This window comes from Eupeodes corollae, chromosome 1, assembly GCF_945859685.1.
Source record: "Eupeodes corollae chromosome 1, idEupCoro1.1, whole genome shotgun sequence".
NCBI classification, from domain to species: domain Eukaryota; kingdom Metazoa; phylum Arthropoda; class Insecta; order Diptera; family Syrphidae; genus Eupeodes; species Eupeodes corollae.
Genome location: NC_079147.1, coordinates 93,475,158 through 93,608,063, shown reverse-complemented (window position 1 = coordinate 93,608,063; position 132,906 = coordinate 93,475,158). Strand labels below are relative to the sequence as shown.

Genomic DNA, 132,906 nt, shown 5'->3' with positions numbered 1-132,906 from the left:
ACACCAGTACGCGAAAAATTTTCAAAATAAATTATTAATGGTATTGATTAAATTTAAAACGCTAAAATATCCAAGTAAAAAAGAAAATTCGTGGTTTAATCAACATTTGAATGCGCTCAAACATCAAAAACATAATGCGAAAAGTAAAGCAATCTTTACAGGTAGTTTGGATGATTGGTGTTATTTTAGAAACATACGAAATACTTACACTAAAGAACTTAATCATGCGAAAAATAATTTTATAAAAAGATCCCTTGAAAACTGCACTAATCAAAAAGCTATGTGGAGAACACTAAAATCGTTAGTGCTGCGCGAAAAAAAAGTGAAATAACAAAAGTTCAGTTCGATAGTGAATTTATCACAGATGACAAAGAGCTAGCTAATCGGTTTAATAAATTTTTTATCAATAGTGTGCAAATAATAAATAATACGATTGAAAATGTTCCATATGTTAATCAAATAGACTTTTCTGTTGAAATTCCTTTCAAGTTTAATGAAATTAATATAAATGATTTGATGAAGACAATTAAAGAATTAAACAATAAAAAAGATAGTGATTTACTAAGTCCAAAATTATTTATTGACGCTTTTGATGTAGTCGGACAGTCGTTGTTAAAAATAATCAATGTATCATTAACACAAGGTCAATTTCCTCAAACATGGAACAATTCTATTGTGACACCTATTGAGAAAATCAAAAAAACTTTAAAGTGTGAAGAATTTCGACCCATTAATTCATTACCGGTCTATGAAAAAGTACTTGAAAAAATCGTTTATAAGCAACTTTCACAATATCTGAATGAAAATAAAATCATCATCGAGAATCAATCTGGGTTCCGTCAATCACATTCATGCGAATCGGCTGTAAATATGGTATTAATAAGTTGGAAAGAATCTATCTCAAAAGGTAAGAAAGTTGTTTGTGTTTTTCTTGACCTCAAACGAGCCTTTGAGACAATCGATCCAAATATATTGCTTGATAAATTGCACTATTACGGAATAACGGGCTCCGCACTTGGTTGGTTTAGAAGTTTTTTATTGGGGCGCTCTCAACAAACCAAAATTAACAACGTATTATCCGAAATTGAACCGATTGAACTGGGAGTCCCTCAAGGCTCAATACTGGGACCACTCCTCTTTAACTGCTACATCAACGACATGAACAAAGTTATTAAAAATTGCGAGCTTGCTTTGTTTGCTGACGATTCACTCTTGTTTGTTGAAGCTGAAACAGTCCAGGAATGCGAACGACTATTAAATGAAGACCTTAAAGTATTAAATATATGGCTTAAGGCTAATAAGCTTAAACTAAATGTTTTAAAAACTAAATGTATTGTTTTAAATGATAATGTTAATGTTAACGTAACAATTGATCGAGAAATAGTAGAACAAGTAGTAGAAATTAAGTACTTAGGTGTCATTATTGATTATAAACTATGTTTTGAATCTCATGTGCAGTATATTGTAAAGAAAATTGCAAAAAAAGTAGGTTTCTTGCGAAGAATTAGAAATAAAGTAGGCACTATTACCGCTATAAATATTTACAATGTTATAATAAAACCTCATTTTGAGTTTTGCTCTACAATTTTATATTTAATCAATGAAAGTTCAATGAATAATCTTCAAAAACTGCAAAATAAAGCTATGCGTGCAATACTTAGATGTAGTAAATATACTTCTATAGTGCTTATGTTAAATACTTTAATGTGGATGAATGTTAAACAGCGTATTTATTTCAATGTTTTATTTTTTGTATTCAAAATTAAAAATAATTTACTACCAAAATACTTGTCAAAACATATTCGTTACGTAAGAGATGTTCAACCGTTTTTGTTAAGAAATGGAGAGGATTTAAGACTGCAATCATACAGAAGTGCAAGATCACAAAATAGTTTAATTTACAAAGGATTTAAGCTTTTTAACGATTTACCAAACAATGTAAAGCAACAGACTGATAGATTTATATTTAAAAAAGCAATAATTAACTTTGTTAAACAAAACATATAAACGCCAATGCCATTGTAAATAACATAAAAATGTATATATACATATATATTAATCATAATCATTTTGTAAATTATAAATAGCTAATTTGGGCTAAATAAAATATTTCAATCAACAAAAAAAAAAAAAAAAAAAAAAAAAGTTAGATGCAATTGATTTTAATAAATTTTTTTAATTGTACAATTTTTTTAAAATTATGTACACCTATACGAACATTTTCTATCTACATTTTTTTTCAAAGTATTCAATTTGTTGATAGTAAATAATAATGAAGACATTTTGTTAACACGATTTTAATGAAACCTTAAAAGGACGTTTATGTTAGTTTAAAATTGGCTTTAACTCTCTTAGCCAGTATCTATTCGAAGACAATAATAGACTGCAACCAACATGGCAAGACGGAAAAAGTAATGTTAACAAAAATGCACTGTCATCTATCTGTTTTTATCCTACCGCTATCTTTGAACACATAAACACTACACACATTCTGTTATACACTGTAAAAGGTTTTTTTTTCAAACACTTTTTACCTTTGGATTCTTTTTAAAAAGTAAAACATAATACTAAATGTAGGTTTCTTTGTACCTACGTATATATTCTTTTCCGGAACTTCAAATTTGTTTTTTTCTTTTTTCATTCAACTTTTTCAATTTTAAATATAAAAAGAATATGGGGGACTTAACACAGTTGAAGCTCCCAAAAACTGTATAGCAGGATGTTTCATATACACATATTTCAAACATCAGTACATACCTCTAATGTGTTTGAACCTTTATATGACATCTAAAAATCTGATTACGTCATCACCATCAAAGAGAGTGTTGGCGGTCAACATTAGTTACGAAGACCAACAACAACGACCCAATGCCATCCTATTACACTTGCCGACGGGAATGACTTATACGGACTTCCCTTCAATTTTTCATTTTCAATCCTAAAAAGTGAATAAACGTTTTTAAATTTGAAAATTTCATGAATGTTTTCTTATATACAAGTAATCCAGAAGTTACAGTTGCCAAAATTTGTATTGTCATTTTACGCAGAAATTCATCTCCCATAAAAGTAAATGTGGAAATAGATAAAGTCCAATTTTAATTAAAAAAATTAATCGATGATTTAACATAAGGTTAGGTTAAGTTAAAGTGGCCGTGATGGAGTAGGACACGCTTAGGCCATTTTAATGGGATATTTTGAGCCACATAAATCTTGAGCCCTTCCTTTAAGCTCAATAAAACAGTTACGAAATGTAAGAGGCTGATAATGTGTATATGATTTAGATCGTATAGATCATTACAGAAGAATATCTATTTTGGCAACACTCTTTTAACTGGCTGTCATCTGTCATTTTATTAGCTTTCGAATTATTTATTTTATTTAAGTTTGAAATTTTAACTTTAATAGACTTAAAAAATACTTAAAAAATACTTCCAAGTTGCGCAAAGTAGTTTTGAAAATAATGGTTCTGTTTTAAATGCGTATCGTGCAGTAATGCTTTCAATTTTCATGAGCGAGTTTTGATTACAGATGAATGGATTGTTCAATGAACTAAACTGTCATATTTAGAATGATGGTAACCCTTAAATACTTGTCGAGGCACATTTACATCCACAAAAATTGACTGTCTGGTGTGCGGTGGAATAATTGATCCGTAATTCTTTAAAAACGATTCTGGGTTGAACGTTACTACTGACTTTTTCGTCATCTATTAAATAACTATGGTGCGCAAGAACTGTGGTTTCAACAATTCTGCACAACATGTTACACAGCTCGTTCCACAATCGATATATGTATGTATGAAGGAAACGTTTTTGTAACCACATACATAGTTTCACGTTACAGACTCCCAAATTGCCCTCCAAGATTGTGGGACTTAATGCCTCTTCACTTTTTTCTGTTGGGCTATATTTGAGGTTGCTAGTAACAAGCCCAAAATAATTAACTGCTTGGTCAAAATTGTTGGAAAAAGTCAAACAAATTAGAAAATGTAACTTTCAACCAAATTGTTTAACTGTCAGGACACATGAGAAAAACCCAAACAACTCTACGTCACAGACTACAAATAACGCACCCTCTTTTGAGTCTTCACTTACCATTCCCTTCTCAAATTCACAAGCTCGCCCACGCAAAGGCGTTAGAAGAAAAAACAAATTTTTCAAAAGGGAGTGGGAATAAGATAAAATACATTTAGCTATTTTATACGTATACTATCGATCTAAAAATATATCTCGAGCCTATTAAAGTTTATTTTAATTTCAATTTATCTTCACTTATCTAGCTGCCTATAAATATTTTGCTAAAAACTCTTTTTTATTTTGCCTTGTCCTGGAGAATAGTTTTTCTTCTAATAAGATCCTACTTAATGTTCCCACACACAGAGCCAGCATATTCTTGGGGGTTTTATGGAATTTCTCGTGCCTTTATTGCCCTTGGCTCTGATGGGAGATATTAAAGTTATTCTAATTATCATCGTATTTGAATATTTACAGGAAAATATAAAAGGAGGTGTGTTTTAACACTCTCATAGCCGTTGGGCAGTTTCAATCAATTTTATGACTTTGAAACAAACAACCACAAAAAAACGTATATAAGTTGTTGTCTCTCTAAAATACAATTATTATATTTAATGGCTTTCAAAATGGTCAGAATAGTATTGAATAATTAAAGAGTTGGGGCAATTTTTGGAGATAATAAATTAACCTTGGCAATAGATTATTGTGTTGTGAGGACAGGTAGTAGTACTTTTCAATACACTTTGGGGATAATTTAACGTTGAAGTTGTATCTTAAAGGTACATATAGATATATTTAATGATGAGTAGGTAAAGTGGATGATATATGGTTTACGTTGAACAATATGGAATATTTGTTATTATTATGTGTATGGAGGCTATTTAGTATAACTTTTGTTACTTAATATGGCGGTAATAAGAAAGACAAAGACATGTTTTGATTAATGATCTATACTTACCTAGAGTGTTTTATTTTTACATTTTCTTTTTTTGGTGTAGATAGTACTATACAAGTATGTCTGCAAGATTCGATTTGATTTTTGTGCGATGCAGCGATTTATTGGAAATGAAAATGTGTTAGAAATTATATTCCGTTCAATGGATTTAAATTCTAGTTTAAAAGTTAAAATATAAATTATTTTAATAAAATAAATTGTATATACATTTCTTGATGATTTTATTAGATTCTTAGATTTAGATTTTATTTAAACATACGTTATGAAACAGAATTTGATGAATACAATCAATATGATGCATATGGCGTTACCGTCTGCCTGACTGACAACCAAAAGTCTTCAGCTTTACACATAGATTATAAAAAGCAAGTGCGGTTTAAGATTAAAAAGCTTCTTTTAAAATTTGAACTTTGTGACATCCATTTCCTGTAGAATGGTTTATGATTTCAGTATTTGAAAGAAAATCACTGCCTAGGATAAGTCTTCTTCTTTCTCTTAATAACGCCCATCGTCCATCAAAATAAAAAACATTCTCGAGCTCTTTCAAGTTGTTCATGTTGCATAAAATCGGTAAGTCCTCGCGGTGAGGAATAAAGTTCGCAATAAAGTTCTCCTCTTAGCGGGAACATGAACGAAATTTTGTCGAAGGTATTTTTGTCGTGAAAGTAGTTTCTTTCCTGGAGATCGTACTCTAGTCTACCGTAAATCATACGGTGCAGTAAACTTTTGGCTTGCTCTCTGTATTTTTCTCTTCAGACTTCATCCAGACGCGCTTAATTAGTGGGTTGAGGTCTTCACTCATTCCTGAGCGCCACCTGAGTCGCGGTCTTCCTCTACTGCGTCCATGGTGACGCGTCGACCAAGACGACGTTGTTCAGTGTCCTTTTTTGATGACAGCATATACTTGGTCTTGCCCTCATTTACCACTAAACCCATCTTCTTCGCTGCCGTCGCAATGCTCAAAAACGCTCCACTGACATCACGCTTTGATCTTCCAATTATGTCAATATCATCTGCATATCCGAGTAATTATATGGACCTTTGCAAGATTGTGCCTCTACTGTTGACGGTTGAGTTTTTCACAATTCTTTCCAGAACGATGTTGAAGAAGTCTTTCCAGAACGATGTTGAAGAAGTCACATGACAGTGCATCGCCTTGTCTAAAACCTTTTTTGACATCAAATGCATCGGTGAGATCTTTTCCGACCTTGCTAGAGCAGCACAAACGGATAAGTTCGACAGGGATGCCAAAACTAGACTGTGTCTGTAGAGCTCTTCCCTATGGATGCTGTCATACGCGGCTTTAAGATCTATAAGGAAATAGTGGGTATCAAATTGAAGCTCCTGGGTTTTTTCCAAGATCCGCCGTAGTGTAAATAGTGGAGTGTCGATAGTGGAGTTTCCTGGTCTGAAGCCACAGTGATAAGGGCCTACCAGGTTGTTGACGAACGGTTTCAGACGTTCACATAATACGGGAGAGAGGATCTTGTATGCAATGTTAAGAAGACTGATGCCTCTTCATTTTTGCAAAAGAGTTGGTGCATGCTCCCTACCAAGTCATCGCCTGCTGCTTTAAATAGTTCGGCCGCTATACTGTCAGCTCCAGCAGCTTTGTTTGACTTCAGTTTCGATATAGCTATCTTCACTTCGTCTAGGTCGGGTAGGCGAAATTGTTGATCTGCTTCTCGGTCACCTAAGCTGAGTGGTTCTATACAGCGGAATTTCGTTCGTCATCGCCGTAATATAATTTGGAGAAGTGGTCTTTCCATATTCTCAACATAGACTGCGGTAACTCCATCTAGATAATTCGTCCGCTACCGTCTGGATAAGGAGAGGTGCCTTAGTGGAAACACCTCTCCCCCTCTCTCTCGTTTGTTTTCCTCAACAACTTTCCACTGGGGTAAGAACCCAATATCCAATTGAGTTATACTAGGCACCCGATGTTTACCTCGAGGAGGCGAGATAAAGTGCCTTACCAATAATCAAATTTAGTGACGACTTAAATATTTAAGTGGACTCTAAATAATGAACCATACCAATAATCAATTTAATAGTCAGCTTAACGCTAAACGTCACTCTAAATTTTAGAGTAGAGAAACGCGTGTTTAACTTCGTGATTAAGGTTTAACATCATGTTTGTGCTGTCATTCTGGCAGTTGGCAGGAAAAGAAATTTTTCGTATGTTTCTTTAATCTGCTGCAAATTTATTTTTGGCTGTGACCGTGAGCTCATAAAAATTAGCAATCAAAATAAACAAATAGATTAATTTCTTTTTATTTAAATATATAAGTTGTATTGTAAGTATTTAATATATATAAGCTTGACAGAGCATTCAGGAAATGTTAAATGCCACTGGCTATTGCCTTAAAAACGCAAGCCAGGAGCAAAATAAGTTTAGTCGGTTTCAGAAGGAAACTGGTGAACATCCCCCAAAGAACATTGAAATATCTGCAATGCTGTCAGTGGACTTCCAATTAGATAATGCGAGATTTGATACCGATGCAATTCACTCATATGTCTGTTTGGCAACAAATGTAGTAGATAATGTAATAGAGCAGAGTTTAGTTAAAGACGGGTTTAATTTGGTTATTGGTTAACACACAAATAAACTCGTCTCTAAAGTTTAACGTGGCGTTTATCTAAACGCTTGTTTAGGCAATAATTATTGGTAAGGCCCAAAGAGTTGATAGACAGAGGAGGGTTTTGAGAAAAACCTGTCTACACTTGTGTCCTCTTGAATGCACTTGTCTACCATTTTAACATCATCCAGATAAGCTATTAAGCGATATCAAGTTGGATTCCATGAGGCAAGGTTACTATAGTTCAGGTCAACATCCACCTGCTTAGCTAGTTCAATCCAGTCTTTAAACCATCCAGCTCGGGATTGACCTACTTAAGTGTTTTTATTAATAAAGCCGATAAACCCGTTTCCAACGTGATCATGTAGTTTGGCGTACTCGAAAAAAGGTTGAAAATCTGTTTTACGTAAAATCTGAGCAGTTTTTCCACTTTTTCATATTTTCGACTTCCCCAAGCTTGCGCCGCATAAAATATAAATGATTACGATACACCTTAAAAACCATGAATTTACTGGTTTGCGTAATTTCCTTATTATTAAAGCATTTCTTTCATGCTTCGTTTATAGCTGTTTTCGCCTTAACAAGTTTGTCATACTCAAGTTCTTATAATAAAGCAGACTCCTAGATAAATTTATTCTTTTATCAACTCTAGTCTTTCACCATTATCGTGCCATTACTCACTTGCACCCAATCTTCCTCCGCATTTCTTAAAAGCCATCACTTTGGATTTATTTTAATTTACCACTAGGTTCCACCTTTTGCAATTTTTTTTTCGGAAGGAATATGGGTTTTTTGGGATACATGGAAGACTTTGGAAGAATTTTAAAAGATGTGACGCTTACTATTATCCAGGAATGAGATATTTTTGATGAAAAGTAGGGAGAGTTTCAAAATTGAACTACTATAAGTTAATTAAGTCAATGTGTATATGGTCTTATTCAATAGCTCCCGAAATGAATTGCCGCATTGACGATATAAAATTCTTAAAAAGTTGGACTGCGAAGATCTAAGTTGCGAAATCAAATGTTTGGATTCTGCTGCAAATTTCCACTGTTATGTTCCTAGATAAACAATAGACTGAAATTGCCAAACTGGCCAAAGTTATCTTTGTAGGAGAACAAAAACGAATGGGCAAAGTGTTTGGGAGGCAGTTTATATCCTTTATCCGATTTGGAAAATTATAGATTGAACAAATAACATCTAATTTGACCGCTGTCAATATGGTGAAACCCTCTTATTGTCATGTGCATCTTCGTAATATTAATACTTAGGCCTCGGCTACGCAATGAGCGACGAGTCGCCGAGCGACTGATCTGAGCGATAGGTGGCCATTTACTAAACGAAACGTCGCTGAGCAATTAGTTTTAAAAATGCCATCGTCAAGTGCGGTTCGTCATAGCTTACAAGTTGAAAGACGCGTTCATATTTATAGATCTTTAATAAGATCGAGTATCCGTAGATTTGGTGTACACCCCATAAATCGTGAAAGGGAAAATAATGGTGAATTTCATCATTTATATCTAAATCCTCGCAGATTTCCAGATCGATTTTGGCAATATTGTCGTATGTCAGTACCATCTTTTGATTTGCTGTTCGAAAAAAGTTCAACCAAAATTAACAAGACAAAACAAAGAAATAAGTTTTATGTTTCATTTTTTTCCGATATAATATTTTGAATGTCAGTTTTTATCTCAAGTTTTTTGAAATTGTTGAATTGTGCCATAAATGGCAAAAGACTTTTGAAAAGTTGTCGTAACTATCCTCTTCCTATTTTTGATACCTCTTGCTATAAAATTATGAGCCTTTCTTTTTCTAGCTCGAGAAATATTGAGTCCAAATTGTATGTTGACGCTCTCTTTTTTTCGCACGTTTTGTGGGCAGCTGGTGCTCGTAGAAGGAGTGCTGTTTATATTGACACTTTAAAGGGTTACATCCTCTTCTTTTAGTAATTCTAATATTGTTTCAGAGAAAAAAAACTATCTTTAACCATTGAATAACTTTCTGGTTGTCGAAGATTTCCCTCAGTTGGATTTGGATCAATTCTCTGCTTCGTAAAGGCCATCATTTCATAAAATGGCCATCTCGGTTTTGTTGGTGCAGCTTCGGATCCCGATACTGGACGTGGAGCTCAAACAAATGCAACCACCCAAGAAGAACAGTCCCGTTATAACAGAAGCTCAAGCAATGCGTTGCATACAAGAAGTGAGCTTGTGCAATATTTTTGGGAATTCGGGCATTGGACAAAAAACACTATTTGTAATTAAAGATTAAATAAATGAAATTTACCAGAACAATTACAAATTTTTCCAACGTTTTCACAATCTTTATCGTAACATTTTTATGTTTGTAATCTTTGTTGGTGTCCTGCCATAGCATTGGGGCTTTGGACAGAAGAAATTAAACTTTCAGCGTGCATTGTTCACATCTTTTTTCTACGTCGCTCAGCGATCGACTGAAAAATTAAAACAGATTTGATTGCAGAGCGACGTCCGTCGCTCTGTCGATTAAAAAATCGCTCAGTCGCTTAGGGTTTATGAGGCCACCTAAATACGATTTCGTGTGTTCTAATTTTGTGCGTCGCTAAGCGACTCTTCGCTCATTGCGTGTCCAGACCCTTACGAATTATCCATTTTGCGATTTCAAAAGTATAGCGGTATAGCATTTTTTTCAGTTGAAATTTTTGACATTTACAAAAATGAATGACAGTGGACTTAGATTTTTCGAATAAAATGTTCTTCAGTGACGAAGCACATTTCTAACTCGGTGGGTATGTTAATGAACAAAGTTGTAGTATCTGGGATTCTGAGACTCCTCAAGTAATTAAAAAGAGGTCATTACATCCACCAAAAGTCATTGTTTGGTGCGTTTTTTGGCACGGAGGTGTGATTGGACCCTACTTTTTCGAAAACGACGATGGACCGACTGTCACCGTTAATTCGGAGCGTTGTGGTCATATGATAAAGGACTTTTTTTGCCTGCTATTGAAGAATACGACTTGAAAAATATGTGGTTTTAACAAGACGGCAACACATGCCACACAACTCGAGCGAATATGGCTTTATTGCAAAAGACATTTCCTGGCAGCGTAATTTCTCGTCGTAGCTATATCAACTGGTCACCAAGATCATGCGATTTGACACCGCTGGCCTTTTTTTTTGTCGAGCTACACGAAAGACCGTGTTTGTGCAAACTTTTAACTCTTGATAACTAATAAACCAACATTCGTCAAGTTATGGCTGACTCAAAAATTGGTCAAAAATTACCAAAAATAAAAATACCATAAAAAAATGCTTAATATGTGTGTTATTTAAGTTTATACTTTTGAAACTGCAAAATGGATAACCCTGTATTTATATATGTATAATTTAATACTGCATTCAAAGCTATAATATTTTTGTTTTATTGTGTCATATTTATTAAGAGACATTCCTAAGTGCATTTGTGCGAACTTCCATAACCTATCACTTTCGAATTTCATAATATCCAATGTCATTTAAAATAGGAATATATTCAATTTAACTGCCTATAGTTTTTTAACGACATATAAATTAAACTAATTTATCATAATATGTCATTTTTATTATCAAAATATTTACACCATTTAGATACCTATAACAATAAATTATCACACATAGCAATTACACTGCTTTATTACCTATAACAACCTATTAAAAAATCAAGTTCATTATAATTGAATTAAAACTTTAATCAATTACAATTGAACACAAAATATTGACAACTTTACTTTATTATTTTTTCTATATTATAATACCGAACAAGTGTATTCAAATATTAAAATTTAATCAATAAATACCTTTGATCATTAATATCGGATTATTAAGATTCACACTTTGCACTTTAACATTCACAAACCTTTAGATGTTTGATATTAGGTGACTGCAGAGTGCCTTACAAACAGAACGAGTCGAGCCAGATTAAAGGCTAATTATATTGTAATCAACTTTTTTATAAGTCTCTTATAGACTCTGCATTAAAATTTCTGATTAAATGGTGGTTATGGGAAGTTGAGCTCCATCTAATGTATCTCCATTAGCAATTTTAAATGCGTACTATATTCTTATCCCAGAAGTGTGAAGTACCTGATGTTCCAGCCAGCATCACTTAAATCCCACCACACGCATTCAATACTTACTTATGCTCGAAGACCATCACGCGTTACTCAATTAATTAGCAATATATGAAAATAAATCTCCTATAGCCTGGGTATGCGATGATTGAATTCAATTTAATTGCCAAGCAATTAGGCCGTCATCGTACTCGTCATCAAAAACAGCTTATACTTCAGCTCGAGAATAATTATGATACTGCTGCTTCACTTGGTTGATATATAGACTTCTCTATACCGCAACACCATCAACAGTTTATAGCTATATCGAGACTGACCAAGTCTCATCAACCTTTTCAAAGGGTGCGATTTTATTTCTGTCTCGTCTGCCCATAAAATATAAACAAAACAACAGAACAACAGCACAATAAAAAATTAACAATAATTTCAAAACATAAAGAGACGATCCAAAATGTGTGCCAAAGGGGGAAGATTTCCCAAGACGAGGTGATGTCTGACCAACCGACAGCGGACAGCCAGGTCAGGTCCACCATTAGTAAAATATATGTAGATAAATAGGTACCTTTCCTCTATACCTTATTTTAAGGGAAGAGATTTTTGCAAGTCAGTTTCCGCTAGATGCACAATTAGGGTTGTCGAAGGACGTAGAAGTCCTACGATATCGATCGATATTATCGCTGTATACCTTTGTGAAGTTTGGTGCGATACAAAATTGCATTTATACGAACTACAACCATTCTTTTTGTATAAAAACGAAAGCCATTGACACGGTGCATTAAAAATGTCAATAAATGGCCTGACTGACAAACACAAAAGTGTTAAAGAAGGGCGGAGACTGCTTCTTTGTTTCTTTTTTTTGAAATCAAAAATCTGTCCTGCGCTAAGGTCGTCTCAACGAATTAAGGAAGTGCAAAAGAGATGGCAGAAAATCGCATAAATCAGACTTATTTTTGCCGTTCTCCTTCAGTGAATCAAATGTTGAAACTTTGGTTGTGTTAGTTTCAACCTAGAATGTAGTACTTTTTCTTACTTTAATCTGGTACAATTTGAGGTTACTTCCTTACATTGTATTTGTATGGTGACCAGCTGCTAAGAAATTGTGTTTAGTAAAAGTATTTAATTTTCAGTTTTTTTACCATATTTTTTATAGCTTAAATTACAACATAACTACATAAATGAGTAAACAAGCAATAAATAATCATTTAAAATAATTGACGCTTCCAAATTAATTGTAAAAGTAATTAGTCAATTTATAGTTCAGTGAGAACCCTGGCAGGGATGGAATATGCTAATGTAGCAAGAGGTTTCCAGTTTTTATAATAAAGATTTTAATTTTTTTCCTACAATGTTAATTGGATTTGTTTGATTTCAATTATTCATTTAAAAAATTATACTTGAATACGTTTCACACAGATAATTTATATTGAGCCGAATTGTTTTTTGAAGGGCTAACAATTCCTTTTCTTTCTTCTTCTCTTCTTCTTCGTTGACCCCCATGTAGCATAGGGCGACAACCAGTTTCTTCCATCTGTCTCAATTCCTAGCACGATACCTCAGCTGGAACCACGTCTCCAAGTTTTGGGACTGAGCTTCCTTCATGACAGATGATCGCTATGTTTCTCTTGATCTTCCAGGCTGCCTTCTAAATTGAGGATTCCATTGAAAGCACTGCTTTGCTATGTTGTCGTCCGGCTTTCTCGATGTATGGCCAATAAAGCGCCACTTTCTCTGCGCGATGTCAAAATTCACATTTGTTTGCCCAAAATGTTTACAACACTAAATCAAATAAATTATGTGGTGCAACAGTCCTTTGACCTCAGGTCTAGTGGCTTAAAGATTTCAACTATTCCAGTGTGCATTTGAAAAAGTACTTTTCATGACAAGAATTGCTCTTGGGTGATTTGTCAATTCATCGCAAAAGACAGTACCTAAAACGGTACAGACAAGGTTTGTCCCCAAGACCTCTGTATCCAACGCAGAAGTAGATGTATGTACATATAAATATACGCAAAATTTAAATTGAAGCTAATAAAAAAAAAAAATTGGGTGGCGCAACAGTCCTTTTGAGAACTAGGGCCTAGTGACTTACAACTCTCAACCATTCCTGTGTGCAAGTACTGTTGTCAGGGATGGAGGGGACCTACAGTTTTTAGCCGAATCCAAAGGGCGGATTTGAGAAAGCACTTTTCATGACAAGAATTACTCTTGGAGAATTTGTCAATTCCTCGCAAGAGGCAGTACCCATGAAAACTTTAAGTGGCACAGGCAGGGATCGAACCCAAGACCTCTCGCATGACAGTCCAACGCACTTAGCATCATGCCACGGGTACTACAAAAAATTGAAGCTAATAGCATTGTTATTTATTAGGAAAGGCTTTTTAATCAAATTTTTCACTTTTGTTTTATTTCCTACGGAATAAAAATACCACGGCATTTTAAAAAATCTTTTTTTGCAAATCTTGATATCATCATCTGTAAACCAACCTACACAGACTAGGAACGTCAAAAAATGCCAACATTTTTATTTTATCGAGCCGGACTAATTTCAGTAACTTTAAGTGGGAAAATAATTATTAAAAAAATGTATTATAAATTGCTGAGATTGTATTGTCTTTCATGTTTTTAAGCAAATGATAGCTTTTTTGAAAATGGAACTAGAAGATGTTATTTGGGGTAGAGAGACTTTTATGGTTTTGTTGTAATAATTATTGAGTTTGACTGTCATCTGCCACAAAAAAATAATATTCACTGACTACACCTCAGGTTTTCACAATGAGATTTACCTAAACGTCAATAAAATATCTGGGGCCTTACTACGTAACTCTATTCTACTTTTGATTCTATTCGAAACTCATTTCCGATTCTACTTTAAAATCGTACTACGTATAAAACAACAATCGGACGCCGGTTATACCAACTTGTTTTCAAAAAAAAAATTTAACTTTCGAACGAATATCGGATTCTTTGACAGCTAAAAAAAAAACATCAAATTTTTGGACAAAAATAATTATTGCAAAAAATGGACACAGTTGGAATTTGGTTCAAGATTCAGGAAAATGAAGAACGGTACGAGCAAATTAAACGCAGAAGAATAAGAGATAATTCCAAAATAATGGAGTTGAGTGAGAAAAGGTTTGTACATATACATATATACGGTCGAATATTTGAACACATTCTTAATGAAATGAAATATACACTTTTGTTTCAGTTATTATCATTTAGTTATCAATGAAATTTTTGGCAACAGGAGGTTACCAAAACCAAACCGGCGCGGTGGTGAAAAGAACGCTGGAATGCAATGCAAACCATGTCAAAAATACTAGCCGAACTCATGACTTCAATCGACGGAGTCATACATCCGCTGATGATGAATTCAAAAATGAAGGAAGAAGAGAAACGAAAGTCCAAACGCTTTTTTTGTAAAAATCACAAATTCCAGGTGTAATTGGGGTGGTAGATGGAACTCATGTTCAACATTTTACTTAGACCTTGACAAAAATAACTTCTTTTGTAAACACATTTGTTGTAGAGTGATTATTTTTGATTTTTCCTTGTTTTGAATTTTACTTTCCAGTTACGCAGTTCCTTGTTTATTCAAAAGTTCATATGAATGTAGTTGGTACTACTAGAACTATTCGATTCTCTTTGGTTCGAAAGTAGTCAAACAGATACATAGTACCAATTTTTCGAATTCGAGCAATTTCATTGTAGAATCGAGTTACATAGTAAGGCCCCTGGTTCTTATAAAAGTTCGTAGGCCCATTTTCTGTTCAATTTTACAAACGAAAAACTCATCATCTCAGTTACATTTTTTAACTGGTAAAAAATTGTTTTGTGGCTAAAATATTTTGATATAATTAATATTTGACAAAAAATGTGTAAGAAAACCCATTTGACATTGTTTTCTAATACAAATAAAAACCCACATATTTTATTACTTAATTGGTTCATTTTCTAAATATTTTGTCAGAAAACAACTAGAACTTCAAATGTTTGCAATTTTGTTTTTTTATTTCAGCTGTTACTTTTAAAAGCACTTAATAGACGATTTCTTAATCTTGATGGGCCTTTCACTACAAGTAATCACATTATTAGGACACCCTTAATGTAGACCTGTGCAATACACATAATTATTAAGAAATATTTTTGTAACACAGCTCGATTGTTAAATTTGTACCACAGCCAATAATTTTTTGATATTTTTGCCACATACCAATACTTATCGAAAATAATTAAGACACGTCAAAACAATATATAACTCAATTTTAAAAATAAATACAGACTTTTGACCATGACTTTTGGTATGTATAAACGAAAATGATACACTTATTTACGCATTTAAAGAAATTATATGTTCTCAATTAAATAGTTCATGATTTAACCTCTTTGATATCATGTTCCTTATGATTTTATTGTAACCTCTTCTTAATTTGAAAAGTCTTTGAAAATAGTTGTTGTTCCGCTTTCTATTTTATTTTGACTTAATTCAAAAAATAAATTTGAATAAACATTTTCAAATGTTAATTCATAGAAAATTAAAATATTCCTCATTTCAAATGCTTGAATTATGGTGCACAACTTCCTTACGCCACTGTAGGAAAATTGTAGTAGATTCCAATTGGAAGTATCTTTCAATCAAGGTGGAGTCTCGCTCTCTGCCATCCACCATACTTCTCACTCACACACATCTACACTGGCTGTTATTTCTACCACCATCATGTAACTGTACGCTGACGAAAAAATGGCGTGCTGTGTGCGCTCACTTGGATATGGCCGTCTTCTTTGTTTCCGTACGCCACGCTAAACATGAATGAATCACAATGAGGGTGGGTTTGCTGTTTTGCCTCATACATAGCGTCATCAGCCGCTCACAAGCCGAATCAACTCAAACCCGATTATCCAGTTTCTTAGTTGAAAATGGGCAGATACTTTACGAAATACTACGTTTGTGTGTCGGTATGATTGGCTGGGCCTACAACGAGATTGTCAGGTAAAAATCCACAACAACAACAAAAATTCATATTTCTGAGCTTGGAAAACAAAACTGCACCAACAACTTCCATTCGCGGGCCGCCACAACAACACAACAATAGAACGACTGGTCACGAGTGGACGTATCTGAAAGATACACTCCGATCCGAGAATATCTTTTTTTGCGGTTTAATTAAACATTTCAATTCGTAAAACACGACGGCAAGTTCTCGTCGAATTCGAAGCGCTGCGCTGTTTATTTTTCGTTTCGTGTTTTGCTTGATTTTTATTTCGTTTTGTCGTTTTATTGAGTTGGAAAAAATAGTAATCAATGGTTTAAGGTTCAGCAGATATAATTTTGATGAAAAGACAGACCGTGAAGCTTTAGACTTCGTTGTGATGATTAAACTTGATTCTTGAGCCACGAAAAATATACTTGTACACCTTTTGATATTGGAGCCTAATACATTATTTCCTGCCTTCCATTGACGGCTTTACGGTATCGCGCGCGCGCCATCTTTTCGTTTAACGTCTTTTTGTTTGAATTTTAAGCTTCAAGTTGAATGGCATTGTGAAGTGGAGGTATGACGGTCGAAATTTGTGTGGAGAGTGACTTTGCAATTCTTTTCGGATTTGATGTCTAATTTCGATTTCAGTTCTTGCCGCACCCGTCACTGTTGATGAAGTGTATTGTGATTGTGTGTTGTTGATGATCGAGATAGGTTATAAAATCTGAAGGTCATTCTACTTGTTAGTGAGAGTTTGTGCTTGATTTGTTTTTTTCTTCTCATTTTGGATACAATTCAAAAATACGGGTTTGGAAGAGCTGGTATACCTAAACCTACTTACCTCCATATAAACAAATATTTATAAAGAGAATAAATAAACTTAATTTGCCTGGAAAAATACAAACAATGAGCTCATTTCTGATGGGTTACCCGCATGCGCCGCACGTTCAAAACCCCATGGGTTCGGGGCTTGAACCCAAATTTCCTCCAGCCGATGACTATCACATGTACAATGGATATAGTATGTCAACTGGTCCAATCGGACACCATCAGGGACACATTGGCAGTGATTATATGTCGAATGGACATAATGGCGGCAGCTTGCATCATCAAAGTTCAAATAGCTTTAACTATTCTCCACATCATCACCACCATCAGAGCATAGGAAGTGCCGCTGGCTACTATCATCATCCACATCCGCATTCTCATTCTCACCCGCATAGTGGTTATTCATCACATTCGGTGCATTCGCCAGTTTCGGCAGCGGGGACAGCGACGGACTCTGCAGCGATAGCGAATAATGGATACGCGAACTCCAATTCGAATGGCTACTATGGTGGATATTATGGAGCGAGTAATGGGCATCACCAGATGCTGGATTTGCCTATTCAGTGTCCGAATACCGAACCTACAAACACCGTCTTAGGATTACAAGAATTAGGTAAGCTTAAATGGGAGTATCAATAAATTAAGAATTAGGAATGAGTGCATAATGTTTTAATCTGTAGACAGATGTAGAAATTGAATGAATTTAGGTAAACTGAGGTTGGATTTGCTGTAGCACTTTTACAAACATTTTGAGCCGACCGGTTGAATAAGTTTTTTTTTTGTATACATTTGTATTTTTGAAAATATATTTTTATTAAGTCTAAAGGAAGATGAAAAACAAACAAAATAGTCAAAACAAAGAGTGCGTAATATGAAAGTCAACTCCCATTAGGTCTTAAGTATATAAATTTATCTAATAAATATTACTTTGATAGTTACATATTTAAAAATTGGTTTGAATAGCCTTTCAAAAGTGTAGTGCTAATATAATTTTGAAAACGTAATAGCAGTCTCGTTAAATTAATTTAAAACACATTTTTTTCATGCATTTCGTGGCATGTATTGTTTGTAAGTATTTTTTCCAAAAAAAAATCCAAAAGGTTGAGCTAAGTCTTAGACACTTTTTGTTTAAACATAGATAAACAAAATTAACAATTCAGAAACAAAAGCTAAGTTGCATGCAAGTCCCAATCGTTTGTTTTTTGGTAAACATTACTTTTGAGTTTTCTCAACCAAGAAGCCAGACTTCTGATTGGCAATAAACCGTTTTCAACTACTTTCTTTATTCAAGAGTAAGGAGGTTAAGGTTATTTGAAAAAAAAAAACATAAAAATATTGATGAGAATAGATTCGTGTTCTTTAAATTAAGTCATCACGCCCATTATCCTGTTGGCGGTTTAAATTCTTTTACATATTCCACTTCTAGGCTTTAAAACCATTATACAATAGTTACACATTCCTATCAGTACCTATGTCTAAGTATATACAAATAAGTATTGTAAGTAGAGCCCAGTTTATCAAACTGTTGTTCTATAACATTCAGTCCCGACACTTAATTTTAAGAAATTTTTTTACAATTATGCACAGCTTTTTAATTTCTTAAAAACGTAATTGAAATATTTCAAGTAATCAAATAATATTTAATTGAAAAAACTGAAAAACGGAATAATTACTGTTTTTTGAAATCTTTGGTTTGGAATTACATTTATGTAATTAAATTACTAATTACATTTAACTGAAAATTATCAATACTTCTAAATAATCTAAATGATCCAAGGAACAGTAAATTTCCTTTTTACAATAATTATTACACAAAAATATAATTAAATATTATTTTCGTCAAAACATCTAACGCAATATTGAGCAATATATTCCTGAAATGCTAAGTTCTTTTGTGTGTTATTAATAATCACTTACCGCAATTGTATAATGAAAAACTGTTTTTAACCAAGAACTTAAACTGCATCCAAAACTATTTTCAATTACAATTACAAGTAATGTTTATTTTCTTTCAAGTGAACTTAGGTTAGGTTGGAGTGGCTGTCCAGATATTATTGACACACGTAGACCTCAAGGGTCCATTGTGATACCACTAATGAGGTAACTCATGGGAGAGTAATGAATTTAAACAAACCATTTTGTACTTTTAATAAAGTTAGAGAGACGTTTTGTGTCAATCGTTGCCAGTTCACTGGTATTATCGAAGAAGGAATTACCGAGAAAGTAATTCCTTCTAATGGAGAGTGCTGGACATGTACATAGAAGGTGTTGGACTGTTTCCTCTTCCTCCTCGTCCATGCAGCTTCTACAGAAGTCATTTGTGTAGACCCCTAGCCTCAGAGCATGTCTACCTATGAGGCAGTGTCCCGTTATTACTCCAATTGTAGAGCTTATACTTTGTCTGCTTAGTGATATCAAGCCTTTTGACCGTTTTAAGTCAATACTTGGCCATATTTGCTTGGTTGCCAGGCAGGTGGTACTTTGTGACCATCTAGTATTTGTTGTTTCTAAAGCATATTGCTTGAGAAGATATTTGCATGTAGCAAGTGGTGTTCCTATGTTATGTTTTTGTCTAACATAAGGCAGAAGAGTTCCGTTTTTGGCGAGCTCATCGGCTTTGCAATTTCCCGGAATGTCTCTGTGGCCCGGCACCCAAATGAGGTGAATGCTAAACTGTTCCGTCATCTCCTTCAGAGATGATTGACAATCGTGGACTGTTTAAGAGTTTGTGGAGACAGACGCGAGAGACTTAAGAGCGGCTTGGCTGTCCGAGAAGATTCGTATATCCTTACAAGATATAACGTTTTCTTTGAGCCAGGATAGTGCTTCTTTAATCGCCATTACTTCTGCCTGGAATACACTACATTGATTGGGAAGTCTATAGGATAGACTGAGATTCAGTTGTTCTGAAAAGATACCACTTCCAACTCCGTGATCGGTCTTTGAACCGTCAGTATAGAAGTGTACCGCATCGTCTTCCAGGGGTCCCTCTTCTTCCCAGGAGGATCATGAAGGGATGGACACATGGAATCTTTTACCAAACACCATTTTTGGGGTGGTATAGTCTAATCGATCTGGGATAGATCTGAAATTGTCTAGAATAGTTGTATGTCCAGTATTGTTACTGGTCCATTGAGAGGTGGCTCTAAGCCTTACACATGAGTTGGCAGCCACCTTTTTAGAGAAGATGTCAAGTGGTGTTAGGTTTAAAAGCAATTCCAGTGCTGCGGTTGGTGTTGTCCGAAGTGCTCCTGTGATGCACATACCTGCTGACCGATGGACTTTAATGAGTTTATTTAGATTTACCATCTTATCCAGTGCGGTCCACCATACGACGGCTCCATAAATGAGTATCGGCCTGATTACCGAAGTGTATAGCCAGTGGGTTATTTTTGGGGAGAAGCCCCATTTTGATCCTATGGCCTTTTTACAAGTAAAAAGCGCTACAGTAGCCTTTTTGACTCTTTCATCAATATTTGCCTTCCAATTTAGTTTTTTTTTTTTTTTTCAAGTGAACTTACCTGCATGTAATTGTAATTCAATTGAAAATTAAGTCCAAATCAACTTCAAAATCTGGTGCTTATTTCTCAAATGTATATAAATGACTATTTTTTTAAGTTATTTGCAAAACTAAGATAGATATTGAGAGTATTTTTTTAATAGACTGGATGGCACTTAAAAAATCCATTAAACAAAAAAACATTTTAATTTAAAACTTCTACATATTTTTGTTCCATTTTAAGTGAAGCAGAAAAGTGCAGATTTTTGACAATTTTCGTTTAATAACGATAAATTTACAATTTTGAGTTACGAACATAATACAAAAATATTTGATTCCTGATTATCATTGCACTTATAATGAATAAAATTACCACAAAGTTCCTTCATTAGAATACAATTTCTGAACAGATTGATGACCCAAGACCCAAACAAATTTAAAGCATACGAAAAATGTAAGAAAACATTTTTTACCTATTCGAAAGAAATCAAATCAAGCCAATATAAATGATGCCTCATCTTCCTGTTTGACCTTCTGGAGTTAAGTTGCTATTTTGTATATAATTGTTAAATTTTAATCTCTTTTAAGCATGATTTTATTAACATTTTAACAATGTGCCAAAAACTGTACAAAACAATATAAATAATCAATGAAAACATATTCATCCATTTTTCATTAGGAACTTCTTGTATATAAAAATAATTTTAATTGTTCAAAGGTTTTCTTTATTTGTTTTTAGTTGTAATAAAAAAGAGGATAGTTGATTTTTCAATATTAAGAGTATAAATTAGGTAAATTTACATGGAGTAAGTTACAAGATGTGAATAAAGGGTTCAGACCATGAGATGTACACTGTGGACAAAAATTAAACTGATCAGGCAACAAGCTTATTATAAAATTTGTTGAATAATTTAAGCCACCACTGTGCTCACGGCTTTGTTATAAAGTCATTAAAATAAAATTTCTCATATACCTAATTACATACACATAATTTTTGATGTTCAATCAGTTGGAAGGTTAAATATTTTGTTACATTTGCTTGTTTAAACAAATTACATTTCCCTTATATTGTTTATCAGAGTATTTTTTCTAATTTTATTACTTGTTTCTGCTGGTTTGTACAAAAATACAAAAAATAAATAAAACGCAACATGTGAAGCAATTTTTTTAAATTAAATTAATTACACAAAAAGATTAATTAATAAATCACACTAAAAATCAATACAATAATGTGTTGAAAAATTCAAAACCTCCGCAAAAACATGTTATATTTTTACCAAGATTTCTTTAGGTAAAAACTATTTTCATTTTGTTCTTACTTTGAAACCTTACAAAATCTATAAATAGTCAATAATTAATTAATTAATTAAACACTGATTAACTATTAAATAAAAACAGTTATCTTGAAATAATTTAAAAGAAAAAGCAAAGAAGAGTAGAGACTATTTTTGGAAAAGACACGTTTTGTTCGATTTGATTAATACCAAACAACTGATATAGGAATATTATTGGTGACAGTGATTTTTAACAGAGATATAAACAAATATCAAGTTTGCCATTTCCAAAATGTTTTTTCTTATTATTTTGTTTGTATCATAATGTTTGCTGTTTTGATACGAGTGAAGTTTAGCTTTCAAACAAACAGTCTACATAAAAACAATATACATATGTAATGTATGTGGGTAATGTATAGAAGACAGGATCATTTTTTTCTTACTTATTTCCCACACATTTACTTACTGAAACTATATTCTTTAAATATTGAAATATTTATAGAGATATAGATAATTTTTCTTATAATAAATTTTACCAATTTTGAGCACAAATTTGATTTATATCAAAAACATTAAAACTTCAAAACAATCCTTACAGAAAAACTAATATAACTAATATAGGGTTTTTAAATTGGCGCGGGGTTATTTTGGCGCTGCGTGGAGGCCATGTTTTTTTGGTGACATTTGTCAAATCTTTTGTTTATTATTCAGTTGCTTATGTCAAATCTTCATGGCAAGGTAACGATTTGACAGCACGTTCGAATGATAAAACTTTATTATCAAAATGAATGTTGCGCGCATTGTGCCCATTTTACAGAAGACGTAGTGGCTCTTCACATTCGAATTTTTAACGTTTGGTGGCCAAATTTGAGACGACCTGTTCAGTTTAACATAATTACTCGCAACAACAACACCTGGCTATAAGCCCTTATTTGTTGGAAAGCTTTTAAACTTGCTGCCCCTGCATTGCTTTGTCACTTAGTTTTTGAAATTCGCTAAAAGTATTTCACAAGATTTACCCTCTCTTCTTTGGCGAAATGTTTCGAGTGAGTTCCTATTTCTAAGCTTCCAAGATTTAACAAACGCTGCCAATTTGTTAACATTTGGTCTTGGTTCTGTCCATCAAAATATTTATTTTTCTGGGGTTGAAGAAACCAATACCCTATGCATATAGGATAAACCACAGCCACCACGATACTCTCACAAGGAGGCCGTATATGTTCATGAAATTAACCATGGGGCTGTAACATATCCCGTGGTACCATATCTTCACTGGTGTGATAATTTAGGTCTTTGATGGGGAGCCATCTAGAGAAGATAACCCAAGAAGTGGTAGCCCGATTTCATGTGGGACTCAATCTACCGAACGTTATCTACAATTACATCATTCTTTTATAAAATGATTTTTACTTCCACTCCAGACTTTTTATCATATATAAATACCGCTTCAATTGTCGATTTGTATATTTACTGATTTTCATGGATTTTTTATAATTTGTATCATTAAGTCTACCTCGAACCCATGAGGCAGGACGACGGTCCCTCGTTACTATCGATCTTAAGATTTTTAATTTTAGGAAGAAAGATAACTATTAGCTTCTTGCGTTCGCTAACAAGTTGAGAATTTCCTCAGTGCAGTTCTCCGCCGTGCCTTTTTCAATTCACAGTGTCAATCATCATCAAACTACACTTATTTCTCTAACTTGTTCCCAGGAGCCACCACGGGGAGGTGCAAGTAAGTGCTTCTTCCTTCCAATCTATAGACAAGCATATAGCTTTCCTTATGTCTACATGCAAGTCCGTTTGACCCCCAGACGACCGGTTCAGTAAACACTCAGCCAACACAAGTACGTTCAAGGAACGCAAGATTTGCCTAAGGTGTACAGCAGAAATCGAGGCAGTCTATTCCTCGCCGTGTACAAGAACTCGGCCTTTCGCAGACTTAAACTTGGCGAATTTTGCGTCGAGACTTGAGCCTACACCCGTACAAGATATAACTGAACCAGGAGCTTAAAAAACAGCGTTTGTTCGCTGACTGGACGTTTTGGTGTGGATTTTTTGAAAACGTTTTTAGTAAGGCGGCCACCGTCAACAGCGAGCACTCCATAACGATGATTACTAATTTATAATGGCCTAAATTGAACCTAGACGACATGTGGTTCCAGCAGGACGGCTGTCGTTACGTGCCACACAGCAAATGCCACGACATCTACACACAACATCTACCAGCCCTTATTGAAAAAAAACCTTTATTTAATTAAAATGGTAAACGGCCTTTAGAAAATTGTGTATTTTGGGCATAAAACCAAAAAAATAAACATAGGTACGAACTGAAAGCATATTACTAGTTAATAAATTTTATGGCCTATAGGACCGTTAGATGTTTTTTTATGAATTTATACTAATATTTTCAAGCTAAAGAGTTCGTTTGTTTAAACGGGCTTATTTCAGGAACTACTGGTTCTTTCAGTGCTATATAGCCCATTTGTTTAGGAATGTAATAAGTTGTATAACAGTTGTATAACAGTTGGATCCTCTAGATCCATTACAGAATTCAGAGAAAATTGAACATTAAGGTATAAAGAACATATTAAAGTTCAATGGAAAATTTACTCGGATCTTTTTTTTTTGAGAGTTTTCGCCATAGAATGAAATTTTGAACTATTAATAAGCTTTTACTTGCTGCCTATAATAAATAATAGCTAGTTTAATTAAGATTTTCCAAGAGATTCTTTGCGTTCTATCACTGGACTTTCACCTTATTGCATTAAAGACATAATTACAGACACTTTTAAAGGCGAACAACATCTTGTAGCTTAAAATTTTTCATGATTTTGAATCGTGAATTGGTCTTCATTACCCAAACGCAGATTTGGTATTTAAATTCTCTTTGCCGTGCAAAATATGATTCAGAAAGCCTTTTACGTTGCTTTTTCTGAATGGTATTAAAACAATAAAGATAAGAGAACTAACTTTACAAAAAAAACTTAATATTTGTAAAATTAATGTGAAAGTGTGGTGCAAAACAAAAGCAGAAGTCGTTGACATAAGCCCCAATTCGGAAGATGACGAAAAAAGTTCGGAGGTTACAGATGACATATTTTGTATTTTTAGACAAATTTTAAAAAAATGTTTACCCATCAACCATAAAGGTAAACTGAAAATTTTATTTATTGAATCGCAAATCCGAGATCTTAAAAACACAGAGATCCTCAACATAAACTCAAGTATAAATATATCTTAAAAATACATTAATTACAACAACCTTGAATAGAAAGTTTATAATTTAAGCCTACTGACTTATAAATAATGAATTTTACAAAATAAGAATTCTCTTTATTTAATTTTAAAGAATTGTTGTCAATAGAACTTGTAGAGCCCCAACTTTTCCTGAAAGGGTGGTGATGTATGAATAATATTTATTTTTTATACTGGCGCTTACACCAACCGGTAAGGTTATTCTCAAAGGCTTTAGAAACACTTCCAACACAATTTTCAAAAATTTAAAAATACAAAAAACAAAAAAAGTTAAAAAAAAATAATACTCAGTTGATTTATTTCATGTGTATACGCCTCACACCTATACTTATGACCATGTTATTAATACAAGTTTAAAGTACAATGGTGCAACTGGTCATTAACCAATTAAACGTAAGTGCTAGAAGATCTCTTTGTAAAACGCTTTCATTTTCTTTAAAACCCATTAAAAAACTCAATTTTAATTAAAAGAAATCATGTTTGATGTATACTTGTAATGTAACAACACAATAATTTATTTATGTATTTTTCCACCCACAGGCCTAAAGCTGGAAAAACGAATAGAAGAAGCCGTCCCCGCAGGTCAACAACTCCAAGAATTGGGAATGCGATTGCGATGTGATGACACCAGTTCTGAGCATGTAAGTTTTGAAAATCATTTGATATTAATTCAAACAGACACATTGCATGAGCTCACACATCCATGATGCAAAAATTGCAAAATTGCAAAAGTGCATGCACTTATGATTGACTATAAGAGCGATAAAAAATGCATTGCAATGTAATCGAGACATTATATACGGAGTAGCCCCTGTACACCATTTATCTCATTCGTTATATTCTTTTGCATAAATTTATATGCACCGCGTCAAAATAAAGTTGGTAGGTTTATATTATGCATAGAATCCGCTATAAAGGAGTGGAACTATCTCTCTGTAGCGTATGCATCTTTAATCCAGTGTTCAAGTCGAGGAGGGTGTATCTTTGTATCTTATGCTTTGCCACAAAAAGACAACGCGGAAGCAAAGTTGCATGTCTTATTTTTGCTACAGTTTTTTTTTGTTAATAAGCGTGCAGGATGTAATGCGAATGCTGCACATTTTTTGATATGATTGTGTGTGTTCTGATGCTTAGTGATGCTCATGTTATGACTTTTATATAAATTGTTATCATCATGGTTGGCTTTTGTGCGTTGTTGCAGGACGATTTGCTGGAGGAGGATCGTTTGATGTTGGACAGGTCACCGGATGAGATGGGTTCACATGGGAACGATGATGATTTGTGCGAAACCGATTCCGAAGATGACCTCAATTGTGAAACAACAGATGGCGAAAGGATAATTTACCCTTGGATGAAGAAAATTCATGTTGCTGGAGTTGGTAAGTTCATTGACAAACAAATTTAATTAAGCTCAAAATATTTAACCAATGCATTGTCTGAAAAGCTTAAAACTAGCAAATATGTAGGTTATATTACTTAAAACTTTATATCTGATGACCGTTAAAAGTGTGTTAGTCGGCAAGTGGGAGTTTAATGGAATTTAATGCTCTAAGTTATTTTTATAATGAAAGTCCATCCTTTGGGCTGTGCGTTATTGTAGACGAACGATGAAAAATAATGCTATTTCAGCTTTTCAACACCCCAAATAAGCTAGAAAAATATAGCATCACGTGTTTTTTAGACGAAAAACTATTTATTTAATTTCGATTGGCCTGATGTAAGTAACTTCTATTTTGATACTATTTGAGCAAATACAAAGGTTTTTAAAGCTACATGCCCTCTATTTCCTCTCAACTTTTTGCTTTATTTTTAAGTTTATCAACTTGATAGTAAAAGGATTAAACTAAAAAAATTAGTTGCATAAGAAATGAATTTAATTTAAAAAGCGGAATCTATAATTGTCACAATTGTGTGTAGAATAATGCTTAAGTATAAATACTTATGAATAAAATATTTAAAAAAACCCTTAACTGGGCTTAGAATTAGAATAACTTTTATTTTTCAATACAAAAACAAAAAAATTGCTAAGAATGAATGAAGCACTCAAAGTGTTTCATATTTTGTATTTCTTATCGATATTTCGAATGAGAACTATTTTTAGGCTTTTGATGGCCTTAGTTTGAATCCAACTTAAAAATCAATCTATCATGTCATTTCGAAAAATAACTTTATGTTATTAGGCGATATAAATTCATGTAGCAGTTTTTTCATTCATTTATTTCAATATTCCGTTTAAATATATCAATATCGTATGTACCTCATCAGTTTTAAGTCTTCTGCCCTTCATACAATTTTAAAAAACGCTAAAGCATTTAATGCTTAAACGGTTTTTAGTATAAAAACGCAAAACTTAATTCTTTTTCTTATTACAAATTCGTAGTAATTATAATAACTATAGAAATAAGGTTGAAAACTGGTATTTCTTTTAGCTAGAAAAAAATAGAATTTAATAAAAACGTACCTTCTTATTCCATAACGAATTTTTAAGCGAAGGGAAGAACTGCCTTGAACCAAAAATATATTTAAGATCTACCTGGAATTTAAATGTTTCGAAATTAGAACAAGCTTACGTTTTAACAAAATTATTTTATTATTATTTTACGTCTAAACATTGTTTTTTTCTTTAAAAAACGGAATCCATCTGCAAAAATCTAACTTTCAAGAGGAGAAGATTGGGTGTGAAATCGCCCTAAAATGGAAAAAAACTAAAAAATGTCAAATCAATGCAAAATTCGCATTAAATTTATTGGGCGATTTGACATAATATCAAAATACCCAAAAAAATAATTTTGGGCGATTTGGTGTTTCGGCAATTTTAGTTGGCCCTGTGTCAAATCGCCCAAAACCAAATCGCCCAAATCTGAAAAATGTCGCATTGCCTAAAATTTTTTGGCGATTTGACACTATGACAAGTCGCCCAAAGTAGAAATGGGCGTTTTGTCGCAATCCAAAAATACTAAAAAAAAACCCAAAATATTTATTGCAATTAGACCAAAAAATAAACAATTTTTTTTAGTATTTGTGTCAGTTCCTATTTTATTTATTAGTTTATGTCCACATATGAGAACTCAAATATTTCATATTTACATGTTTTTCTTAATGTTTAATTTGTGTAAACTTGCCACAAACTCTCAACCTGTTTTCTGCATACAGGACAGCAGTAAAATGAATGCGACCCTGCAATAGATTGCGCCTGTAGTTTCAGATCGGACTTATTGCAAATATGCAAATGTTAGCATGATAATAAAAAAATGTTAGGTTTCAAAACGTAACAGATTAAACATACATTCATAGCTTCCTTCGCCCTTTCTTCTTTTTCCTTATCATCTGCTTCTTCTCCCTCATCTTCAATTCTTCCAACAGTATATTCTTCAAACATATCTTCGTAAGCTTCCATACCAGTACAAATGTTATTTTATAAGATAAACCATTCGATCTAAAAATCTCATTATATTAATGCAACCGTTTTCAAGAAGCGCAAAAGCCTCCATCATATTTTTGTTTCTCTCTATATTCATTTTTTTCCTTCCTTATAAGCATAGAGAAATTACGGCTATTCATAAATTCCTCTTCTTGAAGGACTTTAACAAATTTAAAGAAATTGCGCTTTTTGGTCAACATTCGTCCAAGTATACTAATGTAGCCTTTAATATCGGATGTTGTCCTTGTAGCTTTTTAAAAACTGAGAATTGTAGTGGGCCGATCTAAAAGTAAGTAATGGGACAAAAAAAAAAACGCTTTGAACGGAAATGAAGTAATTAAATGTGTTTTGTTATCATTTGGACTTAATTTTTGTTGTATGCTTATGCGGGGCGCGAGCGTGGCGCGTCGCGGACGGGCGGCTAAGTGCGTCGCGTTGGTCCCCTCCCCGCGGTGGTTTCATAGTATTAGCTTTCACAAACATTCACAAACATGATTATTAAAGTAAATTTATATTCATGTATAGGTACATACCTTTGGTATCCAAAACTTCTCATAGTAATCCAAAAAGCTGTCAAAGTTATTGAAAAACTCTTCGTTGACTAGTTTTCTAAGCATTACCAACTTGTTACTTTTTTGAGTAGTGTTTTTACACTGTCTTTTCAGGTAATGGCAAATATTTTTCCAATCATAACTCATTCATGTGGAGAAAAACCAACATTCCGATGTGCACGTTAATGTAACTGTTACAATTCTTTTTGAACATAATTTTTATCCCAACTCAACGAAAGTGTCAAATCGCCCAAAAATAATTCTAAATCGCCCAAAATTATGTATATTTTTTAGGATATTTGACATTATGTTAAATCGCCCGAAAATGAAAATGTTAAAAATAATTTTTGGGCGATTTGGCATTTTTCTTCATTTTTGCAATTTGGGAGTTTTGGGCGTTCTGACACATGGCTATTTTTGCATTATGACTAAACGCCCACTCTTTTTGGGCGATTTGACATATTTGTTTTTTTGAGCGATTCAAAATAATGTCAAATCGTCGATGTGACATTTTTAAGTTTTGGGCGATTCGGTTTTGGGCGATTTGACTCCCAACCTTTTATTATTGTTGAACTTCCAAAAATGAGTTTTAAGAACGCATATAATTTTCCATGTTATTTAAAACAATTGATTTTACAGACATCAAAATTTTATAATATTGAAATTTTCGTTCTTATCTGAAAAATAAAATGTTACACAAAGAATATATTTTGTGGAATAAATTTTTTTTTGTTGATTTAAGATTAAAAGTTCCCAATTAATAATAAAGTATCGAGAGCAAAATTGTAAAGAATTGAGAAACCCATTTATTTACACAAATTTTGCTCTTAAAATAAAAATACAATTTGGGATTGGTATTGTGTGCTATGTTGTAGACTTGCCCTTATGATTACTGTATGTATATAGTTGTAATAAAAATTGCAGTTTTTTCAAAAATAAATTGTTATCTTGTGATTATCTTTCTTTTCAAATGTGAATATCGTGAGAGAAAAACATATTTCTTAAAATTACCTCAACTATGGATTGTTAAGCTTACAACAATGTTTTTTTTTCTCTGAGTGTATAATTATATTAGGGTAAAGTCGTAAATTTAAATATTTGTTATTTGCTAATTTTGTAAGCCTTTGCTTTTTAAGCTTAAAATAAAGATAAAATAATGTTTTCCAGTGATGCATAACATCAATTTGTTACATAGAATGCAGATAACTTCAAGATATGTTATAAATCAGAGCTTTCAAAAATAAAAGTAAACATGAAAGTCCAATACACGTTTAAATCTCCTCTCTTCCCCTTTTTAGCTTTTTAACTTCCTATAGAAAGTTATTGTAATGGGTCTGATCTGTCGAATTGAAAATTTTGACATTTCACGCCGTTTCAAGGTCCCTAGAGTCAAAATAAAATTTGTTTAGAGAAATGTATGTGCATGTGTGTGTGCACACGTTTCTAAGCCCGTATACGTCCGTACGTTCGCGAAGTTGTTTTGTCGTCTATAGCTCAAGAACCAGAAGAGATATCGACTTCAAATAAATTTTGTTATAGAGATAATAATGCAAAAAAATTGCGTGGGTAGTTTTTTACCACAGCAATTTAAAAAAACGTTATTTTTGGAAAAAAAAATCCAACTAAAAGTTTTTTCTTAAATCAAAAAAAAACTGACAACATCTCCCAAATAATTGTATGCAACCAGAAATAAGGTTTTTGGCATCTAGTAAAGTTTTAAAAATTTATTCGACTCAAATATCTTCTCAAGAATTTGAGATTTTGAATTCAAACTAATTATATCTTATAAGAAATATTGTTTTCACCATTCGGTCACATTTTGAGAAAAATCGAATTGACAGCTTTTTTTACAAAATAAACCCAAAACTAAAAAAGAATGAATAAAAGTTATTAAAAATTGATTTCCGACTCAAATATCTTTTCAAGAAATTGAGATTATGGCTACAAAAAGCTAAAAAAGAATGAATAAAAGTTTCTAAAAATTGATATTTTACTCAAATAACTTCTCAAAAGTTTGAGATTATAGCAACATTTCGTTTTTTCATAAGAAAATTACATCTTCAAAAACTAGTACGAAAATTGGTAAAAATTGTTGTTCATTTCTCGATATCTCGTGAGCAAAAGAAGTTAGTGACTTTTAATTAATTTCATCCACCCAATTTCTATTTGTTTATAAAAGATATAAAAACTTTTTAGAAATGATACTAAAACTGGTAAAAATTGGTTTTCGACTAAAAATCTCGTTTGGAAAAATAGATTTTGAAATAAAACTTCATCATTCAAATTTTTAAAAATAATTCAACGGTCAACTTTTTAACAAAACATGAAAATCTACAAACATTTAAGCAAGACAAATCGGCAGACGGGATAGGTAGTTATCAGTTTGGGTCGCATCCCAGCTTCTTTTCAATGGATTACTTTTATTCATTATTTTTCATTATTAACTATCAAATTTTCAAATTCTTACAACAATTTGTGGTTTTAAACATTTTTTAACTTTATTCAAAATTAAATTGTGCATTATTAAATCGTAAAATGAGTCTTTTCAAAGTTAAGTTACTTAAAAAAGCTAATAAAATTAAAAAAATAGCACGATTTTTAGGTTTTCGTTAAAATACCTTCTTACATTATGTAGAGGAGTTTAAAATTTGTACGTGCAATTCTTTCACCTAATCAACTAATATTTTTGTTATTTAAGCTTAAAATGGTCTTAGCGCGTATACATCAATAAATTTATTGGCCAGCATGCCCGAAAAATGTGCATTGTTTAAGATTTGTTTAACATAAACATTATCAATTTAAAATTTGTTTTAATGATTTAATAAATTCAAAATTTTATTTTGTAGGTTCTTTTCAACTATAGGTTTCTTGACATGATTGCATTTCAAAAAGCTAGGGCTTAATTTATCCATCTGAACACACACCTCCACCGATTTTTAACCAAATTATATTTAAAATCATTATTAACTAATATAAAATAATCAAAATGTATATTAAAGATTTAAAAAAAAAGTAATAATTAAGGTACCATGCCTTAGAAACAAGTCTTGTTAGTAGGTACATAAGTATAAGACTGACAATACAAAATCGAATTTTACATTAATTTGTTAACAAATTTGTATATTCATTTGTTTTCTAAGTTTGTCTTTTTTATTTTAAATGAGTAACAAACTCATTAATTTAAAATTTTTGACTACTTCTGTCCTCAACAAAAATGCTGAAATTTACATTAATTTTATCTAAATAAATTATTACTCTCATTTGGAAGGTACAATCTTTGAAGTCTGGAATTTATAACTTCATAAAAGTATTGTGAGTGTTGTTTGTACCTACCTACAATTACTTGAGTCGTTTTTATTTTCAAGTAAGTAAATTCTCATTATATTTCATTGATATAAGACGACCTTGACTGTCTGACATTTTTGAAGCTTCCACAACTTCCTTTTCATCAACAAAAGTTGTATAAGCCAAAACAAAAATCAAATATTGTTTTTGCGCATACTGTATACCTAAGTATCTATGTATATTTTTATTGTAAAATTATTGCTCTTAGCTTCATTTTAAAAACGTATTTCTTGCGGAATTATTTTGATCTATTCACTAAAAAATTACCAGAATAACTGGTTTTCAAGATGTCTAACCAATATAATATTAAGTATCTCCCATGTCCAAACTCAGACGCTCATTTTTATATATGAACTTACACTTATAGTTTTTGAATAAGCGTTCAATGGAGTATTATTTGATTTTACCTTTGTTGTTAGATACAACTCATTATTTTTAAAATCGTCTTAGAAACAGCCTACCTTACCTACCCACTTTCATTGTCAATGATACAATACCAAAAGTATTGTCTTTTTAATATATACGAGTACCTTACCCAAAGCAATATACCTAATTTTATATTGTGGCGATAAGCAAAGAAAAAACAAATTACTACTCTTACTTCTGGGCTTGAAATTGAAAGTACTTATATATAAAACATTATTGTGACACCAAAGATAAGTATCTATACTTAAGGCGTCAATTTATAAAACAGCACGATCAAACGCACATTCTCACAGTTGTTGGGTTGATTAAAACAGCAACAACAAGAGAAAGAGAAACAATAAGTGAACATAGATTCGAAACAAATTGATGGTAATTCATCACAACGCACAAAACAGATCTTCGTTTGATGGTCTTGTCGAACTCTGGCCCTCTCGATGTGTTCTTCCAATATAGCGTAGCATATCAATGAGACAAGAATAGATCCGAAGACCGCACAGAAACACAGGAGACGACACTACGATATGCCGTCTAACAAGTCTAACCAACCGAACGGAACGAAGACACACAGCGACACAGTTACTTGATGAATGTCAAAACATTAACTTTGGATGACATGCCTCATCCGTCAACGATAACTACGTCGACTTTTGAGGTACAAATATACCCACAAACCTATACTCATAGCCCGCCGGAGGCATTATTCAAAACTCGTCTCTTTGACATTATCCCAGTGGGACTTGATTATGATGGGAACCTGGGAACACCCGAAACTATTAAACTTCCTAGCACAAAAGTGTGACCTTTACCAACGACCAGACGGAGACGGAGACGAGCTAAACGTTCATCCAGAAAAAGGATTATTGCAAGAATGATGTTAAATTTGTGTTTATTGGTACTTTATTGTCTCCGGTACAAGGACGCATTCCATCAATGTCAAGGTTGTTGTTTCGGATCTCATAATTGCACTGACGAGACCAAAGTCAAAATCGAAATCGAAATGATGAACTGCTGCGGCTGATGATGATGACTCCTTGGCTCTTCGTGGCACACTTTAGTTCATAGCACAGCATCATACCACCTATTCAAGAAGTGTAGACCGTAATGAGGAGGCTATTTATAATCGATGAGATGCACGCTTTGATGCAGAGGCATGTTATAGGTAGGTATGTGGTGCACTGCATGATTCGTTTGTTATTAATTAGGCCTCTTCAGAGTGACAAAGCCATGTTTATGTCCTGTCAATCAGTGTGGTTTTCAATGCATATCAGTAGGTCGGTCGTTGTCGTTTGTTCAGCGTCGTCGTCGTCGCTTGACGTCCGTCGTCATAGCCGACGACGTTGTTGGTGTCGGCAATGATATGATGAGAGCTGTTGTTTGCTCAAGTACCTACTTTATCTCATGGATGATGTCAATTCTTGAGAACTCTCAAGGGCACAATCAGATTGAAAGGAATTTTCGGCATTTTAAAAGTTTTAAGAGATATATAAATATGGGAATGAGCAATACTGGTTAATGTGATTGATTTGATGTGATTTGTTTGTTGTCGTATTGATTGGATGTTATATGTATGGGAATTATTGAAATTGCATTCGAATAAAATAATGCAAAATGTTTAAATCGAATTTGATAGATTGGACAAGTTTTCATAAAGTGTGTTCGAGTCGATTATTATTATGATTGATTCAAGCAGCATACGTGAAGTTGAATCATATATTCAAAACAAGTTTTATGTTTTATTCTTTTGATATGTTTCAAAAATAAAACAAGAAAGCTATTTTTATAATTGAAAGAACATAAATCGTTACATCATTTTTACACGGTGTAGAAACATGCAATCATTTAAAAGTATCTATCTTAAGTATCTTTTGTTAACAAACTATTATCAAAACTAAAAAAAGGTTGGGATGCGAAAAACACTAGCTTAACGGTTTGTAGGTTTTCGTTTTTTAATTAAAAAACTTTCCAGATGATTACAAATTTGAAAATTACCAACAATGTTTTGCATATTGAAATTGAAATAGTTTGATTTCGAAACCTATTTTTGCTAACGACATTTTTAGTCGAAAACTATTTTATACCAATTTTAAAAGTATTTCTTTAAAAATTTAATTTTTATATAAACAAATACAAATTGGTTGAATTAATTTGAAGGCAATATCTTCTATTGTTCACGAGATATCAGAACCATCAATTTTTTTGTAGGTTCTTATTTTTTTGTTAAAAAGCTGTTGATTCGATTTTTCTCAAAATTGTATCGAATGTTGAAAATAATATTTCTTATAAGATAATATTAATTGAAAGCCATAATCTCAAATTTTTGAGAAAACATTTGGTTAGAAAATCAATTTTGAGTATGTTTTTTTAGGTTATTATTTTTTGTAAAAAAAACTGTGGATTTGATTCTCAAAATTTTACCATATGTTCAAAACGTTATTCTTCTTTCCAAAAAATTGTTTTGAACATAAAATCATTTTTGATTTGTAAGATTTTCGAGGTGCCAAATGTTTTTTTGATTTAAAAAAACTCTAATTGTAATTTCTTACAAAAATATATTTATATATATATAGTACATAGTAAAACACTTGTTTAAGTCTCTAACGTTAATAGTTCGTGAGACATTAATTAGGGTTAACTGAAATATGCACTTTTTTTAAATTGCTATGGTAAAAAAACCAACCACTACACATGCAAACTGACATCATTTTAAAAATCGTTTATTTTGACGATAGGGACCTTGAAACGTCGAGAAATAATTCGAAAAATCAGCCGATAACTTGCTAAAAGACCTCGAAACCATTGTCCATTACATTTTTGAAACCATTATCAAAATTTCTGTAAATTTGGACCTATTTCTAACCTCCATTCAAATTCAAACTTGGAAAACCTCAATATTTTCAAAATACTTCAATTTTTTAAAATAACTATAAAAGCTCAGTTTTTGAACCATCATAAAACTAGTATTTTTAATTTATAGGTACTCGTAGAGTAACTGTTTTGGTAAGTAAATCAAACTTTTAATGAAGTTTTTTTAATTGTAATGCTGTACCTAGTAAAACTCTGCCAACTTTGTACTGTTTTCATAAGTTTAAACATTTTTAATGTCTTTCTTTGGCCAATGACTAAACTTTCAAAGTCATAACACTCTGTGAATGGTAAATCGGTGCTTAGATATTTTACAGATTTGATTCTTTTGACAATTTTATAAGCTTGGTTTTGTAAACTTAGAATGCAATTTACATTCATACTCGCATATGATTTTATCGGTTTTTTTTTAAGCAATGTCTCAAACGGTTTGGACTTGATTGAAAAAAGAAGAGCCCGGATAGGGACCCACAATGATAACTTCCCTTGGTTTCCTATATTTTTTTTTATGCAATAAGCAAATTGTCATTTAGAACACTTAAAAAAGGTTATAATAATTAATAATTTAGATGTTTTTAATATGTTGGGAATTTTTAAGATTTTACATTTTATGTAAAAAAATATCAATTATTTTTTCTTATGATATTTCTACCAATTTTAGTTTTCAGGTTTTGATTTTTTCAAAAAAAAAACTTTGAATTCGATTTTTCTAAATATTAAATAAACTTTCAAAAAACCTATTCTTCGTGAAATAAAATTATTCAAGTTTTAGATTCACAAAACATGCGAAGTTAAAATATATTTCTTATGTTAATTCAATTTTTTTCCAAGTTCATATCAAAAACTAATCAATATTTAATTAAAGTCGAAAGGGTTAATAGTTCCGGAGATATTTGTGTTCAGTATAATTTTTCACATTTTTCAAAGCTGTAAGACAATTTTGAAGTCGATATTTCCGCTTGTTCTTTTTATATAACCGAACTTAAAGACATCTGTCAAAAAACCAAGAATGAATCAAAGACACCAATCGACTTCTCAAAAAAAAAAAACAATACATTTTGAAAAGAACTATATAAGATTGCATCTTGCGTTTTGGAATGAAGGGTTTTCTAGAAAGAAGAAGAAGACATTCAGTACGCAAAATTCCAACCAAAGGTTTATTAGGTATATTTCACAACAAGTTCCTAGAAAGTACGACAATTTTAGACAGGATACAAAATTTTAATGGTGAAAGTTGGCCAATCGAGTCAAGTTAGACAAAAATATTTTTTTTTAAATTGAAAAAACAGGGTTCAGAGTGGTATAAAAAAGTGAAATACTGCCATCTCTTTGTTCAGTTTCAATACATAGTCCAGTCCAGAAGAGTGTTCTAAATAAATGTAGTCAAGTCGTTTTTACATATAATTCTCAATGTGATTTCGTTTTATTTTGGTTAAAATTATTAGAGTCAAGAACTGTTTTATAGTCCAAAACTTTTTAGCAATGGCAATTGAATACGTTTGCTAACTTGTGTAAGCTTTGGTTTCATAGCACACCTCCGTATAAATGTTCATTCAATTAATTTGATTGGATCTTTCTTTTCTCTTAACATTGTATAATATTATCTATGCCTTACAGTAGGAAAGGATCTATGGAGAACTTATACCTATGGCCCTATTTTTTCTACTACAAAAGTACTTACCCTATTATTATTTTGTCTTTGCAGCTACTTGACCTTTAATGTTTGACATATAAAAGCCATATCATTTAAATATTTAAGTTAATATTGTATTCTTTAATATAATCCAAGCTCTTGCTTTTTATTAAATTTAAAAACAAGTTGGTCTTTTCGTTGTTTACTTGTGTATATAGTCTACATGGTTCAGTGAATTCAAGTTGTCATTCATTTTGCTACGTGACTTAATTTTAAAAATGTCTCTGTATCCTTATTGTCCATTATATGCATTACCAAATCAAACAAAGAGAAATGCACTTCAAGAATAAAATATCATGTGAATTTCTTACAAACAGGGAAATATATAAATGCTAGTACTAACTGTTCAAAGGGGACCTAAAGATTATTTTAGAACGAGTATTTCAGAGAAATATGCTTTTAACTTTAAAAAAGATTCTATATTTTAAATTTGTTTGTTGAGTATTGATTTGATTTACATTTATTTTCATACCATTTGCATATTAAAGATAAAGGATATGAAAGTCAATACTTGTCAAGCCCCTTATCTACACATTATATATATAAAGAATATTCTTCTTTATTGAATTACTTGCAATCAACCCACTCAGGTTATGGTAAAGGTTTCTTTATCGAAAAATTGGTGTGGAGTACAGGTCTAATCTACTCTTAATAATCCCATTTCTGTAGCTGTCATTCACATTGAGCCGAGCCCCCATCAGTAGTCACAATAACGTCTTCTACCCGTCAGCAGTTAACAACCGACTACGACAACGACATCAAAAAATGTATATTCTTTAATGACACACCTATCTTTCGCGCACCTTTTTTCAACTGGAAGAGGAAGTACCCTGTATAGCATGTGACACAGTTCAGATAAAATCGTTTACTTATTTTTATCTGTGAGGTATTTTGAATTAATAAAAGATAGGTATAGAAACTGAAGAAGAACTTAATGAAATAGCAAGTCATTTTTCTTGTTCTGTTATGTAAAAATGTTTAAGTCAATTGTGTTCAAAAGTCTTTTCGGTGGTAATATGTGAATACATACTTTCCTTTGTATTTAGGTTTAAGTCACATGCTCTTAGGGTTGATGACGTTTCCTCCAAGACATTTTCTCACAAAACTCGAGGTATTTATTTTCGTGAAAACTGCTTTATGAATATTAATAGTTTTTAAAAAGCCTCATGCATTAGTTTTGTTCCAATTGTAAAAAGTATCCAATATCTGAAAAAAACTGACAGAAATACTTGTTTTTATGTCGGATTTAAAGAAAGGGTATATCTTTAAACCTTCAGCGAAGTATAATTTGATTACAACTCTCAAAACCATGTTGACCAAAGTATTCCTTATAATTGTATCACGATTAAGGAATATCATACAGAAATAGTGTCGGTGTACGTTGCTGGAAATTTGGAGATTGGGATTTTGGCATTAAAAATTGATTCCTTTGATATTTATTCCATGCGGGTTTTCTCTTTCTTTAAGGACCTAGTTCGCCCAGGATACTTCTTTTTCGATATATTGGCATGTTGAATTACTAGTTCCCTTCTTTTAATCCAGTAAGCCTATCTTTTCACCATTACCAACCGGATTTTTATTCTTATTATTTTATTCAATTTCCCTTAAAAATCTGTAATTAAATCACGCAACATTCCTTATCAAAATGTCAAGTTCTGCACGATAGTAGGTTGTCAGATGATATTGAAATCCGTATCGGAGTTAGACAGGGCTGTATTCTGTCGCCAATATTGTTTTTGTTGGTGATAAGCGATGTACTACGCGCAGCTTTGTCAGGTAGCGGAGGGATCGAAAGGACTTTGACATCCTATTTAAAGCACTTTTATTACGCGGAGGAAGTTTGCTTACTCTTTCATAGGATTATGGATCTCCATCAAATGACAACAAGAGTGGAGCAAGAAGCAAAATGATAAGCCCTGACCGACCATCCTCTCAAATAAATATTTCCTCGCAACCGGTGGAAAAAGTGGAGGGTTTTCAATACCTTGGAAGTATAGTCTTCATCGAAGGCGGAACTGAACAAGACGTCATCTGCTGCATCGGCAAAGCAAAAGTGGCGTTCGGTTTGCTGTCGAAAATTTGGAGGGATAACTCTATCAGCTAAAGATCAAATCTACAACTGTTTCATACAAATGTTACAGCTGTACTTTTTTATGGGAAGGTTACTTCAGCCATTCAAGAAAGTTGAAAGCTTACGTGAATAGGTGTCTTTTAACATCCTAAGGATTTTCTGGCCAAACCGTATATCAAATGAGGTCTTGCATAGAAGGTCAGGAACCTATAGACTCTATTATTAGAAGGCGTGAATGGCAATGGATACGCTTCGAAAAGGTAACGTCTGCATTGCAGGCCAAGCAATGCAGTGGAATCTGCTCCACACAAGAAGGAAGAAGACCTGAAAAACCTAGAATCACATGGCGCAGGAAAGTCGAGGCGGAATCAGCATACTAGGCAAGAGTTGGAGGGAGCTGAGACACCTCTCCGGAATCGCATACGATGGCACGTAGACACAGAAGGACTTATACCCCTTAAGAGGTTCCAAACGGACTTAACATGTTTGAGGACAATGACAGTTATTCTTATTCCCTCCAGACGAAGTTGTGGATATTGCTGCAAATGGTGCAATATTGATATTTGTAATATTAAGAATTGGAAACGGTGGACAAACTTCGCACTAGTAGACAGATGGAGGGCCGTCTCGAAACCTACCGCGTGCTGTTGTCATGTGTTCTTTCTGTTTGTAGTTCTGTCTCTTCTGTCTTGTGTTGTTATCACCTTACATAGTCTAGTTGCTCAAGGTGATGTGTTCTCTACTCTGTACATTTATGTTCTATGAAGTGTGCAAAAATAATAAAAAAAAATATTTCCTTAACCATTTATGTTGTTTATAAAAGACTTAAATGCTGATGTATATTATTGTCACTATAATATTAATATTTAAAAGCTTAAATATTTTTGAAAAAACACATTATTATTTTTAAATCAACAATTCATAAAAATACCTCAATATTTTCAAAGCAACAATTGATTCTTAGAAACCTGCTGAGACCTTTCCATTTTCTTCTTTTTGAAACGGTTGATAGTATGAAAAAATGAGAACAAAATTTTCACACATTGTATGCTTCACAAATGTGATTCTAGTTGTTTACATTATTTTGGCTATTAAAACTAAAAAAAAAGCGAATAACAAATTTGCATGACATTTGACCTTACTACGACATTGGGGTTTTATAAACAAATTTTGTATATAATTTTTAATTTCAACTTACTACCTTATTTTTATAAGGAAGTTCACCTTTTTATCTTATAAGAATTAAAAACAAACGAAGAAAGTCATATTCAAACCAATTGGACCAAAAATTAACTTTCGTTAAAAGCCAAATTCAGGACAACGCTTTCGAGAAAAATTAAGGTCATACTACTTAAAAGTGAAAGGTAATGTAGTATTTTTTCTCAAAATAAGAACAATTACCACTGTACGATGCTCTCAGTGTCTTGACATGCAATTCGTCTTTATCATTGAATACTCGTACATGTATACGAATTATTTTTTGCAAGCTACGTAAACATAAGCCACAGTCAATCAGAAAATATGATTTTCGAGTACAAAAACTTGGTCACTTTTAATAACATGGCTTGTATTGTATAATTTTTGGAATCCTTAAATGACTTTGAGTATACTCTTATACATATTAACATAATTATTTATAAAAATCCAGACTTGTCAGATTTTTAAATCACTGTAACAAGCTCTTGATTTATGACTCTCGCGGTTGCTTTCGAAATTTTCTTACCAATTTGCAAGTAACACACAATAAATTCACTTTCTTTAGAAACCACACACACAAAATCTGTGTATTTCTCATTCACGTCCATAGCAATTATTATGCTGAGATTTATTTAAACGAAAGAAAAATAAGCGTAGTTGCAATAAATTCTTGAACAACGGTCAGTATTATTTGAACAAAACCGCAACATAATTTGTATGAACATGAAGATTTCACGGGAACAAAATCAAATCACGAACCGTCTTGAAAAATACGAACAATGTTTTTAAACGATGGCGTGATTTGAATTGATTTCTTATTTTTCTGCAATTTCTTTTTTTACAAAAGTACTTTCATGGGTCACTAATGGTTTTCATAATTTACATATTAAGCCTTTTCCTACACAGCAGAAGTATAAAAATGCATTGTTCAAAGGTTAGCTCATTGGAATTTAAGCTGTAAATTAAGTATTTAAAATCAATCTAGACTAAGTATTTTGAATTCCCAGTAATTCTATAATACAAATCATTTCATAAATAAGTTTTAAAGGCCTTTTAAAGGTTACTTGCTTACTTTCAAAGGATATCCATATCAATATTTAATTTGGAACATTATAGGTTAGGTTATTTTAGAAAAGGCCAACAAACTTAGACCAATAGTTGATCCGTCGTGATACCACAGGGATCTAGGGATCTGCCGTACTCGTTCAAATCAATTGGCAGCTATAGCCATAAAGCAGTCATCGTCATGGTAGGATAGACGCTGTCTCTTCTTTTTCTCCGTCCATACAGCTTCTGCTTTTAAGTCGAAAAGCATGACTACCTATTAGGCAAAGTCCTGTAAAATTAACAGAGCTTATGTGAAATTTGTTAACTGAAATGATTTGTTTTGAGCGTTTAGTATTAAGCATTGGAAAATTTAGATAAGTTGACAGTGAAGTGGTGGTATCAATCCATCATTAAAAAAAAATACATACGCTTACAAATATCTAAGAATATTCCGGTGTTTGATTTGTTGTCTACTTCACTTCATTTAGGTACTCAGGCCTGTTAAGTCCGTTGGGCATAGAGCATCTACTATGCCTACGCGCCATCGTGTGCTCTTTACGGAGATGTGTTGAAGCTCCCTATAACTCTTACCTTGTGACACTGATTTCGCATTGACTGTCCTGCGCCATGTGCTTCTCGGTCGTCCAGATCTTCTTGGTTCTTGTGTGAGCAGATTCCAATGCATTGCTTGCCAATGCAGTCTTTACCTTTTCGAAGCATATGTACAATCCAATGGCATTTAACCCTTCGTATATATTTAGTAGAGTCTATAGGTTTCTGACCAGTCCTTCTATGAAGAAACTCATTTGATATACGGTTTAGCAAGAAAATCTTAAGGATGTTGCGAAAACATCTATTCACGAAAGTTTGCAGCTTTTTTGTAATGGCTGAAGTAACCTTCCAGGTGCTTCAACCATAAACATTCAACATTTGTGCGAAACAGTCGTAGCTTTGTCCTTAAGCTGATAAAGTTATTCCTTCAAATTTTGGACACAATACCAAACGCCACTTTTGCGTTTAAAAGCTTTCCACTTTTTCCACAGTTTGCGAGAAAATATTTTGTTGAGAGGATGGTCGGGTTCCGAGGCTGATCATTTTTTATTGCCGTAATTAATTTTCAGCAGCACGACTTCTGTTTCTCTCTCCACAATTGTTGTCATTTGATGGAGATCCATGATCCTATGAGAAAATAAGCAAACATCCTCCGCGTAATCCAAGTGCTTTAAATAGGATGTCAAAGTCCATTGGATTACTCCGTTATCTGACAAAGCTGCACGCAGTACATCGCTTCAAAGACAATATTGGCGACAGAATACAGCCCTGCCTTACTCCGCTTGGGATTTCAAAATCCTCTGACAACCTACCATCGTGCAGAACGTGAAACTTGGATGCATTATATGTTGCCTTTACGTTATGGCAATTAGTTTTTCTGGAATGCCTCTCCTCCGCAAAGCTAACTAGATGTATATTCCCAGTTGATGCTATCCAAGGCCTTCTCGAAGTCGATTGAGCAGCAGGTGTATAGAGGTGCCCGTTATTCAACACATTGAGATGATTGACAGTTTCGGCCTGTTATTAAGTTTATTGAGACAGAGCCCAATGATTTTATGACAGCTTGGCTACCTAAGAAGGGGCATCAGTAGTTGATATCACATTTTCTTTGAGCCAAGAGATTGATGGCCAGAAGTTTTACTTAGAAAAAAAGCAGTAATAATTTTAATGATGAATTTAACACTGTGACTGTTATTAGTCTTAACTCAAAAACGAGTATAATCTTGAGCCCAACTTCGGGCGCCCTGCTTAGTAGGTAGATAGATTTTTTTTTTCGAACTACGCGAATGTAGAATACCTGTGTTCATGTCATTAAAGTATTTTACAAATTTGATGCTAATGTTCACCAAACTTTCTCTTCCTTTCCGAATACAAGCTTATAACTTACTTCTGAAATAAAATATCAAATGAAATTTTTAGAAGATTATAAAACAAAAGTTTAAAATTCAAATTAACATTATCAATGTACTGACACTCGCCCACTCCTAAGAATGTTGTTTCTTACGAGTTCATTGAGATAACCTCTTGAAACTTGCAACTGTTTCTATAATAAACATAGATAGGTCCATAAATGCAGATAAAAAGTGCACTTAACAATGTTGTTCATGCATTTAACCTTAAGACTTCTATTCACTATGTTTATTGATTTTTGTTTTTTTTTTATTTTTTTCAAATGAGTTTACTGAAATACCAAAGTCATAAATGTATTTACGAGTATTTTCAAGGTCTTCATAACACTTTTGCCATAACTTAAACTTAAGTACACTCTCGCTTTTATTAATTGAAGTAAAGTCAAATAAAATTTTACGCAATTTATAATGTGCTTATGATGCATGCAGCATGCACTTACCGTTGACGAACTTGTAAGCAGCTATAAACAACACATGGGTAGATATAGCTAGGTAGATACAGATACAAAGATACAAATGACGAATATGATGTATTCATCACACAAAACCGTTGCCACAAGCATTCTTCTGTTCAGTGGTTGCCGTTGGTTGCAAATATCTTTTGCTGCCTTAATTCATACTTCATATACAATCCAAACACCACACAAGCTCCACACGAGTACAATTGGATGACTTGCGAAAAATCACATCTGTATAAAGTTGTAAGAAAAACAAAAAAATAACACTAGGTACGTATAAAGGTTTGATTTCGTGCGAATGCGCCGAGAAGGAACCGACAGCTAAACTCAACTCAACAAAAAAAAAAATGTTAAACTTCAAGTTAAGAGGCACGATGATGCATCATGGTCAGTGTCAGTCAAGACTCAAGACTCACAATTCAGTCACTAAAAAAAACTGCAATCGAAATCGAAGTGAATTACCCCGCAGCTTGAGTAATTAGCGGCGGGCAACCGGTCAACATCAATGGCGATTTATTGGAAATGCTAATTAAAGTCCTCGTAATTTTTTTTTGAATATTATATGAACACATTATAATTGCCGTTCTTGGAATTATGTATTATGATGGATTAAAAGAATAAAAGAGAACATGTCAAAGGTTAAAAAGGGGCAAATTTTAAAATTCAGACAAAGAAAATATTACAAAAGTTTATATTAAAAGAGTAATTTTATACTAAGACAAATAAATTTAGGTGGAAAAGCCCGGAAGCGTGTGGTAAATTAAACACGCCATCTTAATGAAGTGCGATTATATTAAAATATAAACGAAACGGTTGGCTATGATAAAATGACTTTGTGTTTATTTTACTTCAATTATAAAAAAGCAACCAAAATAGGGTTTTTCAATAGCGGCAAACCCATCATTATGTTTGTAGTATAGAACAAACATGCAATTATCATTACAAGTGTATAACCAACAAATTATTTTATAACATTCAAAATGTTTGTTCTAATTTCTTTCCCCTTTGACTTTGATAGTGAAATAAAACAAGGACAAAATATAATAGGAACTAAATAAAACAAATAATTTTAAAGCCATATAAGGATTCAATCAAATACGTGAATATACTTTTCTATGGAATTTTTTTTAAATAAATTTGGAATGATATTAAATCAAAAATATTTTCATACTTTCAAATTGAGTAGGCGTTAAATTGTTTAAAATTCTGGACTGGACATATTTCATTGTAAAGTACACTGTTTTTAAGCTTAGTCTCTCTGAAAAAGTATAATTATATTTGAAATGTGTTCAAACCTATCTTTTACAGAAAACTTTAGCTCGTAAAAAGGGTTTAAAACTTTTTATTTAAAAAAGCACTTTAAAAAGTTTTTTCTTTTATGAAGTCGTCGTTTAAATTTTTTATATTTGACAAAATTATACCTGCTTATTTCAATTAGCTTTTATTAGCAAATATATAAAAATCTATCTCAAGAAGAGTCTAAAAAGTTCGTAGGTTTTCGTCTTTTGTTGTCAGTTGAATTATTCTAAAAAATTAACTAAAAATTACAAACAATATTTTGCATATTATGAAATAGATTGATTTAAAATCTATTTTTGTTTACCAGATTTTTAGCCGAAAACCAATTTTTGACAATTTTTGTAACATTTCTTGAATGATTTTTATTCCTTTTATAAACAAATATGTATTTTTCTAAGGAAGTGTATCACAGAATGAAATCATTTTTAAGTCAATACCTTCACGAGGTATCGAGAATGGAACATCAAGTTTTACCAATTTTGCATGCTATATTTTTTGCAGATTTTATGAAAAAATTGGCTTTCGGATTTTTATGAGAATTTTTTTTTTTATAAAATGAAATTAGTTTAAAGCTAATATCTTTTATTTTTGAAAAGATATTTAAGTCGAAAATCAATGTTTACCAACTTTTAGTAAGGTATTATTAAGTTTTTTTTTTAAATTCGATTTTTTCCCTAGAGTTGGAATGAAAGATTTTTAGAAAGATGTATGTGCGTGCGCGTTCGAATTGACTATTTTTTGTATAAGAAATAAAAACCTAATAAAAAAATTACTCAAAGTTGGTAAAAATTAAATTTCGATTCAAATATCTTTTCAAAAAATTGAGATTATGGCTTCCAACTTATTTTAACTAATAAGAACTATTGTTTTAATATACAGCAACATTTAAAAAAAAATCGAATTAAGAGTTTTTTATAATAATAAAAACTTAAAAGAAAATTTAACAAAAGTTGGTAAAAATCGATTTTCGACTCAAATATCTTTTTAAAAATTTAAGGTTATGGCTTCTAACTAATTTTTATCTATAAAAAATATTTTTTTCAACATTTGGAAAAATTTGAGTAATACGAATTTGACAGTTTTTTTTTTACAAAAAATTAAAACCTAAACAAAAAAATTAATAAATGTTGGTAAAAATTTATGTTCGGTTCTTGATATCTCTAAAATTATTTTCATTCATCCAATTTGTGAAAATTTAAGAATTGCTTATATAATTGGTAACAAAATTTTTTCGACAAAAAATCTTTTAACAAAACTAGATTTTCAAACTAAACTATTTCTTTATATGAAAAATATTGTTGGTAAATTTAAAATGTTTAAGAATAATTCAAGTAACAATATTTTTAACCCAACCCTACAAACTTTTAAGGAAGACAAATCGACAGATGGGATGGGAAGTTATTAGTGTGGGTCGCATGCCAGCCTCTTTTTTTTGAAGATACAATCAGATTTGAGGCGAAAATTATTTACTTTCAGTTTTTAAAATTTATAAAACAATCTAATAATTGATTTTTTTTCCCCAAAAATATAATTGTTTGGTATCACGTGACAATATTTGTATATTTCGGGTCAACCAATATTTTTATTTTTTTAACTTTTTATATACATACGGATGAAGAAAAAAGCTTTCCGAAGTACGAACGTATACGAACGTTCATACGTACACACGTACGCACCGACATCTCTCTAAAAATGTTTTATTTAGACTCTAGGGACATTGCAAACTCGAGAAATGTCAAACATTTTAGTTCCACAAATCGGACCGATTACAAGAACTATATTATAATATAATTATATAACATTCTTAGGAGTAATGAAACAAACGTCCTCAAGGAAAAGAAAACAGATATATAAAAAACTATGCTTTGGGTTGCTTCTCGTGGTTGTACTGATTTAAATTTATGATATCTTTGGATATCTTAAAAGATGTCATGCTTTCATATGTTGAGGACAATATGCCACTAAGATGACAATTTCAGCAAAATAACGACGGAAAACACTCTTCAAAACCAGTGAGTGCTTGTTTTCGCGCTGTTGTTTGCAATAAAAAAAATAAAGGAGGCTATTCTGACTGTTAAAAAACCACACAATATTTTTGTATTTAAAAACTGACCAATACACACATTTAGTTTGACACTGCCTATCATTTTAAACAATCAAAGACGAAGAAAAGATACAAACTTTGGAGAAACATGAAACATACAAAAAATTAACGTACAGTTTTGAAATGTAATTGTGCATTATAATCGTTTAACTTTATATTAAAAACACTTGTTGAACAAGTTTTTGTAAGTGGCCATCAAATTGTACTTTGAACTTCTACAATAGGACTTAATTGTAACCGACGTTTCAAGGCCTGTAGAGTCTCAATAAAAGATTTTTAAAGAGATGTCGATTTTAAATAAATCTTGTTTTACAAAAAGATGCAGAAAAGACTTTCATAAAAATTGAGCAAGCGTATTTTTACTATAGCATCTAAAAAAAATTGAACATTTTGGTTAACGCAAATAAATTTTTAGAAGAATAAAAGTGGCAGTTTTATTACAAAATTAAAAACCTCAACAAAAAAAAACATAAGTTGGTAAGAAATGATTTCGACTCAAATCTCTTTCCAAAAATTTAAGATATTGGCTTCAAATTATTTTCATACTCTTTTGACATTTAGTAAGATTTAAATAAAAATCTGAGAGAATTTTTTTGCATTAAAGTGTGCAAAAAATAATGCGAAAATTGGTGAAAATTGATGTTCGATTCTCGATATCTCGTAAATAAATAAAGGTATTGTTTTAGAAATGATTTCATTCTTTCCTAAATTTTCTTGAAAAATTTAATCAGTATTGGTTTTTATACGGAACAAAAACTTTCAATAAACTCTATTAGAATTCGTAAAAAATGATTTTCGACTCAAATATCTTTTTTAAAATTTGCGAAAATAGCTTCTAACTAATTTTACTTATAAGAAAAATTGTTTTCCACAATAGGACAAATTTTGCGAAAAATCGAATTGACAGTTTTTTTACAAAAAATAAAAACCTAAAAAACAAATGTATATAAAAGTTGGTAGAAATAGACTTTCGACTCAAATGTCTTTTCAAAAATTATAGATATTACCTTTAAACTACTTTTATTTTTCAAAAAATATTGTTGTTAACATTCAGTAAAATTTAGAAAAAAAATCGAATTGACAGTTTTTGTACAAAAAATTAAAAACCTAAACAAAAAAATTAACAAAATTTTGCTAAAAATTGATTTTCGACTCAAATATCTTTTCAAAGGTTTGAAATATTGGCTTCAAACTAATTATATCTTATAAGAAATATTGTTTTTACAGTTGGTAAAATTTTGAAAAAAAATCGAATAGACAGTTTTTTTACAAAAAATAAAACTCTAAAAAAACATTACTAAAACTTGGTAAAAATGTACTTTCGACTCAAATAGCTTTTTAAAAATTAAAAATGTTGGCTTACTTATTTTATTTCACAGAAAATATTGTTTTCGATATTCAGTCATTTTTATATAAAAATCCAACAGTCGTTTTTTTCATAAAAAATAAAATCTACAAAAAGTAGTACTCAAATTTGGTAAAAATTAATACGAGTACATATAGACAAATTTTTAAGCAATACAAATTGACAGACGGGATGGGAAGTTATCAGTGTGGGTTGCATCCCAGACTCTTTTTTAAGTTGATAATTGCTAGATAATTTCTTAGAAAAATTCAAATGATAACTTTCTTAACAAACACGAAAACCTTTAAAAACGGAGACAAAACTGATGAGAAATGGTTTTGACTCGAGTTTTAAAAGAAAAAAGGAAAATATTGACTTCAGAAGAACTTATCTCACACAAAATATTGTTGAGAAAATTTTGTTAAAGTTTTAAGCAAGACAAATCGCCGGACGGGATGGGAAGTTATCAGTGTGAGTCGCAACTCAGCCTCTTTTTTATAACCTCAAAAAAACTTACATTAAGTTTAGTTGTTTGTCACTAAAGAGAGTTTCCAGAAATTAAGCCAGATACTGAAATGATGTCAACTGTATCTACATAGAAGATACAAATAAGTTTGATGCATTGTCCATATAATTTCATTTAATTTATTCTTTAATTTATAAATCGAATTTCTAAGAAAGAGGATACAAAAATCTCAACGAGAATGGTAGCACAACAGTCCGTTGAAAACTGGGGATAAGTAATTTACAACTCTTAGCCATTCCTGTGTGCGAGTTATGTTGTCAATAATGGAGGGGACCTACAGTTTTAAACCGAATCCGAATGGTTAATTTGATAAATCACTTTTCATGACAAGAATTGTTCTTCTAGGATTAGTCAATTCCTTACAAGAGGCAGTAACCGTGATCGTGAAAAAAAACTTTAGATGGCACAGGCTGGGAATTAACCCAAGACCTCTTTTTTTAATTCATATTTATTCATTCTTAAAACTATCTTAAAGCTAGACGAAAATTCATAAAACTAACATAACCATATATTACAACTATCTTACTGGTGCCATACGAGACTCTAAGTGCCCAAAGCACTAACCATCGCACTATAGGTACTAGAAATGCAAAACCATATAGCTATTATAATTTTTGAAATCTGCTACTTTTTTATAATTAAGAAGTTAGATTTATCTAAAATCAAACAAAAAAATTGTATCGCAATTTTATTTTCTCCAAAAATATTTTGAAAACGAAAGCACACTGAGGCGTAAACGCACTTTTTATTTTCGTTTATAATTCAAATATAAATAAATCTGCTCTTTTTATTATACGAGTATATATATTTTCTTATCTGAATAACAAAACTTGTGGTAATTTGTTTCATTTTTATAACAAGAAAGTACACAATTTTATTTTAAAATAATTATTGAAAAAGCAATATTTAAAAACATGGCACTTTTAATTAAGTTAAAAGTTAATTTTCTCACATAATAATACCTCTGCAGTGTGTCTGTGTATACTTGTGCGATCAGTTGATTTCAATTACAATTTTATAAAGTTTCTTTGATAAAATTGATTTTCTTTTTTTTTAAATAAATATTTTTTATTAAAGATCTTAACATATAACATTAGTAGACAAAATTTTATACTGTAGTACAATATAATCTACAATTTTTATAGACTATTCCGAAATTCAACAATATTAAACATAAATCTTTATTCTAACATATACTTAAAGCTTTGATAATTATGAGGATATAATTGATCAAAGTCAAAATTTTAAATAGTTACAATAGATATGCCAATATATATAATTTATAATTTACAACTAAAAATCTTAATAAAAGAGTTCATATATGTACTTTGGTTTTATTTCCATATTTTTAAAATAATGTCTTACGTTTATTGCAAATATAAATACAAATAAATTCCATTGCCCCATCCAACTTACGTGCACGATTAATTTCGCAAAATAAATCGGGGTTTCTAAAAATATTTACGCAATTTTTGGCAGCTTTCAATTTCAATTAAAAATCAATTGTTGGGAGTTGCCTGCTTTTTGTATAGATGTTTACAATTTCAAAAAAAAATCCTTGACCGGATAAATTTAGAGAACCTAAAATAAGGAGAGTAAAATTGAATGATTCAAAAATATGATAGCTGTAGGTAAATTACAAACATTGAATTTTGTTAATCTCACACTAAATTTCTTTATACATACTAAATATAAACATTTAAAATACTCAAAGTAAACATGTTTTTTTTTAGTGAATTTTATTTCTACAATAAGTCATGTTTTAAACCCACATTAAAATCCTCAAATGACTAAACTTTGTTCTTGAAATAATTTTATCTGCGAAGCATAAATGTTAAATCTTGTTATGTTTTCCTTAAAAAAAAACACATTACACAAATTCTCAAAACGGAGGAAGCTTTCAGCTCGAAAAAATGCGAATCATTGCTACACACACTCGCTATACTTCTATGTCTAACCTTTTCTATCACAATATGCGAAACATGAAAATAAAAAGCAAGCTCTACAATGACTTGTAATTTCCGTTCTCCCCTATTTATTCGGTGTTTATTTGAAAATCAAAAGAGAAGCAACATATTGCTGACAGTGTAACTAACAACAATAATAATAAAAAAAAGAAAAGTTGCACGTCATTCAAAACAAGCTACGTATAGGTACTATAGCTATACTGTAAACTGGCAATGCGCAGCGCAGCACCAAGTCGGTCCATATGATCTCATGTTCCAGCATCCAGCAAGCAGCAGTTTCATTTTCTTGCAAGTCATTGGGCGAACTCAGCTGAGTAACCTAACCACACATATTCTTCGCTCTTGTAAATACCGATTAACGCCATATCGAGTCTCCATCACCACTTTTAGACCCCCGTTTGTCCTGAGAGAATAAACCTATCTACAAAAACTAGGCATAGGTACAGTGTATACCATCAGACACTTCAAAAAAAGGTGTTTTAGATATATTCAATTGAAATTTACACTTTCCGGTTCATAAAATGTGCCAAGGTGAACCGTGATCACGAGTGAGAAGAAAAAGATAGTTTTTGTTGTTGTTGTTGTGTTTGGCCGTATATAGTGTTTTTATGGTTAAAAGGGAGTTCCATCACCACTCCACTCCAATCCACTCAACTGAGGTACCGGCCAAGTTGTTTTGACTACCGGAGCTGAATCTATAAAGGCACTTCCCGGAGTGCCGATGATGAATTCCTTTTGTCAACTTGCTTATCTTATCACAGCTACCAATCGCGGGCTACAAAAATTGTTACTTAGAGAGAAATTTAGAGGACAATTGAACGTCTTCGCGCGTTCAATGGGATGACAATCGATGGAGGTGGCGGTGCCGGTGGCGGTGCTGGTATAGCGGCAGCACGGTACATACAATGGTCTTTTTCCATCTCCGGTGAGGTCTGAAGTCTGAACTCCATGGCTGGCTGGTTGTGGTATGGTGTGGTGTGGTTGCCCTGACAGGTCCACTCATTCAATACCGTCCTATCAGTGGATGGATTTCTGGTGCAGTGAGCACATGTCCAATTCCGGCTGTAAAATGATTTATAATTTATTTGTGACTGGTTAAGTTTTTCATTGTCGCGCTGTAGTCGCGCTTGGTATATACATAATCGTCGTCGTGAAAGCCGCTTTGATGGAACTCCTTAGGGATTGTGTTTGAGTTTGGGTATATCTGATTAATCACTTTTTATTTCATGTTTACTGCTGCACTTTCTGCACTCGGTTGGTGGGCAAACTCTGTCTACTTTGGTATAACACGCGTGTGCAACACCTTTTTATTTTCTTAAATCGGGTTAATTATTTGTTGAACAGATGAAATCGTTTGACTTCCGGGCTTTTAGCAGCGAACTTGTCTCCATATAAATTAAACCTTTTGATGATTTATTATGTTTTATTTAACTCGGTATATTGTATCCTAAGGTGGCAGAAAATGATAGCATTGACATGCATATGATTTTAGGTTCATAACCGTATATCAATGGAACTGGCGAAATTCTTATGAGTTCTTTGCTATAGCGCTTTTTGATGAACTATTAGAATTATTCTTCTATTTACATACAAATTTTATATATATAATAAATCGTTTTCAAAAATACAGAACTTTAAGGTTATATTTTTGGAACAATTAAATTGTATCCACTTTTTTAGAAAAGCTTCAAGTCATCAACTTCATGAAAAAGTCGTATTTTTAAAAATACTTACAATGGGTGATTTGTTTGCTATTTTCCTCTCTGTCAATAGGGCCTATAGTGACTTAAAACTCTCAACCATCCCTTCTTGTGAGTAATGTTGTCAGGGATGGAAGGGACCTCCAGTTTTAAGACGAATATGAACGGCTGAATTGGTAAAGCTCTTTTCATGACAATTTCTCTTGGAGGATTAGTCAATTCCTTGCAAGATGCATTATCGGTGAAAAAAAAAACTCTAGAAAGCACAGGCAGAGATTCAATTCAAGACCTCTGCCATGACTATATCCAACGCTCTAACCATCATGCCATGGGTACTAATTTTTAATAATTTGTTTGATGTTTTTTTTTACTTTGAGTGTAATAAGTAAAAAAAATCCCTTGAAATAAAGACAACCAAATTTATTGATTATATTGTCAGGGGAGTGTAAAACGGGCCAGTATAGTATTATTGAACAACATACTTGTTCCGCAATGCACAAGGGCTTTAATGGAAACTATTCCTATTTTGTAATTAGAATTGAAAATATATTCTTGATGCTAAGGTCCCATAATTTTTCAATATGATCAAATAAATTGTTGACATTTGTTTTTAAACGGCTTTTTGCGAAATATTTCTTTTAAAGTAAAAATATTTGTATCAACAAAAAAAACTTCAATTCTTAAATATATTTTACGCAAATCAACTTTATCCGATTTAATTTTTTTATAGGAACCAAAGAAGAGAAGGGATAATTTTTCAAATACTTTATTTATTTTTAGTCATTATCTTTCAAAAAATGTTTATTATTTCATTTTTCACCTGATGTCTTCCATAAAGTTCTTTCCAACAAAATGTCATTCTTCTAGTTAGGTTTGAAAGCGACAGGCGTGATAGTGGCGGATTGCAACAAAATGTAAACAAAAATAAGCTTTATTTGTTTTTTTTTTTAATATATTAAATTAAAGATATCAATTACTTATTTTTGTTGAATATTTAACGAAATAAAAAAAAATAAAAACGAAAATGTTATGTGTTTTGGGCATAGTTTCTTCTCCAGTATGTCCAGAGTTTCATTCAAAACCTTTGACACCGTTGGCTGGGCCATAGCGATTCGGTAGTCCTGCCCAACGCTCTTTTGGTACGAACCTTCCGCTAAAAATCGCAATGTAGCGGCAAGCTTAAGTATTAAAGGCAAAGAGGTAGTGTTTTCTCGTTTGAAATCATCTTTGATTTCTTCAAAAACGTACACAAATGCTTCTCGAAACAATTTTATAAACCTTATTGAACAAAAATCATTAAAAAAAATTCAATTTGGAAAAAGATAATTAAATACACACTATTTGGGGGGAACATCAAGAGGCGAAGACCCACTTCTAAATAGTTTTCTTTGAATATTTTAATAATTAGCTTCTTTTCTTGCTTCTTCTCTTTCTCCATTTAAAAAAACACTTATGGAGTCCATTAAAAGCTAGTTTTGTTTACTTGAAACCAACAATAATATGAAAATATAACTACAAACATTTAGATACTTTTTTCAGAGAAAAACAATTAGTTTTGGTGGAAGGAAATGTCATATTTTTGGAAACAGCTGACAAACAAATAGAAAATTGGAAAATATCATTGAAATGGATTGAAAATATTTGACATCTAAGCAGGAAAAATGGAAGGATCCCTTTCTTCCATGTTCGCTTTTCAAATTGACTCAAAGGGAAGACGGTCGAAATTGAATTTTCGCTTTCAATGCGATCCGCCGCGCTTTTTGGAATCGCCCCTCTGAATATGTTCAGAGTTCTTACAACATATTCTTGTAAGATATTGATAAAATGTGTGTCGAAAATTTCACAAATTCAATCTTAAATTTTAAAACGTTAATTCTAGGGGGTCTTAAAAGTTCTTAAAATATATGTACATATGTAAACGCAGAAGTAAAGATTTATTTTTCAAATCCTAATATTTTTTAAAATAATCTTGCTTTTAATCTTAGTCTAAGCCCATCTATTTTGTTTGAAAAAAGAACAATATTGAAAGTAATCGAAGTAAGACTTTAGAAAATAGTCCAAAATGTTATCAAAACAGTTATTTTGTAAATCGTATCAAGAACCTATTAGAATTGATATCCACCATATCTAGACTATGAACAAATATTTTTAATTAATCAAAATAAAATCCATATATGTACAAACTTCCAAAAATTAACTTGAACTGAAACAAAACTGAAATATTGTAAAATTTAAAAAATAGGCCTTATTTTTCTTGGCTGTATTTCACGGGTACTCTTTAGACAACTCTATTATTGCTAAAGCCGGCTAATATCCTTTTTATGTGGCACTTTTTCTTCAAATAAATGTAACTATAAACGACTTAAATCAAACTCTTTAACTGAACCATGTTTTCTTCTGTGACAGTACCATAAACAATTTACCAAAGAATCAACTTTGTCTTCTTGAGTTACAAATTCATAACTTTATCATACCATGATTTTGAATCTAAAAACATAGGCTGGGAAATAGTTTAATTTCAAAATCTTCATTTACGTACTTTTTTCTTGCTTTTATTTTTTTATGAACAAATTTACGGAAAGGGGAAAACAATATTTTCTGTTAGATTTTGTTCTATAATTCACAAGCAATTAAGGGGTTATTAGTACCCTTAATTTGTTTATATTTAAACGCAGTGCGAGAGTTAGGAAAATAGGAAGTATTTAAAAGGAGATACCGGTGCGCATTGGTCTTAAAGTTCTGAACATCAAAATGGGAGGAAAAAGCAGAGTTGGCCAAATCATTCTACATTCTCGATGTGCGATATAAGAAAGAATCTCTATACTTGACAGTACGCCCGAAATTGAGCTCAAGGGTAAACTGGTGAGCATTCCTATAGAAGTGCGAGTATTGCGGCTGAATTGTTTAAGGGGTGGAATGCAACTGGCTAATTCGACAGAACATTGTTTGTAAAATATCGATAAAACAAAAAAGGCAGGAAACATTGTGGCGGTGTTCTAGCGATGTAAATGTTTCGATTATAGTTCTGTCGCCTATTATTTTTAAAGCTCTATTTTGAATTCTATCCAAAAGATTTAAACTTGTATTGGGGAAACCTACCCAGATATGCGAATTATATTCAAGCGTTGGACAGATGAAAGCTTTGTAGATTGTAGCCAGATCAGAAGGGGTGACAAATTTCTTGCATCGTCGAAGAAATCCTAAGCACCTGGCAGCATTTTTGACGATATCGAATATGTGATCATTTCATAAGAAGTGATCTGTAATACACATACCGAGTACTGATAGTTGATTGGTTTCCTGGATGCAAGTGCCACTCATAGATAGATGGCATCGGGGGTGCGTTACGCTTTAACGACAAGAGACCATTATACAATTCTGTCAAGATCAGAATTTAATGAGCTTATCATGCACTGCCGTTTAAGTTAAGTGAATCTAGAAACGAATATGAGAAGCTGAGGGTACTGTCGTCGGCGAAACAGTTTAATAATTTTGTGAATTTCAGACTTGGGACCATCCAATACAACTTGTATTGAACGGTTAGAAAGGTAATTTCTAATCCAACGAAGAAGAGATTCATCTATTCCAAAAGCACGAATTTTCGATAAGAGAGCTTGGTGTCAAATTCTATCAGATGCTTTTAAAATATCAAGTGAAATAATCGTACGATGTAAAGATTTATTTCACTGTTCGGTGAGATGAACCATGAGATCAATAGTGGACCAATTAGTACTAAAGCCATTCTGTCAATCATTAAGAAGCTTTCGTTATTCGAGATATTTCTTGAGCTGATAATTAATCAGCGTTTCCATGACCTTGGAAAGAAGGGACGTGAGTGCGATTTGACCATAGTAAGAGGGAGAGGAGGATTCGCCTTTTTTAGGGACAGGTTGGACAAATGCTATTTTCCTTTCGCTCGGAAAGAGACCTGTAGAGTAGGTAAGAGGAAAAAGTTTACGCAGTGGTTTTACCAGCGATGAAGAACACCTCTTTAGAAAAATTGGGATATCCCCCCATCCAGGCCAGCAGATTTGTGTATTTCAAGGTCTTTCAGTACTCTTTCAACTGCACGAGTGCGAAAGAAGATTCGTCCCATAGAATCATTTACACTCTCAAGAACAGGAGGACTCATGGCACTTTCCGGTAACGTCAAAATACCAGCAAAGAGTGCTACAAGGAAATTGGCTTTATCAATCGAGCTTACATAGGGAGTGTCATTGTGGACGAGCGTTGGAACCGAGGATGACTTAGTGTTTTGTACGTTTTTAACAAATGACTAGAAATGTTTACTACCTTTGGGACATTGTATAATATTTTTTGCCTTAATTTCTAATCATGCAAAAATTTGGTTGGACAATATTGACCATTACAGGTCTTTCTAGCTTGTTTGAACTTATTCCGGTTTTCCTCAGTCGGGTTGGCTTTATAACAACGGAAACTTACATCTCTAAACCTAATAACCTCTTTATAGCTCGAATCAAACCATGAGTTCTTTTTGGGTTTGAAAAATTTCACCCTACTCGGGATAAAATTTCTCATTCCACAAAGAATTAAATTTGTTACCATATCTGCGCGTTAAAGTTCCTGAAGAATTCATTGAGACCGTCTCAGTTGGCTTTCTCATATTGCCAAACGGTTTTCATAGGAGTTTTTTCTTTAACTGAGTTTTTTGACATGAGAATTTTGCAGATATGATACAATGGTCTGATGTGCCTAGAGGCGGTAATACACGGTAATACAGGGAAGAAACAAGTCTAGGGTGTTGGCAGATTAATCTGCTACGTCAGGGAATCCAGTTGGCTAATTGACAAGCTGAGTTAATTGATTTAACTCATACCTTCCTTCCGGTGTTGACTGGCCAGAATAACGAAGCCAAAAAAAATTGTGTACATTGAAATCGCCCGCAGTGACGATTTCAGTGTGAGGATAATGGGCAACAATTCTTTGAATGGAGAGCAGAGATAAAATTAGTTTGAAGCCAATATTTTTAATAATAATAGTCGAAAGTAAATTTTTACTAAGTCTTAGTATTTTCGTTTGGGTTTTTATTTTTGGTAGGAAAACTATCAGTTCGTTTTGCTTAAAATTTCATTAAGTGTTGAAAACAATAAGACAAAATTAGTTGGAAACAATAATCTCAAATGTGTTTAAGAGATATTGTCGTCAAAAATCAAGCCTCGCTTTAGTTTTGAACTGCAAGGATTTTTGATAGCAAGTCCTCAATTAAGATATATGTTATATATATTCAAATAGTTCGAACTATTTTTGAAAACACTGAAATGAATTAAAAACATTTACTTGTAGCAAGTCAAATAAAACTTAAATGACGTATTATCTAATAGATTTTAATTATTTAATAAAAGTAACAAAAGTAAAGTAATTTTTAAACTATCAATAAAGGAGCATCAAAAATTGTTGAATTTTCATAAAGTCAGTAAAGTATATTGTAATCAATTTTCATCATTTTCAATATTTTTTTCTTTTGGCTTAGCAAAAATAAACTTGTATTTTCAATCACCTTTGAACTCAAACTAAACGAATTAAGTACTACATCTTCACAACACTCCATTGGGTTGTCAAATATCTACTTTTAAAGAAAGTTCAAAAACTTTATTATAAGATAAGGTGAAGAAATCTCCTCCTTATTCTATACATTTTTATAGGAATGAAATATGATGTCCTGTCAGTTTTCTCCTAAACAAACTCAAACTTGCTTTCAGGTTCGAAAAACTCACTGACACCATCCCGCGACTTTAGATACAAGTAGCAGTATATGAATGAATATTATTAATCGCTTAAATTAAATTCCCGGCACTGGCACACTATTCCAAAAAGTATCTTATTTTCTTATCCTTAAAGTAGCTCATTGATAATACGCGCCTGTTTAACTCTTCATAATGCGGTGGCGGGATGAGTAAAAGAAAAATGTATATTATACTAGTACAATTAAAAGGAAGAATTGTAATCACATCGCAATGTCAAACCGTCAATGTCAGAAGGAAGAAAACGCACAGAAGGGACTTTTTAGTTTTACAGCTCCCGCAGATGTTGCGACTTCAGGAGTTTTCCGTTTTTTTTTTTGTTTATTGGGGTCGGTTCATGTTCTTTTACTTAAGTATCTATATTGAAGGAAAGTCAACTTGTTGTTTGTTTTTCTTGTCCCCGTCCTGAAAGGGTTATCCCAGAATCGATTGAATTTTAACCGCCGCGCTTACAAGTACCCATGAACCATGATGGAGATAGGAAAGGGTGACTGATGTTTAAACTGCTCAAAGGAGATAATTAATCAAACTCAAAATGGAAATGTTGATGTTGAACTAGACGAAGGAAAGAGTGGGTATGTAGGTAGATGCGAGGAAGGAATAAGTTTGGCCGAAACGACGCTGACGCCGGATGGCAACGGAACAGTGTGAAGGCTTCACTTGATCTAAGTTTATTAATTCGAAAGTAACCTCTATAACTAGAACACCTGGTTCTTAGGAAATATTTCACAAGTTTCGCTTGTTTCGCCAAAATATCACACAGAAGTGTAAAATATCCTTTTTTCTTCGCAAAAATTGAAGTACACTCGTACTGCCCACACACCATCATCCACCAGCCCTGCTCTTGCTTGGACACATTTTATGTAGGAATTTGTGTGTGTTTTTTAGATTAATGGACTTCTCAAACTGATGACAGTTCATTCAAGCTGAATAACATTGTTTCTCCGATTGTGTCTATGTGAAATTGAATTTATATCCTTCCCCATATATATAGCTGTATAGCTGCCCCAATCTATGCAACATCCAATATTTCAATCAGAATAGAAAAATCAATCTATTTCCAGTGTGTCGAAAACATTGAGACACACACACATCATTGAAATATTAATATGAAAAAAAGAGAACATTCGGACAATGGAAATGTTTATAAAAATTAATGATGTGTATATTTTGTTATTTCTTGCAGCAAATGGATCGTTTCAGCCGGGCATGGAACCGAAACGTCAACGTACCGCCTACACGCGCCATCAGATCCTTGAATTGGAAAAGGAATTCCATTACAATCGATATTTGACAAGACGGAGGCGGATAGAAATCGCACATACATTGGTACTATCGGAGAGACAAATAAAAATCTGGTTCCAAAATCGACGAATGAAATGGAAAAAGGATAATAAATTGCCAAATACAAAGAATGTAAGAAAGAAAAATACAACCGATGCGAATGGACAGCCTGTTGTGAAGAAATCAAAAAGGACGAGCAATGCTAAGAAACAACAAGCAGTGCAAAATGAGGTGAGTTATTTTTTTATTTGTATGTATTTGTTTATTTAAAAGAGAGAAAGATGGTAAGGGTCTTTAATAAAATGGACATTTAAACTTGAATTCATACAATAAGCTTTATAAAATGTGCATATTTTCAAAATTTTGTTATTATACTGACTATTATTTTAGTCGATAGATTTTTGTAGCTCTCTGTTAAATAATTCGTTAGACGTACAGAAACTTATCCCAAAAGTAAGTTGAAGGAAAGTTCAACAACTAAGATACTTCAAAGTCTCATTATCATAATTAGAAAATTTGGTTTATTCGTCTTCATAAACCACAAACTTGTGTATAAATGAATTTACATTTTTATAATAAGTTAAAAAATCTAAACAGCTAATATATGTTTTTAAGTATACAATTTTGTGCAGTCAGATGCGACCCACACAGATAACTTCGTAATATGTCGATATGTCTTAAAATCTTACAAAATATCAATAACAACACAATGTTTAAGAGAAGAAAATTTGAAGTCAAATCAGAATGTATGAATAAAATACTGATTGGATTTTTCTAAGAAAATTTTCTTATGTCAAAAACAATATTTTACATAGACATTCGATTCGAAAATCAGTTTTAAACAATTTTTAGTAGAATTTTTGTAAGTTTTTGCAAAAAACTGTCACCTCGATATTTCTTAAAATGGTACCAGATGTTAAAACTTTTATTGTTTGATGTTAAAACTTAACAATTGATTTGGAAGTAATATTATTTCTTTTATATTTAAGATGATGTTTTTTGTTTTTTCAATATGAAAAAATATTGTTATATTACTTCAGGCGGGAACTCCCTATAGAGCCGCTGTACTGTTTTAAAGTTTTTTTAATAACTTTTTTTCTGCACAAACTTTTATTCTGTTTCAATATTATTTGATAAAAAAAAATGACATTGTTTTTATTATCGATTTAAAAAAAAACATATATCATATTATTTTTTTTTAATTCAATATCTTTAAAATGGTTCATCAGTTTTTCCGAAATCGAAATGTAAAACAAAATTAATTTAAAAAAAAAACCGCTTTAAACAAAATTTTTTAAAAAATTAAGGCTTTTTTAAAGAAATCAAATAGATTTTAAACAGACTCTTTAAAGAAATAGCTTTAAACAGACTCTTTAGATATACGTGCAAGTTCGCACGACTTAGTTGTGCATTTTATTTGAATTTCTATAGTAAACAATGAAGAAGTCCCATCCAAATGGGGACTCAAGCCACGAATGTTTGAGATACCTAAAAAATTAAAACGATTTTAACTGCACTGAAAAGAGTACTGAAAGACCTTGACATACACAAATCCGCTGGCCTGGATGAGGAGATATCCCAATCGTTCTAAAGAGGTGTTCTTCATCGCTTGCAAAACCACTGCGTAAACTTTTCCATCTTACCTACAATACAGGTCTCTTTCCGAGCGGATGGAAAATAGTATTTGTCCAGCCTGTCCCTAAAAAAGGCGAATCCTCCTCTCCCTCTTACTATCGTCCAATAGCACTCACGCCCCTTCTTTCCAAGGTCCAAGGTTCCAAGGTGGAAAAGCTAATTAATTATCACCTCAAGAAATATCTCGAAGAACGGAAGCTTCTCAATGACCGACAGTATGGCTTTCGTAGCAATAGGTTCACTGGTGATCTCATGGTTCATCTCACCGATCAGTGGAACAAATCTTTACATCGTTTTAAAGAAAGTAAGATTATCGCACTTGATATTTCAAAAGCATTTGATAGAGTTTGGCACCACGTTCTCTTATCGAAAATGCGTGCTTTTGGTATTGATGAATCTCTTCTTCGTCTGAAATTCACGAAATAAATGCTTGTGTTCCCCATTGCTCCGTTTTGTCTCAAGCTCTCTTTCTTATATTCATAAATGATCTTATGTCTGCCACTTCTAATGCATTAAACTGTTTCGCCGACGACAGTAGGTACCCTAAGCTTCTCATTCTTGTTTCTAGATTCACAACCTTGTTCTTCGGATGTGGAACTTAAAGGGCAGCGTATGATAAACTCATTAAATTCTGATTTTGACAGGATTGTCCAATGGGGAATCAAAAACCGTGTTGAATTGAACGCTTCGAAAACTCAATGCTATCTCCTGTCGTTAAAGCGTAACACACCCCCGGTGCAACTATCTATGAGTGGCACTTGCATTTAAGAAACTAATCAACTTTTAGTACTTGGTATGTGTTTCAAAAATAACTTTTTTTGAAACGATCATTTGATATTGGCAAAAATGCTGCCAGGTGCTTGGGATTTCTCTGGCGGTACAAGAAATGTTTTACCACTTCTGATCTGGCTGTAATTTACAAAGACTTCATCCGTACAAAGCTTGAATAAAATTCGCATATCTGGGCAGGTGCCCCTAAAACAAGTTTAAATCTCTTGGATAGTATACAAAAAAGGGCTTTAAAAATGATAGGCGACTGAAATATAATCAAAACATTTACATCGCTAGAACACCGCCGCAATCTTTCATGCCTTTAGTTGTTTTATCGATATTTGTACAAACAATGTTCTGTCGAATTAGGCAGTTGCATTCCACCCATTAAACTATTCAGCCGTAATACTCGCACTTCAGGAAAGCTCATCAGTTTAGCCTTGAGCTCAATTTCGGAAGTACTTTCAAAGCTGTGTACTGTGTTTAAATATAAACATATAAAGGGTACTAATAACCCCTGTAAATAAAAAACAAAAAATCAACAACATTAATACAATTTAACACACAAAATAAAAACAAAGTGTTTTGAAATACATTTTAATTCGTTATGTTAAGCCATAAGACAAGAAAATTTGTTAAAAAGTATTTCCTTTCAAACAAAATCTGACTTATTTCTAAACCTATAGTATTTAGTCAAAAAATGTTTTAGTCATAAAAAAGTTGTATTTTATAAGTTTCACCGGCTGGAAAACACCACCATCTGCATTTTTTAGATTTTCTGTAATGACTCCTTATAGGTAGGAGTTTTGTTTTCAAAAAATTAAATGACTTGTTTCTTGGTTCAGCATTAAAACAAACAATTTTATGTCAAGAACTATATTGCTTACACTTTTAACCTTCTAACCTTTTTCTTGTGATGTTAAGAACCTTAACATCGTACTAACAATCCTTTAATTCTTAAAAATTACAAACAAATTCTTTGAATAGATCCCATGTATTTCAAAGATTGTTAATAGCAATAGACCAATGTACCAAAATAAGAATAATTGTTAAGGACTTTACAAATAAGACTCTTCACCAAAATCCACCTTTGTCGTTTTCGTTATTTTTCGAGAAACAGCAAAACACATTATGATATTATTGCACGGTAAGAGCGCAAAGAATATTTCGAGTAATCTCAAAACAAGTCAACTTTTGGTTATATTTTCTATGAGTGCATTCCTTCTTTGTTGTAAGTTGATAAATCTAATTGTCCAGAAGACTTAGAATCACTATAATTAAAAAAACAAAAAATATTATTTCGTTAATTATCCATTGCTTTTCTAAGACTTCTTGTTTCTTTAAGTGAATATACAAAGGCTCTCTGTAAAAAATGTGTAACAAATGTAAAAATTGAACACGGTTTTCTAAAATTGTAATAAATGATGTTGTTAAGAACATCAAACTTAAAGATTCTTTTATGGCGAGCTAAACTTTCAAATAAATGAAGAACGGAAAACTCCCCAGAAAACTCAGAAATTCCTTCATTTGTTTTGAGTTCCATTCCAAAGCCTTAGTCTTAAAGCTCTAATGTTAGAAAACCATCAGCTAGAAGCCAGTACGGGTTTGACCGGTTCGTAACTTTTGGTCATAAACTATCATAAATTAATTATTTGAACCTTAAACCCTATCTTACTTATTCTATGGAACTTAAAGCCCAAAATCCATTCTGGTTTATTGAGCTTTATGTTCGTACGGCTTTTGTTTCTAAACACTGTACAAATATTGTCAATTTTAATTTTTAAAAATATGTTTAAATAAAACCACTTCAACACAGCACCTTTGGGTTTGCAGTGAGTCTTTGAAACTTAAAATTGAATGTTACACTTCCTTGAAGAAAAAAATAGATACTTGTTTTGATGACGATATTTACTATTTTTTGACACAAAAGTTTAATTTTATAAAGAAACTTAAAGACCTATAAAACAATACAAAATGAATAATATTGCAAGCGTTACATTTATTTAAATTTCAAAAAATACAAACAATTGTTAAACACCTTTTCCTCCCATTTATGTCTAAAATTAATTTTGTAGATATTTTTTACGAAATTATTATAAATTGTAATTTAAAACTTAATTTCTTACAAGTTATAAATGAAACAAATATGAGAAATACATGTTAAACATATCGTTTATGAATTTTTGTGAAATAGTTAATTTTTTTTTAAGTTAGATTCCTTCCAACCGGTTAAAACTTTTGATTTTTTATTATTCTCCATTAACAACTTCTTAATCGGACTGTAATACTCTAACAGTGCTTCGGCCTTTATATTTTGATCATCATTAAACATCTTTCCAAGTACTGCCTTATATGGCTTTGAACTACCAAGTTGCATCATTTTTCTACGAAAGAAATTACCTGCATTATTATAATTATGTTAACATTTGTATACATACTTCAAGGAATTTCCAACTTCCTTGCTTCCATGTACGTCACATAAATGCAGCTTTTCCTTGGGATATTTTCCGCTGATTTCACATAACTTTTTATGAAATTGATGACTCAAAAAGCTCGTTACAAAATCTCTAAAATAAAAATACAATAGAAAATATAAAAACTTGAATGAATGTACAAAGACTTACACCATCATCTCGTTATCTGTCATTTTTTTGTAAAAATTATAAGGCATATCATATTCAGAGTCCTCATGATCCTTTGGTGGTCCAACACCTACATATTTCTTCATTAACTGCCAGTAATGGCTATTAATTTCCGACTTTTCAACTTTTCCCGACACAAGATCAGCCAGAACTTTTGTATGAACGAAATCCAATTGAATATTGATAAGGCGAAATATAGCCTTCAATTATAAAATAGTCAATACATGGGGTCACAATTGACAGTTAATTTATACAAACCATTCTCAAAAGTCGATTCATTTCAACTTCTTGAGTAATATTAAAATCCTCAATCATTCCGATTTGCTTCAAATTTTGATGAGTTGATGCAGATAGTATTATAGCATCTCCAATTGCTTGTTCTAAATCTTGGGGGGGCTTATAGAAATATGCTGGAAGACTAGCTTTCTGCATTTCCTTGGAATAGTGCAAGAACCCCAGAATGGCATACGAATCAATAAAGTCTTGGAAAGTTAACTTTCCACAAAACTCTAGTAGAATATTTGGAGTTGAATACCCATATACGGCATCGCAATCGTATCCGTCATCAATTTGGTCTTCATCACCATTGTCATCTTCATCATCATCTTCATCATCGACATCTTCTTTATCATCATATGTCTGTAACTTTATGCTACTTCCCCAAATATTAGAGGGATATTTTTCGAATCCTAAACTCTCATAAAATTCCTCAGCAATTTTATGCAATTGCTGAGAATCAAACTTTTTCGACAAGACGGATTCCACCGGGGGAAGACTGTCAAAGGGAAACATATCTTCAATAATGCTCTCGTTTGTCCATGTTTGAAGTAAAACTTGTTCAAATAGATGAACTGGAATCAATCCGTCAGCTGTAATAACTGATTCGCCATATTTCTCACGAAGTAGGTTTCGAATGAATGCATGGAGTTCCAGGTAAAGTGGTCTTACATCGGCCATCAGACCATCTATAGAAGTAAGGTTGTACCCATGCAGCCAAAACTCCAAGGGCTTAACCTCTGAAAAAATCAAATTTCCACTAACTAATAAAATCTAGGCCTAGTAATGAACTTACTATTGAACTTAGCAGCGTTTTTTAAAGCCTTGAGAACTACGTCAATGTTGTGATATGCCCATTCATCCGTTGTCTTCCTCCATTCATTCCAGTAGTATTGCAACTCTTCAGGATTCTGAGACGTTGTAATAATGTTTTCAATGTCTGGAGTGTATGTTCTTTTAATTTCATTATCATAAAAATCATTAATTTGCACATTTCGTAAAAATGGAGGTAATTCTTCTCGAGAATTGAACAGATCTGAAAATAGTTTTCGCTTTATGACCTTTAAGTCTATTGATTTGATTAGGATCTCAAAGGCATATTTCAGATCGTTGTCTTTGAAGTTCTCAAAGTCAAACTTTCTTGCATCTCTAGCAATTCTCTTCAAACCGATCTCCTCATTGAAAACACCTTGTATTTGAACGTTATAGATTGGGATGGTATTTGCTTGATTGACTTCATCGTAAATATTAAACAATTTAGCACTAATTTGATTTAGAAATATTTTGGCATCATTTTCGTTGTTGTTCAATTCAGTTCCATGGCAAATCTGTAAAAAGAAATAACCACCAATTACTATGAATTATAAATAATTATTAATGTTAGTTATGATTTTATTCATCACCGTAAATATAATAGCTCCAAAAATTGTAAAGCTTAACAATACTTTGTTGATCATTGTTATAGCCAATTTTATAGATTTAACTTTGTTTTTCTAAATTCTTGTTTATCAAATAAGGTTCTAACAGGCACTGAGCTTAGATGCTTTTTAACTGTTTGCTTTATATCAGAAAATATTGATTATTTTCCATATGTTCAATTAAATATTGAGATTGATTTCTTCATGTCATTCAAGAATAATTTACATCTTACAAAAATACAAATTTATAATAATTAAGTAGGTTTAAAAATAAACTGGTGAAACTAGATTTTTCAGTAAACATCTCCTTGTTAACTTAAATTACAAACAGTTGAATAATTATTAATTAATCATTTGTATTCGTATTATTATTAACCCATTGATTACAAAATTATAAACAAGTGCATAGGCGCCTAGAGTAAAAAGGGAAGAGGGAGAATTGGCACCCCTTTCTGGATTTAGAAAACATATCCTTTTTTGTTTTTACATTCCTTTGCTATATGGACTATCTTTTTTGGTTTCTTTGTGGTTTAGCCTATTTTGCTTTTCAAAAAGTGGAACAAATTTGTGTTTAAATAATTAAATTAATTTTTCGTTTCTAACGTGAAACAAAAATCTGCAGGCGTCCCAGTTCAAAAGTGTTATCAATATTTGCAAACGCGGACATTTGTAACCTTTCATTGGAAGCGAAATTAAATATTTTTTTAGTTTTAAGATCTCTATCTCTAGAACTGATCAGCACACTTCTTACGTATTTCTTAATAGACAAATCTTTAAACTTCGCTACGAAAAAAACCTAAACACAAGCGGCTTCCCACAGATACTTACATACATACGTTCCCTTTTCATCACTGAAAATAATTGATGATCATATAGATTTATAGTCTCTATTCGTGATCAGCTTTATGTTTGCTTGATTACAATAAGCGAATAATTTATTAATTTTTATTCAAAAGTAATCCAGGAGTGGATTGATACATGTTGCCATTATATGGCGTAAATGCAACTTGTTGCAATTGGAACGGTCTAATTTATTTCTTCGGAACTTTAAGCTTTTTATTTTTAAATGTGTGCCAAGTTCAAGTTTCTACAATAAAATAAACAAAATTATTTATTTTCATTTGTTATGAAAAGCATAAACACTCACATTGGTTATGAATATTGTCATAAGCAGAAGAAAGATTTTGTCTTGAGTTGTGTGAATCGACTCGTCCAAATTTTCCATTTGAGTGAAAACATAGTCATTTAACATGGTTCTGAAACTTAATAACTAAATAACCTACTTAAGGTGACGCTACAGTCCAGGACAGGCATGGGCCTCAATAAACATGCGTCCCCAGTCAGCTCGGTATCTCCAGTTTTCCAAGTTGGTTGAGGTCTTCCCCCACCTGCGTGAGCCACCTAAGTCACGGTCTTCCTTTATGCTCCGCCGTTCCACGGGATTGAATTCAAAAACCTTCCGGTCTGGAGCGTTGATGTCAATTCGCTCTACATGGCCTAGCCACTTAAGTCGTTGGACTTTTAATTTTTTAACCAGCTCAGTGTCGCTGTACAGCCCGTACACAGTATGTCGTTGTATCTTTTCCACCACCCTCCATCTATGCGTACGGCACCAAAAATCACCCGAAGAATTTTTCTTTCGTAGCATCCTAAGACGCTCTCATTTTTCTTTGACAGGTGTTAGTCCTTGGCGCCAAAAATGAGAACCGGGATGGTGAGTTTCTTATAGATTTAATTTTGTATGCTTTAGAGAGGACTTTACTATTCAATTCAAAGTCCAAGGAAGCAGTGATTTTCAAGAGTTATTCTTTGTTTGATTTCAGCGCCGGTGTCATTGAATTAATTTATATAGCGGTACCTAGGAAGACCTGTCCATCGTGATAATTTTTCCAAGACTTCGTTGTTCAATGTCCTTTTTTGATGACAGCTCTCATTGACCACTAAACCCATCTTTTCACGCTTTGATCTTCCAATTATGTCAATATCATCTACGTATCCGAGTAATTGGATGGACCTTTGGAAGACTGTGTCTCTAGTGTTGAACGTTGAGCTTTGCACAATTCTTTCCAGAACGATGTTAAAGAAGTAGCATGATAGTTCATCGCCTTATCTTAAACCTTTTTTGACTTCAAATGCATCGGTGAGATCTTTTACGACCTTGATAAACAAGCGTGCATTCACCATTGTCACAAACGAATAAGTTTGACAGTGTGGCTCTGTAATGCCCACTGTAAACCCTAATGTTGTTTTCAGCCTCGTTTTTAAAGAAAAATGGTCCAATTGCCACTTAATTATCTGGAACAAACTGCCAATCTGGGTGGATGCATTACCTTCTCGATAGGGTTTTCCGAGCGGTTTTCTTAACGAATTTTCCGAGTTGTACAATTCAATGTATTTTAAGGCCTAAGCTTTGAACAGATAACGAAGCAAATGTTTAAGCGCCTTCAACTGCTGAGTCAACTGCACCTTCGCGCATAATCCAAGATATGTGATGGAGAGTATTTGTTAGGTTAGTTCGTGTAATGTTGAGCTTTTGCTTCATTTTGGGCATGACCGACCAATCTTAGGTAATAAGTTTTTACTATTTCACAATATGTTTTAAGCTCGAAACTATGATTTCCCATCTTGAGGTATAATTCCGACTTTCTGTCAAGTGGAAAACTGCTGTAAGTGCATTTATATTTTTGCGTGAGTCATAAATAATTGAAAGTCAAAAGTCACTAAAAGCCTATTTTTCCACGATTAGGTACCTCCGAATTTATAGAATTAAATGACTTTGACAATTTTTAAGGTAAAATGTGTGCAATTCGTTGAGAATAATTTGTTAGTGGTAAAATAACAGGATTGTTTTTTCTTTATCGAGTAAGTTTTTGAAATGTTATTTCAATCTTTTTATTCAGAAGACCCTGTATGAAAAAAAGCTGTGATGCAACCCGCACTGATAACATCTCATTTATTATTTCTGCGGATATTTTTAGAAGTTTTCAAAAGACATTGTGAATGGGGTTTTTCAAAAAAAATATATAAGTTTACCGAGATAATTAATTCGAAAACGGTTTTCTCAAAATTAAAGTTTTTATTTCTTCAAAAACTGTAGTAGTACCCGTGGTATGATGTTACTGCGGTGGACTGTTATGCAAGGAGTCTTGGGTTCAATCCCTCCCTGGGCTACCTTAATTAAAAAAAAAAATTTGCGGGTACTGCCTCTTGCGAGGAATTGACAAATCCTTCAAGAGTAACTCTTGTCATGCTTTCTCAAATTAGAAGTTCGGATTCGGCTTAAAATTGTAGGTCCCTTCCATTCCTGACAACAGTACTCGCACACAGGAATGGTTGAGAGTTGTAAGTCACTGGACCCTGGTTCCCAACAGACTGTTGTGCGACCCAATTTATTTATTTTAGTTATAAAAACTGTACATTGGATTGTCCTAAGGGTTTGAGCTGATATTAAAAACTGTGCTTTTTATTAAAAAAAAATTCAGACTAAATATACCAAATCTTTGCCTGTGACTTTGATTTTTCTAAGAAATTTATCAAACGTTAAAAACGCTATTTCCAATGCATTCAATTATTTTTTTGGTCATATCTTTTTTTGTTCGCTTACTAGGTTAGGTTATAGTGGCTGTCCAAGATGGAAACGGACACACTTAGGCCAGTTTAATGGCCCATTGTAATACCACATGAATCTTGAGCCTTCCTCCTAAGCTAAATGGAACCAGCTTGAGTCACCTACGAAACGTGAGAGGCTGATTATACCGATATGATTTAGATCGTTTAGATCGTTAAAGAAGAATTCTCCTAGGTAATTCTTGCGTTTTCGAGCTAGAGCAGGGCATGTGCAGAGAAGATGAAGAACCGTTTCTTCCTCTTCCTCGTCCATAGAGCTTCTACAAAAGTCATTTGAGAATACGCCTAGTCTCGTGGCATGCTTTCCTATTAGACAGTGTCCGGTTATGACACCTATTATCGACCTTATATGCGATCTGCTTAGAGAGAGCAAGCACCTTGAACGTTTTAAATCCAGTGTTGGCCAGATGTTTTTTGTGGCTTGACACGTGGTGATGTTGTTCCACCTGGTGCCTGCCCTCCTCACTGCGTCTTGCATTAGCAACAGTTTACAAGTAGCGATTGGTATGCCAGTACTTGCCAAACGTGGAAGGATGGGCTGTACTGTACCGTTCCTATAGCGAGTTCATCTGCCTTACAGTTACCTGAAATGTCTATTGGGCCCGGCACCCAGCAAAGATGAATATTAAACTGTTGCGCCATCTCCATTAGAGATGATCGACAGTTATGGACTGTTATAGAGTTTGTAGAAGCAGAGTCCAGAGATTTGATAGTGGCCTGGCTGTCAGAGAAAAAACGGATATCAGATGTTGATATCACGTTTTCTTTGAGCCAAGACAAGACTTCCTTAACAGCCAAAAGTTCCGCCTGGAACACGCTACAATGATTGGGAAGGCGGAATGAGAGACTTAATTTCAGTCGTTCAGAGTACACACCTCCACCAACCCCTTCTTTGGTTTTTGAGCCACCTGTGTAAAAGTGGATTGACTCATCCTCCAAGAATGTCCTATCCTCCCAGAAAGATCTGATAGGTATAGAAATCTGGAAGTTTCTGTCGAATTGTAGTTGGGGGATGGTGTAGTCTGTGTGCTTTGGAATTGATTCTAAGTGCCTTAAAATTACGGAGTGGCCAATGTTGTTGTTAGTCCACTGCGACGAAGCATTAAGGCGAATAGCAGAGCTTGCAGCTATTTGTTTGCTAAATATGTCAAAAGGTGTAAGGTAGATCAAGTTGTCCAGTGCCGCAGTCTTGGTCGTGCGAAGCTATCCGCTTATACATAGGCTAGCTGAACGTTGGACTTTATTTAACTTATCCCTGTTTATACCTTTCTCTAAAGCACCATACTGCTACACCGTACGTTAAAATCGGTCTGATTACCGATGTGTATAGCCAATGCGTGATTCTGGGTTGTAAACCCCATTTATTACCAATAGCTTTTTTGAAAAAAAAAGAGCTACAGTAGCTTTTTTGACTCTTTCCTGTACGTTGCGTTTCCAACTTAGTTTTTTGTCTAAGACAAGACCCAGGTATTTAGCCCGTTTACTAAAATTTTTAAAAGTCCTTTCTGCATAGTTTAATGTTATTATCTGCAAAACAAAATTTATTTTAAGGCGATATCTTTTTAAGATACGGCCGATGAAAAAAGGTAACCCCAACATACATCCCTAAAAAAAATGTCAAAATTTTCAATTCGACAAATTGGAACGATTGTAATGACTTCCTATGGGAAGTTCATAATAACGGACATTTATTTCTACAATAGTAAAAGGAATCATCATTTTAATTTATCAAAACTCTGACCCATTTTTTATTATTATCATTATTCCAATGTTTATCCCGGCCCGTTTTGATCTTCATTGTATATTTTAAAACCTTTAACAAAATTTTGATTGATTTTTTGCAATTAAAAAGCATAATTTCTCTATAGTTCAATAGGACCCCTTCGATGGTAAGATACCAGTGCAAGTTACTTCCCAGTCAGCATTTTACTTTATTTTGAACTCAATAACACTCTAAGGGCATCAAAAATATGAAAACTATACCGTTCTAATATAAACCATGTACGTAACTATAAATCAATATCTATAAATAAAATATAAGTCTTAAATGGCTTCACTCTTCTCAAAACATATCTATACATTACATACTCAATTTCCCTAAGGAATTAGTCTGATGAATTTATGCCAAGTTGTTGTATTTATTTTGAATCTTACCTATACGCCTTTTCTATAAACATTTCTAATCAAATATTTGTTTATTTTTTTCTTTTTTTAGTGCATCCGTTCGGATAGTCTTGAAAGTATAGGCGACGTTAGTTCATCTCTAGGGAATCCACCATACATACCGGCTGCTGGTGAAGCTGCCAATTTAATGGCACAGCAGCAACAACAACAACATCCTACCTATCAAGGATCTCAACATCAAACCAACCATCCTAGTAACAATAATAACAACAACAACAACAATACCAGCACAGCGAATAACAATAACAACAATAACCTAGCTCTACATAATCAAATGCACACGGGAATGCATCAACATCCTGTGCTGACCAATCTCAGTCATATAAAACAGGACTACGACCTGACGGCTCTGTAGGATACGATGTCAATATAAACTCTTTGGGGATAGTTTTATAAGGAATTTCTAGCATTGTATACTAAATAAAAGATGTTTGTCTTTTTTGTTTGTCCTTTGAATTTCTTTTAACTTTTGTAACTCTGTTGTAAATTTTATAAACAAAAAAAAAAATACGTAAATATTTTAGTTTTGGTAAAATACAAAATCTTTTATGAAATCAAAATACAAATAAAAATGTATGATCGATTATTATTATACTTTTTTTCTCTCTCTTAATAAGAAAAGTAAATATAATGTATTTATGTAGGTGTTTATGGTTTTAAGGTTTTTTGTTTATTTTTTCTTTAAGTAAATTTATTATGTCTGAACTCAAAATAGGAAATAAGTTGTAAAATTTGTAATTGTAATAATATTGTAATATAATAAGAAAATAAAATTAAAAAGAAACCAAGTGATTTTTGGAGTAAGGGTGTTCAGGATAGAATTAAGATTAAAACATATTTCTCATTATTTGTTTGTTTAAAATTATGTATTATTATTATGAATATATCTACAACTTAATTACACACTTATGTTAAGTGCCATACCAAATAATTAGTTTATTTTATTATTTGTAGATTGAGACAAAATATACCTACCTATAATTATACTAATAAAACGTATAACGTGTTGTTTTATTTAATTTTAAACTTCCCATATTAAGTTATTGTAATCGGTCGAATTGAAATTTTGACATTTCTCGACATCCCTAAAAAAAATATTGGTCACCTGGAATATTTTATGAAAAAGAACTGATTTTATCTCCTAAATAAGTTTGTGCATCGAACAAAAACGTTTTTGACATTTGGTACAATTTTGAGAAAAATGGAATTGGTAGTATGTGATCGACTATGAATTTTATAAGATTAAATCATTATTGGACTGGTTTTTTTGATAGACATGGTATAACGGATATCAACAAAATAGATACACAATTTCTTATCAACCACAAATTCATTGTTAAACAGTAAACACACTAGGAGATTTTTGAAATATATCTTGAAGATCAAAAGCTTCTTAATGACCGTCAGTACGGCTTTCGAAGCAAAAGGTCCACTGGTGATCTCATAGTTCAACTCACCGAACAGTGGAGCAAATCGCTTTGGAGAAAGTAAGACTATTGCACCAGATATTTCAAAAGCATTTGATAGGGTTTGGCATCAGACTCTTTTATCGAAAATTCGTGCTTTCGGTTTTCATGAATCCCTGCTTCATTTACTTTTCGGATCCTTCAATACAAGCAGTATTGGATGGATTCAAGTCTGAAGTCCACAAAATAAGGGTTCTGTTTTATCTCCAACACTTTTTCTTATTTTTATGAAAGATCTCCTGTCTGCAACATCTAATCCAATACATTGTTTCGCTGACTATAGTACTCTTAGCGTTTCTCATTCGTTTTCAGACTCGCATATTCCTTTTCTTCGGATGTAGAACTGCAACTACAAGGTATTTCTCATTAAATTACGACCAAAACAGCATTGTATAATGGGGATTAAAAAACCGCTTCTAATTCAATGCTCCGAAAACCCATCAATGCTGTCTTGTATCGTTAAAGCGAGATATACACCCCTTGCCATTATTCATGAATAACACTTGCATCGGGGAGACTGTACATCTCGATATTCTCGGTGTGTGTATCACCAACCACCTCTTGTGAAACGATCACATACGCGATGCCACCAAAAATGCCGCATGGTGTTTATGTTTTCTTAGGCAATGCAAGAAATGTTTCACACCTTTTGATGTGGCTGTTATCTAGAAGACTTATATACGTCCGAAGTTTGAGTATAACTTCCATCTCTGGTGGTGCTCCTGCAACTTACTTAGGCCTCTTGGATAGTATTGAACGTATAGCATTTAAATTGATAGGTGATAATATCACCATAAGTTCATTGACTTCGCTTGAACATCGTAGTAAGATTTCTTGTCTCAACCTTTTTTACCGTTATGTTGACGGTTTATTCTCAAATGAAATAGCCAGCTGCATTCCTCCCCTTTAACAGTTGAACCGTAATACTTGCTCTTCTAGGAATGCTTATCAGTATACCCTCGAGTCCAAATTCGGCCGTACTGTCAAATGCAGAGATTCGTTCTTTAGCCGTACTACGCGAATGTGGAATGCCTTACCACATCTATCTTTCCTAGTCATTGCAATATTCAGGAATTAAAAACCAATGTGCCCCAACATCCGACGAATTCTTTCTACGTGAAACGTCAAACAAAATAAATACAACTCATTCACAATGAGTTTTTGATAAATGTTCACAATCGGTATAAAATTACCAGTTGGTACACATAATACCAACTTATCAAATAATTGGTAGAAATTATCGACTCTCAAATTGATACCTATATAATAAGGTAATTTTTAGATACTGTATTGGTTACAGATAAGGCCTGTGCATTATCATTTCGATCGTACTACTTAAACTAGGACTGTCTTACGTCACATTATGGCGTATTTTGCGTTTGGATCTACACCTACATCCATCCAGCGTCGTAGATACGTCGAATGGCTCATGAACAACAGACAGTGGAGTGCGATTATTTGAACAAAATTTTCTTCGCCGACGAAACACATTTCCCACTCGGTGGGTATGTTTATAAACAGAATTGCCGTATTTGGAGATCTGAGAATCCTCAAGTAATTGAAGTGGCGGAGTTGTGATTTGACCTTACTTCTTCGAAAGCTACGATCGACTGTCAACGTCAATTCGGAGCGTTATGGTGATATGATAACCGACTTTTTTTGTCTGCTATTTTTTCGGTTTCCCCTCTATCCCTGCAATTAGTCGTGCACAGGAATGGTTGAGAGTTGTAAGTCACTAGGCCCTGGTTGGTTCTCTACGGACTGTTGCACAACCTAATTTATTTATTTATTTCAAAACTACGAGAATATGTGGCTTCAAAAAGATGGTGCCACATGCCACACAACTACAGCGAATATGGCTTTATTGCAAAAAACATTTCCTTGCCGCGTAATTTCTTGTCGTGGCGATATCTACTGGCCACCAAGATCAAGCGATTTGACACCGCTGGACTTTTTTTTTGCAGATATACATTTAACTCTTGAGCAAGTAGCATCAAGCATAAAGAATCGAGAAATATCACATGAAGGTAGATACGGAGCAATGAAAAACCCAACTGATTGAGGTTGGATATGACTCGCACTGATAACTTCCCATTTTATTGTAATATAAATTAAGATTGTTAGTTACTTGTCTTGTTCTCAATAAACTTGTGCCTAAACCCGTTTTTACAATGTTCTAGTTGTTTTTCTTCATTTAAGTTTTTTGTTAAAAAGAAGTGGTGAATGGGACTTTTCTAAATAAATTAATAAAAGTAAACAACAATATATTTTTTAAAGGTTATTTCTTACACCTAAAACACAACTTTTGGTTGTATTTTTCTAAAAATCAAGCCAACTTTTGGAAACAATGATTTTCATTAGATAAAATTAGTTGATATCCAATATTTAAATTTTTAAGGATATTCTAGGGAAAAAATAATGTTTAAAATATATTTAGTAGTGTTTCTTTTATTTTTGTCACTTATGTAACTTCATTTTTCTAAACATTTTAAGAGATATTGATTACGGTTTTCCTTGTTGCATGAAAATATTTTAAAAGTTTACCACAAATATTTTGGGTAACTGTTTTAATAATTAAAACAAATAGCCTATCAGCCATGAAAGTTTATTCCAAATTTAGAAATGTTTACCTGCTTTTCTGTTTTTATATTGGTTCTTATCATATTCGTCCCCATGGAGGTAAATGTCGGTCGAATTGTAATTTTTACCGCAACGCATTTTCGTCGGAAACTCAATTTCCGTTGGAAATAGATAAGACATTATTATTGTTGTCTTCCAGGCACAAGAAAACCTTTTTAAAATGTGTTGTTCCTTTTGTTTCGAAGGGAATTTTGGATCAGCAAATCGGAGAACTGCCCTGAAGCAATATGTCTTTTAACTAGAAAATTGGAGAAAATTCAACTCCGATGGTAAACTCTATAACGCCGATTTTCTGCTATGCCACAGTAAAGATGTTAAACAGCTGTCTAAGAACGCATTAGTTTACGTCATCTTTCAAAGAGGTCTTACGGTCCAGACTTTGTAATGCTATTCAAAATCCAGACGACTGCCATACTAGTCCTATGTACAACACACCCGTCACAGAATCAAACCAAATATTTAATTAATACTTATATCTAAAATATCAAAAACGACCGATAAAATAATTTCGAGGAGCTCGACATTAGTTAGGTATGTTTGATTGGAAATGTTCCTATGAAAATAAAACATAGGATTTTTTATTGGAAACAAATATCCACAGGCAGTGTAAGTTTAAAAACTTCTCTAAAGGAAATTTTTGATCACGCCAAAATATTATTATAAAAATTCAAACAATTAGAATTTGAGAAAAATTGTAAAAAAAAACCTATAGGAAAGGTAGAGTTGAAGGTCCAAGGAAACAACCTTTCCTATATGACCACTTTCGGTCCTTGGTTTGCAAGTCTCACTAACTTAACTTAATAAGACTTATTGATCGTCATTCGGCTAATTAGTTTTTCAGAAAACTTTAATAAAATAAATAAAGCTTTGGCTCTATGGGGCCTACCCTCCTGGAGCAATTTTTTGTTGAAAGTAGCCAAGTCAAAAAAAAGAGAGAATATTTAATACAAATCTGTTAATTTTAGAGAAAATTCGAGTGTTCGACCAAACAATTTATATAGGAGCTACTGTTATTTTTTGTCTGAAAAAAATGAAACAACGCCTAACACGAATCGGATTAAAACCTTATTTTCCAAGTTTGAACTCAATCGACCGAATGGTTTAGACAGTAGGGGAGGGGACCGGCTGGCGGAATAGTGGACCCACTTTTTTCGACTTCTCTACAATCATAACGCCATGTTTGATTGAATTCTCGAGTCAAATATGTTAACTAAAATGCAATCCGATATCCGATAGGATATTTTGTAGGACCTTGTTCACTCAGGGTTAAATAGTTATTTATGCTATAGAAGCACAGATAATAAATTTATATATATATTTATTATCTGTGCTAGAAGGTAGATATAATTAAGGTATTATTCGGATAGTTTTAGGTTGTAAACTTAGATTGTAACAGATACGATGTTAAGGAAGATAATACTACACATAATTTAAACAAAAATATTCATTCAAATACAAAATATTAATGAAAGTATTTGTTTTATTGCCGGTTAATAAATCGGCAGATGTAAATGTTTAAACAAACAGAACTCCATAAAGACAAAAATACCATTACCCGCTCACAAACAACTTGTTTAACAAAATAAATGTAAAGTTACCAAATGCCGTAAGATTTGTTTTTGTAAGTTTAATAAATTGAATGAAAAGAAAATAAATTATAAAATTTTTAGTTTAAACACTTTGGCAAAATATTTTTGGCCACTGCGTGATTCGTCTGGGATCCTGGGTCATGATAAATTGCTGGCTAAGCGCGTTTTCGTGTTCACAATCCAACAGGGGAGATTGATTGCAACTTGTATCTGTGAATATGTCAGAGAAGTTTCTTTCATACATGAGTTGTCGCGGTGACATGCTGCTGTAGCTGCCATCCATGCCGTGTTTCAGCGTCGCATCGCGTCGACATGGTCGTCTTGGTCTTACCGTGTTTCTTTGGGCCATAAGGCTGTGCCTGACCCTCGTTATCAGTTTCGCCCATGCGCGCTGCGTATAGCTAATGTAATGCGCAGTGGCTGGAAAGACATTTTGCCAGTTAAATTGCAAATCGCTGGAGCCCACACCTTTATGCTCCTGGGTCCTGAATTGGTGACACTTTTCTCCGGCACCAATGTCACGCAGTGTCGACGGAGACGACCACAAAGACGTTGAGTCCATCGTCATAATACGAACATACTTATATAATATATAGAAGCTCAGCAAGTGACACTTTTTGGTGCGGTGGCGTTGGACAATGGCTCATATACATACGATGCTTGAAAGTTTCCCATTTTCAGCTTTCTGGGAACCAAGAGCGATGACGAACGCTCTGGCTCTATGTCTGATACATGTTCCGAGTATAATTTGCAACGAGTGGGCTCTGTGGACTTTTTGATGTTAAACATGTATTCAGAAGCCAACAGGTGCCAGAGCTGCGCCGCGATCAATCATCGGAAATCGATTTTTAATTAAGAACTCTTGTTGGTCGCGATGACTGCACATATGATTGGGTTAGCGTCCAGCGTTCAGGTATGAGCTTAGTCTTTTATTCTGGGTGCTTAAATTTGTCCTAATTAGTTTGACAGAGAACGATGACTTTGTTGAAAATTTTGTGTTCAATTTTTAAAGATATACAAGACCGTTTTTTCGGTTACAATGGGTAAGACCTTGTGGAGAAAACACTTTTTTTCGAGAATTTCGTCTGGGTATTTGAAAATGGCATGTTTGGAGATTTTTATTTGTCCGGATGATTGATATAGTGAACCTTCTGCTCTGCTCTGAGTTTGACATTGAAATTATACAACAAGAAAAAAAAACAAGAAAAAGGTAGATTAAATTATTTCAATTTGTTTTGGAAATAATTTAATATTAAAGCCAATTTTAAATTCGGTCTAGTGACGGGTTATCTGCCACAAAACTAAGAGTTTTATAAGGAAATTCCAAACTTAGACTATACAACACACTAACACAGTCTTCAAAAAAAAAATGTGTGTTGTTGATATATGACCTATTTATATTTTATACGTAATTTAGCTATTCAAATGTTTCTTGATACTATGCAATATGTTCTGAAACTAGTTCCAAGTCATACAATAAAGACAATTACTTCAGCTAGTGGAGTTTAGTTAAAATATTTGAGCCTTAAATTATTTACTTAATTATTTCATATTTTGACTTTTGAATTAATGTTCGGCTTTAAATTAAATTTAGTAAATTAAAAGCTAGTGCTTTTCAGTTCTACTTACATGGATTTTGAATCCTTGAATCATTCGCTTAGATAAATCTCGAAAAAGCATCCAAATACTTAGTTTTCTAAATGCTTTTTTAGTGCAAGAAGTTCTTTTATGTAGCTGCAATTAGTTGCTCAAAATACAATAATACGATCATTGTACCAACCCCTTTTTTAATTTCATGTGGTTAAAGCTTTCCGTGAATAAACACATGATTCACTATTGTTTCCTCAACCGGAGTGCAAACCTGTACACAGTTTCGACTTCTCAGAAATTTGAAGCTCTGTCAGACTCCATTGAAAGAGTTCTCTTCCTATATCCTCACACTAAAATCGTTTTTAATGTGATTTCAATGTTCACAATTCTTCATGGCTTCTCTATTCAAGACAGACAACACCCGAGGGAATGTTTTCTGAGGTTTTTGCTGAGTTTAACCATCTTACTCAGCTCTTCAACAAAATACTTGACTTGTTTCTCACTTCTGATCATAAAAAGAAACATAATCAGTGTAATGACGCCTATAGGCACATCAAACCATAGAGTCATATCTGCTAATATTTTGTGTTGTTGTTTCCTGAGACGAAATCATGGTTCATGGAAGAAATGAGGTTCCAGTGCTCTTGGGCCGATCGAACTGAGGAATATCGGAAATGGTTTAAGCAAGCCAGGAATACCTGCAACATCCATATTGGAAGGACCAACTCTTTGCATGACCAAAATTTGCGGCGAAAAATATTGCAATGTACCAAAGGCAGTAAAAATCTTTGATCATCCGTAAAAAGATATGAGAAATTCTAACTCTTCCTCGGTCTATACGCTTGTTGTTAATGACACTTATTCTGTTAGCTATATTGGAGAAAGCTTACTTCCTTGCAAGGCAGTTTGCTATGAATATTCCACCTTACCAGATAGTGTCATGGCTTCCCAAGTTATTGAACGTGCGAATAATTATATGTGTCCAATTTTTTTTTTTAACAAAAATTGTGGTGAGAGTTCTAAAAGATATCAACATTCATAGATCATCTAGTATGGATGGTATCTCCAGTGTTTTTTTTTTAATTATCAGCTTAAGAAATATCTTGAGGTACGAAAGCTTCTAAATGACCGGCAGTACGGCTTTCGAAGCATATTTCTATCTTATATCAAAGATTCGTGTTTTTAGTATCGGCGAATCTCTTCTTCGTTGGATTAGAAATTTGTATTTTACTTCCTTAAACTTTGTTGCTAAAAGTAATACTTTTAACTGAAGACTGGTTGGTCCAGAACATATATAATATAATATTCAGCCCTATTCCAAAAACACAGCGCAAATTTATCAACTTTTGACCAATGGCCAGGGGGATCATATATGCCATAAAGCTTATACATTCACGTTGTTAACGTAAAGATTTTATTTAAAGATTTGTTAGTAACTTAACAAAATTCACCAAAAAGCGGTTTGCTGTCAAAAACAACTCAAATTTTTGTTTTCAATCAATTTAGAATGTGAAAAAACTTTAGTCATGCTTTACATTATTTCCATACAATTTGTTTCTAAGAAAAAGAGCAAATATTCAGGTTCTTAAGAAAATCCTTGAATAAAAAATCGTCAATTTAAAAATATGTGACTTTAACTTTCTCTAAATTTTGTGTTCTTAATCTGGCTTCTTTCTACAAGAAAAACATATTTTGGTATGGCTCCAGAAGGGAACAACACACCAACCCTTAATTATTTTGTAAGGTTTCTCAAGAACTAATGAACCGATTTTAATAATCTTCTTTTACTGTGCAAGCTCTTGTCGATGATCAAATGATCGAATTAATGAGATTATTGATGATCAAAAATCTACTTTTGAAGTGAATTTGCTTTGGATGCTCTTGAACTGAGATTTAAACACTAACTTCAATAATATAAATGTCGCAAAAAAATAAAGTGACACATTTGTTAAACTAATGTCTAATTGAAGAATATAATAAACGTTTCATAGTTATTGATAAAGAAGCTTTGAATCTCTTGAGAATTTAAATGAAAAGAGATTCTGAAACGTGTTATATTTGTGAGTGCCAAACAAACATTTCTTCCCGACTTATGTACTTAAATGCACCTATATCCTTAAATTCAAGAACCAATTATTTTTGTATCTATAATTTTTAAGTTTTGCTGACTCCTTTAAGGTCAAAATACGAGTAAGCAGACTGAAAGCGGAAATAATAATATACTCCCGAATATTGGGTCCGAAAAAACTACGTCAAGAAAAGTTCTTCAGATCGTCTCTATTGTATTTTTGTAGCGTTCTTCGCATTAATATGAATGGAAACAAGAAAAGCATATTACATTTTTCGAAAAAAGCTACGTTTCAAAACTATTTCTTAAATTTCTGTGTGAAATGCACCAAAAACCCTCGAAACTATTGTGTTTCAGCTCATAAAGAGATGTGTTTCAGCACCCTCCAACGTTTTGCCTAGTGACGCTGATTCCGCCTCGACTGTGCTGCGTCATGTGCTTCTCGGTCATCCAGCTCTTCTTTCATCTTGTGTGTTACATTTTCGAAGCATATCCAATCCATTGCCACTTACGCCTTCGTATTATAGAGCCTATAGGTTCCTGGCCTGTTCTTCTATGAAGGACCTCATTTGATATACGGTTTGGTCAGAAAATCCTTAGGATGTTACGAAGACATCTATTCACGAAAGTTTGCAGCTTTCTTGTAATGGCTGAAGTAATCCTCCAAGTGCTGTACCATAAAGAAGGACAGATTTGACATTTGTGCGAAACAGTTGTAGCTTTCTCCTTAAGCTGATGTAGTTATTCCTCCGAATTCTTGACAACATACCAAACACCGCTTTAACTTTGCGGATGCGGCCTATAACGTCTTGTTCGGTTCCGCCTTCGATAGAGACGATGCTTCCAAGGTACTGAAAACTCTTCACTTTTTTCACGGGTCGGGGACCAAAGCTGATCATTTTTGTTTAGCCGGAACTAATTTCCAGCCCCTTCTGCTTTTCTCTCCCAACTTGTTGTCATTTGATGGAGATTCTTGATCCTATAAGAGAGTAAGCAAACATCATCCGCGTAATCCAAGTGCTTTAAATAAGATGCCAAAGTCCATTGGATATTTGGATCCCTCCGCTACCTGAAAAATCTGCGCGCAGTACACCGCTTATCACAAACAAAAACAATATTGGCGAAAAAATACAGCCCTGTCTACGGATCTCAAAATCATCTGACAACCTACCATCGTGCAGAGCGTGACACTTGGACCCATCATAATATGTTGCTTTAATAATAGCAATTAGTCTTTCTGGGATGCCTCTCCTCCGTAAACCTAACCAGATATACTCCCTGTTAACGCTATAAAAGAGCTTCTCGAATTCAATGAACAACAGGTATTGTGGTGATTGATATTCAACGCACTGTTCAATAATGATCCGCAGGGTGTTGATATGATCAATAAAGGAGGACCCAGCGCGGAATCTTGCTTGTTCGGGATCGAGTGTGGCCTCAAGGTGCTCTCTGATGAGTTTTAGTATGACTTTTACTACTATTTTGGTTTTAGCATTTTGTAAGATCTCCTTTTTTTGGGAGCTTGACGATAATTCCCTTCTTCCACTAATCAGGGAAGCTTTCGGTAGCCCAGGCTTCTTTTATGAGCGGATGAAGCAGTTCGCTTGACGACTTTGGTGCTGCTTGTAAAAGCTCTGCGGGAATTCCATCAAGTCCTACCGCTTTGTTGTTCTTAAGTGCTTTAATTGCGGCAGCGATCTTAACTTTACTGGAAGGTGTGGATTCGGGATTAGTTTTTTCAGGCGTTATAAAGAATCTAAGAACCTTGAAACGTCAAGGAATGTAAAAATTTTCAATTATCTATTAAGTTAGTCAGGCACATTACAAATATTTTTTAAGGAAAGGTAATACAAATTCAAAACATTGGTTAAAACCGCGTTTGAATCAAAAATATGTGGACACTTTTTCTTGTTTTTGATAATAATGTTTTGATAATAATATTGTCTATGTGTTTTGAAAGTGGACGCTTGAGCGGCTTCATTCCGCCAGAGGCATTCCTCTTTTCAGATAGATGCAGTCTGATACAGGATAGATTGGCAGTTCCACTAATCTACCACGTCAGACGACGAACCGTAGATAGGCGACTTCTGTACAATCGGGACGTCATGGCACAAGGCGGAGCAGAGCTGCTTCGGTTCAGTATAGGGCTGTGTCCGAACGGGACGGAATCGATAGGGTGAAACAAGAAAACCAGCTTTGGTGGCTTCAATCGGCACTTGATAGTGAGTGGTCGGGATGGGGTTTTAAGCCTTGGCCGGCTTACATACCTGTTTTATAGTTTTAGGGTTTAGTTTTAAGTGAATAGGCATGTTGGCACAAAAAAAAAATAACAAAAACTGATTTGCTCTTATCAGTCTGGTTTTAGGGCTACTGAAGGAATAAGAAGCGCAGTTGATAATGACAAAGTAACCCTACTTACTCTTTAAGATTTTTCAAAAGCTTTTGATACGGTAAATAAAAATATATTATGCATAAAGCTCCTTAAAATATTTAATTTTTCATCGTCATCAGCTAAATTAGTTTACTCATACCTATCTAAAAGATCGCAATCTGTTTTTGTAAACAGTATATTGTCTTCTCCTCTTCCTGTGCATAGAGGTGTTCAACAGGGTTCTATTCTGGGTCTCTTGCTCTTCTCAATGTACATATACAACAGTTTTTCTATTGGAATGCTTGAAAATGATATTTATGAAATAAATAATGATCTGCAAAAAAATGCAATATGGTCTCACCAAACTGATTTTTGTCTGAATGCCAAAAAATCAAAATGCTTTGTTATATCAAGAACACTCATAGATACATCTTATTTCCCTGATGTGGCTTACATTAGCAACACCCTGATTGAGTTTGTCGACTCTGTAAAAAACCTTCGACTTAAATTAAATCGTACTGTTTCCTGGAATCATATAAGACTCACTTTAGGAAAGGTATATGTAGGTCTACGATTACTCGGGGCTTCCCACCATATAATTCCGCTGAGAACGCGAATGATATTGGCGAAGATGTTGTTAGTTCCAATTTTACTTTTTTGTTGCGAAATCTATTGCAATTGTGACTATGCACATAAGAATTAACTTAATGTAGCTTTTAATAGTCTAGCACGGTAGGTCTTCGAAATAAGAAGAAGTGAGCACATATCTAGTTATTCGAAGTCAATGTATGATATGACGCTCGAAAAGATCTTCAAATGCAAAACTTTAACCTTGTTGCATAATATCATACAAATTCGCCAACCTGAATATCTTTTTAACAGATATTCAATTCCCTCGATCTCATCGGTGTGGAAATCTTATCTGAGCGCCAGTTGTATGTCCATGCTGTTCGACTATGGAACTCTCTCCCAACTCATTTAAAAATGGTAATCTGCACTACTCAATTTAGTAGAATGTTAAAAAAATTTCATAAAGCGACTTGATGCATTGATGATTGTGTCATAATCTTGAATTTTTTTATTTTTCCTTTCTTAGAATTTATTTTGATATTCAATTTGTATTTCCTTTAAGTTATCAATTAATTAACTAATTATTTACTTAATATGAAATGAATTATCAATTTATGCAACTTATAATATTTTATATTCTATAGAAAGTACTACCTACTGATATTTGCTCTAAATTAAGATATATTGTATCTTACTGAGTATTATAATAAAAAACTGAAACTGAAACTAATTACAAAAAAAAATAATTTAAAAAAAACATGGAAAAAAGAAGAAAAAATAAAAATAAAAAGTGTTAGATAGTTAGATTTGCTGCTGTAGTTTAAAGGTAGAATAGGTAGTTTAAGTTAGTTTTAAGTTTTATTTAATATCCTAATTTTAAGTAGTTTAAAAAAAATATTATTAATATTAGTTTTTTTCACATTTTCTAATGAATAGAAAAATAAATGGAATGGAATTGAAGTAAAATAGATCTTAGGACCGAAAGGCATTAGCATTAAGTATTATTGCTTAACTTAGAGTGTCCGAATAGGACCAGTAAGTAAGTTGTAAGTTATGGATAATTGAGCTTGTTTTGAGGTAATTTTAAGAAATAATGAATAAAAATGAATTAAAAAAAAGTGTGTCTTGGGTTTAATCCCTGCCTCTGGCATCTTAAGATTTTTTTTTACAGGGAATGCCCCATGCGAGGAATTGGCAAATTCTCCAAGAGTAATTCTTGTTAAAAAAAGTGCTCTCTCAAATAAGCCGTTCAGAATCGGCTTAAAATTGTCGTCACCTATATCGCTGACAACAGTATTCATACACAGGAATAGTTAAGAGTTATAAGTCACTCTGCCCTAGTTTTCAACGGACTGTTTCGCGACCCAATTTATTTATTTTTTATCACCAGCCCACTGCAAAACAATAATTGTTAACTTTATATTTCCTTAAAGGTCTTGTTTGTTGGTATGTTTGACGTACTCTGAAAGGATTGTATGAATAAACTTATAATGATAAATGAATTGCGAGCAATCGGGAAAATGGGATATGATAAAATAGATTTTCCAATGTCAAGATCGTTTAGTAATTTAAGAAACCTAAGATCGCTTACGGTCGCAAGTACAGGAGGAGTCATGTCAATTCCATACATATTTAAAGATCATAGACATTTTTACTTCATGTGGTCTTAATGCTCACTTTGTAGTTTACTGGTGTATCCATATACTTTTATTATAACAACAAGAATATATCGAAATAACTAAAAATTGGTGTAAATTGGTAAGACCCACCCACTTTCACGCCCACTTTTTCGTCAGTCGGTCTACCAGATACCTTTCGTTTATAATAATTAGGTAATGAAATTTAACAAACGCTTAGATTTGAGGTGGCTTATAGTGTATTAAATTGTCCTTTAAAATATAAAAAATAAATAATACTACGTTAAAAAAAAACTTTGATTTATCATTATTATCTTGCAATTATAAAATATTTGCGGGACGAAAACAAAATAATTACATATTTGGCAAACAAAAAACATATAATCATGAAAATACGTATTACTCAAATGTACTAACTCAAGTCACAACATTATTTTCGCATTAACAACACCCTTGTACGATGCGTTTCTAACATAATATTTTTTACACCAAATAACAAATTTGTTTCCTAAATACAAAACAACAATTCTATTAATCATAACATTAAATTGCTGATAACATAATATTTTTTACACCAAATAACAAATTTGTTTCCTAAATACAAAACAACAATTCTATTAATCATAACATTAAATTGCTGATTTTAATAGCAGACTTTTAAGCTATAATTTCCCTGAATAAAAACAACACCTTTTAATTCTTTTGAGCAAACCTATAAGCTATTAGTGTAGGCATGAGATGCATTTGATTTTAATAATGATTTCAAAAGACTTCTAATGTAATGAGCCAGTAATTAAAGCCGATAATGTCTCTTAAACTTCTTAAAGCTTATAAATCGATGATTTTTTTTTAATCATTTTTCAATTTAATTACACACTAATTTACGTAAGCAAAACTATTAAAATATCTATGACATCAATCAATTAAAATGCTTAATCCATCATTATATGACTTTTATGAGTTTTCCTTCTCCGAATTTTATATTGTGAGAAGCTTATTCGATCTATTGGCCCGCAGCGTAACCTGTAAACTAATTTCTAGGTCTGTCTACTTGAAAAAGTATTAAAAGTTAATAGCTCAAAGACCAAAGAGATACACCATCATGTGCCTCATTTACCTAATTTTTCACCACACCATCAGAGCAACTCCCAATAAATCACTAAAGAGATTCCAATTTAAAACCAAAAGAATGGCAGATAAATGGATTTTAAAAAAACACAAATCGATGGACTTAAACGTTTTTTAATACAAAATCTCCACACCCTGAGCCCTTAATGATAACAAATTGACCATTCGAAGTGGTTAACAAATGCCTGCACATTAATAACACTGATGTCAGAGGTGAAAGGTTACACAAAACTGGACACAGTGGATTTCATTAAAATAAAAAGAAAAAAATCATTTCATTTACGTATACATCTTTAAAATGGCTCTTGATGGATATCATCAACCATCATAGAAATTTTGACAGATGTCTTATTGAGTGATGGGTAACAGAGTAACCCCTGCACAAATGTATAAATGACAGGTAAAAGGCATAAACAAAACTCAGTAAAGAATACAATTTATTTTTCATTACCGAAGACCGAATATCCGCCGTGATTTTGATTTAAAAATTGTATCTTAAGGCCAAACAATACAACTTCCATGCGGAGGCACTCACCGTGAATAAAGCATCATCTTATAACCACGGTTACAGTTAAGGCACCTCTATATACTCTTTACGATACGATACCACCATCATCGATTCTTGTTTCATTGAAAATCGATTTTTCACCATCACGAAAACAAAACAAATCAAAATCAAAATCAAAAATAAAGGAAATAACTTAAATTTAAAAACAAGGTAACTTTGAAGCTCTTATAACTCTCGTATAGCATAATAATTGTACTGATGCTGATGCTGCCTCTGTTCGGTCTATGTAGGTGGTAAGAATGATAAATTTTGCGGCCCTGAAAGTTGGCATGTTGTCCGTGCTCTCATGTCAATACGAAGTGCGGGGCGATACAAATTTCTACCTTGGGTGGATGATGGTGATGGGGATTATAACAATGCGATACAAATGAAAAAAATTACACATAAATCTATATACATTTATATCTATGCGTATACTTTCGAGTATATTGATAAATAAAGGGTAAAAATAAAACAGAAGAATGTCCTGAATTGTTTTTGGTATTTTTTTATTCATACACGATGCATTTGCAATCTTTCAAAGGTGATGATTGATTAAAAACATGTTGAGATTGGCTAAAGTGTTATAGTACTTTATTTTTAGGCCAAAAGGTTTTTATGCAGATAATGAGACTGGTAATGACCTAAAAATGAGTATTGTTTTTAAGAAGTTATTGCGTTATTCAAATTTATCTATACAGAAAGATTGAATCATGAATCTAAAGTTGGAACTGAAAAATCGAGCGAGATTCACTCGAATGGCAGTTGAAAGTCTTAGTGCTCGCAGATATTTTGCATTCAAGATACAGAACTTAGGAACTTAGGAATAATCCTTATTTTTAAAGATTTCGAGAACTAAAGAACAATTCAACGAGCTTCTTGTCTTTTTGCTTTTTAGTTTTATTACAGCTTTATAAATTCTCATGAAAAGTCATCGTAATCGGATTGATTTGTCGAATTGAAAATGTTGGCATTTCTAACTTTAACTTAAAAGTATCTTAATCAAAGTTCTTATGGAGATTCTATATGTGCCCGTGTATACGCACGATCTTACGTTCGATACCCTTTTTAATAAGCAGTAGCAACATTAGAAAAAGTTAATAATTTTGTTAACCCCAAATATCTCTCAAGCGAGCAAATCTATCTGCTTCAATCAAAATGTTTATCAAATATTGACATTATAAAGGGCGGTTAAATTTTAAGGGCCACTATTGATTTTGAATAAAACTAAAATTGTGTAGGAAATTATTGGTATTTCTTCTGAATATGATAATATTGACATTGTTCAATCATGCATGTACGCAATTGATGAAGCTAAAGCGTAATACGTGCCGAATTATCTCATCCTTGAATTGTTGCTGGAATTTCAACGTACATCTCAACGGCGTCAAATCATTTATGATCTTGGAGCAAATCGACATTGCAAACACGTTAGACAACACGGCCATAGAAATTAAACGTGTTTTGTTGAAAAATCTATCAATAGTATAGTAGGATTTTAAACGAATAGCAAAAACAATATCCGTAGTATGAATACTACCGATAAATGTTAAAGTTGAATTTTATTACGGGTGGGTTTTTGACATTTATACGAGTCTCCAGTGGATCTTATGTGATTTCGTTCTCAAATGTTGGTACGATTGATATTGCATTTGTATCTCGATAGCTGTGTTCGTTGAGTAGTTGTGCATTTGGAATTATGTGTTTTCCATTGGGGAAAAAAACCAATCTATTACTGTTAATATTATTTAGTTTTGTTAGTAAAAATGGACTAACTAAAGATATTTATGTTTTACTATGTTTATCTAAAGGTTTATCAGGTCTTATCAGGTATATAAAGAATTGAGGCGATTTTCAAGCTCGCTTCATCACCACATGTTAATGTAGTAGTCTACGACCAAACCCCTTTCTAGAAGTTTTTATTTTATGTCAAATTGTTTGGTTAAAACTTGGAAATCGACCTCCAAGTGTGAAATGGAAAACAAAAAGAAAACAGGAAAAAGGTAAAAACAACTAATTTTAGCTTATAAACTACATGATTAATCAATTAAATAACAAAAAACTGGACGAAGGATTCTACAGTGGCATGTTTATTATCTTCTATTGAGTCTAGTATGTTCTTAAAAAAACATTCCTGCATAGAACTCATTCCCGCTGGCACTGGACTCCATCAATTCACGCAAAAGCTGCAATTGTTAAATGAACTTTTTTTAATAGAATTTCAGTTTCCAGATGTTTTCTTACTATTTCTTCTTGAAAATTGTTCATTTTATTAGTTTTAGTTATTTTTTTGCTAAGTTAATTTTAACTTTTGATTTCATAAAAAATTCTTCTATTTGTGTTTTGTTTAGTATTATTCTGACAGATCTTCTCTCAGTTGTACCAATTTTTAAATGCAAAAATCTGTCTACTGCCGATGCGTTTTCTTGGTAATTTTCTAATATATTAATATTTAAAGAATTCCAAAAAAACACGGGTATTGTTGAACAAAAGAGCCATTGTTTCGTTAGCTGTGTAGAAAATGGCACCCTCTTGTTGAAACCACATATCGTCTACATCCACATCTTCCAATTCGGACCATACAAAGTTCGTTATTATCTCACGATAGCGAACACTGTTCACAATAACTGCCGAGCCGCCCACATTTTGGGGAAAGATATGGCTGATACCGCCAGCTCATATGGACAGCTATCCGTATCCGAATTTGGAGCTTCCTTGTACAACACGCAGCTGCGGATAAAACTTAAACTAAAATCTGGCTGCGGATAAAAAATTGGCATTTTTTTGGGTATCGATACTCGATCGGAGAACAATTGAATTTCTTAGGATGGTAACTCGGATAATCGGACAACTCGTTCTTTTATTTAAGTTTATTTTGAATTAATATTGAAACGCACAAATCAATTCAATTCTTTAGAGTGGAGTGAAATTTGTGAATCTGACAGCTAAGAAAATTCGAGATTTAAAAATCTTCACAAATCGAAAATCAAAAAATGGTAAATTAGCATTTATTTAAAATTATACATGATTTATTTAAAAGAAGGAAACAGAGGCCTTGCTAGACTTCTACGCTTGTTTTGTTTTATTGTCTGACAGATAGACAAGTCTACCAACTTAAAAATAAAATAAAACAGCTGCGGATGGGCAACTGATATATGTTTTTGGGAAATCGAATTTGGCTGCAGATAGCGATGCATCGATGCATATTTTCATGGTTTACATTGAGTTAGTCTGGAATTAAGAAATGTCAAATTAAATGTAGAAGAAAACTTGAATCTTAGGTGTGGTTTACATTCAACATCGTCCCTTAAAATGTAACCAACCTTTACATACATTGACGTTTTACCTTATTGGTATATACATACATATTAAAAGAAAAGAATTTAACCAACAGTTTGTCATCTCGAACATTTCGCGAATTTCAAATAATGATAAATAACTGTATCATTCGAAAAGTAACTTTTTTTAGACTCTGGAAAAACCCAAATGTGGAATGCATGAGTTATGTATTAAATAAATATTGCAAGCCGATATATACGCCGACGATCTTATTGCGTACAGAACGGCCCGAAAGGTTGAGGTTATTAGAATTCTCTTGCAGCGTGATTTCGACTAGATTCAGCGATATTGCGAAGACTGGAAACTGAAAATAAATATCCAAAAGTCGGAGACAATTCTGATCTGGACTCGATTGGCTAGGACCCTAAACTATACGTGACAGAATTGGAGCAAGATGGTTATCGTTGATCTTCACGGGCAGCCATTAGCGAGCAAAAGTGGAGTGAAGTACCTAGGTATCTGGTTAGATCAGTATTTATATTTCGACAGACACATAAATGCTGCACTGACCAGGGCCAGAGGAGCCTTCGCTCTGACGAAACGGCTGTTTTTTAGCAGTCGCGTCGGCTTGACCCCAGAGTGAAGGTAATTTGCTACATGGCCCTCATACGGCCGATGATCGTTTATGGTTGTCCTTTGTGGTCTAACGTTGCTCCTTCCCAGATGGAGAAGTTTCGGTTGTTTGAGTGGAAGTGTTTACGACGCTGTACCGGCTTATATCGAAAAGCCCAATCGTCTCATGTACATTACCATTCCAACGAGGTCCTATACAACGGGGCTCGAATCAACAGGATTGACAATTTCGTGATAAGACTCGTTCTATCCGAACGACGATGAGTATTTAGAGAGGGCACGCTTGAGCGGTTTCATTCCACTAGAGGCATTCCTCTTGTTAGATAGATGTGGTCTGAAACAGGATAGATTTTCAGTTCCGCTAATCTACCACATCAGACGAAGTACCGTGGATAGACGACTCCTGTACAATCGGGACGTCATGGCACAAGGCGTAGCAGAGCTCCTTCGGTTCAACAGGGCTGTGTCCGAACGAGACCGAACTGGAGAACCAGTTTTGGTGGCTTCAATCGGCACTTGATAGCTGGTTATCGGGATGGGGTCTTAAGCCTTGGAAGGCTTACATACTTGTTTTATAGTTTAAGGGTTTAGTTTTAAGTAGAATAGATATGGTGACACAAAAATAAATAGAAAATAAATCCAAAAAAAAGGATAAAAAAATAAAAAAATATAAAAAAAAAAAAACAAAAAAATGTAGATAGTAAGATTTGCTGCTATCTTATGGTTGTTTTAGTTTTAAGTAGTTTATAGGTAGAATAGGTAGTTTAAGTTAGCTTTAAGTTATTTATTAAGGACCTTATTTTAAGTAGTATTTAAGTAAAATCAAAAAAGGATATCGATATTAGTTTTTTTTCTTCAAATTTTCTAATAAATTCAAAAATATATAAATGAATTACAGTAAAATTGTTCTTATGGCCGAAAGGCATTAGAATTTAGTATAATTGATTAACTTAAAGTGTCCGTATGGGACCATTAAGTTAGTTGTAAGTTATGGTTACTAAAGCTAGTTTTATGAATTTTTGTCTATCTTAAAGATAGGATTAAGATTGAATTAATAAAAATGAATTTACAAAAAAAGTGTATTGGACTATGACATATAAAGTTTTTTTTCACGGGTACTGCCTTTTGCGAGGAATAGACAAATTCTCCAAGAGTAATTCTTGTCATAAAAAGTGCTTTCTCAAATTTCGGATTGGGCTTAAAAACTGTAGGTCCCTTACATCCCTGACAACAGTACCTACTCGCACACAGGAATGGTTGAGAGTTGTCAGTCACTAGGCCCTAGTTCTCAAACGTACTGTTGCGCAACCCAATTTATTTATTTATATAATGGGGACAAGATCGAAATTTACTTAATAGAATATTTTCTATCAGAGAAAAGAATACACAAGAAGTATGGGTATAGGTAAAGGTCTAACCAAGGACGAACTAGGTCAAATAAGATCTTGCCGGGATCAAACGAAAAATTAATTTGAACGGATCCACGGACATAGCTGCTATTTTCATGATTTAAGAAAGGGAGAAATATATGTCTTGAAAAACAGCACAGCAAAAGAGGTGGTATTACGAGACATTGTAGCTGGATTTTCAAAGCTCTAAAATTTCCGCAATCACTTAAAAATCGATTCTGGAACGAGTTTTTCTTTGCAACAAGATAACGTACCAAGACATACCGCACGGACAATATAAGACTGGATTCATTCTCAAAATGTGAACCAATTACAATAGCTCCCATGTCCTCCTGACCTGTACATTATAGCAAACGGGCGCGGATGGCTTTCAAGAAAAGTTTACAAAGGAGGTTGGCAATACCAAAAAAAACTGAAAAGATTATTGAAGCTATAAAACGGGTCCGAGCCAGAACTCTATGAATCCATATACGAAAGGTTACTTCAAGTAATTCAGAAATCAGGAGGCAGCAGACATTACTAAATATTATTTTCATCCATTCAATAAAACCAGTTTTTATCTAAAACATAATGTTTTTTTATTTCCTTTACTTTAAAGGGCCTTACAGGTAAATTTAGATCTTGCTAGTATCAATGTGACACAAAAAACAGTTATTTTTATGACCTTCCTTTGAAAAATCGTCATAAAACTTGTATTTATAAACTTAATCCAAAAATGTTTGCTTGCAATATAAATTTAATACATACATATCTCTTTTATTTCAAATTTGACCGGCAAACAAAAAATGATAAAAGCTTGTCCCTATCCATGTGATACGAAGTTTACGAACTAATTTTCCAGTCGAATATGTCCGATGGACAACTTTTTTTTCTAAAAAAAAAATGAAAAAAAAATTGATATAATAAGGGTTTTGACTTAAATAACTTTAAAACAAAAACACAAATTGACTTAAAATAGTAATAAATATTTTAGAAATATCAACAAACGGGGACGAATGAGAAACTGTTAGTGTCATCGTGTCAAACTCGGAAGAGTTAAAATTGATTTGTAGCTGCTATTTTCCAAAGTATCTAATTGTAGGCCATTTAAATATCCTAAGATAATTCTTATAAATTATTTACTAAATTGCTGAAACCCAAACCAAATTTCTGGCGTACACTTTAGGCTCTTGAATTAAAAATTAAAGTTTTTGGAAAAAATTCGATTTTTGATTTTATTTGAAATATTTCGATAATTTCCGAAGTTTCATGATGACTAATCTTTCTTTGACTATTTTGGGAAAGTTGGATGTATAATGAAATATAAAATCAAATTTTCTATGATCGAAAATATTGACAAGGTAAAATTTTGCATTTCTATTTTGATGTTTTGAAAAATGGTTGCAATTGTACGCCGATTTAGCCAACATCCTATTAAAATTCTTACTGATCTTACAAAAATTTTAATTCTCTAATAAGAATTTTTACTTATGATATTATTAATCTAGAAAATAGTTATGTTTTAATGTGTGGAAGCTTAAAGGTTTGATTACAGTGGGTGATATTTAATCAATGATTATTTAAGCTCGTATCATAAAACACGTTGATGGGAACAAAATTTAACAGATCGAAACTAAAAAACACTAGAAAATTTTTTAAGATAAATTAACAAAAGGCCTTCTTTTAAAAGACATTTTTTTGTTTATTTTGAAAACATTTTTTAAATTACTTGAATAATTTACTCAGTTATACTCAAGAATACAGTTAGCGTTCATACTTGAAGCGTAGCTTATGTATAGGTATATACAAATTAAATATGTAACAAAAAAATGCAGACACATCTTACAAAGCAGGTCAACTATTTAAGCCGCTATATATGGTTTAAGTTATTCTAACAAAAGACCGACAAACCTAAAGCAACCATTTTCCTCTTCATCACAATTTAAATGATGGTAGAGTCAGCCTAGATGAAACAGAAACGAAACACAACACAAAAAAAAACTGAATTCGGGTGAGAACGTCTTGAAAACCTGTCAGCATTTTGACGAAGGTTACTCTAAAGCCGACACCTACCCATCGCACAGCATACGTATACCCACCAACCCTCACTTAGTTCGAGCTCGAGTATGTGATGCTAGGGCATTTAAGAAACCTTTAAACAGGCATCGGGATTACACATTTCTTTTTCAATTCAAACAAATCTAAAGAAAATGGCTTCTGAAACTGTTGTTGCCTCACATAGTTAACTAAGAAATGCCAACCATTCTAACAAATATTCCTTGGGTATGGAATATAGGGGAACAAAGAAGGAATGTGTCGGTTGTTTAGGGGAGAAATAAAATTCAAACAATTCACCCCATTCAGTACAAATATATGAAAATACGTATCGAGGTACATTCATCAAAATTCAGAAATCATATGTTAGAAGTGGTGGAAAGGGGTTTTTTGTTATTAGCAGTGCATTTTGGGATTCAATATTCGTGTCTTTGTATAATAAATGGACTTTGGTCAAGTTGAAACTGAAAGAGGGCTGTTTATAGTATACCTAAGTAATGTGGATTAGCTGAGATCCTTTTAATTACTCACCGGGCTTCAGCACTTTGTCACAAGTTTTTGGATGGACTTTGAGTGGGGTCTAAATAATGTTCGTGTCTTATTGTGGATATTTTATGCTCCCCCAAGGGAAAAAACTTTAACTATACCCTTCACATAGAGTCGAAAGGGCCTTTTTCGAGTAGATAGTCTCAATCAATAGTCATTCATCGAAGTGTTAATGAATGTTCTTAAGAGTGGGACTAATTAATAGGACTGTAGATATGTGAAGTAGAAGATAATTTTGAAAAGAATGAAATAAAATTGTGGCATGCATAATAAATAATTCAGAGCATATTTTTAAGTACTTAACTTTTATAAGTTTGATATTGTCTAGGTGCTTTGAAGAAAACAAAACAAACAAAAGAAGATGACTCGCATTTTCCTTTGAGAGATTTTTGAAGTAATTTTGAATTTACTTAAAGTTCCTAGTCCCATATGCTGTGGGGTCTAGAAGCATGTTGACAAAACAAAATTATTTGGAAGAGGATTACTAGCTTACCTGGCCACGCTTTGCTGTGGCTTACGTTATTTGTCATATTACTATTTACTGGGAACGGTAGGGTAACAGCAAACATGGGCATTTTAAAAAACATAATGTACTTTATGACTGATTTTCTGCTACCGTTACTCTTTATTACAATGAAATTATTATTTACGAACGAAGACGACAATGAACGAAGCTGGTATACAAAATTACTTGTTTGGGATTTAAAGGCGACGGATCTGAAAACAGTTGATCCTTGCAGTTGATGTTAAGCAAAAATCAATACAAAAGAATTAAATTTAAAATGTTTTATTATTTGTATTCAAGTTTGTAAGAAATAAGTGTAAAAAAAAGTTTTTAGTAAATAACTTGTGACAGTTACGCTTATAAATGAGGTAGATAGGGCGCAAAGTTCAAAATCTTTTAACAAATAATGTTTATTATGTGAAATTATAAATTCTCTTAATTTCAATGTAATTTAACACTAATCGCTAACACAAAAAGGTGTTCCTACACGTGAACATGTAAATATAGCTGTTCATGAAAAAGAGCATGGATTTACCAAATCTCTAATGGACATTGTTTGGCCCTGAGACTTATTCATAAGCACAACAAAATCTATACGAATTGAAAACTTGAAACTTCCGAAGGGTATGGTAGAATCTGAAGGTATTATTAGAATACTTGGCAACAGGACCATTTGTTTCTTTAAACTTTCCCGTTAAAAATGGTTGCTAAAGAGAATTTCCGGTGATCTTTTTGATGACACAACGTGTACGTTGCATAATTGAGATGGATTAAAATTACACAGGAGAATTGAAGGTGAACCAATCTTAAATCGAAAATTATATGGTGAAAAAATTCAGTTGGAAAATTTACACTTTCATTTTCATTAACAACAGTATCGATTGATTTAAAAGATATCGGATCGCCTGGTAACAACTGTTGTATCTGGAAGTTAATTTCGTCAACATCAAGCATTTTTGGCTGCTTAAAATAAGCAAGTTATGTTTCAAGTAATTACTCTGTGTATCTCTCAATTTCACTGGTCAACACGGTTTTCTTACTCGCAATAAAATTGCAGTTTTTCAATACGTTTTGATGCCCTTAATTCAAATCCGACTTCAAAATGAATGAATCACGTCAGGTTTTTAAGATACCTAATACTTTTTCAAATTGGAAAAAAAAACATTGATATAAGACTTTTTAAGGCTATCTTAATTTATGAAATAGCTTTCCTACTTGCAACATATATAGGAACTATATGGCAAGTTTTGCAGTCGTACAAAATTTCAAAGAAGTCGAAAAAGCTGGGTCCCCCGATTCCTCTCGTCTGTCTCTCCTGGCCAGTACAGCCCAAAGTATTAGGTCTATGGACTTAAAATTTGGAAATAAAGGTTGTAAACAGTAGTCCCATACACTAAGGCGTGACTTATTTCTAAAGGTAAGTCATAGAAAAATGAGTTACTAGAAAAAAATATCAGAAATGTACTTACTGAAATGTACTTGCTGAAAAAGATTTCTCAACCAAAACAACAATTATCGGAAGTGTTAAACACAATCAACTCAAATTAAAAATTTTGTGGAAATGTGTCACGTAACATATTATTCTTTAAACATTTTTATGGAGTGCTACAATTTCAAAGTGACGACGGCATGGTGTTGCATACAAAACTTTAAGCTCATTTTTTAAAGCCGATATTTTTTCATCCGGCATTGTTGCTACAAAAGAATCATATTAATTTATTAAGAAAATCTAAGAATACTAAATTAGTAAACGATTTATATCTTATATTAAGTTGACCTATAATATTATCTTTAATTTCTAAAGTTATCTTCCTTTTCGTGGCGATTCTGCGCAACCCTCAAAAATTGATTCAAATCTCTCTAAGAAATCAAAGACAAGCCAAAACTCAAAACATTCTATTTCTCTTTCTGCGATTTCAATATCCGCTTCTTTATTAACTTCCCATAGGAAATAATTGTAATGGGTCCGATGTGTCAAATTTTAAATTTTGACTTTTCTCGAAGTTTCAAGGTCCCTAGAGTCAAAATAAAAGATTTTTAAAAAGATGTGTGTGCGTGCGTGTGAACGTACGTTCGTACGTCCGTAAGCCCATACGTCAATAGGTTCACGACGTTTTTTTTGCTGTCCATAGCTCAAAAACCAGAAGAGATATCGGCTTCAAATAAATTTTGTTATACTGATAATTCATAAAGATGCAAAAAGGGCTCTCAAGAAAATTAAGTTTATGTTTTTTTTTACCATAGCAGTTTAAAAAAAGTTGTTCAAATGGTAGACATGTGCATTCAAGAGGACACAAGCGTCCACAGGTTTTTCTCAAAACCCACCTCTGTCTATCAACTCCTACTCTCACCTCCCCGCGGTGAACATCGGGTGCCTAGTACCTCAACTGGAGATTGGGTTCCAACCCCAGTGGAAAGTTGTTGGGGGCAACAAACGATAGAGGGGGGGAGAGGTGTTTCCACTAAGGCACCTCTCCTTATCCAGGCGGCAGCGGACGAATTCTCGAGATAGAATCAACGGTGGCGTCTACAGTTCCAGTAAGGTCGAACTACTTAGTGAACACCTTATAGGGCTCCTTCGACATATTCGGAGCCCAGGCCTATAAGGAGCGGTTCATCCGGCTCCCCTTCCTTGGAGTTATACTAAGGATCTGGCCCTCCAGGTTGGGGGTTGTGCCGTCGGGGTGACTTCCTGGCCACGTAAAAACATCATAGTTTCGAAGCAACAACAAGCCTCGGATACGGACGGATTCACTGTTGACAACCCACGCAAACGAAATAAGGACAACGAACTTCGTATATGTACGTGTTATGTTAGGTCCCTTAACAGACCACGTGCAGCCGAACAATTAGCGGAAGCCCTAAACTGCTGCAAGGCAGATATTACAGCCATCCAAGAAGTGCGATGGGATGGACCGGGTAAACGCAAACTAAAAGACTGCGATATCTACTACGGCGACTGCTACCGAGAACAAAGACAGCGTCTATTTGGGTGTGGATTTGTTGTTGGAACTAGGCTCAGGCAAAAAGTCTTGAGTTTCAACAGTGTGAGCGAGCGCATCACGACAATCTGCATCAAGGCTAAATTCGCCAACATAAGCCTAATATGCGCGCATGCCCCAACAGAGGAGAAAGATGAAGACACCAAAGATATGTTCTTCGAGCTCTTGGACAAGACATATGAGCAGTGCCCTGGCTATGACATTAAAATTGTCTTAGGAGATTTTAATGCCAAGCTAGGAAGAGAAGACATCTTTGGTGGCATAATCGGGAGATACAGCCTGCACGACACTACCTCCGACAACGGATTCAGGCTGGTCGATTTCGCTGCGGGGCGAGTCGTTCTGGTAGCTAGTACGCAGTTCACGCATCTTAATATCCACAAGGGGACATGGAAATCTCCTGATCAATCAACTGTCAACCAGATTGACCACATTGCGATCGACGCACGACACTTCTCCAGTATCCAGGATATCCGAACATTCCCAGACGCCAACATTGACTCGGACCACTACCTCGTTGTAGCCAAGGTACGGCTACGGATATCCCGATCCAAGCCAAAACAAGGAAGTACTGTGAGAAGATTCGACGTTAGATGGCTACAATTGCAAGAGACTGCCATGTCCTTCTCCGATCGAGTCTCTAATAACCTCCTAAGGAGTCCTATGCTTCCTGCATTAAGCATTGAAAACCAGTGGCAACATTGCCTTGCAGCCATCAGAGATGCCGCCTCTGAAGTGCTAGGTTTCACACGGCCACCACAGCGAAACCCCTGGTTTGACGACGAATGCCGGCAAGCTCACGCAGCGAAACAAGAGGCATACAAAACGGCGCTGCACAAAAGGACGAGAGCTGCTCGCGAGCTCTACGAGCAGAAGAGGAGAGAGGAACACCGGCTTCTTAGACGGAAAAAAAGAGAGCATGAGAAGCGCGCGATCGAGGAGATAGAGGGATGTCACAACAGGAATGAGGTTCGTAAATTTTACCAAAAGGTAAAAAAAACCTCCCAAGGGTACCAGCCACGAACCGAAGCCTGTAAAGACGATCAAGGGAACATCGTAGTAGAACCACAGTCGATGCTGAGAATATGGAAAGATCACTTCTCCAAATTATTTAACGGCGATGACGAACCGAATTCCGCTGTAAGGGAGATAGAACCACTCAACCTCGGCGACGCAGATCAACAATTCCGCCCACCCGACCTTGACGAAGTGAAGATAGCTATATCTAAACTTAAGTCAAACAAAGCTGCTGGAGCTGACGGCATCACCGCCGAACTATTCAAAGCAGCAGGCGATGACTTGGTAGGGAGCATGCACCAACTCATCTGCAAAATTTGGTCGGAAGAAAGCATGCCCGATGAGTGGAATCTCAGCATAGTGTGCCCGATACATAAGAAAGGAGACCCTCTAAACTGCGCCAACTACAGAGGCATCAGTCTCCTTAACATTGCGTATAAGATCTTCTCTGCCGTATTATGTGAACGTCTGAAGCCATTCGTCAACAACCTGATTGGTCCTTATCAGTGTGGCTTCAGACCAGGAAAGTCCACTATCGACCAAATATTCACACTACGGCAGATCTTGAAAAAAACCCAGGAGCTTCAAATCGATACCCACCATCTCTTTATCGATTTCAAAGCCGCGTATGACAGCATCTATAGGGAAGAGCTCTACCGAGCAATGTCTAGTTTTGGCATCCCTGTCAAACTTATCCGTTTGTGCAGAATGACGATGGAGAATGCACGCTGCTCTATCAAGGTCGGAAAAGATCTTACCGATGCATTTGATGTCAAAAAAGGTTTTAGACAAGGCGATGCACTGTCATGCGACTTCTTTAACATCGTTCTAGAAAGAATTGTGCAAAACTCAACCGTCAACACTAGAGGCACAATCTTCCAAAGATCCATCCAATTACTCGGATACGCAGATGATATTGACATAATTGGAAGATCAAAGCGTGATGTCAGTGGAGCGTTTTTGAGCATTGCGACGGAAGCGAAGAAGATGGGTTTAGTGGTCAATGAGGGCAAGACCAAGTATATGCTGTCATCAAAAAAGGACACTGAACGACGACGTCTTGGACAAAACGTCACCATGGACAGCTATAACTTTGAGGTAGTTAAGGACTTTGTCTACCTAGGCACCGCTATTAATGCAGACAACGACACCAGCGCTGAAATCAAACGAAGAATAACTGTTGCAAATCGCTGCTTCTTTGGACTTAGAAGGCAATTGAGAAGTAAAGTCCTCTCTCGAGCATGTAAAATCACCATCTATAAGACACTCATCATCCCGGTTCTCATTTATGGCGCTGAGGCCTGGACCCTGTCAAAGAAAGATGAGAGCGTCTTAGGATGCTTCGAGAGAAAAATTCTTCGGGCGATTTTTGGTCCCGTACGCATAGATGGAGAATGGAGGAGAAGATATAACGACGAGCTGTACGGGCTGTACAGCGACACTGACCTAGTTAGCAGAATCAAAGTCCAACGGCTTAGATGGCTAGGTCATGTAGAGCGGATGGACATCAACGCTCCAGCCCGGAAGGTCTTCGAATCCAATCCCGAGGGACGGCGCAGTAGAGGAAGACCGCGACTCAGGTGGCGCACCCAGGTGGGAGAGGACCTCAACCAACTTGGCGTGCGAAACTGGAGACAGCTAGCTAGGGACCGAGCTGGCTGGAGACGCTTGTTGGTTGAGGCCCAGGTCCGCCCCGGACTGTAGCGCCACCTTAAGTAAGTAAGTAAGTTTAAAAAAAAGGTGACAATTTTGGTTAACCCTAAATATCTCAACAACCATTGACGCTAATTTTATATTATATATTGTAACGTGATACCAAACCAGTATATTTTTGGAAAAAAATCCAATTAACAGTTTTTTTTATAAATCGAAAAAACTGAAAAAAAAATTTGTCACCTCAAAAATTTTACGAATAAAAAATGATTTTATCTCCAAAACAATTTTGTGCAACAACAAAAAAACTCTCGACTCAAATAACTTTTCAAAAACTTGAGATTATGGCTTCAAACTTATTTTATCTTATAAAAATATTGTTTTCAACATTTTGTAAAATTTTGAGAAAAATCGAATTGACATTTTTTTTACAAAATATAAAAACTTAAGAGAAAATTTAACAAAAATTGATTTTCGACACAAATATCTCTTTAAATTGCTTCCAACTAATTTTAACTTATAAGAAATATTGTTTCTAATATTGGGACAAACTTTGAGAAAAATCGAATTGACAGTTTTTTTTACAAAAAATAAAAAAATAAGACTAAACTTGGTAAAAATTTACTTTCGACTCAAAAGAGTTACACAGAAAATGTTGTTTTCGATATACAGTAGCTTTTTTTTTAAATCCAACAGTCCGTTTTTTCATAAACAAATAAAATCTGCAAAAAATAGTACACAAATTTGGTAAAAATGTATGTTATGTTCGGTTCTTAATATCTCTCAAATTAATGGCATTTATCCAATTTATAAAAATTTAAGAAATGCTACTACTAATTGGTAAAAATTTGTTTTCGACAAAAATTTTATTTAACAAGACTAGATTTTCAAGCTAAACTACTTTTTATATGCAAATTATTGTTGGTAGTTTTAAAATTTTTAAAAATAATTTAACTGACAACTATTTTAACCCAACACGAAAACCTGCAAACTTAAAAGCAAGACAAATCAACAGACGGAATGGGAAGTTATCAGTGTGGGTGCATCCCAGCCTCGTTTTTTTAATGAAATTAAAAGGAACACCAGTTTTCGCAAACATTTCAAAGAGAATTGTGAGAAAAAACAAAAATCTTTGCTTTCTAATTTAATAGATAAGCTCAAAGCGTCCTATTTCACTATTACTATTTTTTCTTAAAGAAATTAAGTTTCTCAAAGTTATTATTTGCATCTAATAGAAAATCTGTCAAACAACAATTTATTCCTATAAGAGCCATTGTGACTTTTGAGTAACTTATATTAAAAAAAATTTAACCACTTTTCACAAAAATAATAATAAGAAATTAATTAAAAAAATAAAAAACAATTTTCAGAAATTAAGGTTTTTTTGAAAACATATTGAAATCTTGTAGGTACAAACATTTTAAAATATTAAAATACAGGAGATATTTTTGAACAGATTCTTTGAATACATAAGTAAGTTAGTGCGACCCATTCGTTCATTTTATTTTCAACAAGATCCGCGATGGTTTTCAAAATCTATTTTTTTTCTTCAATATTCAGTTGAAATATTTATATTATTTTCTATAATATTCGAAAAATCTTTATGGGTTCTTAGATTTAACCTGCCTTACAAAAATCTGCAAGAAACCCTAAAACGGCTATTAACAGAGAAATGCAAAACTATTGTCAAAGCAATTCTATTACTTATATAAGTTTTTGAAATGAGTTAAAAAATATAAAATAATTTTGTACTTTTAAATTATGAGCAAATAGTTAGAATTCAACTTTGGTTTCGAAATTATCACTAAAATTTAACTCCGAAACGTATTTTTCAAAACTATGAAAGTATCAAATTCTATGTTTGTTCAAAATTTCATTTAAAAACTCATAGTGACTAATGAGAATTTTCAAAATCTAAGTAAGATAGTTAAATAATTTTAATTGTATGTAGGAGATAAAGATCTGCACTTTGCAAAATAAGAACAACAAAGTTCTTCTACACGTATTTCACTGGTCTACAAGGTTTTTTCCTGGGGAATCAAAGTGCACCTATTTCAGGCGGTCTTAGGGACATAATCCATATTTGATTCTTTCACCTCAGATTTTTGTGACATCATTTTTTAATAATTCGAAAAAAAACAACTTTTCGTAAGGATTTTCGAGGCTATCTAAATTCGTGAAGTAGGAATTTTTAAAATTCGAGCAGATAGTTAAAATTAAAGTTCGGATTAGAGGTCAGGACTAAAAATAAAATCTAAAACGTTTCGATTTCTCAAAACTTCAAACCACTAGAGTCAAATCCAAATAAAGACGAATTGAAGTAATAAGACTTTCTAAAACCTAATTCAAATACTAAAATGATCTAAGTTGTATCTTGGAAAAAAAAATTTGAAGTTTGCAAAATCATGATACAATTTATTGTTAAATTGTACATTATCTTAACCTTGAGAAAATAATTTGTTTGAGTGAGACATATTTAAAAATCCTTAAATATGAAAGACTTTTAAGGTGTGATTCGAATTAAGGACAACTTAAACCATTAGAAAATTATTGTTTTGTTTGTGTGACAGGTAAAAAAAACGTCATTTTGTCGACCAGTATTTTCTGCCTTGAAAATTGTTCATGGATGAAATAAAATGGAGCAAACAGTAAATTTCTCCAGTTTTCATCATAAGATTTGAAGAGCGATCGAAAATAGGCAATTTCAAAACTGTTTTTGTTCAGAGATTCGAAATAAATCATCCAAACGACAGAAGAATAAAAAAAACATCAGAAAAAAGCGTAAAATGAAACATAAAATGAAAACTGTGTATTAGCAAAATGGAGGACATTTTTCGACAGGCTGCATCCTCCCCTTGTCAAATGGAAACAACAAATATAAAACCAAATCTCATGTTAGATGTATTCTACGTACGTTCAGAGGTACTTGGTTGCTTGAACAAGGAGCCCTTCATCTATACACAACACACCCTTTTCAAGTGTGGTGCACAAACAATTGGCCATCACAAACCTTAGTATTCTGGTATAATGGCGTTACAACGTTTCCCGCATATTTTTATAGAATTTTCCTTGATTTTCCGAAAGCCTATAATACCAACGAGTAGTGCAGATTTCTTCCTCAACTTTAACCCTCGTGGTTATTTTTTGTTTCTTTTATTTCTATACATATATAACTTCTTATATGTATGTTTTTTTTCAGGACTCGTACTGATGTGATGGTTTGTTGTGCGTGAATTTCCATCACTCTTACTCTTTTATCAGGATTATTTGTCATTTTTTTCATATACACGTTCACACTACGAGTGGGATAATATCTCTCAGAGGATTTGGATTTGAAGTGACATTTCTATAAAAGAAAACCCTCTGTCTGTCAACTGAGCTGTGAATTAAGGGAGAAGTTTTTATACTGTTCTTTTTTTTCTGAACTTTTCTTCTGAAGTATAATATGTGGATAACCACACCTATTATAGGCTGTAAGGATAAGGATAATAAAGCATTGATCATGGAATATTAGAAATCATTTCAATAGTTCTATTAATTGCGAGGCATTTGTAAGTATTTTGAAGCCAGGGTGAATAAAATTGAGGAGATATTTTAATTAACTATCTAAATAGTTAAAAGTTTAACGTAGACATTCTTAAGTCATGATGTCTTTTGGTATAGCTATTGCTAGCAATACCTATGTCGTTTTTTACTTAAATGGTTGATTAATACATCGAGGTTTATTTTTGAACCTTTGTATTTTTTTGTATTTGAACTCAAATACGAAATATTAGACATTTTTCTAAGATTTTGTTGATGTGCCTTACAGCGAACCTTAGAGTCGTTTCTTTGCAGAAAATATTTCCAAAGGACTGGTTGTTGCTATTTGTACAGTCGAAAGTGTCTTAAAAGTTAAAAGTATTAAAACTCAAAATTTTATAGTGAAAACATTTGTCGTGCTAAGAAAACATTTTGAATGCTTTGTTTGTTTTCTCAATTTGAAATATGAGGTATAGAAGCAGCAACTTTCTACGTCTATCTCAAAAATTAGTTGGGCTTCATTTTCTATAATTAAAATTACATCTGTTTTACGCTATTTACTCGTGTTGAATCTACATCGAACCAACTTAATCTATAGCAGAATTGATATCATTTGCAAATCGGAAAAATCGAGCATGGAAATACGGTTCATTTTAACTTTGGAAAAAAATAAATCGATATTGATAAAATTGAATTTTAGAACTCCAATTTTCATTTTAAATAGATTTCAATAAATTAAATTTTGTGTTTTCATACAAATTTGTTAAAACAGTCCGATTTTACGAAAAAATACGAAATGTAACCAAATCCTCAATAGCGTACTCAAAAATTTCGTAGTTTTTCCCCAACCTACGAATTTGAGCCCAAGATATTTCTTTGGGCTGATTTGTGAAAATTGTCAAATTTCATAGAAATTCAAATAAATTAAATAAATTGCTCGATTTTGCTGTCAGTTATAAAATGTAAAAATAAATTTTCAATGAACAGCAACAAGATAGTAATATTGTGTGAAAAATTAGTTGTTTCCGTCCACTTACTTTTTTGTAGTTTTTTTTTTTTTGGTGAGAAAATTTTACCCCCACTCTTTAAAATATCTCTTTTTACGAATTTTAGTGAAGAAAGTACGCGAACGGACCAATTATTTCAGATAATAAAGTAAAAATCTAAATAAAACAAACAAATCCATTTTAATACATTTTTAATGAATTTATTTATTTATTTGTTTCATTGAAATATTAATTGGTATGAATAACAATTTAATTTAAATGGCTGCTTCGCAATTTAAGGAGCTACATATGCATGCATCGTACATAGTTGGATTTATTTTAGTTTTAAATGCATCAAGACTCCAGAAATTATTCACATGGACGCGATATTTTATGCAGCCGAACCAAAGAAACGAAATAAGGTCAATGAAGTTTGGTTATGTACGTGGAATGTTAGTTCCCTTAATATACCAAGTGATGCAGCCGAACAGCCTTAAATTGGTGCAAGTGCAACGCAAACTAAAAGACTGCGAAGTATTCTATACTACAGCTATACTGCTACCGCGAAAAATGGCAGCGTCTATTTCAGGGTTGATTTGGTGTTGCAACTAGACACAGGCAAACGTCTTGAAAAGTACATCACATCAATATACGCGCATACCCTAACAGAGGAGAAAGATGAAGACACCAAAGACATATTGTTAGAGCTCTTGGACAAAACATATGAGCAGTCCCCTGGCTGTGAAATTACAATTTTCTTAGGAGATTTTAACGCCAAGTGAGGAAGAGAAGATATTTTTGGTGGCACAATCAGGAAGGCTGTATTCACGTCACAACCTCCGACATCGGATTCAGGTCGGTTTGATTTTACTAAGGGGTGGGATGTTTTGGTAGCTAGTATACGCAGTTCACAAAACTTGATATCTACAAGGGGATATATAAATCTCCTGATCAAGCAACTTTCAACCATATGGACCACATTGCGATCGACGCACGACACTTCTCCAGTATCGAATGTCCGAACTTTCCGAGGGGCCAACATTGACTCGGACCATTACCTCGTTGAACAAGGTACGGCTAAGCCAGGCAGCATGAGAAGCTCTCTATCGAAGAGATAGAGGGATGTTACAACAGACATGAGCTTCGAAATTGTACAAAAAGGTAAAAAAAAACGAAGTGAAGATAGCTATATCTAAACTGAAGTAGCAGGTGATGACTGCATGCCCCCTTAATTGCGCCAACTCCTGAACATTACATATAAAATCCTTCCTGTTGTATTATGTGAACGTCAGATCTTAAAAACCCCAGGAACTTCAATTAGGTACCTCCATCTCTTTATCGATTTTAAAGCCGCCTATGATAGCATCAATGACAGCAAGACAAAGTACGCTTTTATCAAAAAAAGACAACGAGACAAAGCGTCACCATGGACAGCTATAATTCTGAGTTAGTTAAGGACTTTGTCGATTCAGCCCGGAGCCTGGGACTAAAGTGGCGCACGCAGGTGGGAGAAGACCTCAACCAACTAGGAGTGCGAAACTGGAGACAACTAGCTAGGGACCGAGATGGCTGAAGACGCATATTGGTTGAGGCTCAGGTCCCCTCCTCTACGCCACCTTAAGTAAGAAGGGAGTAATAGAAAGTGCGACGTTTGTGGGAAGTTGGATAGAGATGTGTGACAATATAGGCCGGGTTCATTTAAACCATTTATAGGACTCTCTGAAAAAAAGGCAAAAGAACCTTTACTGCTGCAATATATTTTCTACTGAACGATGCATTACGACAACGACATCCAGTAATGCTTCCACTCTCTTCCTATTTATTATATTATTTAAATTTAAATCTATCGATGAACAATTTAAGTTATATTAAATGCTCATTCGACTTAAAGCTTCATTTTTCCCATAGTTAGTTCTATGGAAGTCAATATGTAAGTTTCACCTGGGTAATTCAAATGTACACAAGATAGCAAATAAGGTGTATCAATTTCACCGTTAATGAGTTGATGAAGAAATATTAAATCATTATTAACACGCCTTTGATGAAGAAATAGCAATTGAAATAGCTAAATACGATGTTCATAGGGAGGCAGATCATAAGGTTTTTTCCAAGGAAGACCATTTAGGGCAAAGCGAATAAAATTATGCTGAATTGATTCAATACGTTTTCTATAAATTTCGTAATAAGGAGTCCAAACTTGAGACGCGTCCAAAACAGGCAAATAAAGGATTATTATTAGAACCCATGTTTTGCAACGAAGTGTTAAATGATATAAATAAAAAAAAATATTTAAATTGAAAAAATAAAAAAAATATGGGGCGGGATTCGTACCTAGGTGTTGTAAAAGAAGTCTCAATTGAATTTTGCTTTAAAGACAAAGTAACTTTTATTTTTTTTATAGGAATAAATACATTACATACAATGCTAAACAGATAATGCTTGACTTTACTTAAAGCTTATAATATTATCAAATTACTTCTGGCTCATTTTAGTTTTCTTTTAAAAAGTAAGATTAATTTTGAAAAACTTTCAAAATAATAATTGATTAAAAAAACATATATATGTATAGAAGGGTACTTTTTGTGAGTACTGCTTTTTTCGTTCACATGCTCAACATTTGTTGGAAATGTCAATAAAATTTAAAATTTAAGACCTTACTGTTGATATTAAATACTCGCCAACGATATTTTAACATTACCCATATATAAAGTAATCTAAACTTTGATCTTTTTTTATAGCTTTGCATCTTGATTAGCAAAGGGTTTTTTTCTTACAATTTAACGTCGCACATAAGTGTTCATAATTTAAAATTAATTCTTGATTTTTAGTTATGTCTCGTAAGACCAAAGTCAAATTGATTCTAAAGAAGAAAAATTAGTTCAATGAATTATAAAATAATGGTGCTCAATGTTATATAAAAAAATTGGTCAGAAAGGGTAAGACTCATTAAAATGAATGAATAACTTTTCAATTGCTATACGACCTTATTTAAAACATTAAATTGCATTTTCAAATCAGTGCTGTTCTTTTCTGATTTACTAAAGAGTTTATATTTGACTTTTAGGTAACTTGAAAAATTTAAATTCCAAACAATTATTTATTGAAGATTTGTTAAGATGATAGCGCTCTTAGGAAAATTCTTAATTTAAATTGTTTATAGAATGAATGCTCCGAGGAAAAATATTTAAAAGAAATAGAAAGAATAAAGTACCAATAAAAATGTTCAATTTTTGTATTGCATTTAAAAAATAAAACTATATACATTAATCTTAGGTTTTTTCTTATTCTATTATTTTTTGGATAATGTTTTTCAAGTGTTGATTTTTTGTGGTCACATTGATACAATAGACAATACAACAAGACAATAAATACAATTTCGTGTTAAATTATTATGTGGAATATAAAAAAGTTTAAAACTAAGCTTTACAAATAGCTACTTATTGTATACCTAATTGTCTAAAAGATCACGTTAAAGCATACATCGTTCACCTTTAATATTTTTAATTTTTAAATCTACAAAGTATTTGAAAGAAGTATCCTTCCGACAAAAATTCGCAGAAATTCAATGCAGTATTTTAAACTGGACAGAAGTCACTTTTAATATCCATAAACAAAACAGCCGACAATCCGAGGATTATAACCCAGTAGCCAGCTTAGTAAATTAGATGCGGCAATTATGAAAGGACTAAGACATGAGCAAAGGGTTGGTTTCAACTAAACAATACCAATATACGAGTTTTTGTTTTGCAAATAACAAAGAAACAAACAGTTAATCTACCTGTATAGCGGTGCATATTGAATATAACTACCTAGAATAATTTATAAACAATTATAAACTCTCGCCCCTTGAGACAGCCTAATTGTATCTGAATACAGTCAGTCGCATATTCCGTGTATGCATGTTAAAAAGGATCCTTTTCTGCCATCCAACAACCGCTGTCTTTTGTCGTTTTGCCTTTGTGTACTTTTGTAGGTGTGGCAAAGAAAGAAATGCAAAAATATACTTTTTGCAATTGTTTGTTTGTTCGCGCAGAAAAACATATTGGACAAAGTCATAAAAGTAAATGCCGGCAGACGTTAACTTTTCGTCGTTGTCGCCGCGGTCATCGTCCGTTCATCGCTTATTTTGAATGGACCTCTTAGTCCTCATAATTGGATTAGCAAGTGAAGGGTTGAACGTTTTCCAAGATTTTTCAAATATTATCTAGGATCATTCGAAGACTGATCCTTTGTTTTTAAGGTGGGAGGTAACGGGATGTACACAGTAGGGATAAAATGCGATCAGAAAGGCTAAAAGGTTTTTTTCATTTGTTTCTCTATAGCTAAGAAGTGCAGAATGTTCAAAAGAAAAATTACAATGCACAAATATTGTGCATTTATTTTGACATGGTTTTTGAAAAGAAGTTCTTTTGTTGATAAGTGAATTTCAACATCTTACGAGTCTTTGAAAATATGTTAAGAAAAATAAAATTGTTTGAAAGTTTTACCAAATTCAACGTTTTTTTCCATTAGCGAAGGAAGCCAAATATAAGAGAAAGTAAGCAATTTTATTTTATTAGTGTGGAATTATTATTCAAACTGGTTTTAATAATTTATTTTAATTATTTTAATAATTTAATATTTTTACAGTTGTGCATTATGGCTGAAAAACAAGCAGCCTTCAGCTTTGGCTTCGTCTGCGTGACGATGGGCCTCCTTGGGGGTTGATTTGAATGACATTTGTAAAATGCAGTAAAAGATATCGTGCAGTAAAAGATATCAATTTTGAAATCGAAAAAAATAAATTTATCGTGGAAGTAGCTTACACAGCCTATCGTGGGTATGTTCAACTCATGGAGCAAACAAAAGCACAGACTGAGAAACGTTAGTGGGTGCGGGAATTCAATCTACGGAGTTCTTCAATCTATGATGAGCTCTTTGAAACTCAAGAAAAAATTGAAGAGTTATTCAATGTTTACTTCAATAACTTACCCTTTAACTTTATCTAATAAGCAATGGGAATCCATGCAAACATTGCCGGTTTAAGAGGAGGGCAACCGGGGTGGAAGGCACGGGGCCTCCAGAAACGGGGGGGCCATACAATAGAGTCTTCGGAAAATTTTTGTTTCAAATTCCAACATGACAAGAATTACTCTTAGAGAATTTGTTAATTCCTTCATCCCTGAAATTACTGGCACACAGACATGGTTGAGAGTTGTAAGTCACTAGGCCCTAGTTCTCTAAGGACTGTTGCTCTTTTACCTTTGCCTACAGCCTACAGGACTTTGTACACGCATGATTATTTAATATATTAAATATTAATCTTAAATAAAAGAAATCATTGATCTATATATGTCACTCCATACAATTCGCACCAGAACGAGAAATGTGAGGTTATACCGCTCGATTACGGGAAAGCACAAGACGCAAATCTGTCACCCCAGGAAAAATACAAAGTATATGCCTTCATCCAAGTGATTGACCAGCTATCCGTTTCTCTTACTAAAATATTGCATGCCTATAAAGCTGTACGTTCGAGATTTGGATTCCTGAATCACACCCAGAAAAAGGGGTTGAAAATTTGGAAGCTGCAGCAGATGCATCGGTGAAAGTGTATCCGGATTATTTAAAGCCTAGTCCTGGTAATGAGTGGGTTCAATTTGTGTCTTTGATTGACTCATACAAAAAGGAAAAGGACGATGGAACAGATCAATCGCCGGAACTATTTTAATACCAAATTCTTGAAAATAAAAATTTCAGAGCTACATTCCCAAACCTCGAAAATTCATTGAAAATGTACTTGGTTTTGTTGGCAAAAAGTTGGACTTCAAAAATGAAATTTATAATAAAAAAGATTCGAACTACGATGAGACAAAACCGTCCATCGAAGCTATCGAAGCTTTCTTTCCTGAGCATTGAAAGCGATTTACTCCAAGAACTGGATTTCAACGAACCCTAAAATTTAATTTCAGATAATTCTTTTTTCCCGTTTATTGTGTTTGTTCAATACTAAAGGTATCTACTTGGTTTCACAATAAATTATTTATTGAAAAACTCGAGTGAAAGAGGCCTCTTGATCTTTAAATCCGGCCGGAGGTCAAAGTGATAGCATCCATTGAATTCCTGTGGCTGAACTCGTAAACGTCAGGCGAAGCAGAAGCTGAAGATGGTTTATGTTTTAGCTATTAAGGACATAACGTTAAAAAACATATAAGATTTAAGTGTAAGTTTTGGAAAAAATGTATTCAAACTTCTAAAAACTTAAAATGTAACAAGTATCAAGATATTTGATGAAAAACTTGATTGATGTTCATAATTTAATAAAATTAAAATTTGTAAGCTGTAACTTTTGATATTTGATAAGTGAAAACTATGCTATAGATAAAAATGGAGCGATACATTCTTAATCAAGTCATTGAAATTTTTTAAAATCCACCACAAAATTGTGAACATTTTGCGGGGACAGTTTGCACTGAAGGACTTTTGAGTCGTCATGAAACACCTTCTCCCCTGAAAAAAGTAGGTAAAGATAGTATAAGTGGGGTAGAGCACACTTAGACCAATTTAATAGCTCATTGTGATATCACATGAATCTTGAGGCTTTCTTCTAAATGAAATCAATTTCAGTCCTTTACAAAAATTGAAAGACTAATTATGCCAGAGATCGTAAAGATCGTTATAGAAGAATTCTCCTAGGTAATGTTTACGTTTTCGAGCTAAAGAAGAGCATGTACAGAGGAGGTGAAGAACAGTTTCCACCTCTTACTCAACCATACAGCTTTTGCAAAAGTCATTTGAGAATACGCTTAGCCGCGTGGTGTGCTTTCCTATTAGATAGTCACCGGTTGTGACACCGATTATCGAGATCATATGCGATCTGCTTAAAGATAGCAGGCGCCTTGGGCGCTTTAAATCTAGTTTAGGCCCGATGTTTTTGGTGCCTTGAAAGGTGGTGATGTTATTCCACTTGATGTTTGCCTTCTTCATAGCGTCTTGAATTTGCAATCGTTTACAAGTATAGCGATTGGTATGCCAGCATTTGCCAAACGTAGTAGAATGGGTTGTACTGTGCCATTTCTGGCGAGTTCATCTTACTTAGGTACTTACTTACTTACTTACTTACTTAGGTACTTACTTACTAAGGTGGCGCTACAGTCCTGTGTGAACTAGGACACCCAACAATCTTCTCCATCTAGCTCGGTCCCTAGCTAGATGTCTCCAGTTTCGCGCTCCAAGTTGGGTAAGGTCTCTTTCCACTTGTGTATGCCACCTGATTTTTAGTCTTCCTCTACTGCGCTGTCCTGTGGGTGTGGACTCGAAGACTTTCCGGGCCGGAGCATTGGTTTTCATGCGCTCTAAGTGACCCAGCTTCCCGTTCCATCTTCTCCTCCACTCCCCTTCGATGCATACGCGACCGTAGATCACACGAAGAACTTTTCACCTGAACCGACCCAAGGTGCTTTTATCCGCTTTACAATTTCCTGGAATGTTTCTGAGTCGTTAAGATTTAAATCTTGTTTCGGAAATAGTAAGAATTATTTGGAATTTCTAACTTCCTTCGTTCGTAGTGTTGAAGAAAACATAACTTTTTTTCCTCGCCTATCTTTGAAATATGTATAAAGCTCAGTTAATTAAGGAACTCAAGCTGGTCGATCCAGTCTTATCTTTGCTGATTAGGACCTTGAAATTCAACAAAATGATCTTGATTTTTAAAGAAATATTATTCAGGTTATTTTCTTCGGAGGGTGCGTTAATAGGTAAAATTGTTGCATTTAAAGGTTTTTGCTAGGAAAATCCTAAGGAAAAAGTCTTTTTAATCTGTTTGAAGAGATGTTTAGACTAAGGATTGGACCTTACTTAATCGGAAGTAAATATTGTACAACTTTAAATGTATTACGCTGTAAAGATATTATTAAAGGTTCTTTATAGCTGGAATTAGAAAGTATTAATAGTGGCAACGTTTATTTTAAACAAAATGAGCGGTCGCAATGAGTGCCACACAAGCAACAAAGCAATAGTGATTTTTCAGAGAAAGAAACTTTATGGCCGGAGTTATTTTTTGAAAAAGTAATTGCTATTTTCTTGCACCTGTTACGTGAAAGTTAATGCTTAGAACTGTCAGAGGTCTTGAGCTCAATCCCTGCCTATGCCAATTAAAGTTTTTTTTGTTTACTTTTGCGAAGAAATGACAAATCCTCCAAGGGCACTTCTTATCATAAAAGTGCTTTTTCAAATAAGCCGTTTGGATTTGTCATAATAACTGTAGGTCCCCTACATCCCTGACATGACTTTCACACAGAATTGATTGAAATTTGTAATTCGATTGGTCATAGTTTTCTACGAGGTGTTGAGCCACCTAATTTATGTATTTATTTTAGACCGTAATTTTTCACCACCATCTTGTGATTTAACACTTTTAGACTGTATCTTTGAGGCTACTTGAGAGCAGGTATATAAGAGTGCTCCACAATCGATTTAAGACATTAAAGATGGAATACCTGAAGTACTTACTGGTCATGGAAAATTTCATGAAAAGTATAGTATGTATCAGCTTAGTGAACGTTTGGCTTGTAAGGTTCTTCAGTTTCTTTCAGATATCAACGTAAAACCCTTTACTGTACATTATTTTTTGGAAACAAACGAACTTAGCACTTTTTTTGAAACTTCTATATACGAGTATTTAAGACCCTGTACAAATTTATATCTATAACTTGACTAATTTCTAAAAAGGGTATAAATGTACTCGTTTTCCATAGTTGTTGTTGTCTCGCAGTTAAAGTTAGTGGGTTAGAAATGGTAAAGTATGTGTGCTCTTAGGTATAGTTAGATATGTTTATCGAAAAGAGACATATACACATATAAAATGCGTTTTATATCTTTTTTTTTAAGTTCTCAAAAAGGATATCAGCATTGTGTTTGTTCGCAAAGTGAATTGAAAAAAGTACTATGCCACTGAGAATATAACAGCAGCAGCAGCTTGGCGGCGGCGGCATATACTGAAAAGTCTGCATTCTGCAATTTGATTAATGATCGCACGTCAATTCTAGAGATATTCCTACTATGCTATAACATATAGAACAACTTATGTATAGACGTGTGTTTTTTATCCACTGATATGCTCAGTTTCTTTTTCTGAATAAGTAGGTACACAACGTAAGTATAATACGTTCCTATTTACACAGCTTGTTCGGTATACATTATAAGAATTGTATTTTCACTTCATAAGGGAAGGGAAATGTTAGATATATGTGTTCAAAGCTATAGGTATAGTTCCCTCAGTTGTTAAGCTTGGCCCTTTGAAGGAATCATTTGGCATAATTCCATTGTGATGTAGGTACTATGTATAGCCGTAGTGATGTGAGGGTGCTAAATTTATGTAGGAGTGGAGGTATGCATTTTTATGTGAAAAGACATCGTCAACTGGATTCTTTATGTAAATCTGTTCGATCCACCTTAATCTGAAAGTTATTAGCTTGAAAGATAAAAATGGAAGGAAATGAAGTGAAATATGCGAATGCATCGTCGTTAAACTATCAAACAAACATTACTTTACTTGTGTTTCATTTTGGGATTTCATTCACTCTTAAATACCATTTCAACTTAGCATTAGAACTGAGAAATCATTCTTTATTTCGTTTTTGTAACACGAGACTTTGCGGTCGTTGCTTTTAAATTGCAAACTTTTTTAAAAAGTCATTAGTTTTGGGCTAGTATTCAAAAACATAACTTTGGTAGATATGTAGTTAAAGCAGAAAGGAGACAGTATATGAGTATTTCCGAAAACATGGTGGTCCTATACACAAACACTTTAAGGAATTATTCTTTGACTGGAGCAAATAAATCCAATTTCATATTTTTTAATATGAGACTTTTCGTTCGGCGAGCTTATTCGTGTGGAACTTAGTTCTAGGTCACAATACTTAATTAAATTGAAAAAAAAAATTAATAAACCTTAAAAACTCATTAAAAACGTTCAAAAAAGTGTTATATTGTTAAAATTTGAAAATGTTTGCAAAAAATTCTAATCAATATAGTTTAACTGCAAGTAACTAAGAAAGTCTGGTCAGCATTTTTCGAGAAAACAAATGCTTTAGAATACTCTTGTTAAGTTATTGAAATTTGACTTGTTTTTTTTTTCAATTTGTTTTATATAAAATTTTCCTAAAAAGTTCATATTTAATTCACTGGTCCGTAAAGTCCAACTATGAAACTATGAGGTTACCAAACGTTTCGTTCAATAAGTCAGTTCTGTTCTGGCACGATCTGTTTGACATGTTATATCCTTTTTTAGAAACAACAGCTCTTGCACATCATGGTTCTTCAATTGATAAACGAAAAAGTTAGTAAACATGACTCTGAAGGGAGAATGTAACTTTCTGACCGGAATCGTTTTTAAAGAAAATTTCGAGCCAATTATTCCAGCCAATGGTTGGGGGGGGGGGGTATGGTTCGTTAGTGGGTATGATCCCTCTTATGTTTGTAATTATTTATTTTGTATAATAATTAATATATATACATACATATTTTATTTCTTTTAACTTTGTTGCTAAAAATACTACTTTTAACGGAAGACGGGACAAAGAATCGGAAATCCAGTCCTATTCCAATCGCTCAGCATAAATTCATCAATTTTTGAGCGATTAACGATCCCGAAAGGGTGGTCATAAGAGCCATAAAGTACCTACAGTTGAATTGTATAAGTACAGACTTCACCTTAAGATTTGTTAGTAATTTACCGATATTTCCCGAAAAGCAGAAACAACTAAATTAAGAATTTGTAAAAAATTTAGGAATGTTTAAAATTATTCTCAAGATTTTTTCTTAGAGAAAGAGCAAATATTTAGGTTCTTAAGAAGTAACCTTGAATAAGAGATCACCAATTTGATATGCCTTTAAATTTCTTTAATTTGTGTAAGCACATAAAAGTGTTAAAGTTTTTTTTTTTTCTTTCAAAACTGATTTTCTAATTAATACAAAAACTTTTAAGATCTAAAAAATAAAATAAATCCACTTTTTGAAAAAAAAATTGCTTTGGATGCTCTAGAACTGAAATCTCAACACGAATTGTAAGTATACGTAAATGGCTCAAAGACAGCAAAAGTGACACTCTCTTTAAACTAATGGCTAAATAAAAACCAATAAATGTTTCATATCCATTAAATTATAATAAAAGCTTTAAATTCTCGGAAACTGAAGTAAAAAAAATGTCTGCAACATGTAATTTGTGAGTGCCACACTAAAGTTTCTCCCTAACTTAGAACCAAATAATCAAACATTTTTCTTTCTGTAATTTGTAAGTTTTGTTGATTTCTTTAAAATCAAAATATTTTTAAAAGGTTCACGCAAAACAGCAATTTTTAAGAATTTAACTTCTAACATCAGTAAGAAGACTGATAACGATAGTAATAATAGACCCTCGAAAGTTGAGTCCGAAAAAAATACGTCAAGAAAAGTCAAAGAACAGGCAAACTTTCTCATTTTCTGGGTTTGTGCATCTTTATGTGTTAAGTGTTTTTTGTATTTATAGAAACATCAACAAGAACAAAATACGTTGTTTTTGGAGAAAAAGGTACATTTCAACACAATTTGTAACTGGACAACAGTGTTCTTAAATAATCTTATAACTTAAGTTATAACTTTAGGACTTAAAATAAAATTTTAGGGGATACAAAAGAAAATTTGTAAGCTGTTATCAAAAATTCATCTTCATGTTAAGTGTGTGACTCTCCCTGGTTAAAAGTATGGATCCGCCCTTGACTCCACAAACCCATAAAGCAGTTTTTGTGGACAGTTGAGGAATATTATAACACCAATTAAGCCAATTTTTTCATTGATGCGTACCCATCAACCAAAAGTATCTAAGCTCCATCACTCAACAAAATTCGGTCATAAATAACAGAAGCATGATTTTCACATTTTTGGAAGCGTCAGTCTTTTTATGTTAGAATGCCAAAACCAGCTTCAAATAAATCATTTGACAGTTGATAAAATGGCTGTCAATTCAAATAACTCATAGTTATATTAAACCTCCCAAAAATCATTTTTATGCAAAACAAATTTTAATTCAAAGATCGAAAATTTAAGAACGGATCCATAGATTTTAATAAAATTGTCTCCAGCTTTTTTTCCCTTCGAAGCGTTATTTTATTTTAATTTGATAATGTTTCGATTTAATTTATTTTCAATGAAATATTATACACTCCTCGTCAACTGAATACGCACAAACATTTTTGAATATATTTTATCCATTTTTTCCAAATTTTTGCCATCTGTTGATGGTGAAAATTTTCGTAACATATAAATAAAAGAATTTCAAAGTTTTCAACCACTTCCAAAGTGTAACTTATGCAAAGTAGAAGTTTTTTTTTGAGTCAACTGAATAGGTAACAAATTTAAATTGGTATTGGAATGGAATGAAACAAGTTTTTGTTTAAGTTTAGTAGTGGGTACTTCCATCTTTATTATTTATTACTTCATAAATTCGATCGGGCATGGAATCGTATAGCTTTTTAATGTAATTTAACGAAATTTCGCCCTACGGTAATTTGAAAGCAGAAATTAAGGTAATTGGCCATTGAAGCAACTGCACTTGTTGCTCCTCTATCCATGTTTTTATTAAATGCGCTTAATGAATAGGCGCATTATCATGTTGGTAGGTCCAGCTTATGGATCCAAAGATGTTATAATATGTAGTAAAATTTCTTTCCAAAATTACTTTATACCTAGCTGCTGATATTTTTGATGTTACAACCCTGAGCTCAACTGTTCCATAATAACTGACTGCTGTCTATATCATGACACCTACTTCACGACTATGATGGCGCTTTAAAAATCTTTTTTCTTTTCTGAAGTCGTGAAAATAGAAGTTGAACCCATCAGGGCCATCGAAATTAAACTTTTTTTCACTGAAAAAACCAAGTGGTACCATTCTTTTTTCCAACTCATGTGAAGTCTTGAAAAATCTAATCGCAACATTTTCCGTCTCTCGTCAAGTGGTGGTTTTTTCTTAAGTTTCATTCGTTTAAGATGACTTGATTTGTTGATTACTCTTAAAACTGTTAAGCAACTTGCGTTTACGCCGACTTTTTGTTTTATTTTTGCCACAGAATCAGAAGAATTTTATGCACATCTTAAAATTCTTCGTTTCTCAGCTGCTGTTGTTGCTGTTTTCTTACCTGCTGTCATGTTTTTGCCGTATGCATCTTTGTTTTTCAAGTAAGAATAAACTACAATAAAACATCAGCCAACTTTATCAGCTATTGCACGTCCAGTTAGGCCTTGGTCTCAAAGTAAATCGATTTTAGCTTTTTCAACACTGTTAAGACGCGTAGATGTACCCATTTTTCTTAAAATTTGGAATCATGAATTAAATTTCACTGAAAACACTAAAATCGTTAATTTAAACTGTCAAGAACTTAAAAAAACTTATAAACAACGAAGAAAATGGCGTTGTGGCTATTCAGTTGACTAAAAAAAACTCCTACTTTGCATATAAAACACTTTTCAAGTGGTTGAAGAAAAACTCATGGTTGTTTTTGGATAATTCTTTCGGAATTATCTGCATAACATATTAAGGGAATAGTAAGCATCAACAGATGGCATAATAACCATCACTGGTTGGAGAAAATGGATAACGTATATTAAAAAATGTTTGTGCGTATTCAGTTGACGAGGAGTGTATTTTCTGAATAACATTTAATTATTATATATGTGTATTTTTTTTTTTGGTTCAATAAAATATAAACATTTAATTTTACAACGTATATTTGTAAGCGCTAAGTGACGAAATACCCTAAACATTTTTAAAACAAAATTTGAATATTTTATTCATTCAAAATAAATTGAAAAACAAAGTCTTTTATAATCATATATATTCGGAAAACAAGAAAATTTGTTTTAAGAAATTCAATTTTTGGAGATGAACTTAAATCTTTGGATATTGGAATAAGTTCGTGCGGCTTAGTCAGGCATTTTATAAGGTTTAATATTTTTAAAATTTAAATAATGTCAAAAGATCACACAAAAACTGGTTGAAAACAGCCACTTTAAAAGTATGAGCTAAATTTCTGATTTTTTTTCCGTTTTTAACGCATATAGATCTGAAATCTGTTCTATGCAGATATGATATAAATATAAATGATCTTAATTGTAATTTAAAATATTTGTTTGATATTTGTTTTTCTAATTCATATTTGACACACAAACCAGAGTAGTTTTAAGGTTTTCTGATCTGATTTCCGTTTAACTTTTTAAATAACTTTCCATTCTTGTCTGGCACTGTTTCCAACTGTCTTACTAGTTACTACACGTACACATTATGGCGTATTTTGCATTTGGATCTACACCTAAACCTATATAAAAACCAACTCATACAACAACTAAAGCTATAGCTGACCAATGAAAACGTCGTTGATACGTCGAATGGATGCTTGAAAAACAGGCGATGGACGGATATTTTTCAAACAAAATTTTCTTCAGCAATTCGTCAAGTAATTGGAAAGATGCGATTACATCCACAAAAAGCCACTGTTTGGTGCACTCTTTGGTAATAAGGTCTTATTGAACCTTACTTCTTTCAAAACGATGATAGAACGAATGTCACCGTCAATTAGGACAGTTATGGTCATATGATAACCAACTTTTTTTGAAGCCTACGATTTGAATACGGTGCAACATACCACACAACTCGACCGAATAAGGTTTTATTGCTAGATACATTTCCTCGACGAGTAATTTCTCGTCGTTTCGATATCAACATGCGAATTCAAACCGCTGGACTTTTTTGTGGGGCTAAGCTCAAGACGCAGTGTTCATGCAAATAAACCTTTTACTCTTCGAAAAACCTCAAACGAATTGATGCTTGCAACAATTTACGTGGTGGTCATTTATGTGGTGACGTTTTTCACACATAATGTCAACATTTAAACTTTATGCATATGTGTTTTATTTACGTTTACTTTTGAAACCTCAAAATGGACAACCCTGTATATTCTAAACATGATGGTAGAAAAAGCAAACAAAAATTAGGGATGATGAAAATATCTGAAATTGAAATATGCACTTAATCATTTAAATGAAAGCTATTTAAACTTTTGAGACAACACGTCTTTGGGGTTAGAGATTTGATATTTTTCTATATGATATCTTTTTACTGAACAATTATATTAATTTTTACGTAGAAATAAGATAATAATAATTAAATAATAATTTGGAAGGAAAATACAAACAAAATCTTCAACGCAAATTGAAAAGACATTTTGACTCAATTAAAATTAAAATTTCAAAACTTTTGTTTAGAAGTATAATAGTAAAAAAAGGTTAGAATAAAAATAATTGATAAATATATTTTAATATATTAGTAACTTTTAAGTAAGAATTAGGAAATTGTTAAATAAATAAATATATATACAAATTAGTTAATAAATAAATACATATGTAAATAAAAAAAATAAATAAATGTATGAGTAAGTAAATAAATAATATATAAATAAATTAGTAGATAAGTACAGACAAACAATACATACATAATGGACATAATAAACATATGGAAAATAAATTAATAAATTAAGAAATTGACGAGAATATAAATACATATAAACAAAAGAAAACTAACGAAAACATTAGAAAAATGGTTAGCAAATCAATTGATAAATGAGCGGATTTTCAGAAGTTTCATAATTTAGTAAGAAGGTGTTTGCAAATTTATTGTTTCTTATTGAAATCAATTCAACATTTGCCTTCTCATGCAAGTTCTTTGTGAAATGATAACGTGGAAGGCTAAGCATCATTTTTAGAAGCTTGTTTTGTGAAACTTGCAGTTTTTTACGATGACTTTTTGCACATTTCCCCGAAACCTGGCATCCAAAGAGAAGTATTGCTTGGAAAACTACTTTTAGAATACCTAATCATTATATTGTTGTTGCTAAGGCAGGACTTTTTATTTATAAAACGATATAAAATACTTATAGCAATGCTTACTTTTTGTAAAGTTTTTGCAATATGTTCTTTGAAAGTGATATTTTGATCTAAATAAATACCAAGATATTTTACACTTGGCTCCCATTTAACATTCACACCATTAACGGTAAGTTGATTACTTGGTATGTAACAAGAGCTTGTAGTTTGTCAGTTTTAGTTTTATTTTTCATTTAGTGTAGTAATTTGTCATCAATTCTATTGCATTTTTCAAATTTGTCTCAATGTTAAGACTAAATTCATGCGATGAAAAGATGCCCGTGTAAACATGTCTATCTGACAACCTGGTAATCTAGGAATATCAGAAGTACGGGTGCGCCAGAGAAACTTACTTATTTGAAAAAATAAGTAAGTTTAAGGTGAGTAGGGCGGGTAGAGGGGCAAGAGGGGGCGCATCTGGAGGGGGAAGTTCCCAACTTTGTTTCTCCCTCCAGTCAGTTGCCATCATGCTTTGGTCTAGAGAGCAGCGGGCCTTCGCAGTTGAGAGCTTCTTTTCTAACGGTCGCTCACTTGTTGATACGCAACGTGCCTTCCGCGCTCTTTTTGAAATTCCTCCTCAGACTAGTTCCTGGCCGTAATTCGATTCTGTCGTGGGTTAACTCATTTCGGGAGTGTGGAAGTGTCACTAAACCAAGAAATGGACTTCAACGGACCATCAGAATTTCGGAAAACATTCGTTATTGGTGTTGTGTATATCCGCGTGAGCTTCATCAGAAGCCACTTAATTGTGAGCGAGTTACTGTCTGGTGTGCGATGTCGGTAATGGGAATAATTGTTCCTTATTTTTTTTGAAAAAACGAACGCGCAGTTACCGTGAATGGAGCTCGTTACAGGAACATGATCGAGGAATTTTTTCTTCCAAGGCTCGAAGAAATGAATGTTAGGAACGTGTGGTTTCAGCAAGATGAAGCCACAGCATACACAGCCCGAGACTCAATGAATTTGTTGCGACAACATTTACCCGACCGCCGTATCACCATCTCCAATGGCCGGCACGCTCTCCAGATTTGACTTCATGCGATTTCTTTTTATGGGGTTATTTGAAATCCATGGTTTATGTCGATCGACCACGGACCATAGCACATCTCAAGAACAACATTCGCGACGCCATCCATTGCCAACATACCGATTGATATGCTGCGAAGAGTGGATCCGAATTTCAAAAATCGACTTCATCAGTGTATGCGCAATGGGGGTCGCCATTTATCCGATGTCATTTTTAAGACTGCATAAAAAAATTGGGATATCGTATTCTCAAATAAAAAAAAATGTAAAACAATAACTGAAGTACTTTTTTTTATTGACCTTTTAAATAAGTAAGTTTCTCTGGCGCACCCTGTATAAATACCTAGTACTGATCCTTGCGGGACACCATAGTTGACTTGGTAACAGTAAGACGAACAGTTGTTGACGAAAACAATAAAGGAACGATTGGACAAAAAACTTTGGACAATTTTTTTAAGATACGAAAGAAACCTGGAATATACCATCTTGTGCACAATTCCATCGTGCCAAGCTAAGTCAATTGTTCATTTGGAAATATCTGAAACTCATCAACATTTCAAATTTTTTTATAAGACTTTGCTTACTTATTGGTCGATAGCTTGTTGGGAGTTTTGGCGGTTTTCTAGGTTTAAGAAACGGTGTTTCCTTCGCATATTTCTAATTCAATGGAAAATATGTATCAAAAACGTAGGAAATTCGAGCCCTGCTTTTGGTAGTTTTAAGATAAATGTTTTGTATGTTATCTAGTCCATCTGTATTCAGTAAAAAGTAAGTCATAAGAGTGAAATAAATAATTTGATTATAACATAATAAATTTAAAGAATTACAAAATGTTCAATAAAATTACAAACATTAATCAAACATATACATATTTCATATTTTCATAATAAAACACTTTTTAAAAGTCATTAGGTCAAAAATTCTATTGAAAAGGGTGGGTTTTCCACTCATTTAAAACTTAATGTTTGAAAAACACTAAATTGTGTTGCTTTCGGTTTTGCTATACATACTCAAATAATGTTCCAATTTTATATGCTATCCGCATCAGGCTTGACCATATAATATTTTCTCTTTATCAGTCTTTAAAAGGAATACGACTTAATCATTTCTCAAACTTCCACTTGAGCCAAATAATTGACATTCATCTAAGATATGTCTTAAATTTCTGGGATGTCTGGGAGAATGTCTTAATTTCAAAACTGAACTCTCTATACGGAGGGAATCCAATGTTCGATTGACAATTGAAATTCAAACGAAAAAAATAAGGTTCCATTATTATCTATGATTAAAACTGGACATGGACTGGACACACATCGTTCTTAAGGAAAATTAATGAAATCTAGCTCAGTCACAAAACAAATCAGTGCATTAAGTGGATAATCCGGAAAACAGCGTAAAAGGCGACATTATTAAGGAAATTCTATTTTAATACATATATTTTTTTTTGGTTTTTGTTCTTTAAGGTAAAACGTTGCCTTTTTGTGATGTGTGGCTCTCACATCAGTCCACATGATTTCACATGTATGTACATACCTACGAGTATAAATGAATAGTTACAGAAAAATGGAACGCATCCCAGAAATACATACCTATATAGACATAGTATATCCGAAGAGGGACCAACCGTCAGCGTCACACACGTTCTGTTCAGGTCCAGGGTCTAAGAGATTTCCAGATATAATTAATGATCTGCTCCACATTGGTGTAGGTCTCTGTTCTCCGACGTGGAATGTCAGTCAAAAAAACATGTGCGGATTTCAAAAAAGGAACAACATTCACAACCGAAAGAAAAATAGAATAGAACACAAAAATAAGACACGACTCTTCTCTTCTCAAGTCTCATCCTCAACTTTAACATCTGCCTGCACGAGGCAGATATATATCACATTCCCAGCTCGAACTCACATATCGGTACAAGAGGCGGCTCACCATCTCCTCCATCATGATCAGGAGGACATCCTTCTTCCATCACTTCAATTCGGTTTAGGTTTATATGGACTCGTCGTCGTCATCGTCATCGTCGTAGTCGTCGCAACTCGTAACTCGTAAGTGGAATATTCTTAATGGAAGTTTATAAATCCCGTTTGTTGAGTACCGCTCTGACTTCATTTGAGAGTGAGACACTGGTGGGTGGGTGGCATGGTATTATGATGGGGTTCCTGGTTCCATTCGATCCAGTTCTTGTTTGTGGCAATGAATTATCTGCGCCATGACAGTGAAGTTGTCTTTTTCTTTTTTTGCTAACAGAATGAGGACTGTCACCATAGGAGAAGGAAGGGTGGAATGTGAACTCATGTCGCCATCTTTTTTGTTGTTCATTTATATCTACCTTTTCTTTATACCTAACTTACCTATTCTTTATTTTTGTTATCCTTACCTGTTTTTGGTCGAATGGTCGCCAAATCGTTTCCAAGAAAAGTTGCGTCACAATGTGAAATTTTAGTTGCGTAAGTAACCGAAAATGTAATGATGACATAAAGAAAACATACCTATGTAAAATATGTTTCTTAAAGAGAAAAGCTGGAAACAAATCCATTTGCCAAATATCAATTATTTATGCAATAAGGATTTTTTTAAAATTTTGTAAACAAATTTTGAGGAACCCTTCTTAAAAAAAAAAACAAGTTTAAAAATTGAGGCTAAGTTTTAAGCAATATCGTATGTTTATTCTAATGAAATACTACCTGCAATTTAAGCTTTTTCATTTGCTCACCTAACTTAAGGAAACTTAGAAAATTGTATGTGCATACTACACATATGTATGTATCTGCATAGATCTTTTCCAAGATATTTATTTGAATGATGATTTTTAATGAATCAAATAAAAATAATGTAAATTTAAGGTAGGTAGAAATAGCTATCTCAAGGCAACCTAGCCTGAGATCCAAAAACTCGTTTGACCTGTGATAGAAAGGGAAAGATTTATAGAGAAGCTTCATAGCGATTATTTTAGAGCCATTTTGGCGCATTGAGAAAAAAGATTAAGTCTCTAATCTTTGTCTCAGATAGCTCATCAAGTTCTTGAAAGAATGCTTTTCCAAAGTATTTCATTCTAGTGTGAGCCATATCTTCCTAGATATAATGCAGTTGGGTAAATTGCTCCACCTTCGGTTTGATTCAGTTTGGTAGATAGAAAAGATTTTACCCTCCCAAGAGGAATGTTAACCATTTCCGCAAGTGAGTTATGAAGGGTTGATCGTTGCCTGGCTAGCTCGTCATCGCGTTCATTTCCCACGATACCACTATATGGCCCGGAACCCAGATTAAGGTGACACCGAGGTTAATATTCAGGCTCGCAATCTCATCGCGACATTGCTGGACCAATTTAGATGAGGATGTGGCCGAGGTAATGGCTTTGACAGCTGCCTGACTGTCTGTAAAGATAGCCGCATTTCGGTTTTGGTTTGGGCAAGAGACTCTAAAAGCTTTACTTATAGAAGTTTCAAAGGTTTTCACCTTTGATTCAAGGTCTCCTTTCGATTCAGTGAGATTCGGTAAGTTGCTTAGTATAGAATTAGCACTTTGATTGAAGTTCGTCCAGTCAGTTCTTTTGGAATTTCTATAAGGCGGATGGTTTTTCGACTCGAAATTAATTTGAAAAAGAATCCACTTGTGATCCGAAAACGAATTCAAAGGGGAAACTCTCCAACTGTCCACTAATAAATTACGGTTGTTTACTAAAGTAACATCAAGCACATCCATCCATCATAATTTTCCGTGCTCGGAAAGACGAAAGTGGGAGTATTGCCTCTGTTACAAATCAAAAAATCAAAAAAAATCAAATGGGGGGCGCAACAGTCCGTTGTGAACCAGGGCCTAGTGACTTACAACTCGCAACCATTCCTGTGTGCGAGTACTGTTGTCAGGAATGGAAGGGACCTACAATTTAAGGCCGAATCCGAACGGCTAGTTTGAGAAAGCACTTTTTCATGACAAGAAGTACTCTTGAAGGATTTGTCAATTCCTCGCAAGAGGCAGTACCCGTGAAAATTATTTTTTTAAATTAAGGTGGCACCGGCAGGGATTGAAATCAAGACCTCTTGCATGACAGTCCAACGCACTAACCATCATGCTACGGGTACTACCTCTGTTACAAATGGTCATATTATTTTCAATAATAAAATCAAAAAGTGACTCACCTCGTTCGTTGATCTCAGAATTTCCCCAAAGGGTATGCCAAGCACTTGCGTCGCCTTCGATCAGAAGGTTTGCCTTTTTGATTTTAGCTTCGGTTATGATTTTTCACACCTCCTCCGAAGTGATGGTGCATTATGGGCAGAGTAAAAAGAGGCCAACAGCAAATCCTGTGTATTCTTATCTTCAAATCTGACAACTGTCAGATGGGGAGTGCTAAAATTTGGACATAAAAAACCTTTTAAATGTTTCTTAGCTAAAATACAAGTTCTGGGATTACCTTGGTCTTGATCTGCCGTTTTATAAAAGAGGTCGTATTGGTTGTCTTAGAGGCCTCGCAACTTGAGAACGTTTATTCACGGTTCTTGGATAACGCCAATGTCGAAGTTTTCCTCCCTAAGGAAAACTCTCAGATTATCTGAAGCGCACTTAGAGTGCTTCAGATTAATTTGGATGACCTTCAGTCATCATCATAATTATCTTTAGCCGCGGAGCTGGGCCCGTCAACTCGCTAGGGATCTCGACTCCGCTTATAACATCGTCAGCCTCGACGTTGTCATCAGCTTTGTCGGTGCCTGTTCCCCGACTCTTCAGAATTTTAATCTTAGCATTCCTTATGCCAAAACTAAGTTTGTACTTGGCCTTTTCGAGAGCCCCTGGACTCTCCTAGTCATAGTCATACCTTAGCAATAGCTAACCTTAGCAATGCTTTCACTAAGGAAATCCCTAGAAAACCTGTCCGCACACTTAATTACCCTATACCCCCTGAGCATCTCGCTAGAGTCAAAACTATGGAAGGCGCCCTCACTGTTTGATATAGTGTATGAAAACACCACCTCAGAGAGCTTGCCCTCGATAGAGTTCCACACGTTCAGCAGACCTTTGCTGTTTGTGGAGAGCTCATCCACAACTGCTACGTGGAGGTCATCCAACAAAAAATAAAAGCTGCCCTAATTGTATGTTAAACAACAATCTACATTTATGAATATTTATAACTAGACAAATTATTGTAAAGTTTCTCCCAAACCCTTTTTAAGCAAACATTTTTTCCGCCATATATAAAAGGAGCTTATTCTGTTTGCAACTACTAAAATTCAATATTAATTTAGTTTACACGATTTTTCTTATTATTTAAAATGTAATATTGACATGTCAATAATTTGTAAATTTTTAATTTTATTATGTTTTCACAATATCGACACTATTTAAATGTCCTTACGATATAAATATTAACTGCAGAAACTAAACATGAGTTTAAAATTTATTTTAATATTTTTTTTCCGTCAATTTTCAAAAACAAAATGGGAAGATAATTAAATCAATTCTGCAGACTTTTTGATTCTTTATATACATACTAGCTTTTACCCGCGACTTCGTCTGCATTAAATAGTTTTTTGGATAGTAGTATGAACAAATCTGAGGGTTTGGGACTCCTGAGCAATTCCAGTCATTATTATAGCTTTTAAAATATGTCGGCCAAGGTGATCGGTAACCGTGTACCATTACATAACTTTGGTGCGTCAAGATTTCTCATTAACAGGACTGGAACACAAACCTTCAATCTCAACTTATGAGAAGGCAACCCTAATAATTCCAAAGAATTAAGAAACTCTATGGGGTATGATTTTACTTGCTACGTGTCCATAACGTTGTCTATTGAGAGGTATTCAACGATATCTCCCTCCACGTTCGACATAATTTGTTCGTTTATCTGGCTAACTATTTCATTAGTTGGAGCTAAAATTGCCCTCTTACACAACCACTCCCGATTCCCCATATTTATATGCAGGTTTGGATAGACATTACTTTCTAATTCATCTGTTCTACAGACAATTTGACAGAATTCATGACTCAACGTAATCGAGCCGTTACAGTCTGTTGGCATACAATCTTCTCCAATTTTTAGAAAATCATTTAGGAGTGAAAGCGATTAGATTTTCCCGAGGTCAAAAGTAACTCATGTCTTTTTAAACCTTCTCCTTACCAAATTTCATTTAAATCTGTTCAGTAATTTAGGCGTAAAAGTGATCGACCCACCTGAGTTTTTAGATCAGTTTGCGTCATTTTCCCGGGGTAAAAAGTAGCATGTGTCTTTTCTCGGGTATGAGAATATCTCAATACAAAAGTTTATGCAAATTGGTTTAGTAGTTTAGGCGTGATTAAGTAACAGACAGAGTTACTTTCGCATTTATAATGTTAAATAATAGATTTTCGATTATCAGGAAAATGGTTTTTGCACCTTTCAACATGTTTTTATCGTGTAACATTATAATGTTCACATAATGATCTACATAAATTTAGTTCCACTTTGCGAGTCTTCAACTACAAAAATATTTTCTTCTTTAACGAATTCTATTATTTTGAATGCGAAAACTCTATTAAACATACTGAGCGCTTCAAGCGGCAGGTAGGAATATCAATCATGTAAAAAATGTTTGCGTTGAGAAGGTTGATGGCAAAGGTAGTTAAGTTCCGTTCCAAACCAAAAAGGTGCTTGGCTAGGATACTAATTTTATTTTTGGGACACTGTTTTGAAAAGCAGGGTTCACAATAGAAAATCAATAATTTCTGTTCTGCAAAAAGAGTTGTAAATTTCAAATTGAAAATTTTGCAGCAGATGCGTGAAAAATGAAATATAAAAGAACCTAACCTCAGTCTTCAATGTTTAAACAACTGAACAGCAACGTAAAAGGAAATGATATAAATGAAGCATTGATTGTATGCAAAACTTTTACGCCAAATAAGCCTCGAGGCGAACTTCGGATTATCTCTATTTTGTTGGCGATTACGAAAATGATTAGTACCAATCGACAGTAGGTACTTTTATTAACAATCTAAGAACCACTAGTTGGGCAAACTTCTCGAGGGGAGTTTTAGAGGACAGTGACAGTCTCACTCCCGGTACCGATTTTTAATGAGTGCCATTTTGAAGAGTTTTGCACGCCGCGTAAGATTCTAAAAGCATTAGTCGAGGGATAAAATTCAGGGAATGCATGCTTGCGCAATCATCTTTAGAAACAATTATTTTAATGAGAATATTTATCTTCTGGATTAGGTAATATAATTACGAAAGGTACTTTCGACGGACCTCTTAGAAGACATAAATTGACTTTTTTCTTCATTATACTTTGGCAGGGAAAATATATCAACTTCGTTGAAAACTTCAAATCAATATAGACCGATATCCTTATTTGCCCATTATAACGCAAAAAAAGTTCAGTTCGCATACCTTTTTTAAATTATTTGTTTCCATTTACTAGTGTTTTTTTTAATAGATTTTGTTTTCAAATTAAACCATTTTGTTGGTAGGTATTTTTAAGTACTTGATACTATTGAAAAACTAACCATTATCATTAACATACTGCAACTTCTGTAACATTTAAATCGAAATAAAATACTAATTCAAATTATTTATTTAGTACGTTTATTTACTATAATTTCGTAATTTTCAAATAACAGAAAATGGTACAAAAATATATCTAAATATATACATAAATATATTTATTGGTTTAATATCCACAGAATTATGTTCATAATATAGACAAAAATAATACAAACCTTTACATTAAAAAAAATCAATAATTGTCGTCATCGGAGTCTTGTTCATAAGCTGCCACTTTATCGATATAATTTTAAACAACATCAAAAGGTTGTGGCTTTCCCTCAAACCAAATACCTATTTCAGAAATATTTCATTTTTTAAATAAATTCATAATAAAGTTATGTCTTTTTTTTTAAATTGACGTATTTTGCTTTTATTAACATTCTTGCTTTAATATTTTGTCGAAAAGATTTCAAGCAAGGACGAAACAAAAAGTCCTGGTTAAACTCTTAAGGTAAATTTCCGTTGCTGCAATTCCTTACATCATATATTTGCAATTTAAAGTTCTGAATTGTCTCAAAGTCTCTGACTTTCAAATTCTGTATTTTAAGTTAAATCTATAAATGATAATTTTGTTGAAAGGCTAAAAAAGACAAACATAAACTTCTGACAAGTAAAGAAAGCTAGCTGAGTACAGTTTATACATTTATTGTCATGATATTTAGTATTTCCGGTAGTTGACCATATTTAGAAATTTTCCAATTTATGCATGTTTCTTGTTACATATAAAATATCGATGTAAGATCCTTTGATCACTATTGCCGGATAAGTTTTTTCTATGCTGATATGATAAACAATTCTAGTATCTACTTCTTCATGAAGTCATTTTTTTTTTCAAGTTTTAAAATAGATTGACTTTGGGGAAACATTTGTCATCTAAAAAAATGTTGTTTCCAATAATCGGAACCTTAGAAATGTTTTCTCAATGTTTTGCTGAGAACATAAGCAGAACTTCTTTGAAATAAGGATCCTTTACGCATTTATGGAAGTCGTTAGTCCGTTAGTTGAATACAAGATTAATGTTCATTATCCTTAACAGACAGGTGTAAGCGTGTAAGTACCTATCAAAGATTAAATGCAAAACATGATTGTTGTAAATACTTCAAATTTATTCAAGCAATTTTGTTTGCGGTAGTAATAGTAACGTAAAATAAGTGTCACTAGAATAACTTTAATGTAGATCAATAACAAATTG

General features: G+C 33.1%; 2 protein-coding genes across 2 annotated transcripts; one reads left to right on the top strand and one right to left on the bottom strand.

Annotated features, from left to right (window-relative positions):
- The first annotated feature begins 16,223 nt into the window (after positions 1-16,223).
- On the top strand, positions 16,224-74,042 carry LOC129939208 (homeotic protein deformed). The gene is made up of 5 exons (XM_056047134.1): positions 16,224-18,054; positions 26,013-26,113; positions 26,674-26,851; positions 60,394-60,722; positions 73,076-74,042. Exons 1-5 carry the CDS (start codon positions 17,520-17,522, stop codon positions 73,397-73,399), a joined length of 1,467 nt encoding a protein of 488 aa, XP_055903109.1. The 5' UTR covers positions 16,224-17,519; the 3' UTR covers positions 73,400-74,042.
- LOC129939207 (angiotensin-converting enzyme-like) lies at positions 64,877-67,374 on the bottom strand. Its single transcript, XM_056047133.1, has 6 exons — positions 67,219-67,374; positions 66,612-67,143; positions 65,798-66,555; positions 65,522-65,739; positions 65,336-65,464; positions 64,877-65,281 (listed from the first exon to the last, which is right to left on the bottom strand). The coding sequence occupies exons 1-6, from the start codon at positions 67,270-67,272 to the stop codon at positions 65,092-65,094; spliced, it is 1,881 nt and encodes a 626-aa protein (XP_055903108.1). The 5' UTR covers positions 67,273-67,374; the 3' UTR covers positions 64,877-65,091.
- Positions 74,043-132,906: the final 58,864 nt, after the last annotated feature.

What these genes read in the sequence shown, in the direction of transcription:
- LOC129939208 (XM_056047134.1), top strand. Translation starts at nt 17,520, where the DNA reads ATGAGCTCATTTCTGATGGGTTACCCGCATGCGCCGCACGTTCAAAAC. An exon ending in CTTAGGATTACAAGAATTAG is followed by an intron (nt 18,055 to 26,012) that starts GTAAGCTTAAAT and finishes TTCCACCCACAG; the next exon opens with GCCTAAAGCTGGAAAAACGA. An exon ending in AATTCATGTTGCTGGAGTTG is followed by an intron (nt 26,852 to 60,393) that starts GTAAGTTCATTG and finishes TATTTCTTGCAG; the next exon opens with CAAATGGATCGTTTCAGCCG.
- LOC129939207 (XM_056047133.1), bottom strand. Translation starts at nt 67,272, where the DNA reads ATGATCAACAAAGTATTGTTAAGCTTTACAATTTTTGGAGCTATTATA. An exon ending in TGAATCGACTTTTGAGAATG is followed by an intron (nt 65,740 to 65,797) that starts GTTTGTATAAAT and finishes TTATAATTGAAG; the next exon opens with GCTATATTTCGCCTTATCAA. An exon ending in ACAGATAACGAGATGATGGT is followed by an intron (nt 65,465 to 65,521) that starts GTAAGTCTTTGT and finishes TTTTTATTTTAG; the next exon opens with AGATTTTGTAACGAGCTTTT.